Raw genomic sequence first — 143,819 nt, 5'->3', positions numbered from 1 at the left:
AATGTATCACAACTTGTAGCCTTCCTTGTAGACTAAGCAATAGATTACTATCCTTAATGAATTGATACACTATTCATTAAGTCACTAGTATTGATTTACTGTTTGTATCCATGTTAAACTAGGATTGATATTAAGCTAATCATCAATTACTTTATGATGATATGTGTTATGTCCATATTTGATCTTACAATCTCCCCCTTGGACTCACACATATCATGCTCGATGATTTGCACCAGAGAACATCAAAACCTACTTAACTTACTGAAGTGCGCGCCAGATAACAAACTTAAATCGAAAATCCATTCCAACATGGTCAGATCACAGTTACTTATGCAGAGCAAGAAACAGTATACATTTTAACAAAAATGCAGAGTTTCAAAACCACAAACACAAGCTCCTGCAATCCACATATGTCAAACCAGAAGTGATACAATATATGTTAATGTGTATCAACAAGTAAACATATATTAGGTCCTACTTTATGTTTCTAAAACCAAAAACTCAAGCAAATTTACTGAACACTGATGGCTTAAAGATATTGCTTGAACCTTAACATCATGCTTCACATGATTTAAGCCATCTGATAGCAAGTATAACTTTAAACACAAAATCGATAATTTTCAGAACATTCAACAAAAACTGCAGTAATAACCAAAATCTGAAAATACCTCAAAATTTATTAATAATAAAATCTGTCATTACAAACAAGTTGTGATAAACAAAATAAAAGATCACAACTAAAACACAAGAACTCAAAAAACCTTAGAATTTTAAATGCTCCAACTGGACTAACTCTCTACTGAACCTAAGCATCTAAATTAGCTAAAATTCCAATGCTTGCTGTATGTTTCTGGAATGCTGCTACTGACAATGCCTTAGTGAAAGGATCTGCTAGCTGTGAATTTGTGTCAATACTCAAAACAGCTATTTCACCATGCTTTACTCTTTCTCTAACACTGTAATACTTTAGATCAATATGCTTGGAATTATTTGACCTTTTACTGTTCTTGCTAAAGAAAACTGCAGCCTCATTGTCACAATAAATTACAAGTGTTCCAGCCACAATGTGACTCAATACTTTGGTCTGCATGAGAAAATTCCTAATCCAAAGTCCTTTACACACAGTTTCATATACTGCAATAAATTCAGCTTGCATAGTAGAAGTTGAAACAAGTGTTTGTTTCATGGTTTTCCAAGCAATAGCACCTCCTGCAAGCAAGAACACATATCCACAAGTGGACTTCTTGGAGTCTGGATAATTCCCTGCAAAATCCGAGTCTGAGAATCCAATGAGTTTCAGATCCTCCACTTGCCTATAAACTAGCATGTGACTTTTAGTTCTCTGCAGGTATCTCAACACTTTCTTCCCAGCTACCCAATGTTCATGGCCTGGATTAGATTGGAATCTTGACAAAATCCCTACTGCAAAAGACAAATCCGGCCTAGTGCAGACTTGTGCATACATGAGACTTCCTACAAGTCTGGCATAAGGCTTTGACTCCATATTTTCTTTCTCAACATCACTATTGGGACTTTGCTTCTTGGTTAACTTATCTCCTTTGGACATGGGAACTTCTCCAGCTGCACACTTCTCCATACCAAATCTCTTTAAAATTTTGGTAACATAATTCTGTTGAGACAAACCAAGTAGTCTCTGTGCCTATCTCTTTTAATCTCAATACCTAGTACATAGGATGCTTCTCCTAAGTCTTTCATGTCAAAATTCCTTGATAGAAAACTCTTGGTATCTTTAAGCAATTTAATGTTACTGCTAGCCAAAAGTATATCATCCACATAGAGTACCAGAAAAATAAAATTGTTCCCAACAGTCTTCAAATAAACACACTCATCAACAAGATTTTCTGTAAATCCAAAAGTAGAAATCACAGAATCAAATTTCTTGTACCACTGTCTAGAAGCTTGTTTTAGGCCATAAATTGATTTTCTTAACTTACACACTAAGTTTTCACTTCCAGCTCGCACAAACCCTTCTGGTTGCCTCATATAAATCACTTCATCTAGTTCACCATTCAAGAAAGCTGTTTTAACATCCATCTGGTGCAGCTCCATATCAAAATGAGCCACTAAAGCCATGATTATCCTAAACGAGTCTTTTGTAGAAACTGGAGAAAAAGTCTCAGTAAAATCAATGCCCTCCTTCTGTGTAAAACCCTTGGCAACTAATCTTGCTTTATGTCTCTCTACATTGCCATTTGCATCTCTTTTGGTTTTGAAAACCCATTTACAACCTATAGGCTTCTGGTTGGAGTCAGGTTCAACTAATTCCCAAACTGCATTTTGACTCATGGAATTAATTTCTGCTTCCATTGCTAGCTGCCATTGATGAGATTCACTACTTTCAATGGCCTGATTAAATGTAGTTGGATCATTGTCCTCTGCACAGTCCATTTCAATTTCTGCTTCTTGTAGATAAACAATGTAGTCACTCTCTTCCCCCCCATAAGTTGGTTTTCTTGCTCTCTGTGATCTTCTAGGTTGAGCTACTGGAGGATTTTGAGGTTCAGTTACTTGACCAGTTACGTGGTCAGTTACTTGGTCAGTGACATGGGCAGTGACTTGACCAGGTACAGTTACTTGGGTAGTTACATGGTCAGTGACATGGGCAGTGACATGGGCAGTGACTTGATCAGGTACAGTTACATGGTCAGTGACTTGGTCAGTTACTCGACCAGGGACAGTTACTTGGTCAGTGACATGGTCAGTCACTTGACCAGTTACTCGACCAGGGACAGTTACTTGGTCAGTGACATAGTCAGTTACGTGACCAGTGACATGATCAGTTACATCTTGTTCTAAAGGCAATGCTACACTTAAATTCTCATCTGACACAATTTCCTCAAAAGCTGAGGTTAAATCCTCAAGGTTTGTATTGTGAACTTTTTCACTTAGAAACTTTACTTGATGTGTTTCAAAAATTCTAGGTGAATGATGAGCAGAATATAACTTATAGCCTTTAGATTTATCTGGATAACCTACAAAATAGCAACTAACAGTTTTGGGGTCAAGTTTATTCAAGCTTGGATTATAAATCCTAGCTTCTGCATGACATCCCCAAACATGACAGTGATGAAGACTAGGTTTCCTGCCACACCAAAGCTCAAAAGCAGTATTTTCTATGGCTTTGCTAGGTGTTCTATTGCAAATATAATTTGCAGTTTTTAAAGCCTCACCCCACAGAAATTTAGGCAAACCAGTTGTACACATCATGCATCTAACCATGTTCAAAAGAGTCCTATTCTTTCTCTCTGCAACACCATTCTGTTGTGGATTATAGGGTGTTGTGTATTGAGCTTTAATTCCATTGTCTTGCAAAAACAAGGCAAATGGACCCTTTTGTTGGCCGGATTCAGTGTACTTTCCATAGAACTCTCCCCCTCTATCTGACCTTACTGTTTTGATTTTCTTTTCTAGTTGATTTTCTACCTCAGACTTAAAGATTTGAAAGGCTTTCAATGCTTGTGCCTTTTCTGAAAGTAGATAAATATAACTGTATCTAGAAAAGTCATCAATGAATGTGATAAAATACACATTCCCACAGATAGTTTGATGCCTAAATGGTCCACATATATCAGTGTGTATGAGTTCTAATAAATTTTGGCTTCTATATGCAGTCTTCTTTCTAGTATTAGTTATTTTTCCCTTAAAGCATTCAACACAGTCTGTTAGATCAGAAAAATCAAGTTCATTTAGGATGTTGTTTTTCACCAAAATTTTCAGTCTCTCTTTTGAAACATGGCCGAGTCTTCTATGCCATAAAAATGCAGACTTTTCATTTAGTTTGGTTCTTTTAACACCTATTAAAGTGTTAGTACTGTTTGTGTTATTTTCAACAAGTAAAATTTCTTGTTGAGCCATTGAACAATTTAACTGTAAATAATCATTCATAATAACACCAGAACCAATTTGAACAGAATTTTTAGAAATAAGAATTCCATTACTATCCATAACAAGTCTACAACCAGATTTTACTAAAAGAGAAACCGAAACCAAATTCCTTCTCATGGAAGGTACATAAAAAACATTGTCCAAAACTAACAATTTTCCTAATCCTAAATCGAGCTTTAAGGTTCCAATAGTCTTGACTGCCACTCTCATGCCATTGCCTACACACAGGTTCACTTCATCACTTTTTGGGATTCTCCTCCTTATGAATCCCTGCAAAGAATTAGTAATATGAATAGGTGAGCCTGAATCTATCCACCAAGACTGTGGTTCAACATTTATAAGATTTATTTCTAAAGAAAAAACTGTATTAGAAAAAATCTTACCCTTTTTGGCTAACCAATTTTTATAGCCAGTGCAGTCCTTTTTCATGTGTCCTACTCTTTTGCAAAAGTAGCACTTGAACCTAAATGACCTATTTTCCTTGGCCACTGCAGCTGTTGAACTCTTAGTTATGGCTTTGATAGGCTTGAGCTTATTTTGGGGCTTTTCCTTTTAGGCTTCTCAATGAGGTTAATGGTTGTAGCAGGTTCCTTTTCTTCCTTGATCCTAGATTCTTCATCCACACAGATGGATATAAGTTCATCTAGAGTCCAGTTTCCCTTTTGAGAGTTGTAACTGGTCCTAAGATGACTAAAACTGTTAGGCAAGGAATGTAGTGCATAATGCACTACCTGCTCATCCCTAACCCCCATCAAGAGCTCCCTGAGTCTGCCATTTATATTGATCATCTTCATAATATGCTCTCTAACTCCCCCTGAACCCATGTACTTCAAATCATGAAACTCCTTGGTTAGCCTAGCAGCTTCTGCCTTTTCACTTTCTTTAAACTTAGCACCTATGAGTTCCAAAAAATCTGATGCTAGCTCAGGTTCTTCTATACTTCCTCTGACAGTCTTGGACATAGAGGTACGAATGAGGTTCTTAGCCATTCTATTGGATCTATGCCACTTCTTGTAAAGATCAGTTTCCTTCTTAGTGCTCTTTTCAGTTAACTCTTCAGGTTTATCCTCAGTGAAGCAATAGTCTATGTTCTCATGCATTCCCATATAGTTCTCTACAGAATCTAGCCAAGCTCTATAGTTGGTTCCAGTTAGCATCAAGACACTGTTCAAGTTCATGTAAGAGTTACCTAAGGAGCAAAACAAAAATTCGTGTGAGTTCTCAATTTGTAAAGAAAATAACTTTAAGTTTTCTGTGTTTTATTTAGCTTTAAGCAACCAAAACAAGAACATACAGAAAACCTAAACAATCCATACTTGCATTCATATCAGTCCATAACCAAAAATAATGTTAAGCAACACTTTTGAGCAGAAGCATAACATCCTGGAGTTCTTTATCAATATACCATGTTCAATGAAAACAAGTTATCCAAAGAAATTTATCCACATCTTTAGACAGAAGAAAAATTTCTAAGTATCCGTATTTATTTTCATCAAGCACGCATATTGCTGTTTTGTATTCTAAAACCATACTTGACCACTTCTTTGGAAGATAAAACTGAAGCATAGTTTTAAAACACAAAACACAATTTCAGTTTTGTTATTCGATCAGTTACTTGATTAGTTACCTGACCAGTTACTTGGTCAGTGACCTGGCCAGTTACATGGTCAGTGACCTGGCCAGTTACATGGTCAGTGACCTGACCAGTTACATGGTCAGTGACCTGGCCAGTTACATGGTCAGTGACCTGACCAGTTACATGGTCAGTGACCTGACCAGTTACTTGGTCAGTGACCCGACCAGTTACTTGGTCAGTGACCTGACTAGTTGGTCAGTTACCTGATCATCGTTTTCTGCCAACATCAATGAAGAATGCTTTGTGCATCATAATCACTTATGCCAACAGAAAACCACAAAACCCATGAGCTTTTAACTTTATATTCTACCCAGATTCATCCTTGTAAGAAAATTAAGCTCTCGTATCTGTCAATTTTAATAATGTGTAAACAAAATCTGGGAGATTTTTGTTCTTCATGCAATTTTTACACAATCACAGATACAATACCATATCATCAATCAATTCATCATGCATATTCAAGCACAATCAAAATTGTTTCGATTCCAAGAACCACAGAACAATCAAGAAATTGTAAATTTCATCCGGTCACCATCTACTCTAACCTAACGCACGCCGGGAATGCAACTAGTGTTCTTGAGCACAATCAAAATTCAATTATCATGCTATGAATCGAAATCAATTTCACAGAAAAACCTGTTTTTGCTTTTTCCCCAATTTGCTGCTAAAAATCACAGCGGAAGCTTGAATTTGATAATTAACCAGATGCAGCAATCAACTTAAGTAACTTACTTTGATCAGTTACATGACCAGTTACATGGTCAGTTACCTGATCAGTGACTTGGTCCGTAAAGCAAAAACCCCTTTTTTTTTTTTTTTTTTTTTTTTTTTTTTTTGTGTTTGTTTTGCAAAACCCTAAAACGATTTTGATACTTGTGAGCCTATGCTCTGATACCAATTGTAAAATAACCATATACATGCTCACAACATATGCACACAACCATAAAGGGGATTAAGGCTTACCTTCAGCAATTACTGGCATGGATTCCATCTTATGCAACTGCAAACACGATCACTGAATATGGTCTTCTGTTACTTACCAACTTGCTTCTCAATGGACAGAACAATATGCAAAACGTCGGTAGTAATCAGGGACCAATTCATCTGTATATATAGGTGACTTAAACCTCAAGAAGCTTCCCATTAAAGCTATCCATATCGGTTTAGGTTTCCTAGTTAGATTCTTAATGTATCACAACTTGTAGCCTTCCTTGTAGACTAAGCAATAGATTACTATCCTTAATGAATTGATACACTATTCATTAAGTCACTAGTATTGATTTACTGTTTGTATCCATGTTAAACTAGGATTGATATTAAGCTAATCATCAATTACTTTATGATGATATGTGTTATGTCCATATTTGATCTTACACATGACACTATTGCTTCCGACTTATATTGCTTACTGCTGCAACTTCAAGGACTCTTTGTTGATTTGTGCAGGTACAAAGCAAGGACATCAGCTGCAGTCAAAGTTCCAGAGTTTCAAATTGAAGGTGAGCCTCTGTTTATTTAGACTCTGTTTATTTTTGTGTTAATTTGAGTCGGTGCTTTTTTGGGAAGAAAACATGGAATTTCGGACAGGCCATTTGGCCTTGGTGATTGACAAGGATGGGGGCTGGTTATGGCCTTGCAATATAATCGTTGTCATGCACAGTTTTAATCAATTGGAAAATTCTCCTTGTGAAGACTTGGAAAGGTGGCTTTTTCATATGCTTCTTTGTCCTCCTCCTTGATTAAACCTGATTGAACCTTCATAATTAATAGCACCGCCAAGCTGCTTTTTCTTTAGCTTTTCTATGGTGGCAAGTTCAAGCCTTTATCATCTTTGTCATGTGCATATATTAATATAATCTCCATGTGTGGTCTGCAATACCCTGACTGCAAAGTAAGCAAACAAAAGCTTAATCTTTCATCATATTATTTAGCAAGACAAAACCTTTTGTTTGTCGTCCATCAATTGTTCTCAGTTTCTTTACTCTCTGTTTCATCTTTGCAGCAACACTTCTTGTTGGTTCTTGACAACTTTTAATTTTTTTTAATTCATTTGTTGCACTTTGTTTGGGATCAGGCATATGAGGCTGGAGCAAATTTGGAGTCAAGCATCTTTGACACGTTGCTGGAAACTTGAGAGTAAGCATCATGCTATTGGAACTTGAGAGAGAGCAAGAACGCCGCTGGGATTTTAAGAGAACAAGGACTGCGTCGGTGGTATTTGGAGGGCCAACAAGAGAACAGGGATTTGAAAGAGCAAGGCCTGCATCACTGGGATTGATTTAAGAGAGCAAAGCCTTCTGCCCCGATTTGAGTTCATCAGGACGCTGCCCGGCATGGTTCATCGGGACGCTGCCCGGCATGAGTTCATCGGGACGCTGCCCGGCATGGTTTCATCGGGATGCTGCCCGGCATGGTTTCATCGGGACGCTGCCCGGCATGTTCATCGGGACGCTGCCCGGCATGGTATTTTTGTTCTTTTGTTTTTACTTTGGTATGGCATCGTTGAGAGGCCTGTGAACATCCGAAAAGGTGGTGGAGCCTGTGAACATTCAAAGAGAAGGTGGAGCATGGAAGGGAGGAGATCTCAACCTTTGTGGTGTCTTCAATATCTCCTCTGAACTTTGTCTTCTAAGTTGCTTTCTTGCCTTCGCTGCTTCCTCCCTCTGCAATTCCACGCTGCTGTGCTCCTGACGTTTTTGTCCTCCGTTCCCTCCTCACGTTGCGGCCCCCCTTTTCTTCTTTTCATGTAGTGCTTTTATATTGCACCGATCATGAGTTTGATTTGTATAAGACATGGAGTTTTAGAGTTCAACTCGGAGTGAACTAGCTGGACATTTTATCTCCTTTTTCTTTTGACGTGAAGACTGCAACTTCTTTTTCAATTACTTGTCTAGACTTTGAAACAAGCTAGAAGTCAGCAGCTTAATTGTTTCTTTTGTTTAAAGCTTCACTAGCTGTCAAACTCGTCCGCTATTTTTTCTTGAGATAAAAGGCTTTTAATATTACATAAATTAAAGCACTCTTATTTTCTTTCAGTGGACGAAACTTAATGTAATTGGGTATGTATTTTTTTCATTTCAACAATAGGTGTTGGGGGCGTTGGGGTCACGGGGAAGGAGAAGAGGGAGAGGCGTGAGAGCGCTGACAACAGGGTCGGTACTGACATTATAGAGGTCTGAGGCGAATGATTAAAATGTGGCCTCATGAATGGTATTCGACTGTTCAATCAATAACCAAATTTGTTTTATTTAATAATAAAATTTAATTTTCATATAGTATTTCTATATTGTTTTCTTAAATTATAAGGGAAAAAATAAGTTAAACTCATATATATTAGTAACAAAAAAAAAGGAACTAAAGGTGATTACACCAAAAGAAACCAGAAAAAAAAAAAAAAAAAGCAAAGTGAATTGAATGAGCTGAGAATCGAACCTGCATGGGGTGCCTCATAAAAACAAGCCACTAGATTCCCTACCAACTGAACTACAATGGTCAATTTAGTAACATGGCCGAAGAAAAAGTATAATCAATTATTGATGTCTGTATTTATATTTAAAAAAAAAAAAAACTGACTGAGGCCCGCTGGAGGCCGGTTGGCCTGAGGCGGCTGCCTCAGGTAGCAACCCTCAGGGCCGGCCTTGGCTGACAAGTTAGGGAGAGTGTCAGTGAGAGGGAGGAGTCACATACGTTACATACAAACATGGGATTGATTATGTGAGTGCATTATACTTATGACACGTTTACTTACTTGGAATGGAAAATAATCATGAATCGGAGATAAGTGTAATGGGAGAAGAAATGAATCGGTATTGATTCTAGATGATTAATTCCTAAACTCATCTCCCCCCCCCCTTCATAATCAAATTCCTGAGTATTCAGGAATCGATTCATGATAAAGTGGTGGGTCCTACATCCATTCTAATTCCTTTATATGTTAGTAAACACAGGAATTTGAGAAATCATTCCGATTCCTTTATGTGTTAGTAAACGCATGAATGTTTTTAATTACCTCGTAATAATTTCCTCTCATTCCAAGTAAGTAAACGTGCCCTTAAAACATATAATTTGATGCTATGGCTTTTCTTGTGTGGACAAAGCCTTGAATCAAAAGTTGAGGCTCTTGGGTTTCTTTTTTATTCTCAAAGCTTTGATATGCTAGAGAAAATAGGGAGACGTAGATTGAAAATTTTGGACAATGAAGAAAAATTTTTGACCGAAAGTTGATCGGACGATTGAAAATTTTAGACAGCGAAGAAAAATAAGGGAAGATTTTATTTTTATTTTTTAGAATTATTTGGTGTAGTGGCGTAATTTATCGTTTGTAACTTATAAGTTAGAGATTATGAGTTTTCACTCGAGTACGATTAGTTGCTTGTGTTATCCAATAATGAAATAATAAAAATTGAACAATCCATATGAGGAAGTTAAAAATATGGTGTTCTTATATAATCAATGTCACCTAGTACTCTTTTTTTTTTTTTTTATGTCACCTAGTACTCTTATCTAGTGGGTAAGGAATCTTTAATTCTTTAGGTGCAGTAACAAACAAAAATACTTTTTTTTTTTATAGATGTAATCACCGGAGCTGCTCTTTATCTCTACTGGTCATTCTGAATATTAAGCCTTGAATTAACAATCAGAGTTTGTTCACCTTTGCTAGCTTGGGTGATGAAAGCAAAGTTCTACTTGAGCAAGTCCACCGTTGAGGTTGGCTGGTCAATACTATTCATTGCTTTTTGCCTTCATTTCCACCATCTAGGTTGCAAACTTAACAAATGGAATATAGGGCAGCCACACATGAGCAGAGTCCTTCATCTTGCTTGCTTCGAAACAAACAAATAGGTACATCTGCTTTCTCCATTAATGATGTGAATATTGGCTGTGAAATAGCACTGATCAAGATTACCTACAGCAGTAGCTGAAGCATAGATGGCCAATCCTTTGTTGAAATTTAGAGGAATTTTAAAAGAAAATTCATATTCATCAAAAAGCTCCATTAAATACTTGCAATTCCTGAACCAACTGGAAGCTTCACTTGGTAGAAATACAATCTTGAATTTGTTAACTTAATGAGCAATCCAAGAACATTCACAAAGTATATAAACACAACCAAATGATCAAGACAACAAGAACTAGAACACAATAGGAGAAGAATGAATCACCTGCTTCATTGACAACAACCATTTCTCAAGAGCAACAGCAGCAACACAACTATTCAACACAAGGCTCCAAGCACCCAATCTTCAAGCAGCCACACGCGAAAAGCCTTCTACTCAACTGTGTGTTTAACTCCGATCTATGGGGCATGACTGAAATGTTTTGTCACACAGTGAATAGGGACTTCAAGCACCTATATATACAAGCTAGATAGGCCTTCCCATAACAAAGTCCTAAACAAGCCTATGACTTATCTGTAAAGATGCTATAGTTATCATATCATACAATTAGATATTTATTTTTATCAAAATGGATTCCTAACCCAAGGACATACCAAAACTCATTAGTTAACTAGGTAGATAATTCATATATTTCTTATTTATTGTAATAAGTTTAATCAATTTGTTATTCACTTAATGTAGATAATATTGGGAAAATAACGAGCTTTAAACAACCTTCCAACCAAAGAATTAGGATTACGCAAAATTCTCCAGCCCTGCTTGGCTAGTAGAGCCAAATTATGCGCATACAAGTCCCGAAACCCCATCCCTCCTACATCCTTGGGCCTACACAAGCGTTCCCAAGACATCCAGTGAATTTTTCGGTTATCTGGTTTACTCCCCCACCATAAACGTGCACACATCTGATGAAGAGAGTCACAAAAGTCCTTCGGTAACAAAAAAAAACTCATAGTATAAGAAGGAAGAGCCTAAGCCACAACCCTTATCAACAAATCCTTACCAGAACCGCTTAATAATTGGCCTTGCCAACCTGCCAACTTCTTGCTCAAACTTTCTTTGATATAAGAAAAAGGTTCAGTTCTGTTGTGCCCCAAATAGGTAGGGAGGCCCAAATATTTCTCATGTTTGGATTCAATAGGAACTCCCAGAAAACCAGCCATAGCCTGTTTGTCTGCCTCTGGAACTTTCTTGCTGAAAACAATACTACTTTTAGAAAAATTAATCTGTTGTCCGGATGCAGGGCCGGCCTTGCCCAAGGGCAGCCTTGGCGACAGCCCAGGGCCCAAGGGAAGGTAGGGCACAATTTTGAATTTAAGGTTATATATATATATATATATATATATTGATATAATTATATATAAACAGCAATATATGCTATGGAGCGTGTAAAAAAAAAAAAATTCTTATTTCAGAATTCTAGACGACACTAGTTGGATGTTTTATTCTTCTTATTTTTCGTTTTTTTGAGTAATCGAGAACTGTAAATATCATTTTTTCTCAAAAAAAAAAAAAACTGTAAATATCATTATAGTAGTCTTTCACTCTCTCTCTAAAACCTAGAAATCAAACAAATTTCTCTTTAAATTTGGGGTTTCAATTAATGATTATTAAATCCTTGAATTCTTCACTTGCACCGCCTGTGATTTCCAATATTTCTCCTATATGCTTTTCATCTCCCAATAATATTTCGCTTCTCTATTATTCTGTTCTTCTACGGTGAGCTGATCTATTTTTTGATATTTCATGATGCAGCTTGAGGTATAGATCAAAATAGATATTGAGTGTTTTTTAATTTTAAAGTTTTGGATATTAGAAGTTATGTTGCTTGTTTTTTGTGATTTTGTTGATTACTTTAAAAACTTGTTATTAATTCGTAATTTTTCGAAGTTGAATTAATCTCATAATCGTCAACAAAAAAATCTCAAGACTAACCTTGGGCACCAAAAAAAATTTCGCCCTGGGCATGAAGAAACTCAGGACCGGCCCTGTCCGGATGCCAACTCGTAATCCTCCAACACCTTCTTGATATGAAAACACTCAACTATACTAGCTCTACCAAACAACAAGCTGTCATCTGCAAATAATAGATGATGAATAATAGGTGCATCTTCGCAGACACTAATACCTTGCAACTCCCCGTTCAATACTTGACGCTCTAATAAAGCAGAAACTCCATCATCATTGTTGTCGTTGTGATAATGTGACTTCTCCTTATATGGTGGAGGCTTTGGCTAGTCGTTTGGCTTGCCAGATAGCTTTAGAGTTTCATTTGTCACCTGTTACTATTGAAATTGATTGCTTACAGTTGATCCAGGCTATTCAAGCAAAGGGTGAGGATACTTCTGTGATTGCGAGAGTTATTGATGATATCTCTCTGGCTTTAACCTCTTTGGTGGGTTCTTTCTTTTGTCATGTTTATAGGGAATCTAATAAGATTGCTCATAGGCTAGCTAGTAGTGCTCTTATTTCAGGGTTGCAAGTTTCTTGGAGTAGGGATGTCCCTCTAGCACTTGATGAAATCCTTTGTAACAATTAGTTTTTATTAATAAAGTTGTCGTCTTTCCCTTCAAAAAAAAAAGTGTAGATAATATTAGGTCTATTTAATGTTTTATAATCTCCCACTTGGACCAATATTGTCTACATAACAACTGAACCAAAACTCATTCCAAAAAATAGCCAAAGTGTACACTGAAATATATGGTTTCTCAAAGTCCATCCAGTTCTGTCAAGAATGCAACAGCTAAAATAGAACTTGGAAATAAACATGCTTGTATACACACACTTGTTCCAAATCACATATAGTAACCCCTGCACCTCACATGAACTACAATACTGATATGATGAAATCAAGTGACAATGTATGTCATTCTGTAGAAAACACTTGATCATGGTCCAACTAAAATTTTGAATATCAAAATCATAATGCAAACATTATTTACTCAAGCACCAATGGATAACAAGTTTGCTTCTTACTGAAGATATGCATATATCCATCCACCTGACAATCAACAAAACTAAAATAACAGCAATCAAATATTTTCAAAATGAGATCAAGCTGTTAAAACAATATATCTGAAAATACCTCAAGTATTATTCATTGATCAAAACATGAATACATATTGTTTCTAACATGAACTGCAAACTGAAATAAAATTGAAACTTTCAAACTAAGAAACTAGAAAAACATGTTCTTTATAACTTTGGTCCTACTAGACAAGGTTCTCATGTCTTCAACATGCTTCTTGAATGCTGAAACTGACAATGCCTTGGTAATAGGGTCTGCAAGCTGTGCATCTGTACTAATAGCAGCTATGTCAATTTCTCTGTCTTTTTTTATTCTTTCTCACACTATAGAACTTCAAGTCTATATGTTTTGAATTATTCGACCTCTTGTTGGTCTTGCTGAAGAACATAGCAGTTTCATTGTCATAATAAACTTTCAGATTCCATCAACAAGATTACTTAAAATCCTTGTTCCCAAAAGAAAGTTTAATTATGATCCATAGGCCCTTCATATATGGCTATTTTTTCTGCTTGTATGGTGGATGTGGCTATCAATGATTGTTTCACTGTTTTCCAAGCCACTGCACCACCTGCCAACATATATATATATATATATATATATATATAGCCACAACTAGATTTCATTGATGCAAGGTAATTGCCTCCAAAATCTGAATCTGTAAAGCCTACAAGTTCAAGTTTCTTTACACGCTTATACACAAGCATGTGACTCTTAGCTCTCTGCAGGTATCTCAATACCTTTTTACCAGCAATCCAATGTTTGTGTTCAGGATAAGATTGAAATCTAGATAACATGTCAACTGTAAAAGATAAATCTGGTCTAGTACACACTTGTGCATACATGAGACTGCTAACTAATCTAGCATATGACTAATCTAGCATATGGTACAGACTCTATTTCCCTTTTCCCAACACTTGTTTTGGGCCACTGATCCTTGTTCAATTTATCTCCCTTAGATATTAGAACTTCCCCATGAGCACAAGCAACCATTTCAAACCTCTAAAAGTATTTTTGAAATGTAGGCTTATTGAGATAATCCCAATAATCCTTGTGCTCTGTCTCTCTTGATCTCAATTCCTAATACATAAGAAGCCTCTCCTAGATCTTTCATATAAAAAAATTTCAACAGAAATATTTTAGTATCTTTCAACAACTTAATGTTACTCTCCTTGCTAAGAATGTCATCTACATATAGGATAAGAAATACAAACTTGTTCCAACAATTTTAAGATAAACACATTCATCAACTAGGTTTTCAGTAAAACCAAAAGATGCAACCACAGAATCAAATTTTCTATACCATTTCCTAGATGCTTGTTTAAGTCCATATATAGATTTCTTAAGTTTACAGGCTAAGTTTTCCTTTCCAGTTTCAATATAGCCTTCTGGTTGTGACATGTATATCACTTCTTCTAGTTCATCATTTAAGAAGGCTGTTTTTACATCCATTTGATGTAACTCCATATCATAGTGAGCTACAAGAGCCATTATGATTCTAAAAGTGTCAGCTCAGTGGTTAGAGCACCCACTACCTATAAGGGCAGGAGTGAAACCCTTTGATCCTCTTTACAAAAAAAAAAACAAAAAACAAAAAAACAAAAAGTGTTGAAAATGTTTCTGTGAAATCTATACCCTCCTTTTGTGTGAACCCTTTAGCTACAAGCCTTGCTTTATGTCTCTCAATATTTCCCTTGGCATCTCTCTTAGTTTTGAACACCCATTTGCTGCCTATAGGCTTGTGATTTGGATCTGGTTTCACAAGCTCCCACACTTCATTTTAAACATGGATTCAAGCTCTTCATCCATAGCTTCTTTCCATTGTTTTGACTCATTACTCTCTGCAGCCTACCTAAAAGGCTAAAACTTGTAGGATCACTATCATATGCTAATGTGCTTATTTCAACTTCTTGCAGATAAACCTTATATATGTCATTTTTCCCTCCAAAAGTTGGTTTTCTGGTTCTTTGTGATCTTTTAGGTTCAACAACATTTTTGATGTGGTTGAGGGATATTTTGATCTGGTATAGGTTCAGCCATTTCTACATCTTGGTTTTCAAGCTCTAAGTCACCATCTACTGCATTTTGAATTTCATTTTCAGTTTCTGTATTTGAGACCAACGAATTATTTTTAAAGTTTGGCATTTCTATTTCTGTATCCTCAATTTCTGCAATTTCCTCAAAATCATCAATTAAATTTTCAAATTTTGTATTGCAAACAGTCTCCCCCAGAAATTTAACTGATGAGTTTCAAAAATTCTAGGTGAGTCGTGAGATGCATAGAGTTTGTAACCCTTACATTTTTCACAATAGCCCATAAAATGACAAGTTATAGATTTAGAATTAAGCTTTCCTAAATTGAGATTGTAAATTCTTGTCTCAGCTTTACAACCCCATACATGGCAATGATGCAGACTAGGTTGCCTGCCACAATAAGACTAAAATGGTGTTCGATCCACAGACTTGCTTGGGGACCTATTGCAAAGATAATTTGCAGTTCTTAAAGCTTCTCCCCAAAGTATTTTAGGCAAACCAGAAGTACACATCATACTTCTCACCATATTCAACAGAGTTCTATTTTTCCTCTCTGCAGCACCGTTCTATTGGAGATTATATGGTGTTGTATATTAAGCCATTATACCTACATCCTGTAGATATAAAGCAAATGGACCTTTTTGTTGTCCTTGCTTAGTATACTTACCATAAAACTCACCCCCCCCACCCCCCCCCCCCCAATCAGACCTCACATTCTTAATTTTCATTTCTAGTTGATGCTTAACATCTGTTTTGAAAATTTTAAATGCCTCAATAGATTGTGATTTTTTGATAATATATAGATGTAACAGTACCTTGAATAGTCATCTATGAATATGATGAAATAAACATTGCCACATATTGTTCTATGCCTGAAAGGACCACATATATCTATATGAATCAATTCTAGCAGTTGTTTACTTCTGCTAGCATTCTTTTTCTCAAGTTTGTCATTTTACCTTTAAAACATTCAATGTAATCTTCTAGGTCTGAAAAATCTAGTTATGGAAGTGTTTTGTTCTTTATTAATATTTGCAATCTCTCTTTTGAGATGTGGTCAAGTCTCCTATGCCACAAGGAAGCTGATTTATCATTGAATAATGTTCTTTTAATACTTGTGATAGTGTTGTTACTTATTGTGTTATTTTTGTCTTCAACAAGTGAGATTATTTGTTGAGGTAATAATTATCCAAAATAACACCAGAACTATATAACAAGGAACCTTTAGAAATTTTTATTCCATCCAAATCAATGTAAAAACAACAAACAGTCTTAACCAAAAGAGACATAGAAAGCAAATTCCTCTTAATTGAAGGAATGTAATAAACATCATCCAAAACTAAAAAATTTCCAAAACTTAAAACTAGCCTCAAGGTTCCTATAGCCTTTACTACAACCCTCATGCTATTTCCCACATAGACATTGATTTCTTCACTTCTTGGTGCCCTCTTCTCTGTGAATCCCTGTAAAGAGTTCGTAATATGCAAGGGTGAGCCAAAATCTAACCAATAAGTGTGAGGTTCAATATTAACAAAATTATTTTCTAAAGAAAAGGTTTCTGTAGTACTTAAGAAATTCTTAAGCCTTAAAACCTTAGCAGCACTCCTTCATATATCCTACTTTCTTGCAAAAGTAGCACTTGAACTTAAAAGTTTTGGTGGTATTCGGTGCTGCAGTGTTTCCAGATGGCTTAGTGATGGTTTTTGGTGGCCTTAAGTTTGTTTTTCCCTTTTAGCTTTTCTACCAAGTTCACAGAGGTTGCAGGCTCTTTCTCTTTCTTAATTCTCTCTTCTTCTCCAGTGCAGATAGTGATAGGAGCACAATGTGCGACGATATTAATGAGTATGTGCTCCATTTTAGCCTTGTTTCTCCCTTAAGTTTCGTGTTTTGAGTCATCGAGTCATTTTAAGAGTCTTGTGGAGTGTTTGGCGTGAAATAGGCAGAAAACGCAAAATTCATGAAGAATCCTAGCGGGATCAGGATTCCTCACCGTCATGCTAATCTGTGGGCCTTAAGAGAGAATTTATGGGTGTATTTTTCTGAAATTAAATTGTTTTAGTTTCTTTTATTTTCTCTAAAAGAATTTAATTTTGTGCCCTTTATTAAATCAGGTTGACCAAGCAATGAAGAAGGGAAATAAAGGAGAAAGACGTTTTCAGTTGGGGAATAAAGGAGAAAGACGTTTTCAGTTGAGGAATAAAAGAAAATGATGTTTCAACTGAAAAATAAATAAAGGAGAAAAGACGTTTCAGCTGGAAGATAAATAAGAGAAAGACGTTTTCAGTTGAGGAATAAAAGAGAAAGATGTTTCAGCTAGAAAATAAAAGAGAAAGACGTTTCAGCTTGGAAATTAAAAGAATTGCCCCATTATGAGAGGAGTTAAGGCCATAAAGGAGACGTTTCAGTTGGGAAAGCCAACCAATGCTCCCCTATAAATAGACAACGTCCAGAACATAATTGGCATCACTTCCCAGCCAAGATCATTCCAAGACTACCCAATTCACTCCTCAAACCTCCATATCTTACAAGACCGTGACCACCATCCATCCATCAATCTACAAAGCTCTAAGGCGCTGAGTCAAGGACGCTCCACCACCATAGTAGAGACAAGTTCATCACCTTGTTGCTAAGCCGCTGAGGAAAGCTTCAAAGTGTAACTATGACTTTACTTATAATTTTTGTTTCGGTTTTGTGTGTTTCAATTTGCAAGTTGTGTAATTGGAGACATGGAATTTTCAGAATATTTTTATTAATATTTTTGAGATTTTCAGTTTATTATTGAGTTAATTTCGAGAATTCTTTTATGATGCATGTTACAATCTTGTGCCCTTTTACGTGTTTAGGTAATTTTCAGAGTTAGGTTAATAAGTTTGCATGCTAGAATAATGGTGAGAGTTTTTGTGTGTTTGCTTAATTTGCCAAGAGTAATTGTTATTTGTTAAGGCGCTGAGTTAAACAAGTAGCAATTAGTTCTAAAAAGTGGTAAAAACTATGTTCAATGGTTAAATGATTCTGGAAATTACGTGTTAAATGATTCGGCTGAAATAGCCTCACAATTTAACCCTGCAAAATGTAGTTGTCAGTATAGGATAAGCAGGGATCGTTCAGTCCGGGGATTGTAGGGTACACCTACACAAAAAGGTCAATTAACAAATAAAAGAATAAAATGGGGGGTTTTGAATTTGGTTTCTAATCTACTTAAAATAAAAACAAAACAAATAAAACTATATACAATGATCGACTTCCCTAACCTAGACCAATACCACTCGAAAATTACTAAGTGTAAAAACAGAAAATTCATTTCAACATGCTACAAAAATGTGCCCATCTTTAATGCCTAGATAAGAGCTCAAATGAAAAGCCTCAGCGGATCAATCCACTTATCTGATTCATTCTAATGTAGGCTTGAATCGGAAAAGTCCTTACCAAGCCTAATACTACTAATTTTCGAAAACACTCAGCGTAATTCTCTTAACTAGTAGTATTATCTAACCCTCGAATCAACTCACACGTGCAAATTAACCATTAGACATAGAATTTAACACGTAATTTCCATAATCGTTTAACCATTGAACATAGTTTTTACCACTTTTTAGAACTAATTGCTACTTGTTTAACTCAGCGCCTTAACCAATAACAATTACTCTTGGCAAATTAAGAAAACACACAAGAACTCTCACCATTATTCTAGCATGCAAACTTATTAACCTAACTCTGAAAATTACCTAAACACGTAAAAGGGCACAAGATTGTAACATGCATCATAAAAGAATTCTCGAAATTAACTCAATAATAAACTGAAAATCTCAAAAATATTAATAAAAATATTCTGAAAATTCCATGTCTCCAATTACACAACTCGCAAATTGAAACACACAAAACCGAAACAAAAATTATAAGTAGAGTCATAGTTACACTTTGAAGCTTTCCTCAGCGGCTTAGCAACAAGGTGATGAACTTGTCTCTACTATGGTGGTGGAGCGTCCTTGACTCAGCGCCTTAGAGCTTTGTAGATTGATGGATGGATGGTGGTCACGGTCTTGTAAGATATGGAGGTTTGAGGAGTGAATTGGGTAGTCTTGGAATGATCTTGGCTGGGAAGTGATGCCAATTATGTTCTGGACGTTGTCTATTTATAGGGGAGCATTGGTTGGCTTTCCCAACTGAAACGTCTCCTTTATGGCCTTAACTCCTCTCATAATGGGGCAATTCTTTTAATTTCCAAGCTGAAACGTCTTTCTCTTTTATTTTCTAGCTGAAACATCTTTCTCTTTTATTCCTCAACTGAAAACGTCTTTCTCTTATTTATCTTCCAGCTGAAACGTCTTTTCTCCTTTATTTATTTTTCAGTTGAAACATCATTTTCTTTTATTCCTCAACTGAAAACGTCTTTCTCCTTTATTCCCCAACTGAAAACGTCTTTCTCCTTTATTTCCCTTCTTCATTGCTTGGTCAACCTGATTTAATAAAGGGCACAAAATTAAATTCTTTTAGAGAAAATAAAAGAAACTAAAACAATTTAATTTCAGAAAAATACACCCATAAATTCTCTCTTAAGGCCCACAGATTAGCATGACGGTGAGGAATCCTGATCCCGCTAGGATTCTTCATGAATTTTGCGTTTTCTGCCTATTTCACCCCAAACACTCCACAAGACTCTTAAAATGACTCGATGACTCAAAACACGAAACTTAAGGGAGAAACAAGGCTAAAATGGAGCACATACTCATTAATATCGTCGCACATTGTGCTCCTATCAGATAGCTATGAGTTCATCTATGGTCCAAGTGCCGTTTAGAGCATTGTAGCTGGTTCTAAGTCCACTAAAGGTATTTGGCAGGGAATGTAGTGCAACATACACCACCTGACTATCATTACCCCTATCAACAACTTCCTGCATGAGCCTAGCATCGATGTTGATCAGTTTCATAATGTGCTCCCTAACTCCCCCAGACCCATCGTACTTCAGCTCATGGACTGACTTACACAGTCTTGTAGCCTTTGCCTTCTCACTCTCTCTAAATTTCCTCTCAATGGCCTCCATGTAGTCAGTAGCCAAATCAGATTCTTCTACACTACCTCTTACAATGTCAGACATAGTGTTCCTAATGGTGTTCTTAGCCATTCTATTTGACCTGTGCCAGGCCTTAAAAGCCTGTCAATGCCTTATGTTTATCCTCATAAAAGACTAGGCCTATGTTCTCATGCAACATCATGTAACGTTCTACTGAGTCTCTCCAAGCTCTAAAATTTTTTCCAATGAGCATCAAATTAAACATTATTGAGGTTCATGTAAAGGCTTCCTAATGAGGAAAGCAAAAAAGAAAAGTTCTATAAGTTTTCAGTTTCAAAACTCAAAAGCAGGAAGTTTCAATATAGTGATATTTCTGTAATATTACGTGTTAGTTCTAAAGCAGTTCAAAAACACACATAAACCAACAAAAACAAAATATCACACAAAATAGCAACAAGTATAGTAAGATACTGTGCCAATAAAATTACCCCAAAACTGAATTTTACATTAAGCAACACTTTTGTAGCAGTAGACATAATGTACTTGAGTTTCTAAATCTTCACCCCACAATTAAAGAATTTAAGTTATCAAGAAAGACAATCAACATCTTATGACAGTAGAAGAGTCTTCAAGTATCAAAATATGAATTCAAAAATATGTGTGAAGCTGTTTTTTACCAAACTAGGCAATTTTAATACTTCTTTGGAAGACACAAGTAAGCACAGTTTGAAGCAATTAACACAAGCATCTGGTCATTTTTATCTCAATGATCATATACAAGTAATAACAAAAATTTCTTTGTGCAATATGCCTATGCTTATTTGCAATAACCTGTGGCCCAAATAAAGTTTAATTAAATTCAATTCAAAACATCTCTAGGCATTCAAAAAGAAAATTTACTCTATCTATAATTTTCTCAATGAAAACATAATAACATGTACAAGGAGATAGAATGAATCCTTAACTGAAATATTCATCATATTATCATTGTTCAATCATAGATACATAACAGCAGTATGCAAAACATCAAGTATAACCATCCTTAAGCAATCTCAGAGAAAGCACAAAATTGTTTCAATTCAATCCAGAAGTACAAGTACACCAGAACTTAAATTTCATCTGGCCACCATCTACTCTAACCTAGGTGCACGTCCGGAATGCTTCTAGTGTTCTTGCTTTTTGAAAGAAAATGAATTTAAAGCTTTGAATTGAAATATGGTTCCCAGAAAGCCTAACCTTTGCGACTGCAATTTCTGCAACAATTTTAGTGGAAGCAATAATCCCCAAAACATGTATTCCCCAAGAATCATCTTTATCCGGATCGAATGATGGAGTTTCGAATCCACTTCGGCTTTGTGAAAAATCTCGGGCGCTACTTCAGAATCCATACCAAACCAGAAGAAAACTATCTGTTATGGAATCATGGTAAAAACTGTAGCCTTCATGAGAAGGGTTCTTCTGAATCAAGTATGGCCCATGGGCTGCACGTCATATTAAAATGGGCCTAGAGTTTGGTTTTAAAACTTATTTTCTTGGCCTGTTATGTAAACCCTAATTTTCCAAGTACGATTTGCAAATAATAGAACATGGAACCCTAGCTCAAATATAATGAATTGATCTACCAGAAATGATATATGATTTGTGAAAACATCCTCTGATACCAATTGTTAACTTATTGAGCAATCCAAGATTATCATTCACAAAGCACATAAACACAACCAAATGATCAAGACAACAAGAACTAGAACACAACAGGAGAAGAAAGAATCACCTACTTCATTGACAACAACCATTTCTCAAGAGCAGCAGCAACAACACAAAGCCACACACGAAAAGCCTTCTACACAACTGTGTGTTTAACTCCTTTCTATAGGGCAGGACTGGAATGTTTTGTCACACGGTGAAGAAGGACTTCAAGCACTTATATATACATGCTAGATAGGCCTTCCCATAATAGAGTTCTAAACAAGCCTATGACTTATCTGTAAAGATGCTATAGTTATCATATCATATAATTAGATATTTATCTTTAGGATTAATTTCAGTTTACCTTCCTGAGGTTTGGGGGTGTCATCATTTCACTCCCTCTACTTTCAATTTTAATTTTTTACCCCCCGAGCTTTTCAATTTTCCTCAGCCGTGCCCAATCTGTGATGTTTCGTCCAAATTGGATGTTAAATCCGACAATAGGGCCCATTTAGAGGCTAAAATGGTCATTTCGGGCAAAAAAAGCACCAAAAAAATAATAATAATAAATTAATTTCAGGAAAACCATCTCTCCCCTCTCTCCCTAAAACCATCTCTCCTCTATGCTCTCTCTCTCTCTCTCTCTCTCTCTCTCTCTCTCTCTCTCTCTCTCTCTCTCTCTCTCTCTCTCTCTCTCTCTCTCTCTCTCTCTCTCTCACACACACACACATTGCCACTACCATGGCCCCTAACCAAGACGATGCCAAAGGCAACCTGTCCTCCTCTCCCCAGCCCTTTCTACCCATCCACAAAGGGCATAACTTTATCCCTCTTGTCCTCACAAAGCAACCCCTTCCCATACCTGACGTCAGCATTCACATCCTTCACCATCCCCAATTTCCCAATCTCCACATCACCAATTCCCTGGCTCCATCGTCAATCTGACCCAGTCTCCTTGATGAAGAACACGACAATCTGAACATAATCTCCCTTTGCTCTCCTTTTCCACCACGTCACCAATTCTGAAATTTAAACACAACCAAACCTCAATTCTTACTTCTGCATATTTAAGTGAACTGAAAACGGCCTATGAAAGCTCAACACCACCACCACAGTTGGTGGTGCAGGCGGTGGTAGAAGTACCCAAAACACAAATCCGCTAAACTAAATTGAATCAAAGGGCTACTTACACAAGCGTGTAAAGCATGAGAAGTAGGGCAACTTTCAAATGCCAGGCAAGTTAGACCGCCACAGGAGTTGCCGAAAAATGTCTCAAAATGGCCGGAATAACCCAGAAACGATAATCAACAAAAATCAATCAATCCCAAAAACTAATTACACAGGAAAGTAGAGCACGACGAGAAGATCAATTTCAGTACCTCATGCAACCCCGACCATCGCCGGAAACAGTGGAAGCTTTGCCGGAAAACCTGAAGCTTTCGGGCTTTGATTCTTTTTCCATGATCAACAATCGGCCAAACCCATACCATAGGACGTCGGGGAGGACAGAATGAAACGTTTGGCACCGGTGCCCTGGTCGGAGGTGGCTGGAAGGTGGAGAACCACCGGGTCGCCGTCGCTGGTCGATGCTAGGGAGTAGGAGGGAGAGAGAGAGAGAGAGGAGAAATGGTTTTAGAGAGAGAGGGGAGAGAGGTCGAATCTCTTCTTTTTTTTCTTTTTTTATTTAGTCATAAAATGACCATTTTAGCCTTCAAAGTGGACCCTATTATCGGATTTAACGTCCAATTTCGATGGAACATCACAGATTGGGCACGGCAGAGGAAAATTGAAAAGCTTGGGGGGTAAAAATTCAAAATTTAAAGTAGAGGGGGTGTCATCATTTCACCCCCAAACCTCATGGGGGTAAACTCAAATTAATCCTTATCTTTATCAAAATGGATTCCAAACCCAAAAGTGACATACCAAAACTCATTAGGCAACTAGGTAGATAATTCATATACTTCCTATTTATTGCAACAAGTTTAATCAATTTATTATTCACTTAATGTAGATAATATTAGGTCCACTTAATGTTTTACAGAATTCAAACTGCTCAGACAAGTGAATGAGACTACCCTAACTACCTGCCACGCAATGACCTAAATTGTCGTCACACAATCTCTGACGATTACACAATGAAATTATCTCGATCATTTGCCAAGCTTTACGTTCCAAGATGTTTGAAAGATCTACAAATCATACCAATGGCCATCGGCTTCTCAAATTCCTTGAGCCCAATAGCAAGCCCCATCCTAAGCAGAGCATTTTAGGTTTTAAGATAAGAGGTTAGAATTTAAAAACAGATCAAATAGCAAAAAAAAAAAAAAAAATTCCCTTCAGAAAAGCAGGTATTGGAAACTATGTAGAGGGAATTGCTTTAATTCTATGTGTGGGTTACAATACAAGAAATGCATCTCTATTCACTTGTACTCTGTATACGGACATATCAAATATGCAGATGCTATTGGTCATAATAGGTCTTTATTGGATCTTTGTACTTTTATTGTAGTAATGTGTTACTAGTCCTGAACTATGATAAAATCTAAGACTACTTAATTTCAATCAAGATTCTCAAAGAGAGGAAATTGAGTGATGGTGGAGATTAGAGAGTTCTGAAGTATAATGAAACTTAGATCTCTAGCTACTTAACGAGTTAATGAATAATGATCTAAATTTATCAAGCATTGAAGGACGATATTTTCGTGTGATTGAGCTCTTATGTAAATTATGAAGAACATTGAGGTTCTTGTTGATATACATAAGGCAATAATTTTTCACTCCACCACCAACAATAGACATGAACTAATTTTCTGCCAAAATAGAGCACATTATGGGCTATCTATCCATTCCTTACAACGTGCTATTCCCTCATCCATTATTACCAAATGAGCATATGTTCTTTGAGGGTTGAAAACAGTTTATTACACCATGCTTTACCATCCATTTGTCAAATACTACAGCACAAAATCTGTATAAGTTACAGATGTGTAGAAGCCTAGAAGGATTATTACACAAACCTCACTCAAGTAGAAACGTCATCTAGAGGCATACTAATCAGTGTGCAAGCAAAATGGGATAGGAAAAATGAAACCCATACTCAATATCTGTGTGGTTTCAAAAAGATAGAAATGGAACCCATACTCAGTATCAATTTGTGGTTTCAAAAAGGAAAAATTTTAAGAACAGTACATGAAATAATGGTCATTCCGAAGTTCAGTACATCAGGTTTCAAAGAACTAATATCAGTACATAAAGTTGCAATCCCGATCTAAAATTGGTGTATGCCGTTACTCTCTCCGTTGCGATACATGCCATTCTCAAAAAATTGAAGGGTAATTTTGGTTCTTGCTCTCTCTCTCTCTCTCTCTCTCTCTCTCTCTCTCTCTCTCTCTCTCTCTCTCTCTCTCTTTCTCTCTCTGATACGGTTACACAAATCTGGGTACCCTTATCCTTCTTCTTCTCCTTCTTCTTCTTCCTTCTTCTCCTTCATATATCCTACTTTCTTGCAAAAGTAGCACTTGAACTTAAAAGCTTTGGTGGTATTTGGTGCTGCAGTGTTTCCAGATGGCTTAATGATGGTTTTTGTGGCCTTAAGCTTGTTTTTCTTCCTGTTTAGCTTTTCTACCAGGTTCACAGAGGTTGCAGGCTCTTTCTCTTTCTTAATTCTCTCTTCTTCTCCAGTGCAGATAGCTATGAGTTCATCTATGGTCCAAGTGCCCTTTAGAGCATTGTAGCTGGTTCTAAGTCCAGTAAAGGTATTTAGCAGGGAATGCAGTGCAACATGCACCACCTGACTATCATTACCCCTATCAACAACTCCTTGAGCCTAGCATTGATGTTGATCAGTTTCATAATGTGCTCCCTAACTCCCCCAGACCCATTGTACTTCAGCTCATGGACTGACTTACACAGTCTTGTAGCCTCTACCTTCTCACTCTCTTTAAATTTCCTCTCAATGGCCTTCATGTAGTCAGTAGCCAAATCAGATTCTTCTACACTACGTACCTCTTACAATGTCAGACATAGTGTTCCTAATGGTGTTCTTGGCCATTCTATTTGACCTGTGCCAGGCCTTAAAAGCCTGTCAATGCCTCATGTTCATCCTCATAAAAGACTAGGCCTATGTTCTCATGCAACATCATGTAACGTTCTACTGAGTTTCTCCAGGCTCTAAAATTTGTTCCAGTGAGCATCAAAACATTATTGAGGTTCATGTAAAGGCTTCCTAATGAGCAAAAGCAAAAAAGAAAAATTCTGTAAGTTTTCAGTCTCAAAACTCAAAAGCATGAAGTTTCAATGTAGTGATATTTCTATAAATTTACGTGTTAGTTCTAAAGCAGTTCAAAAACACACATAAACCACCAAAACAAAATATCACACAAAATAGCAACAAGTATAGTAAGATACTGTGCCAATAAAATTACCCCAAAACTGAATTTTACATTAAGCAACACTTTTGTAGCAGTAGATATAATGTACTTGAGTTTCTAAATCTTCACCCCATAATTAAAGAATTCAAGTTATCCAAAAAGACAGTCAACATCTTATGACAATAGAAGAGTCTTCAAGTATCAAAATATGAATTCAAAAATATGTGTGAAGCTGTTTTTTACCAAACTAGGCAATTTAATTTAATACTTCTTTGGAAGACACAAGTAAGCACAGTTTCAAGCAATTAACACAAGCATCTGGTCATTTTTATCTCAATGATCATATACAAGTAATAACAGAAATTGCTTTGTGCAATATGCCTATTGTTATCTGCAATAACCTGTGGCCTAAATAAAGTTTAACTAAATTCAATTCAAAACATCTCAAGGCATTCGAAAAGAAAATTTACTCTATATGTAATTTTCTCAATGAAAACATAATAACATGTTCAAGGAGATAGCATGAATCCTTAACTGAAACATTCATCATATTATCATGGGTTCGAGTCACCATGGGGGTAGGAGTGAAATCCTTTGATCATCTTTTTAAAAAAAAAAAAAATCATTGTTCAATCATAGATACATAACAGCAGTATGCAAAACATCAAGTAACCATCCATAAGCAATCTCAGAGAAAGCACAAAATTGTTTCAATTCAATCCAGAAGTACAAGCACACCAGAACTTAAATTTCATCTGGCCACCATCTACTCTAACCTAGGTGCACGTCAAGAATGCTTCTAGTGTTCTTGCATTTTGAAAGAAAATGAATTTAACGCTTTGAATTGAAACATGGTTCTCAGAAAGCCTAACCTTTGCGACTGCAAATTCTGCAACAATTTTAGTGGAAGCAATAATCCCCCAAACATGTATTCCCCAAGAATCATCTTTATCCGGATCGAATGATGGAGTTTCGAATCCACTTCGGCTTTGTGAAAAAACTCGGGTGCTGCTTTAGAATCCATACCAAACCCAGAAGAAAACTATCTGTTATGGAATAATGGTAAAAACTGTAGCCTTCATGAGAAGGGTTCTTCTGAATCAGGTATGGGCCATGGGCTGCACGTCATATTAAAACGGGCCTAGAGTTTGGTATTAAAACTTGTTTTCTTGGCCTGTTATGTAAACCCTAATTTTCCAAATACGATTTGCAAATAATAGAGCATGGAACCCTAGCTCAAATATAATGAATTGATCTACCAAAAATGATATATGATTTGTGAAAACATCCTCTGATACCAATTGTTAACGTAATGAGCAATCCAAGATTATCATTCACAAAGCACATAACCATAACCAAATGATCAAGACAACAAGAACTAGAACACAACACGAGAAGAATGAATCACCTGCTTCATTGACAACAACCATTTCTCAAGAGCAATAGCAGCAACACAAAGCCACACACGAAAAGCCTTCTACGCAACTGTGTATTTAACTCCTTTCTATGGGGTAGGACTGGAATGTTTTGTCACACAGTAAATAAGGACTTCAAGCACTTATATATACAAGCTAGATAGACCTTCCCATAACAGTGTGCTCTAAACAAGCGTATGACTTATCTGTAAAGATGCTACAGTTATCATATCATATAATTAGATATTTATCTTTATCAAAATGGATTACTAAACCAAGAGTGACATACCAAAACTCATTAGGTAACAAGTTTAATCAATTTATTATTCACTTAATGTAGATAATATTAGGTCCACTTAATGTTTTACAGAATTCAAACTGCTTAGACAAGTGAATGAGATTACCCTCACTACCTGCCACGCAATGACCTAAATTGTCATCACACAATCTCTGATGATTACACAATGAAATTAGCTCGATCATTTGCCAAGCTTTACGTTCCAAGATGTTTGAAAGATCTACAAATCGTACCAATGGCCATCGGCTTCTCAAATTCCTTGAGCCCAATAGCAAGGCCCATCCTAAGTAGAGCATTTTATGTTTTAAGATAAGCAGTTAGAATTTAAAAATAGATCAAAAAAAAAATCCCTTTAGAAAAGTAGGTATTGGAAACTATGTAGAGGGAATTGCTTTAATGCTATGTATGGGTTACAATACAAGAAATGCATCTATATTCACTTGTACTCTGTATACGGCCATATCAAATATGTAGATGCTATTGGTCATAATAGGTCTTTATTGGATCTTTGTACTTTTATTGTAGTAATGCGTTACTAGTGCTGAACTATGATAAAATCTAAGACTACTTAATTTCAATCAAGATTCTCAAAGAGAGGAAACTGAGTGATGGTGGAGATTAGAGAGTTTTAAAGTATAATGAAACTCAGATCTCTAGCTACTTAACGAGTTAATGAAATATGATCTAAATTTGTCGAGAATTGAAGGACAATATTTTTGTGTGATTGAGCTCTTATGTAAATTATGAAGAACATTGAGGTTCTTGTTGATTTACATAAGGCAATAATTTTTCACTCCACCACCAACAATAGACATGAACTAATTTTCTGCCAAAATAAAGCACATTATGGGCTATCTATCCGTTCTTTACATCGTGCTATGCCCTCATCCATTATTACCAAATGTGCATATGTTCTTTGAGGGTTGAAAACAGTTTATTACTCCATGCTTTGCACCATCCATTTGTCAAATACTACTGCACAAAATCTGTATAAGTTACAGATGTGTAGAAGCCTAGAAGGATTATTACACAAACCTCACTCAAGTAGAATCGTCATCTAGAGGCATACTAATCAGTGTGCAAGAAAAATGGGATAGGAAAAACGAAACCCATACTCAATATCTATGTGGTTTCAAAAAGATAGAAATTGAACCCATACTCAGTATCAATTTGTGGTTTCAAAAAGGAAAAATTTTAAGAACAATACATGAAATAATGGTCATTCCGAAGTTCAGTACATCAGGTTTCAAAGAACTAATATCAGTACATAAAGTTGCAATCCCGACCCAAAATTGGTGTATGTCGTTTCTCTCTCCGTTGCGATACGTGCCATTCTCAAAAAATTGAAGGGTAATTTTGGTTCTTGCTGTCTCTCTCTCTCTCTCTCTCTCTCTCTCTCTCTCTTCTCTCTGATACGGTTACAAAAATTTGGGTACCCTTATCCTTCTTCTTCCCCCTTCTTCTCCTTCTTCTTCTTCCTCCCTCCCTCCCCGTTTTGATTTGGACACCCAAATCAGGGTACCCAAAATCTGATTTTCTTCTCCTGCTCCTTATTCTTCTTCCTTCTTCTTCTCCTCCTCCTCCTTCTTCTTCCTCCCTCACTTCCTCCCTCCCTGATATCAAGTTTTGATTTGGACACCCAAATCTAATTTTCTCCTCCTCCTCCTCCTTCCTTCTTCTCCTTCTTCTTCTTCTTCCTCCCTGCCTAATATCAAGGTTGGATTTGGACATCCAAATCTGGTTTTCTTCTTCTCCTCCTTCTTCCTTCTTCTTCTTCTTCTTCTTCTTCTTCTTCCTTTTCCTTTTCCTTCTCCTTCTTCTTCCTTCTCCTTCTTCATTCTTCTTCTTCTGCAATTTTTTTTTGTCAATCCATGAAGAGACGGATTTTCCCTTATAAATTTGACCAAAATCACACTGACTAACGGGGACCGTAATGACATACACTGATTTTGGGTCAGGATTGTAATAGCATGTACTGAAGTTAATTCTTTGAAACTTGATATAGCGAACTTTGAAATGGCCAATATTTCATGCACTGTTATTAAAATTTTTCCTTTCAAAAAAATAGAAATGGAACCCATACTCGGTATCTCAATGATTTCAAAATGATTTTTATGTGTCCATATATATATATATATATAGAATCTTGCTCTACTAAGGAGGTCTTTAACTTAGCTTAAGGAACAGATTTCCATATTTTGACCGCTTTTCGATCGTATATTGACATCTTAACAGTTCACTTTTTAGGTATATATGAGTAGATCATCTCTGCAAATTTTCAGTCAAATTGATGATCACTAAGACATCCAAAACTGCAATTTACACAAACGAACATAATCTGTCCAACCTAAACTGTTAGTATAAATTGCAGTTTTAGATGCCTTAATGATCATCAATTTGACTGAAAATTTGCAGAAGTGATCTACTCATATATACCTAAAAACTAAACTGTTAAGATGTGAATATGCGATCAAAAAGTGGTTAAAATATGAAAACCTGTTCCTTAAGCTAAGTTAAAGACCTTCTTAGCATATAAGACCTGTACACACACACACACACACATGGGTCCTTGACTCAAAACACCAAAATTAGCTAAAATTGTCCCACTTACCCCTGCAACAAATTTTTATTTCTACTAACCCAATTTGAAGCAAAATGACAATTTTAGCCTTAACCTAATTAATAAATTACATTTTAATGCCACTCTCATCTCTCTCTCTCTCTATCTCCCCGATCTCTCTCTCTCTCTCTCTCTCTCTTTCTGCGATCTGCAATGTCCACCTCCGGTACGGCGTCGAACTCCGGCATCACGATCATCATCATTAGGTCGAGATGAATTTCCCAACTGCAGCCTCTCCGAATTGGTTGCACTTGCAGGTACCAGTAGTTCCGGTGGTAGTTGACACTGAATTGGTTAAGAAGCAACTTCCGGTTGTGCAATACCGGAACCTAAAGATAGAGAGAAGAGATCGATCGCGATTTAGAGAACTCCAGCATCATCCACTACTGAAGATGACGAAGAAGCTCCAGTCAGAGCTACCTCACCAGAGTTGATCACCAAGTTCTTCAACTGATCTACTCCGTCCATGGTGCCTTTGAGGTCGAGAGCGCTACAGAAGTAGGAGATTGGACGTCGAGAACACTGTAGAGGCCTGATATCGGACGAGGACGAGCCGATTGGAGTCCTGGATTGATCAGATGTCCAAGGTAGAGAGAGAATTTCGAATTGTTGAAGCGGGTGCCCATATAATTTTTTTTTTTGGGTAAAATTGGGGCAGAAGGCCCAGAAGGAAATGAAAATGAAAAAAAAAAAATTCTATTGGGGGCAATAAATGTTTTGAATTGATATAATCTCATTTTTTTCCTTAATCAAAGTTTTATTTGTCTAATTTTTGGGAGAAAAGTTCTCATTCTAGCAATCGAAAGGTCTATTGGGGGCAATATAGGTTTATTGGCGGGGGCAATAAACCTCTTCTGCCCCATATGAGGTCTCGGACAACCTCTTTGGGGACTTTTGGTGAGGTTTCATAAATCTCTATTGCCTCACAATAAATGTCTATTTGGGGGCAATAAACCTTTCCGGCGACCTATGAGATCTCCGACGACCTCTTTAGAAACCTTCGATGAGGTTCAAAGCACTACTACAAAAATTGCATCACACAACGGTGGAAATCTGTTGTGTGATGTGGACCATGTCTGTCGTCTATCTCGATGTTGTGTGATGAGCACACTCACACAACGGTGTTTCACCGTTGTGTGAATATCATAGACACAACGCAATGCTTAAAACCGTTGCACCAATTCTGCGCATGCCAATGCCAGAAATTGGATGCGGCGCATTCAATTGTTGTGTCGATGTGGTCAGACAACAGAAGTAAGTAGGGACCGTTGTTGGTTAACTTCTCACACAACAGAAAAATAACACTCAGACAACGAAAGTAATATCATACTGTTGTTGGTTAACTTATCATACAACAGAAAAATATGAACATGTTGTGTGAGTACTAATGAGACAACAAAATTTTATAGGGACCGTTGTGTGATTTAACATTGGACAACTGATATCTATTTGTTCTGTTGTGTGAGTATTAATGAGACGACAAAATTTTACCGGTACCGTTGTGTGATTAAAATTGATTTGTTGTGCGATACGATGTATACGTATTCATACTACGTAATATAATTGATTGTTATTTGATTATTTTTTGTTCTTTACCTGAAATATTTGCTCAAAAATAATGCACAATATAAGATTTAGGCATTGAAATACTCTAATTCAACCATCCAATGTACCAAAAGAGGTAGCATTCATGTATCCATCCATACCATAAAACCAAAAAGAAGACATTCTAGCTAGCTTGATGGCTGCTGCATCCTAGCTAATTACAATGAAAGATAGCAAAAGCTGATACAATATCATTATTCCAAAAAATACACATGCTGGCACTATTGCATTCAAGTGCCTTCTTCCCACTCGCTAGCACTAATGCAGCTGCACCATCACTGTCTCTCCCTGCAACCCATAGCTGCTACCGCTGTCTCTCCCTGCAACCTCCCTGCAGGCAACTAAAACATTTAGAAATCATAAACTTATATCAAACTAAATATCAGAATACTTATATCTAATACTCAAGGTAATTGTTAAGACTCTAAAAGTAATTAAAAATGAACAAAGATAATCTACAATCCCAGCCTGATGCTAAATTGATGCCAAATACCAGTAGCTTAAGCCAAATTCCCTTCCTTCCCTACCAGTAGCTTAAGCCAAATACCAACTAGGCAACTAGCATAGTAACATTTTATGACTCTAGTCAACCCACTATAACAACCGAACCTCAAAACTAATAACATGACTAATTACAGTGTTTTTAAATGTTAATCCCACAAGCTTTTAGTCAACCCAAACTAGTTTGAATGAAAAAGTAGAGCATCGGACCTGAAGAACAATAGGCAACTGCTCTGGTGGTTTCTTGTGTTCAGTTCAAGTTCAATTCAACACAAACAAAAAATACGAAAAATTAACGAAATAGAATCCAATTTCAACCCCAACTTTCAAATTCAGAGATAAAGGAAACTCTAACCTTAATAAGCATATTAAATCAGTAACAACGAAGATACTTTTTCTCTTTACCTTTTATTAGAGTTTGCATCGCACCACCAGTTTGGAGAAGTGAAGAGTAAGTTTGCCCAATTTGAACCCATCAATCAGTTTTTAGGTACTTCTTCTACTTTCTCTTCCTCCTACATAATGAAATGATTTATATTAGAGACTGCAAACTCATCTGTTCATAAATACTAATATTAAAGCAAAAACACAGGAAACTAAACCAATATATTCAATAAGATGAGGAATGTATGCTTCATCCCACTGAACCAAAAAGGATTAGTTACCAAATAAAATTATCCGGCCATGTATGAAAGTCATTCAAGGCCGACCATACTTGATCAAAATGCTACTCCATAAATACCCCAATAAACACATATGTATCGAAAAACTATAGACACACATATATAGAATCTAATCTAGAGGGGGAGAATGAGGCTAGCAAGGTTAACCTAATTAATAAACCTATATCCCTCAGTATATGCATAATGCTAGTTCTACATAAGTTTCATCTAAAAATATTTATATAAAAACTGAGTAAGCAAAAATATTTTAGAAAATTGTAATTAATTTGTTTGATGAAATGTGTCAATAAGCATAACCCAAACATATCCCAATTTTGTTCATAAATGACCCTGCAGCAAACAAAGAGAAGAAGCAACAGTTTAACTTAAAAGTCCAAAGATAACACAACCCATTCTTAGAAGAATCAGCTCTTGTCATTCCAAAACCATTCATGTATGAAAATATCTTCAAGACTGCTTTTCAGCTTTATTTCATTTAGTTCCACCATAGTTAGTACTGTATGCTCACTTCCGTGTCCTTATGCAAGCCAAAAACAAAAATTTTCAAGTTCAGAGACCCTCTCTCTCAAAGAGAGTAATTCAGCATCTCGAGACTTCTTCAGTTTTTCAGCCTGCAGAGTTTTAGATCATAAGGCAACGTAAACAAACTAGATTTGACTAATCAGTCGCTAAAATTAAAGTAAGGCAGCAGTACCTCAATCTTGAAGTTTTCATGTGCAAATTCCATATGTTTCAATGCATCCTCATTTACCTGAGCTATACTCTTATACTGCATATTAAAATGACATTAATATTAAGTTCAGTCAGTATTAAGATATTAAGCACGTCAAGGAGAAGTCAGAACCTGTAGCATGTGATCTTTAGTAGCCTGCATTTCATCTTTCAAATTCTTAATCTCATCCTTTGCAGCACGTAATGCCAACATAGCCTACCAAGTTCAACCAAGTCAATGTCAGACATCAATCACATAATAAATGTATCTGCAAATTAGATACAGTAGCTCCCAAAATAAATAAGCCAATCACTACATAAAATCAAAGAAAAAGAAAAAAGCAGTATCTTTTTATGTCTACAAAATAAAACATAGGACTAAAGATTGAAATTTGAAAGACAACCGTGGGAAATGCATTTTAAGGGCTTCACAATGATAATACAACCCTTCATAATCCATATTTTGATTCAGCGGAAAGTTAAATGAAAATATGATTGAAGTAATTGACACAAATGCGAAAAGTAGAGAAAGACACCTAAACCTACATACTTCAACCGTCCATCCTGATTAAAATTCTGTTTAAAAACAGATACTCCTTTGTTTCAGAACTGGACCGAACTTGATACATTTTAAAATTTAGCAACCACAATCATTCATCAGATCTTGAATCTGAAGAAGATAGTGACACCTTTTTGTCATATGGTTTTGAAAAATACCCATAGGTAGATGTGTGTGTGTTGTGTTTTTTTTTTTTTTTTTTTGTGGGGGGGGGGGGGGGGGGGGGGGGGGGAAGGGAGAGGGAGAGAGAGAGAGAGACCTGGAGCAGCCTCTATTAAATGGGGACCAGACGAACGAAGTTTATGCTCCTCTTCATACAACCTTTTGTACATTGCGACCTGAGAAGAAGTTAGGATTTAAAGATGAGGAGTCAGAGCAGAGCAATTATTTCATCCCCACCACACTGTAATCCACACAATATAAGGTAAAGAAGAAGAAAAACAGCAATGATAAAAACAAGATGACATGAGTGCTTGCTCTTCAGAGGGATTCACTAGGGCTTACAGAGGTGTGAAGGGATTCAATCATTTGCCCTTGCTCTTCAGCTCTTTGTAATACAGCCTCAACTCTAGAAGCAGCTTCCTCAGTATGCTTCTTGAGCTCCTTTTCAAAATTTTCCTGGAATTCCAAGATATACACACATGCATCATATAGTTTTCAAGTCAAAGATAGTACTAAAGAACAAGCTCCATAATGAATTAATTAGTCGTGGAAATGTTCAAACCAACCTTGGACTCCTTTTCCCTATTTTCAAGCTGGTTAGAAAGATTGCGAACAAGACTCCTGAGCTGGGCATTCTGCTGAACCAGACCATTTATGTCCTTGAAGGTCAACTGTTTCATTTTAAAATCCAAAATACCACTAATAAATAAACATCCAACAATACAAGAAAGAAGAAGAGAACTTAAAAGACCCATGCTGAAGAAAAATAAGAAGTCAGCTTACAAGATGTTCAGATATGACTTTTTCAGTATCAGATTCCGAGTGCACCACAACAGCATTGTCATAACTATCATGACCCGAAGATGCACCACGAAGCTGTATATCTCGACATTCTTTCAAAAGGACTGCCACCTACAAGTTATCACCCAGCAAGTTGAGATAGATTCATCAAAGCAATAAAAAGACAAGATGTTTTAACCTAACATTCATAATATACCCTTTAAAGCAAGATTTCACGGCCCAGGTGAAAATTACCCGACAATGACACAGTTAGCCTAACAAGTACTGGATGGTATCGTTGTTTCCATATTGCTAATGTTTCTTGCTAGTCTAAATGGTATCATTGTCCTTGCAGTAAAGCCTACGTATTACAGCAGCTAGTCTAAATGTTTCTCGCAGTAAAGCCTAAGCATTACAGTAGCAGAACAATGAGCATATAGAAGTACCCTGATATGCAGAAGTAGCATAACAATGAAAAAACAATTGGTTGTTACATACGTTGCATCGTAGAAACATCAAGTCAAGCTCCCGATACGCAAAAGAATAAATCAATTATGTGAAATTTCATGAACAAAATATTAAAAGCATACTTGGTCACAGGTCTTAAACAAATTAGAAATTATACAAGCAAAAGTACTGGTATGACAGATAATATCTCAAACAAATCTTACCTTGTAAAAGTTCACAAGAGTCTTTGCATCATTTTCACATTCTCTCCTTTCCAACTACTGCAAAAGGAAAAACAAAATGTATCAATATAATTCCTATACAATGGCAATATATGCACAAAAACAAGCAACACTCTTTTCATGAACAGATAGGAACAAAGTGAATAAGGCCTAATAGTTGTTAAATAGGTATACTGCACATTTTCATCTATCTGCAAAACCTAGAAAAATTCAAAGAGAAAAAAAAAAAGAATACCCAGAAAACCTAAGATGACAAAGATCGATGATAAAGAAGCTAGCATACCTTCGTTGAACAGGCACACCACTTTGTGAAGCAACAGATGCAACCTTGTAAACAGCAGTTGCCTGAAACATATTGCCAACATAAAAAAAAAAAACCTTCAGTACAAGAAGGCATAGCTATCACACGATCCACACTTCTTCATAAGTTAAGAATGGTATTATAGTGCTATATATTACACACCGCAGGGTTTCAAACCTTTGGTTAAGTTCTTTGCTGGCATTAATATCATAACAAGAGAGTAAAGCAAACACCAATGAGCGAAAATGCCATCAATTCGACAAGTCCTCAGTCCAATGTTCATCCACTAATAATCTGAACAGTCTAATCAAACTCTACACATCTCAAAACCAATACTTGAACAAAAAGAATGCATCTTTATACCTGTCCCCTGCCGCCGACGCAAACCTCTTGAGTAGTACAAATGGAGCCAGACCCCATCCCAACCCTCAACCCATCAACACCAGCCTGAATCAAATTCTGCGCCTGACTCACAGTCAACACATTCCCACAAACCACATCCAAATCTGAGTACATTTTCTTGAGTACACGGCCTTTCTCCGCCATGAACTCCTCAATCTTCCCCAAATCGGAGCTCCAAGGCAAAACCATGTCCTTACAGCTGATCATGTAATCGTAAATCTTGACCTCCTTGTCCGCCAGCTTCACCCAATCGCGGCTCGCCATGTAGCCCAAAAGCTTGGAGCTGGGGGCGCCGGACTAGGTGACGAGGACGTAGGGATTGACGCCGTAGTCGAAAACGTCGTCGTTGTGGATGCGGTCTCCGGGGGACATGAAGACGGGGGAGGAGAGGAGGGGGACGCTGCGGGCCTTGATGGATCTGACCTTGGCGGCATTGGAGTGGAGGATGCCGATGCCTCGACTGCGGTGGTGCTCACCCTCCGTGTACTGCATCGTGTTCATGGCTTCTCTCTCTTTTTCTCTTGTTGATGTCGTCCAACCAACGAGATCAATTTCAATCAAAGATGAAGAGCGAGACCTAATAAGTGAATTAGCTAGGGTTTCAAGGATAAGAGTAGATCGAAGGAGAGCTGCAGAGAATTGGGGGTGGAGCTGGTGAATATGAGAATTGGGGGTGGAGCTGGTGAATATGAGGAACAGTTACGAAGGTAATTTGGGTCGAGAGGCTATTCTGAGGGTTGACAGTGTGTATGTCGAGAGAAAGGGTCGAGAGGGTCGAGAGGGTTTGAGAGATTTTGTTTTGCTTCTTTCTTTTGGACACGATGTGGCATGACAATTAAACTTAAAAAAAATTCTCAAAGTCACTCCCACAACAGAAAGCTCACCATCCGTTGTATGAGTGCACTACATAAAATCAAAATTTGGAAATATGGAGGGAAACATGCCGCCTACAACATTTTGGCTCAAAATGTTACCGCTTATGTTCCTTCTTCACACAACAAAATAGCTTAAATCTGTTGTCTAATTTCTACAGATTGCGACAGATTGTGACATTCAAGTAAGCTTCCGCAAAATTTGGCGCCTAGTTTTCAATCACACAACGGAAATCTTAAGCACCGTTGTGTCTAGTAGCCCAAATTTCAGATTTCAAGAGGCAACCAAGACTCCATAGTGGAGAGAAAACTGCCGCTAAATTTTCTAAGACTCAGACAACGGAAAATACTTAATTCCGTTGTGCAATGTAGTTATGATAAAAAAGTTATCATTTTGTTGACATTCACACAACAGAACATCACAAATACCGTTGTACAATAGACTTTACTTAAACACACAACAGATGATTTCTGTTCCGTTGTGTGATTGGTGTTGTGTGATTAACTTTTTGTAGTAGTGAAGAAGTTCGATGGGAGGCGGCTGGTGACCAGAATTAGGCGATAGTTGGCAGGAATACGGTAGCCAGTGACTGGATTCCGGCAGCCGGTGACGGGACTCCAGCGAAGTCTCATATGACTTCTCTCTCTTCCATTCTATCTATCTATCTATCTATCTATCTATCTATCTCTCTCTCTCTCTCTCTCTCTCTCTCTCTCTCTCTCCATGTAACAAAAGGGTGAAGGTAACATAGTCTAAACAAAAAAACAAAAAAAACTTAATTGGTTATTAGGAAAGAGCTTATTAGAGTCTTTATGGGTAAAGAGGAATTAAAAAAACTTAATGGGGGTAAGTGGGATAAATGACCCTAGAATTAGGGTAAATGGACAAAAACTCTCTCTCTCTCTCTCTCTCTCTCTCTCTCTCTATATATATATATATATATATATATAAACACACACACGCACATGTTTAAACAAGAGACAAACGATTGGATTTTGATATGTTTTCACGTTTGCAGGGACACCAATATGGTATATATAAATCAAATTTCCACAAGTGGCTTATTGCAATGTAGGTAATATTGTATCTCTGAGTTTCAGATATATGTATATCATGCAAGACACTTGAATGAAGAGGCTCTATTGTTGAGTGTGAAAGTGGTTGGGAAGAAGGTACCACCATTTTCATTTGAGCAATAGTAGCAACCCATTGAAACCCAGAGCTCAATGACAGGCGGGTTCAGGAATCAGAAACTGCAGTCTCAATCTTGAAAGTCAAGTCCCCAATCAAATTGCCCCCAATGAAGGTAATAATAATACCATGCTTCTTTGTTTCATATTTGAGCATATTATGCAAGACACTCGAATGGAGAAGCAGTATCGTTGAGAACAGATTTTGCGACTAGTTGAAGTATTGAATAACTGAAACTGAATACATTGGGGCTAAATCTTACTAGAAAGAATGTGACTTTTTAGTCTTATGCTTAGTGTTTGATGTTTATAAGTCTATAACAGCCATGCCATTACACATATTCCCAGTTTATAACACCCTTGGTGTTGAGCAAAAATTGTAAATAAATATACCCAAAACAATTTCGCTCTATTTTATTGATGAAAATAGAGTTTTTATTATGTTAGGTTTGACCTATTCAAGATAAAGAAAATCTCTTAATTACAATTCCTTGCTTCAAGGGAAAACCCTTGATTCCAAAATAAAAAGCTAATAAATAGAGATGTGTATGTTTGTGAAAAAGTGTGGCTGCAGCTATGTTGTTTTACAAGTTGCCTACGTACCCCGAGAGGGATCAAGCCACTTGTAGTTCCAGAGTTTGTTTCTTTGGGGTTTCGATAGATGTATGATTGGTCGAAATATTTTGGTTAGGTATTTGGGTGAATTTGGTTTTGAAAGAACCAGTGATTCGGTTTAAGTTGTGGTTGCATCCAGATATAAATCCAGATTGTCTACATACCCTACGAAGGGATCAAACCATTGTAGTTTGAAGTTATTTTTAGGTATTTGAGATTTCTTGGTTTTGCACCAAAAGGATTTTCATTTTTTTTCAAACTATTGTAGTTTCGAAGTTTTTTTTTATTTTTTATTTTTTAACAAAACCGAAGTTCAGTTATTTTGATTGGACACCTGTAGCGTCATGCTTGGCTAAACTCTTCAAATGGACCCAAATTTTGAAATGGGCTTCTTTTCTGTTTCCTTGTGAGTCATGTTCCTCGACCCATAAAGTTTTCTCAGTCCCAAATTTGATATGGGAACCCTCAATGTGCCAAGTGAAACTCCAAGAACCCGGAGACATGCGTCAAATTTTGTTTGAGTGTTTCTATTGAGATCTCCAAATCTGCTCACTTGACCTTATTCATAATTGAATTATTAAATTACATATATAACCTACTATAAAATGACAATTAAGGACAATAATTATATCAACAAAATATTATTTTTATTTCTCTAGACTTTCCAATTCAATAATAATCAGATTGCATACTTTATTATTTTCCTTATCTATTTTCATTTTCCAATTTCACTACATACTCATTAAAGCATTCATATATATTTAATAAGAACTAAAACTATGATTAAGATCATGTGACATAAAAATATATGATATACATGTTGAACACATATTGTGAGGGAAAGCAAAATAAATCATATTATAACCTAAATCTGAGTCTATCTATTATATTTGTAAAAAAAAAAAAAAGAGAGCTAGCATTTATAGAAAAACTAAAAAATAAAAATTAAATAATTAATCATGAAGTGCAGAAAATAGAGAAAAAAAACATTAAGAAAAAAATTATTACTTTTTTTTTTTTGCACAACTAAAAGAAAAAAAAGTTTTTAAAAAATCACACAATAATTTATGTTATTTTCTTGTTGATTAGAAATTATTTTTGATTTTTTTTATTGGATAAGAGATTTATGTTGTCTTATTAAGGAATATACATGTAATTAAGATTATAGAGTAATTAATCATTGAAATGACTAAGTTTTTTTTATTTTATTTTAAAGATAATAATTTGTTTGCAAATTATATGAGTGAGGTTATTTAAGGAACTTTAGTGAGGTGTAATGAGTAAATTTAGTATTTGAAAATTTGACAAGAGGTGCAAAAAGCATAGAGATCAAGTGAGCAAATTTGGAGGTTCCAATAAAAAAACTCATTTTGTTTTCTTTTCGGGCACCAGATTTTAAAATGGACAGCCGCCTCAAAAGCCCAAATTTGGCAAGGACACCCGAGAAAAGTTTGTCGGAAACTGAATTAGAGATCTAAGGAGTATTTGCGGCTTAAGAGAGTCCTTGTTCACTCGAATTTGCTGCCGCATTTTATCGAACAAGTGGTGTGCGGCGTTATTGTTCTTCAATAGCAAAAAAAGGCGATCACACTCAAAGCAGCTTGGTTCTTGTTCTTTCTTTGCAGGTGCCATTGAAGGGAAAGCATTTCGCATTTCATCATGGTTTGGTAATCAAAGCAGTTCTTGTTTTTTTTATCTCTTCTTCTTTTAAATTCTTGCACTTGTTGGTTTGTTTGAATTGCCGCTCTGGAAAGGAAATTTGGAGGTTGGGACTGGATTTTTTTGGCTTTGGCGTTTTAAAGAACGCAGGGAGGATAAGGAATTGTGTATTGGTGCTTTGGTCCTTTTCTTTTTCAATAATTCTCAGTGTATCATGCATGTATTCCTTTCCAGTTACAGTTAGTGAACTTCAGTGATGCTGCTTCCTTCTTAGTAAATGAAGGCAATTCTAAATGGTCTTGACTTTTACCTTTCCAAAATATACCAATTCACACAATCTTTTGTAAATCGAACTCCGTGGCTGGCTACTCAATGCTTGGTAGTTGCCTACTCAATTCACACCATCTTAAGTTTGGAAACTACTGAACAGTAACATGTGTTTGAAAGGCAGCCACAACGAAGGTTCAGTAGGAGTTAACCTGTGGTGGGTCCAGGGAGAATATTGGACTCTGCATTTTCAGTTTCCCATGAAATTTATTTGACTGATTTTTCTTGCTTATGTTGCAGGTGCTAATGTAGTTGAGTTCATCATCAACCTCGCTGAAGTTTCAATAGCTTTTGTTCAAGAGAACAAAATCCCTGCTGTGAGTTATTTTCCAAACTATTATGTCATTATCATAACTAGTTACTTATTTGAAGCCACTGATGTCTTATATTTCGGTACTAGAACCTTCATAATCCAATTTTGTTGTAGTAAACATGATATAAGTACAAAGACCAACTTGCCTTGTATATTTTGACCCTTTGATTGTTATATTGGTTTCTTCCTATTATGGTACTCCGTTTATATAAAATTTATTCCCCTCTCCTTTTATGTTTTCTAAGATCCCTGGGTAGTAATTCTTTCTGCAGATTTGATCATGCTTTCCAAACTGTTCTGCGCATATAAAAGGTAGGTCATATGCTATTTCCTTAGATACTTGAAATTCGAGGTCCAAGTTGTTGGGATTGTATCTAAGGTATACATCTGTGTTGTTCAGCAATTGTCAGCTTCACAAATGTTTCTAGCACCCAAAGACAGAAGATCTGGGGGTATCTTGCTTTTCGTGGGAGGAGTTCTCTCAGTTGGTAATTTCTTAACACTGTTTATCTCAATCTCATATAAGATCTTGTTTTACCAAAGTAACTTGAGCAATATAAAAATGATATCATGAGTAAAGAAAAGCAATATAAAAATTATATCATCTTTCATCTTCAGAGAACATGTCAGAGGCAAATAAACTAGCAGAGAACATTTTGGCCAAGACAAAAATTTAAATCATGTGGATGCAACCCAATTTAGCTAGCAGTTATAGTCTATTGTTACATCTTCAAGATTTGTTGTTTTTGCCAAGACAACATGTGAGGACATCATTCTCCAAGACGGTTTTGTCTAGGGATAAAAAATTTCAGTTTGCAACAAGCTTGTTAAACCAATTGGTTGCTTTCTATTTGGTGATGTTAACTGTATCAGTATGATTCAAGTTGGGGGTTGTACCGTTCTTCAACTAGGGGAACTTTATACTTTCATTTTGGCAGAAGTTGGATCCCAAATTAGATCAAATTATGCTGAAATCTTTGTGGGGGCCATCAAATGACAGATTTTCTACCAACTAATTAAACTAAGGGTACTAATACAATTTTGGGTAAAGTCATCTTGTGAAAGCAGATTTATTTTTTAGATTATAATTTTTACAAAGTAACTTCATTGAAGTATTACCAATACTTGGTTATACAGCTGTGTTTGCCTCAATATGAATTTGTGTTTGTTGGTATCATTTCCTTCTGTAAAAATTTCCTCATTTTTGCTTCAGTAATTTCAGAGATAAGAACAGACATTTGTTGCAAAACAGAGATCTGAACAATTATGCTATTGCAAGACTACTGGAAAGTTATCATCCCAAACAGTGGAGCGACTGCAAAGTGATATATACTGATGCACAACTGGAGAATGAAAAGCTGTAATTAGTACAAATGCAGCAATGTTGGTAAAGGACCAATGTGACGAATACACAGGTTACATTTCAGATCCTCCTTTTTTCTTGATATCTTTGGAGTTTCAAAGTTAGTTTCTAATAAATAATATCAACTCTCTTTGGCATTCTCCATTTGTGTGGATATAGTAGTTGAACTAGTTTTCCAAGCCTGGTTCCATGTAACTAATACTTGAAAAATTGCATTATAGAAAGCGATATTAAATTTGTTTTCGAAGTTTGATCTAGTGCACTAGTCAACCAAAGAAGAGATGGGGGAGGATTTGGTCATATAAAAGTGTCAGTAAAACATAGATTTGTCAGGTGTTTGGAGCAATGTGATCCATAGCCATGAGGGCTTGCTCTCTACGGGCGTCCATCCTTCTCTGGTTGCGATTTGCTTCTCCCATCTTTGGTGGTTCTGCTTCCCTTTTTGAGTTTGAGGTAATGAATCATAATGTACTAATGTGACAATGTTCTATATGGTCATTCGAAGAAGTAGGGAGATAGTTTCTGGCTGTTTACACCTGTTTTTTCGTGTTTGCAGTTGTATTTTTGGCTTATGATTTTCGTGGGCTACATGGTAGTCAACACCCCGGAGATGATTGAGAGGGCACACCTTGGTGATCTGGGCTAGACTCTAGGGTAGAACATATACTTGAAATGTTAGATGTTGGCGGAAGTGATGTACGCATGGTAGGAATATGGGGAATTGGCGGAATAGGGAAGACAACAATTGCTAAAGCTGTTCACAATACAATTACCCATAAGTTTGATGGTAGCTACTTTTTGGCAAATGTTAGAGAAGGTTCAGAGCAACATGGTGGTTTAGTCAACCTACAAAATATTCTTTTGTCTAAGATTGTGGGGCAGAAAGAATTGAAAATATACAACATTCATGAAGGAATCACTTTGTTGCGTGAAAGGTTGAGAAATAAAAGGATTCTCTTAATTGTTGACGATGTGGATAATATGGACCAGTTAGAGAAATTAGCTGGGAGAACTGATTGGTTTGGTCACGGCAGCAGAGTTATCATAACAACAAGAGATAGGCATTTGTTGATTGCTCATCATGTGAAATCAATATACAAGGTTCATGAACTAGGTCATCATGAAGCTCTTGAGCTCTTCGGTTCAAATGCCTTCAACGATAATAAGAATTTGGATGATAATGAGAAACTGTTGGTCACTACTGTTGTTAAATATGCTCAAGGCATTCCGCTTGCACTGGAAGTTTTAGGTTCATATCTATGTGATACCTCTATACATAAATGGCAAGCTATGTTAGATGGTTTTAAAAAAAATCCTCCTAGGTGCATTCAAGATATTCTCATAATCAGTTATGATGGATTGCAAGATACAGTGCAAAAAGTTTTCCTTGACATTGCATGTTTTTTCAAAGGTTGGAAGAGAAATGAAATGATACAAATACTTGAAGGTTGTTACCGCATCAACCCCGAGCATAGTATTAAAGTTCTCGAAGAAAAGGCTCTCATATATGTTGATGTATATGGTCAAATTTGCATGCATGATTTGTTGGAAGAGATGGGGAAAGATAAAGTTTTGCAAGAGTCTACAGAGCCCAGTAAGCGAAGCAGACTGTGGCATCACAAGGATGTGCAAGACGTTCTAACAGAAAACATGGTAAGTAGTTCTCATATGCTCAGATTTATATATATAGACTCATGGAATCAGGTCAGAGTGATTCTCTGTGTGTTGTTTATTTTAATTTGACAACCAATATTTGGATAATATGTACTATGATTTTCTTTTCAATTGCTAAAGAAAGATTAAAAATCAAACAGTTGCAATTTATTGTTTGCGTACTTGTTTTGCTAATACAATTGCCTTTTCCATACTAGGGAACATGTAAAATTGAAGGCATGATGGTAAAGATGCCCAAAGAAGATGAGATACGCTTGAGTCCTAAATGCTTCAAGAAGATGAGAAATCTTAAAATTTTTATAAACGTCAATGGACGGTTTTGTGGAAAGGTTGATTATTATCCAAATCAGTTGCGGTTACTTGATTGGCCTAACTGTCCACTGAAATCTTTGCCCTCCAATTTTAATACGAAGAATCTAGTTCGACTTAGTATGCCTTGCAGCCGCATCTCACGTTTTGGAGAAGGATTCAAGGTATTTATGAATTTTCAGGAGTTCCCTTTATTAAAATCTTTACACCTTACCAATTTTCCATTTGATTTTTTTTTATGACAGAGTATGGAAAATCCGAAATCCTTAAAATTGAAGGGATGTGAATTCCTAGCACGAAGCCCAGACCTGTCTGGAAGCCCAAACTTAGAGTTTCTGGATCTAAGTTTCTGTACAAGTTTAAAGAAGATTCACCCTTCGGTTGGATCCCTCAAAAAGCTTGTTCATCTGGATCTAAGTGAGTGTAAAAGGTTAGAGGAGGTTCACCCTTCTGTTGGATCCCTCAAAAAGCTTGTTCACCTGGATCTTCAAGGATGCTCTAAACTTCGGATGCTACCTGGCGAAGTCAGCTGGAGATCCCTCCAAACCATTAATCTTGACTATTGCAGAATGCTGGAGAGTTTTCCTGAAATTGTGGGAGATATGAAATACATGACATCCTTGCGTCTATTCGGCACTGGCATCAAAGCATTGCCTTAAAATCTGGAGGATGTTCTTTTGGACGACTGCCCAAAACTCGTAAGATTCCCAAATAAGGGGGACTCTGAAGTGCTTCCAACTTACTCAAAGGTTGAATGACGAAGGATGCAGTTCAATGGAGCCGGACAATTTGGCAGTAGATCGATTCTACGCGAGAGGATGCGCCACTTTATCTAATACTGATTTCCTCGCGTCCCTTGATTGGGCACCTGAAATTGATTTATCAAGAAGCGCCATTGTTATTCTTTCCGAATGCATCAACAAAATTGTCGACTTGAGGGAACTCAATTTGAGAGGCTGCTGGAGGCTCGTAGAAATTCCAGAGCTTCCACCAAGTATTCGCCGCTTGGATGTGAGTAATTGCATATCATTGGAAAGAATTTCGAAGTTGTCGAACATTTTGGAGCGTAAAGAATCACAAATGATTGAGGAGATGAACTTGACTAATTGCTGGAGACTCTGTCAAAATTTGGTTCAGATGGCAAACAAGGATGATGATGATGAGGTGGACAGTGATCTCTTCTCTCGACTCCTATCTTCTCAGCAATCCGAATTCACAATTACATTTCCAGTTCCAAGAAGCGAGGTTCCAAAGTGGTTCCGCTGTCAAATGGATTTCATGGGGCATCAACGATTTGAATTTTGTATTGAAACACTTGCAAATTTCAAATGGGACAACACAGGATTGGCTCTCTGTGTTGCTGTTGATCAAAACCTGCAACTTACTAGTTTTGAGGTCCATATTCACATCAATGAAGTGAGTGTTTCAAATATCCCCAAGAGTTGGTTAATTCAGAAGAGTCGGATCATGTGTGGCTGTACTATGTTCCCTTCCTTGAAATGTGGCAATTTGGTTATATGCGTCCATTGCCCCCTTTTACGTGTCGAGTCATTATTTTTGAATCCTTTTACATGTCCCTTTCCCCCACAGCCTCCATAAAAAGCTTTGGGGTCCACCTTGTAATGCCACCCGATGAAGACGTTTGTATGAAGTTAATCCGTGCAGAGAACCTCACCAGTTGTAAACCTTCTCATGATGACCTTCATCAGGTATCTTTTCCTCTTGTGAAAATTTCCTCATTTCAGAGATGATAACTGACATTTGTAGCAAAATGAAGGACTGACATCTGAACAAAAATTGCTATTGCAGGACTTTTGGGACAATTATCGTCCCAAACAGAGGACTGACTGCAAAGAATTATATACTGATGCACAACTGGAAAACGAAAAGCTGTAATTATTAGTAATGCAGCTTATATAGCATTGTCTATGGACCAGTGTGACGAATACAGGTTTACATTTTCAAATTCTCCCTTTCTTTGATATCTTTGGTGTTTCAAAATTGCTTTGTAATATCAAATCTTTGTAGGCATTCTCCATATGTGTGGATAGAGTTGAACTAGTTTACCGTGCCCAATTCCATGTAACTAATAAATGCAAAATTGCATCAGTGAAAGGAATATTAAATTTGTAATTTAGAAGCTTGATCTAATGCAGTAAATCTACTTCACTAAACTCATCGATGAACTTGTAGACATTTTCTCGTCCGATAGCCACTTTCAAGGTCTTTCTATTTTCTGATTATATGGCATCGTTTTCTGAATTTATTTCCTCATCCAAAGGTATGCTGCTAATCTATTAATACGCAGCTGCTCTTTTGATTTCAGATTGAACTGCTAATATATACATTCGCTTATGGGCCTTAGAATTGTTGGCGAGAAAGAATAAAAGCCCTTACTTTGGCTTAATTAGTTTGGTTTCCTGGATTGCTAATCTTACTGTCAGATTATGCTGCTGTTGCAGTATGGCATTACTTCAGTTTACTAGATTCTCTAAATGTCTGCTTTCACATGGTTGATTAATTTTAGTATATGCCATGTAAATTTGTACTAGATGCAAAGACTCATTGGAGGAAGTTTGATTAGGTTCTGGTGTAGAGATATTCACGCCATGAATATTTGAAACTTTAGATGATTCTGTCATTACTACAGTTTTTCTGTTGACCTGACGGAATCATGTAATAATGTACATCAGATAGGTGGTTTGAGTTCCTGCTAAAGGAAATGAATTTTTTTTTTTTGAAACCTTTCTTTCATTAATGTGTTAATAGAAGGACAGGTTAATTCATTATAACGTTTACTTTGCTCCCTTACTGTCATTGCAGGGACTGCCCTGAGGAATATAAGGAAGCCGTTGCATCACTAATGGTTACTGCAGCTAGATTTTCTGATTTACCAGAGTTTCGTGACATTAGGCCACTATTTCAAGAGAGATAAGTGAACTCTGGATTATTATGTTGATCAAAAGGTAATTATTTATGCACTTGATGGAATTTTATGAATCCCTAACTGCTTTGAAACTGACTAACTGAATTCCTAAATGATAGTTTGTTGAGAACATAGCTTCAAAGCCTCCCACATTGGAGAAGAAGGTTCAGTTGACATAGCATTGGAGTTTTCAATAAAGTGGGACTCCAAGGCCTTTGAACAAAGGATGTCTAAACCTCCTGCATTTATACGGGTCTGGCCTACTGTGTTGCTGTAATAACACCTGTATCAGATATTTACATAAAATACAAAATCCTGGGATGTCAAAGTTTGGTGAATTTCTTATTTGGGAAAAAAAGTATTGCTCATTTGAATTCTAAGGCAGTTGCAATTTCGCAGTGCAAGCCATGAATACGAGCTTTCCTTCTACTGGGTTTTCCCCCTATTTTCATTTTACAATCTTCCATTTCAATCTTCCTACTATGCTATCTCAGCAGGAAAACCCACCTAGGGATTTGCAACCTCTGCCGCCGCAGCCACAATTAGCTTCAAATCATAGTCATGCTCAACCGGATAAGCATACATTCTCTATAAGGTGATTATTTGATTTCCAATTTTTGTTTTCCAATTCTATTTCATAATTTTTGTTATGTTTTGTTGTATGTTGTCATGTGTAATTGGATAATTGTAGAGTTAATGATCACAGCCCCATTTCATTCTGATATGGAAGAACTTCTAAATACGTTATTAAGCACATCCATATGATTTTGAGTGATTTACATGGAGATTATCTGAAATTTACAGTTAACTTTGAAATCTTCTGGTAGTTAGGCATAATTTCTTTTCTGTTGAGATGTTATATCAGAGGGTCTCATAAAATCAAAGTATGGCAGAAATTGGTCATACTGTAACTGCCTATATTATGAGGACATGAAATACAAGCCTTGTTCTGTAAAGTTTGCACCAAACAATAAGCAATGCACTTAGAATCATAACCATCATTCTCCCACTCATACCCCACTGACTTCATTCACATATCCTTCTATTTTTCCTGCCCTGCCAAGCAAAACTCCCTACCTCTCTATTCCTCTTACCTGCCAAGAAAGAGCTACACTATTCTGTTCTCGATGACATGGTCTTCCACCTTAAAATCACTTCCCTTCACCTAACTATGCACTAATATATACCCTCCCCCTTCTTCGCCTTATGCTCAACTTCTCCACCTTAGTACCTTACTCTCTCTTACTAAATCAATCCACAAACACATCAACAGTAAAACAGACACCCCAATACCTCTTCTCATTATTCTATTTCGTGATCTTCTTCCATTTGCACATAATTTCTTCTCAATCTCCAGCAGTTGCATATTTGCTTCAGAATGCCTATAGCTGCATATTTACTATTCCTTTTGGATTACTATTAATTTGAAATAGCAAGCAGCTGTAGTATAACCCTCTAAGCGTTCATTTAGTCATTTAGTATTAGTAGACGAGATGCTAAGCCTATAGCCCTAGCTGCCCTCTTTAGATCTTTAAAGCAGACTCCTTGTAATTCGCTTTTTGTTTATTCAATAAAAAGCTGTTTCTTTACCAAAAAAAAAAATACAAGAGGCAGAATAGCTCTTGTAACTTGGCATGAGTTGTTTTCGTGTTTTGCAAAGAAACGAAACTAGCTTTTGGTGTTTTGGCTTTGGTGTTTTGAAAGAACACAGGGAGGATAAGGAATTGTGTATTGGTGCTTTGGTCCTTTTCTTTTTCAATAATTCTCGGTGCATCATGCATGTATTCCTTTCCAGTCACAGTTAGTGAACTTCAGTGATGGTGCTTTCTTCTGAGTAAATGAAGGCAATTCTAAATGGTCTTGAATTTTACCTTTCCAAAATATACCAATTCACCATCTTTTGTAAATCGAACTCAGTGCTTGCTCTCTACAGGCGTCCATCCTTCTCTGGTTGCGATTTGCTTCTCCCATCTTTGGTGGTTCTGCTTCCCTTTTTGAGTTTGAGGTAATGAATCATAATGTACTAATGTGACAATGTTCTATATGGTCATTCAAAGAAGTACGGAGATAGTTTCTGGCTGTTTACCCCTGTTTGTTCGTGTTTGCAGTTGTATTTTTGGCTTATGATTTTTGTGGGCTACATGGTAGTCAACACCCAGGAGATGATTGAGAGGGCACACCTTGGTGATCTGGTCTACGTGAAGCATCCCCTAACCCTTTTCACTGATTTCATTGCTGTTTTGTTCGCGCACACATAATCAAAGTAATTTTGTCTCTAACCAGCTTAGAATACCAGCTTTCCTTTTAATGGGTTCTTCCCCCGTTTTCGTTTTACAATCTTCCATTACAATCTTCCTGCTATGCTATCTCAGCAGAAAAACCCATCTAGGGATTTGCAACCTCCGCCGCCACAGCCACAACTAGCTTCAAATTTATCAAGCCGATAAGCATCCATTCTCTATAAGGTTTTGATTTCCAATTTGTGTTTTCTGATTCTATTTCATAATTTTTTCTAGGTTTAGTTGTATGTTGTCATGTGTAATTGGATAATTGTAGAGATAATGATCACAGCCCCATTTCATTCTGATATGAAGGTACTTCTAATTACGATATTAAGCACATCCATCCATATGATTTTGATTGATTTACATGGAGATTATCTGAAATTTACAGTTAACATGGTAGCTAGGCATAATTTCTTCTGTTGAGATGTTATATCAGAGGGTCTCATAAAATCAAAGTATGGCAGAAATTGCTCGTACAGTAACTGCCTTTATTATGAGGACTTGAATTACAAGCCTTCTTCTGTAAAGTTTGCACCAAGTAAGAAGCAATACACTTCAATCATAACCATCATTCTCCCACTCATACCCCAGTGACTTCATTCACATATCCTTCTATTTTCCTGCCCTGCCAAGCAGAACTCCCTACCTCTCTATTCCTCTTACTTGCCAAGAAAGAGTTATACTATTGTGTTCTCAATGACATGGTCTTTCCACCTTAAATGACTCCCTTTCACCTAACTATGCACTAATATATATCCTCCCCCCTTCTTCACCTTATGCTCAACTTCTCCACCTTAGTACCTTACTCTCTCACTAAACCAATCCACAAACACATCATCAGTAAAACAATGACACCCCAATACCTCCTCTCTTTATTCTTTTTCATGATCTTCTTCTTCCATTTGCACATAATTTCGGCTCAATCTCCAGCAGTCGCATATTTGCTTCAGATTGCTTATAGCTGCATATTTGCTATTCCTTTTGGACATTTTTCTTTTAAGTTCACAATTAAGGTGCAGAAATAAGACAAATTGGCGTCATCACTGAAATAGAACATTTGAAAATATATTGAGAACTTACAGTGCATGTAAGAGGCAATATTTAGTCCCAAAAAGTTTATCACTTCCAACAACGACACATCAAAAATGAAATTGTATAGAAATAGAGTTGTGCATCTTTTGTTAATCGATCAGCATATTTCACTGGGGTATGTGAAGAAGATGGAGAGAGAGAGAGAGACATCATGGTTAGAAGAAGAGGAAGGGGAAGAGGAAGAAGTTTGTTTTCCATCATCCGTCATAGCTTCAATGTGGTTGAATAAATTATAAAATGCAATAAAATGCATGAGTTCCTCTGATTTTCCTGAGTCCTTGATGCTTTGTTTTTTTTCGAAACTTGGAAATTGAGTACCTTATTATGAGAGTTGCTAGGTCTGAAGACCACTAAATGCTGAAGAATGGAGTGCATTTATGTTATTTTGCATATATATGGTCAAATAATGTTCAAATGTAGTGTTATGAGCCTTGATTCCAGGTTGTTGTCAAATAGCACTGGTAGTAGTTTATATGTCAAGTTCACTGATTTAGTTTAATTTTGAGACATTGAACTGTAAGAGTCGGTATGACATATTAGAATCTGCTTCTTCGATCTTGGCCCCGTGGCTGGTATGCTTAAATAGATTCAGCCGTGTATGCTTGAGCTGTTAGTTAATTTTATGCATCTGATGATGTTTTTCTGTTTAAAAAGGCATATAAGTTAGATTTTGGTAAATGCAGAAGTGATAGGTGTATTGTTTTGTTGTGTTACTAAATTGTCCTTGCAATTCGATAGAAGTGGTCATTATATGTTTTATCTGTCGGAGGGTTTAAGGCTATTTGTATAAGACTGCTGCACATTAAAGTTTTGTTATGCCTGCAGATTTAAGTTTTTGTCTTTTTGCAGAAGAACATGTATAGCGTTTATGTAGAGCTGGATTAAATTAAAGCTGAGCTAGAAAAGCTCAGGACTGAATACAATAGCAAAGAAGAACCATTTGATAACTTGATGAAAGCAAACTGAGCAGCTCGGCAAGGTCCAGGAGGCAAGTTTGAACAACCTTGTCAGGGCTACTTGTTTATACATAAACAACCTTCTGTTTGTTTATCTATTATTCTTTTTTTACAATATTAGGAATAACCTAAACAACCTTCTTTCTTTATTCTATACCACTAAATCAAGAGCTGGTTGGTCGGTCTTTTTTTTATTTTTGTTAAAGGTTGGTCGGTCACTTATACCCATTCGTTGGTCAATGTGAAATGCTCCTTCGGTGGTCACATGACTCATCAGTCCACTTCGTCTAGAGAGGCAAAAGTTAAAAAAACAAAAAGAAGTTGAAAACTGTGATCAGTTGCGCACCTATTGAGAGCCCCTTCATTTCGCCAGCAATCAAACAACAACTCAGATCTAATGGCCATCCAATTGAGAGCTTCTTCCTCAGTCTCTTCTGTTCCTTTTTCCACCCGTTCATACACACACGATGTGTTTCTGAGTTTCAGGGGCGAGGACACTCGCTACGCTTTCACAGGTCATTTGCACAGGTATTTGGTTCAAAGGGGGGTCAACACCTTCATAGACGATGAGCTTACAAGAGGAGAGGAAATATCACAAGCACTTCTCCGAGCCATTGAAGGATCAAAGCTCTCCCTCATCGTCTTCTCCGAAAACTATGCATCCTCAAAGTGGTGTTTGGATGAACTAGTTCATATCCTTGGATGTAGAAGATCAAAGAACCAAATGGTTCGGCCGATCTTTTTCAAAGTGGATCCATCGGACGTAAGACACCAAAGAGGCAAATTTGGTGAGGCAGTTGCAGAGCATGAACTCAGATTCAAGGATGACATGGACAAGGTGTTAAGATGGAGAGCAGCTCTTTCAGAAGCAGCAAATTTATCTGGGTGGCATTTCTCGGGCGGGTATATTATGCATGCACTTAATCTAGTAAAAGTTCATGTTGTTCTATTGGTGTGTGATTATCATACAATACTGTTCTTTTCCGAAGTAGCAAGGTTTATTTTATTAAATGTTTCATTTGATTTTAACACGGCAGGTATGAATATGAATTTATTGATAAAATTGTTGAAGAGATTACCGCACAAGTAAAAGAACCTATCTATTTGGATATGTCAATGTGCCAAGTTGGGCTACACTCTCGGGTAAAACATATACTTGAAATGTTAGATGTTGGCGGAAGTGATGTACGCATGGTAGGAATATGGGGAATTGGCGGAATAGGGAAAACAACAATTGCTAAAGCTGTTCACAATACAATTGCCCGTAAGTTTGATGGTAGCTGCTTTTTGGCAAATGTTAGAGAAGGTTCAGAGCAACATGGAGGTTTAGTCAACCTACAAAATATTCTTCTCTCTAGCATTGTGGGGCAGAAAGAATCGAAAATAAACAACATTCATGAAGGAATCACTTTGTTGCGTGAGAAGTTGAGACATAAAATGATTCTCTTAATTGTTGACGATGTGGATAATTTGGACCAGTTAGAGAAATTAGCTGGGAGAACTGATTGGTTTGGTCACGGCAGCAGAGTTATCATAACAACAAGAGATAGGCATTTGTTGATTGCTCATCATGTGAAATCAATATACAAGGTTCATGAACTAGGTCATCATGAAGCTCTTGAGCTCTTCGGTTCAAATGCCTTCAACGATAATAAGAATTTGGATGATAATGAGAAACTGTTGGTCACTACTGTTGTTAAATATGCTCAAGGCATTCCGCTTGCACTGGAAGTTTTAGGTTCATATCTATGTGATACCTCTATACATAAATGGCAAGCTATGTTAGCTGGTTTTAAAAAGAATCCTCCTCGGCAAATTCAAGATATTTTCATAATCAGTTATGATAGACTGCAAGATACAGTGCAAAAAGTTTTCCTCGACATTGCTTGTTTCTTCAAAGGTTGGAATAAAAATGTTGTGATACAAATACTTGAAGGTTGTGACCGCATCAACCCCGAGCATAGTATTAAAGTTCTCGAAGAAAAGGCTCTCATATATGTTGGTGGAGATGGTCAGATTTGCATGCATGATTTGCTGGAAGGGATGGGAAAAGATAAAGTTTTGCAGGAGTCTACAGAGCCCGGTGAGCGAAGCAGATTGTGGCATCACAAGGATGTGCAAGAGGTTCTAACAGAAAACACGGTAAGTAGTTCTCATATGCTCAGATTTACACACACACACATATGGAATCAGGTCCGGGTGATTCTCTATGTGTGTTGTTTATTTTAATTTGACAACCAATATTTGGATAATATGTACTATGATTTTCTTTTCAATTGTTAAAGAGATTAAAAATCAAACAGTTGCAATTTATTATTTGAGTACTTGTTTTGTTAATACAATTGCCTTTTCCATACTAGGGAACAAGTAAAATTGAAGGCATGATGGTAAAGATGCCCAAAGAAGATGAGATATGCTTGAGTCCTGAATGCTTCAAAAAGATGAGAAATCTTAAAATTTTTATAAACTTCAATGGACGGTTTTGTGGAAAGGTTGATTATTATCCGAATCAGTTGGGGGTACTTAATTGGCCTGAGTGTCCACTGAAGTCTTTGCCCTCTAATTTTAATACAAATAATCTAGTTCGACTTAGTATGCCTTGCAGCCGCATCTCACGTTTTGGAGAAGGATTCAAGGTATTTATGAATTTTCAGAAGTTTACTTTATTAAAATCTTTACACCTTACAAATTTCTCATTTGATTTTTTCTATGACAGAGCATGGAAAATCTGAAATTCTTAAATTTGGAGGGATGTAAATTCCTAGCACGAAGCCCAGACCTGTCTGGAAGCCCAAACTTAGAGTTTCTGGATCTAAGTTTCTGTACAAGTTTAAAGAAGATTCACCCTTCTGTTGGATCCCTCAAAAAGCTTGTTCACCTGGATCTTGAAGGATGCTCTAAACTTCGGATGCTACCTGGCGAAGTCAACTGGAGATCCCTCCAAACCATTAATCTTAACTATTGCAGAATGCTGGAGAGTTTTCCTGAAATTGTGGGAGAGATGAAATACATGACATCCTTGCGTCTATTCAGCACTGGCATCAAAGCATTGCCTTCATCCATTGGATATCTAATTAACCTTGAAGAGTTGGAGTTACATGATTGTGGAAACCTCACAGATCTACCTTGCAGCATCTATGAATTGCAAAATTTGGAGGATGTTGTTTTGAACGACTGCCCAAAACTCGTAAGATTCCCAAATAAGGGGGACTCTGAAGTGCTTCCAACTTACGCAAAGATTGAAAATGACAGTTTTTACGGATCCAGTTATATGGAGCCGAACGGTCCATTCACCGGGAGACCTTTCCTTATATGGGGTTTTTCCTCCCATTTTCATTTTACAATCATCCATTACAATGCTCGTAGTATGCTATCTCACCGGGAGAGATAGTAGAGCTCTCCATCCCAAGGTATATTTCATATTTCATTTTTGGGTATCGAGTCATATTTCATTGCTGTTTTTGTTCGCATACTCATAATCAGTGTAATTTCGTCTCTAACCAGATTAGAATACGAGCTTTCCTTTTCTACTGGGCTTTTCCCCTCATTTTCATTTTACAATCTTCCATTACAATCTTCCTACTATGCTATCTCAGCAGGAAAACCCACCTAGGGATTTGCAACCTCTGCCGCCGCAGCCACAATTAGCTTCCAACCCATCTATTTCATAATTTTTGTTATGTTTTGTTGTATGTTGTCATGTGTAATTGGATAATTGTAGAGTTAATGATCACAGCCCCATTGCATTCTGATATGGAAGAACTTCTAAATACGTTATTAAGCACATCCATATGATTTTGATTGATTTACATGGAGATTATCTGAAATTTACAGTTAACTTTGAAATCTTATGGTAGTTAGGCATAATTTCTTTTCTGTTGAGATGTTATATCAGAGGGTCTCATAAAATCAAAGTATGGCAGAAATTGGTCGTACTGTATCTGCCTATATTATGAGGACATGAAATACAAGCCTTGTTCTGTAAAGTTTGCTCCAAACAATAAGCAATGCACTTAAAATCATAACCATCATTCTCCCACTCATACCCCACTGACTTCATTCACATATCCTTCTATTTTTCCTGCCCTGCCAAGCAAAACTCCCTACCTCACTATTCCTCTTACCTGCCAAGAAAGAGCTACACTATTCTGTTCTCGATGACATGGTCTTCCACCTTAATATGACTTCCTTTCACCTAACTATGCACTAATATATACCCTCCACCTTCTTCGCCTTATGCTCAACTTCTCCACCTTAGTACCTTACTGTCTCTTACTAAATCAATCCACAAACACATCAACAGTAAAACAATGACACCCCAATACCTCTTCTCATTATTCTTTTTCGTGATCTTCTTCCATTTGCACATTATTTCTGCTCAATCTCCAGCGGTTGCATATTTGCTTCAGAATGCCTATAGCTGCATATTTACTATTCCTTTTGGATTACTATTAATTTGAAATAGCAAGCAGCTGTAGTATAACCCCGTAAGCGTTCATTTAGTATTAATAGACGAGATGCTAAGCCTATAGCCCTAGCTGCCCTCTTTAGATCTTTAAAGCAGACTCCTTGTAATTCGCTTTTTGTTTATTCAATAAAAAGCTATTTCTTTTCCAAAAAAAAACAAGAGGCAGAACAGCTCCTGTAACTTGGCATGAGTTATTTGGGGTGCAATCTGGTGATGGATTTTCACCAGGTCTGTCCATATGTTTGGTCTATTGCACAGTTTTAAAGCATAAATGTACCTCATTTTTGTGTAAGAGGCAAATAAACTTGCAAGGAACATTTTTGGCCATGGAGACTTGGTAGTTTTGTTACTGAAAAGGCCAATACAAGACTATTTTCGTTTTGAATTTTGTAGCATTATCAATATGAAATAATTTTTTCATTCTCAAATGAAATTTGCCATCCTTAATCTGTTTCCATACCTATATTCTCTGCCTGTTTAAAATGCTAGGTTTTCCAAGAAAAAAAATTAAATCATGTGGATACAATCCAATTTAGCAAGCACTTTAGTTTATTCTTCAGGATTTGTTGATTTTGCCAAGAAAACATGTGAGGACGTCATTCTGCATGAAGCTGGTGAGACCAATTGGTTGCTTTCTATTTGGTGATGTTAGTGGTAACTGATGAGGGGTTCAAACTGCATCTTCCACATATCTTAATTTTATCAGATTGATTAAAGTTGGGGGTTGTACCGTAACCCTCCACTAGGGGAAATTTATATTTTCATATTGGCAGAAGTTGGATCCCATATTATATCAAATTATGCTGAAATCTTTGTGGTTGGCCATCAAATTACAGATTTTCTACCAACTAATTAAACTAAGGGTACTAATACAATTTTGAGTAAATTCATCCTGTGAAAGGTGCTTATTTGCAGATTTATCAAAGTAACTTTGTTGAAGTAAGATCAAGAAAATTGTACAAGGTTAAGTATTCATGGTATATGTGTTTGACCTATGAGATGTCAGTATGAATGCTTTTTTTTGTACTCATTCAAATGACCTCAAGTTTCTAAATCAGCTACCACAACACATCAGAACCAGTCAACCAGATATATATGAAACGGAGAGAACTACATTTCATCAGTTTGTTAAATCGTGTAGGCCTTACTGAAAGCTGTGGTGGGTGTTTTACGTCCCTTGGCAATGTTCATCCTATGATTGGAACTGTTGGTGCTCCCCTGACAACTATTGAAGCGCGGGTTGGGTCCGTCCCAGAACTGGGACATGATGCACTTTCTAGTGTGCCATGAAAATCCTACGAGGAAAAAATCTTGTTTTCTAGTTACCACAATTGAACGTGGAAATAAATAAACTTAAACTGAATGAAGAGAAAAGTGCACGGAAGTAGGAACAAAATCCATCACCACTCATTGATTTTGGTTTCATGGGTACTTTGCTAAATTTGATTTCCTTTGCTTGATTAAATTTGTCTCAATTCTGATATTTGGAGGTCTACAGCTTTTTCTAGATGAAAAAAATAAAGGCGGAAAGTATGTACCCATATATTGATATATGAATCAAGTAAGAAACCCAGCAATAGACGATCTCAGTAAAATCGTACATTAGTTCGAGGTAGAGACTAGTATGGAGTTCAGGGCGGAACCAGGGGACTAGGTATTGCTGCAGCCCCCCTCTTAGTATCAAATATATATGTATTATGATTGCAAACAAATCTTGTTAGGGTAAATTTAGCACCCCAAACTTAAATTCCTGGTTATGTGCCTGATAGAGCTGGTCTATTTTTATATCAAATTGATTTTATTGATACGTTAATGGGTCATAGACGAACCCTAAGTTGTCTCGAAAATTCAATAAAAGTAGGAGATGCTAGTTTTTAAGGTAGGTGCACTTGGTGAAACACGTGGAATTGTTAGAAAACTTTTGCAACAAGTATTAAGTACCGAATTATCAATCCCAAAGAACTACCTAATTCTCAACCCCCCACTTACCACTTTAAAGGGGGTATGAAGCACACGTATTAATCAATTAATAAAGTGAAAATCATACTTTATGTTGATTGATTGGTGTCGAGTTTTCTTGTCCTATGCTCCAAACTCTTCGAAAACTCTCTAAAAACATGACCAGTATATTGTTCACAAGACTCGTATATAGGAGCTTTCATGTGCAAGCTGAGTCGGACAATTAAGCACCTGATCGATCTGAACCAAGATAAAAATTTCATCATCTGAGCCAAGAGCATATAACTATGAAGATTCTTAATTCATGTGCATTTTTTTCTGGTCATCTTGTCGATCCAATTTTCAAATATTCCACATGTAGTTGCATGGGCGGAGCCACGTTAGGGCACGGTGGGTCCCGTGCCGCAGTGAGATTTTGATATATATACAAATTTGGTTTCATTGTAACGCTGAGTGTTGTCTTGCTGTAGTGGTAGAGGCTTATTCTTGTCTTGGGCTGGTCCTTGGTTCGATTGCTGGTAGTAGCAATCTGCTAATTTTTTTTTTCTTTCTTTTGTTTTTTTAACATTAATACTATTATTTATTCTCAGCAATGTGCTAATTGTTTTTTTATTTCTTTCTTTTTCTAACATTAATACCATTATTTCTTCTCAGAAAAAAAAATTAATAGTATTCTTTCATATAGTTTTAAAGTTCAAAGTTAAATTATAAGGGAAATGATGGAAAATGTCACTTTAGAGAGTGAAATGATAATAAGGTCACATAGTTTTCTACTTGATAAAAAGGTCCACTGTGAATTGTTATTAATATTAGTTTAGTCCTTATGAATAATGAGATCATGTTACAAAAGGTCAATTTTTAATTTTTATCATTCTGATTCTGCCCCTAAGGTAATAAACCTTTATAACCTTCCATTTCAAAATCTGCGAGCTCAAATTTTCTCTCTCCTTTGATAAGAAAGCTTCCGATTCGATTTGTTCGGAGATCTCTTTTCGAGATTCTTTCTTCTCGCCCTCTCCGTCGGAAGCTTCCGATTTAGTTTTGTGCCTCTGCAACAATTTGAAATCTCAATTTTGAGTGGTTTTGGAGCTTCCGCAGCTCTTCTCTTTTTCTGGATCTTTGGCTTCGTCGGTGTTCGTCTTGATCACGTTATTGTGTTCTTCTTCTTCTTCGTCGACTTAGTGCTTAGTTACAGTCTCTGTATTTCTTCCTCTCTCTGGTTTTCTCTGATTTGATCGGTAAGTCTTCTCTCTGTGAATTTGTTCGTTTTGGATTTTGCAGTGTATTTTTGTTGTTTGTGTTAAATTGTTCGTTTTGGATTACTTTGTTCTTCTCCTTCGTCGACTCAGTTCTATGTTGAATTGTTGATGATGTTTTGTGCTATTGCGGTACTATATTTGTTCTATACTGTGATTTTTTTATCAGTGACATGGCCAATTACATTTTTAATACTGCTGTTTTGTTCAGGCTTTAACAGTTACTTTGGCAGTGACTTGTTTGTGTTGATTCTGTTGATTTTCTTAGTAGTGACATGGATAGTGATTTTGTTTTATTCTTGTGCAGTTGTTATGGATACTAGCTATATTGTCAAGTTTATTTATTCTGGTGAAGCAGCGACAGTTCCATTGTTGCATAATTGGTCGTTTGTTGACCTATGCAATTCAATACGCTCTCGTTTTCCGGATTTGATTCAAGGAAATTTCATGTTGAGGTACATTATTCCTCCGGATTCTAGTTCATGTTTTCTAGAGAGTGAAGTTGATATGAGAATGATTTTTAGGAATTTGGTTCGTTACAATTCTGATTTCGTTGAAGTGTTTGTGACTGATTTGCCTTCTATTAGTGAAAGCGTGGTGAGTAATACAGTGTGTGAGGATTCTAGTACCATGCTTGAGGAGAATGATTATTTGGGGTGTTATAGGGCAGAGGCACCGAAGAGTTATATGACGAAAGGTTGGGAGAGTTATATTCATTCTGAAGGCCAAAAGTTTGAGGGTGGGGTTGTTGAGTTTAGAGATAAGCTGCGTAAGTATGCCATAGAAATTGGTTTTTCATATGAGTTTGTTAGAAATGACAAGGTTCGTGTTATTGCTCAGTGTTCTAAGAAACATTCTCAGGGTTGCAATTGGCTTGTGAAGGCTCATTTATGCAGGGATAATGGATTCTTTATGATTAAAAGGTTGGTTAATGTTCACACTTGTCATGGTGTGATTCGTTTGCAGAAGAGTAAGATGATGGGATCCAAGGTTGTCAAGTCTATTGTGCTTGATAAGATTCGTGCCAATCCAAACAAAAAGCCAATTGATATAGCTGATGAGATCAAGAGTGATTATGGTTTGGATGTTCCTTATCGTACAGTTTAGTATGGTACGGAGTTGGCAAAAACAGCCCTGCATGGTGATGAAGCTGAGTCTTATGCTCAGCTACTTTGGTTCAGTGAGTCTGTTATGAAGTCAAACCCCGACTCTAGGATAGTGGTTGAGTTTCATCGAGAAACACACAGGTTTTAGCGTATGTTTGTGACCTATGGTGCATGGATGAAGGGTTTTCAATTTTGTAGACCTATTCTTTTCATTGATGCTACATTCATTACCAACAAGTACAAGGGCAGATTATTGCTGCATCGGCAAAGGATGCCAATCAAGGTTGAATCTCCTTCATTATTTCTAGTTTTTTATTTTTCTTGCTACTGACATTGTCAGTTACATGTTCATTGACAGTTACATGTCCAATGACTTAAATGTTCTGTGATTTGAATGACATGTCTCTGGCCATGTCACTGTCAAGTAATACGCAGTTATGTCAGCGACATGGTCAGTGACATTAACAGTTACATGACAGTGACATCATTTTGTTTTTCTCTTCAGGCTTGTATCCAGTTGCTTATGCTATTGTGGATTCTGAAAATGAGAGTAATTGGAGATTTTTTCTTGAGGTTTTGGCTGAAGAGTTTACAAAACACCCTATGAGGAGGGTGACGTTCATTTCTGATCGTCATGTTGGGCTTGTTAGTGCTTTCCCTAGGGTGTTTCCCAATAATCCACATGGGTTTTGTTTTAGACATCTGATGGCTAACCTTTCTGACAAATTTCCAGCTGGTTCTTACCTTAAGGATCAGATTCCTTACTTGTTTATGTGTTGTGCTTATTCTCGCACACCGGAGATGTATGAGTTCAACATGGAAATCTTGAGGAGTGAAGGTGGCGACATAGTTGCTTAATTTCTGGAGGATCTTCCCAAGGAGAACTGGTTTATGGCTTACTTTAACGGCGAAAGATTTAGTGAAATGACAAATAACTTGGCTGAGTCTTTCAATAATTGGGTGTTGCCTTTGAAGAGTCTTCCTATTCTTGATATTAATGATGGGATTAGAGTGAAGTCCATGGCTTCAATTGCTGCTTGGAAGCAGGATGCTCAGGAATGGTTCTCTGAGTTGTGCCCGGTGATTGAAAAGAAGCTGAAGGAGAATTTGGAAGTCGGAAGGCATTGGAGAGTGAGCAGGTCTAATACCTATGTGTATGAAGTTCACTGCCAGAAGTACAATAGCATGGTAAATGTGGAAACTCGCTTTTGTTCGTGTGGAGAATGGCAGCTGTATGGCTTCCCATGTTCCCATGCCCTTGTAGTGATCCAACAACATGGTTCTTCCCCGTATTTATATGTTAATGAGCTGTACAAGGTGGAGAAATATCGAGAAACTTATTGTTTCCCAATTAATCCTCTTCCCTCTATTTCGAAGCAAGTGCATGATTTTGGTAGAGATGCGGTGATATTGCAGCCTTCTTTGACTAGAAGACCACCGGGAAGGCCTAGAAAGAAGAGGTTCAGAAAAAGGAGCGAGCAAACTAGGGTGATCAAGTGTGGTAGGTGCGGAAAATGTGATGGTCACAACAGAAAGAGTTGTACAGCTCCGATATAGGTTCTATTCTGCTTACATGCCTTTAACAGTGACATGGCAAGTGACATAGCAAGTGACTCCAATACAGTTTGAAATTTTGTTTTGATTTTTCATTTTTTTCAATAAATGATAAGAAGTGTGTGAGGGTGATTTTGTGACTTTGACTTTTGCAGCAAGACCCTCCTAGTTGTGCGAGACTAGGCCCAAAGTCATTCAATGGTTGTCCCAAGAACAACTTCGTTGTAACCTGTTAAACGTAACAGCAGCTATTTGGCTTGACGCTAACAGCAGCTACTTAGCTTGATGATAACAGCAGCTACTTGGCTTGATGATAACAGCAGCTACTTGGTAGCGATTTAAACTTGAATTTATAGGAACAGGACTCATAGGCAGGAAGGGTGTGGGAGCTGGATGCATGAGAGTTTAGCAGAGAGAGAGTTCCGGCCACAACATAATTCTGGGATTTTGGGTTAAAGCTATTTGAATGTTGGTGGCTAGATTATCAGAGATGAAGCTTGATCTCTTGCTTGTGTTTCTGGGCTGTTGTGGCTTGGTTTTCTACGGCAACGAACTCGCCCTTTATAGCGGCGATAGAGGGGAAGGGTTTGTACCAAGAACCAAAGGCTTTGAGAGAGTATTCTTAGTTTCGATGGAATCATTCTAAAACCTTCAGTTCTTGTTTTCCCTATGAAATGAAAAGAGTGAAAACCTGTTTTGGCCGTGTGGGTAAAGACTGGTGGTGCAGACATAGGGTGGCGACGGAAATCCCAGATTTCGTGCTGCCGTGATTTTTGAGAGATTATAATCCCTTGATTTGTGGTATTGTAAACTGTGATCGCAAATGCCTAAGTATTATCGGAAATTGGGGCAAGATTTTGGAAGATGAGAATTGGTGAGCTTTTGTATAGACTTGGAGTTCTTACCCGAAAAGGATGGAGTTGTAATCCCAGCAGCAATTTAAAGGAACCATATTCCTAATCTGGAGAAGACGACTCCAATGCCCTTTTGGGCCACGGGTCCTAATGTAGTGGATTTTAGGTAAGACTTCTAGTGGGCTCTAAGTCTTGTTGGGCTTGCTTTCATCTCTCTACTAGCCCACGTTAAGATATTGGGCCTCGAAGCGTGAATTTCGGTTCCCAAGTCCAAAATTACAGGTGGGCCTTATCGTAACGATGGGCCTCGCATGATCCGTTACCTTCCACACCATATCCCGCCGTATGAGCCCCAAACGTAGCTTGGGCCTACGTGTATCGCGTGATAAATAAGCATGTTGGTCGATTTAGAAATCCCTGTCGATCGTTTGAATGTTTTAGGCATCTCGTATCACTGGTTGAATAAAGAATTCTTTCACCGAAGAATGGGCTTGCTTGAAGATCCAATGAGGTTGATGACTCGTTCCTTTTGCCTGTCACTTAGTCAAATTCGAACTTGTGGAAATTTGGGTATCAACAAAGTGCTTACTCATTGGAATTTTTTTTGACTATGAGACAGTGTATCTGCTTTCTTGTTTTATAAATTCTTCAGTATTTTGTGTCCTACAGGTTTTTAATAGTTGCATGTACAGTGACATAACCATTTTCTTTAGATTTACATTGACTTGTCCATTGACATTAGTTTTTAGTTATCTTGGCAGTTTGTTGTTCAATGACTTGTAGTTGGATCACTGCATATAGATTTGGTTATTGGCAGCGGAACGTTGCCGTTGCGGTGCAGCGGCACACTGCAAATGTTAATGAAAAATAAAAAAATTAGCTGTAAAAAATTTGTTTGGTTGTTGCAGTACAGCGGCACGCTGCAAATATTAATGAAAATTAAAAAATGAAGTATCTACACCAACTTTGGTTTGTTAATTGGTAGCGGAAATATCATTTTGGTTGTGACTTCTCTAGTGACTTAGAACTTTAATGTTTTTTGTCCAGTTACATATTCAGCTACATGTTCAGTTACATGGTCAGTTACATACATTATCAGTTACATGGTCAGCTAAATTATCAGTGACTTGGTCATTTTGGCTGTGACTTCTCTAGTGACTTAGAGTTTTAATGTTTTTTGTCCAATTACATATTCAGTTACATGCTTAGTTACATACTTACATGGTCAGTTACATACATTGTCAGTTACATGGTCAACTACATTATCAATGACTTGGTCAGTTACTTGAGTTTTACAGTAACTTGCCTAGTGACTTGGCCAATGACATTCAGTTTTCTTTTTACTTGGCCAGTGACTTGAGCACTTACATAATGGGAAGTAGTGAATTTAACAATGACACTTTCAATTATATGCGGCCTTCATATTTACATAGTCAGTGACTTGTCCTATGAATTCAGAAGATGCATTAATCTTGAATAAAAAGATCCATACAAGTCATAGTCTGAACTAAACAACAAATTTCTGAATTTCTGAAGTAAACAAACAAATATCTAAAATTCTTAATTTGCTGAGTTCCAGCTCTGCTTATGTTCAGCAAATTTTTTGAATATTTGAGCTTTGAATTTTATCATCTGAGCTTTGGTGACTTTGCTTGGCATCTTCTCCTCTTTTGCCATTCTGTCCATGTAATACATTACAAAAGCTCCGCAATCTAATCTGTTGTCAATTAAAAATTTCATGTTAATGATTTTGACCAACTTAGTAACATTAAAGTTATCATTTTAAATTTTTGAATATAGACTTACGATCCTTCGTCTTGTTGGGGGCAGATTCTGGCATGGTTCAAAGGGATCCTTCCACTGTCATAATTTTCCTTTATCCACCTTATTGTTCTTATCTCATCATCGCTCAAAATACTTTCAACCATCTTTAATTTTGTGTGAGTGCTTTGACTCTTGTCAAATTTCATTTTGCAGCCTTTCTGCAGCATATCGTCTGCTTGATCTTTTACTGCTCTCATCCACAGCTCGACCATTTCAACCTGTATTTTTTAACAGATTAGTGAGTGACAGTTACATGGTCAGATACATGGTCAGTAAGAAGTTTCTTACCAATTTTTTTATGCTTTTAAAGCACTCCCCTGTTCCTGCTCTTCTTGGTTTCATTGAATCAAAATGCAGCCATTGCAGTATGTCCTTGTCAAAGACCAATAGCATGTGGTGAAATTCTTCATTATGGGTAATTGGGAAGAAAAGCATGCTGCATTTTCCCATGTTTTGGAACAGCGGCTCACACAAGTATTGATGGAGATTTCTCACAGTTAAATGTATTGTCGAATACTATTTAAAAAAAAAAAGAAAGAAAGAAATACATAGAACGAGTTATAAATAAACAAAGAATGAGAGATAAGGATTCAATTTTTATAGAAAGTGCTCGTCATACTTACCCAACACATGCTATGCATAAAAGCAGATCTTCCCAAACTTTGTGAACTTTCGTTTTGCATTTCATCCTTCAACATTTCCCCATAGCAATCAATCCAGTTGTTTGCTATTGATTGATCGCTTATGAACATTTTGACATCTGCCCTTGTGATTTCGCTTCCAACCTCTTTTCCCTCCCAGAATAATATGCTGCATAACATAGAACGGTGTTAGTCCAGTGACTTAGCCAGTTACTTTTCACTTGCCAATAATTTGTACAGTGACTTGGCCAGCTACATGGAAATTGAAAATGATCTGGACAGTGACTTGGCCAGCTACATGGAAATTGAAAATGATCTGGACAGTGACTTGACCAGTGACTAAGCCAACTACATGTCAATTGCCATGATCTGGACAGTGACTTGGCCAGTGACTAGGCCACCTACATGTCAATTGAAAGTGATCTGGACAGTTACTTGACCAATGACTTTGCCAGCTACATGTCAATTGAAAATGATCTGGATAGTTACTTGACCAGTGACTTGGCCAGTGACTAGGCCAGCTACATGTCAATTGAAAATGATTTGGACAGTGACTTGACCAGTTACTAGGCCAGCTACATGTCAATTGAAAATGATCTGGACAGTGACTTGACCAGTTACTAGGCCAGCTACATGGCAATTGAAAATGATCTGGACAGTGACTTGGCCAGTGACTAGGCCAGCTACATGGCAATTGAAGTCACTAGGTGGTGGGCTGTAACAAGAAATATTACCTTTGTTCTGCCTTGTTCCAGTACTTCTCTAATTTGCTTTTATTTGGGATGTCAAGTAGGTTGTACAGTTGTAGCTTTTGCCAATCTATGACTTCAATCTCGCTTTTTTCTGTTTGTTCGTCGTCATCCACATGAATCGTCAAATCATGTATCACTTCCTTCTCTGGCTGCTGTTCAGCTGTCTGTCCTTTTTTCTTTTTCAGTGCTTTGATTCTGGTCATTTTCGCCCTCTGCCTTTGCTCTTTCACTTCGTCCCACCAGAAAATATGATGTTTTTTTTTGTACTTTCTCATTTCTCTTCGTCCTAACCACATAACAATAGAGGCCAATAGATTCTGAGTCCTGCCCTGATATGTCATCTAAAATTGGCATGGTGAACTCAGCTCTTGTCATCTGTTCCATATGAGGAAAGCAATTGATTGGTTCAATGTCAAAAACAGGCTGAACTTCTGGTGATACAATGATCTGATACTTGTGTGGCTCTGCTTCCATATCTTCCAAATGGACTTTTCTTGGAGGTGGAGTTTGTAACGCGCCCGGAGGTGGAAACACAAACAATGCATTAACCCAAGCAGTATTCGGTGTGCAAGCATCTTCCGTCATTCTCAATTTAACATCAGGAGAGGTTGGTGAATGAACTTGTGCAGCTACTTGTGCAAGGCATTCAAGTGGTGACTGATGTCCTCGATCGGTAGAGTGAGGTTCCGCAGATGCACTTGCTGTGGAGTCGGCAGGTTGAGATTGAGTTCCCTGAATTCCACTTTGAGATTTTGTGTTTTTGGAGTGCTTGCTGTCAGTTGGCTTGTCCTGAGGGGCCTTTGATTTTGGTGGAGGGAAACTAGGTGGTGGGGGACGAGGAGTTGAGTCGTTGTCATCACCTGGACGTGCTATTGGCGACTTATACTGCTCAGTTAGTGCCATTACTATGCCCTCCAATTGCTTCACTCTTTTAATCAGTGAGGCTTTCTCAATTTGCAACACCTCATTTTCCAATAACATATCCTCCTTCTCTTCGTTTATTCTGCCAATTTCCTTTTCTTTCTCCTCAACTTATTTTTTCAAAGCACTTAGCTCTTCTTCCTTTCCCTCGAGCTTTCTCTGTAATTCATTCTTCTCTTCATTGGTCTTCCCTATCTCTGTCTCCATCTTCTCATTGTTAATGTTGTCAGCTTTCTTTTCTCTTGTTTCCAGTTCTTTTTCCAATTTCCTTATTTTTTCTTCCAAGCCCTTTTTCTCTATTTCCACCTCTCTTAGCTCTTCTTCCTTTTTCTGAAGATTTGTCTCTAATTCTTTCTTCTGTTTATCATTCCATGCAGTCTCCTTCACCATGTTTCCACTGGTTCTAGTTTCAACATTTTCTTCTTGCCCATCATTCTTTTTTTCTTTACTTTCTGTGTCTGTATTAGACTCAAAATCTTCTTCCTCTGCATCTTCTTTAACTTTATCAAAGATTTTCTGAAACAAAATTACAAAAGTTGTCAGTGACATAAGCAGTGACAGAAATAAAACAACAACACAATCATAGACATGGAAAGTTACATGCACTGTGACATGAAAATATAACAATAACATGAGCAGTGACATAGTCAATGACTTGCTCAGTGACCTGACTAGTTGGAACCCAACAACATTAACAAGACCAGTGACCTAGTTTATCTACATCAAATTAACATACCTTCAACTTCCCCATGGTGTTGAAATCCCTTTTTTTTTTCTTTTTTTTTTCTATCAGGGTCTTTAATTGCCACTTTCTTATTCCGTGTTTTTTGGTTTCTCTTCCAGAGATTGGCGGCACTACTCCCGTCTTGTGGCAAAACTAGTACTGTTTGGAAAATAAAAAATAAAAATAGAAAACTAGTTAGTTATTTTTCAAACAGCTGCTTAGCAATATGAATATCACAAACATAAGCAATGACATATGCAAATACATAAACAGTGACATTGTCAGTGACATAAACTTGACAGTAACATTAACAGTGACCTGGCAAGTTACCTGTCCAGTGACCTGACCAATGACATGACACTGATCTAGTTTTTGTACTTACAACAGCATACGTAGTTAATTATGGGACAACAAAATGATGCATAAACAAATTTTTAAGCACTGGAATTTACCATCACCAATATCACGCAACCTGCCATGTTTTGGGATTCTTTTCCCTTTCGTTTAATTGATTTTTTAAGGAACTCGCCAACTTCCTTTGCCCAGCTATATTTTCCCAGACTTTCCACCTCTTCACAGACTCTTATATAGTCCCAAGATATTGTTCCTCCAGAGTTTGGGAACAGGAGTTTGATGAAAAGGTTCAAGAGTATTAATACGACAACATTTCTGTCCCGTTTCGTTTTTTCTTCCCCTGTTTCTGGAGTTTCTGCCAATGCCTTCTTCAAAGCTTCCTCTGCAGCCGCCTTGTTGATCCTCTGCTTTTTGTCAAAGTATTTAGTCACGAACTTAGATCTGTATGCCCCTTCTTTGGTCTTTGGTACTGATAACCCGGATCCCGGCACTCCTAAAATCATAGATATATCACTTGTTGACATTCTGAATTTCCTGTTTCCAAACACAAAAAGGTCTGTGTCACTGTCGTATGCTTGTAGCAGAAGTGTGATTAAATCATCTGATTTCTTTGCATCATTTTCTTTAATTGAACCTCCATGGAATGCATCTATCAGCGTTGCAAAGGGAGTTTTCTGCAGCAGCTCTAAAGTCCTTTCAGTCAGGTTATTTTTGTTTTTTGCAATTGTTTTCAGAAAAGCAAGCATTGTGCAGCGATACTGTACATAACCCTCTTTTACATATCTTTTCCTTTTCCCTGGGACTTTTTCCTCTACATCATCCTTTGTATCTTCTTCCTCGTCAGTTTCTTCCTTCTTCTTTGTACTCTCTTTTTTTGTCTTCCTTTTATCCATTTTCTTCTTCTTCTTGGCACGAACTTCTTCTCCATCAGATTCTTCTTCTTCATCTTCAGTTTCTTTCCTGTTTCTTCTTTTCTCCTTTTTATGATTATTCTTCTTCTTACTGCGGACTTGTTCTTCATTAGATTCTTCTTCACCTTCAGTTCCTTCCAGTTTTTTTCTTTTCTGGTTTCCACTTTTCTTATTTTTATCCTTCTTCGTCTTCTTACCCTGGACTTGTTCTTCATTAGATTCTTCTTCAACCTCAGTTGTTTCTTCCTCATCTTCACTTGATTCTTCTTCATCTTCAGTTTTCTGCTTTCGCTTTTTTCTCTCATTTACTTTCTTCCATTTTATCAGTTTTAACTTTTCCGCAATTGTTTCTTCTGAACTTTGTTCTTCAGATTGTTCTTCTCCGGATTCCTCACTTTGTTTTCTTTTTAGTTGGCCCATTCCTCGAACTTTTTTTAAAAATCCTGTAAACAGTTAAGAAAATTAGAATTCAATAGTTATTTTGATAGTTACATAACCAGTGACATATTTATGCACATGTTTATGATAGTGACATAAACAGTGACATGAACAGTTACATGACCAGTTACATGATCATAGCCAGTGACCAGTGCAGCGACATGGGCAGTGACAAAGACATTGAACAATGACAAAATGCTGAAATTTTCTGGCATCATCCCACATGTAATTCAAACAAAACTAACATGGAAATTCATTTTCTCATCAAATCCCACATGTAATTGAAAAAGAAATCATCATTTTCTCATCAGATTCCACATGTAAGTCAAACAAATCTCTCATTCAAATTCATTTTCTGATGAGACTCCACATGTAATTGAAATATCTTTTCTAATTCAAACAAAACGCAAGCTATTCAAATCGAAATTATATGAAAGAAGTAGGAGGAAGTTACCGGCGGCTGTCTGACGAGCACAGATTTTCAAATATTTTTCGATAAATTTGTATAACCGTAGAATTTGGGGCTTAGTCGGTGAATCACTCTTGCTTACCCACGGTTGACGGTGGAGGAAATCAGTCGTTGTCCGCTGTTTTAGCCGGAGAGAAAATCTTTGAGCAGTTTCTCTGAATTTTGAAATTGTGAAAAGATATTGTAAAATGAACCAAGAGATATAGTCGCCCTCGGGTTAGATAACTGCCAGTGGCAGTTTTCTTGTAGTTGAAGGGTTGGATAGGTAATTTCAAACATAGACAGTGACATAAGCAGTGACTTCAATTTTTACAGTTACTTGTTCTATTTATTGGCTCATGACATTATTTTTTTAAGTTACTTGGCCAGTGACTTGGGCAGTTACTTTATAATGCATGTAAGGATATGAATTGTTTTACAGTTTGTTGTTGTGCAGCGGAACGCTGCAGTCGCGGTGCAGCGGCACGCTGCAATTAAAAATAAAAAGATCAGTTTGGTAATGTCTTGTCTTTTCCTAGTGAGTGACTTTGTCAGTTACAGTGACTTGGCCAGTTACTTTATAGGGTACATAAGGACATGAATTTTTTTACAGTTACTTGCTTTATGTATTGGCTCATGACATTACCTTTTACAATTATTTTGCCAAATCATGGCTGGTGACTTGTTCAGTGTCTTGGTATAAGATCTGTAGACTTATTGATTGACTAGTTTACTGTCTTGGCTAGTCACTTGGGCAGTTACGTTGTCAGTGACTTTGCCAGTTACTTGAGACGGACAGTGACTTGGCCAGTGACATTCAGGTCGTCATTTCCAGTGACATTCAGTTTCTCTGTAACTTAGCCATTTACTTACTTTAAAAGGTACCTAAGTACATGAATTCGTTTCAGAAGATCATATCAAACAAAATTTTATATACTGAAGCAATATCTGCAATAAAATATTAAAAAATGGAAATTCCGATTGAACAAATGAATGGATATATATGATGAATCAATTCGAAAAAACTATATAACCTATCCTATTCCCTAAACAAATTTCTACACTTCATTATGTTGTGAGTTCCAGCTGTGCCTACTTTATTATAAAATGACTTTACCACATGAGCTCTAAATTTCAAAATATCATCCTTTGTGAGCTTCTTTGGAACTGTTCCTTTTTTCGAAATTTTCTCCATTGTGTACATTACAAAAAGTCCGCAATCCAATCTGTTCATCATATAAAAATTGAAGTAAATGATTTTGAACTTTATAATGATTATATTGACATTTTTAAAGAGCTGTGTACTTACGAATCTTCTCCTTGCTGAGGGTTGTCTTTGAGTTCTGTCACTGCCATTTTTCGTTTGTAGTTATCCTTGATCCACTTTATGCTTTCCCTCTCTGTTTCAGTCAATGGAACTTCCATCATTTTCAGTACGTTGTTCTTCTGAACTGTTCTTTTCATCAAATTTCATCCTGCAACCTTGTTCTACCATGTCATCTGCTTGTTCTTTTACTGCAGTCATCCAAAGCTCTACCATTTCATCCTGCATTTCCAACATCGCAACATAATCAATAATATGCTTTCTGCTTAAATTAAATATATGAAATTAGTATGACGAAAGTGTTTCATACCATTTTTTGGACATTTTGAAAGCATTTTCCAGTTGATGATTTTTTTGGTCTTTTTGAATCAGAGTGGAACCATTTCTTTAATTGCTTGTCAAAAATGAGCAGTGTATGATGAAATCCTGATTCATGTGAGATTGGGAAGAATATATAGTTGGATCTTGCCAGATTTTCGAACAGTGGTTCGCAGAGGTACAGATGTACATAATACATCGTCAAATTTTCTGCAGAATGCTGTTTGTAAGAAAAAAAGAAGACAAGTTATTATCAATTAAAAAATATTTGCTTTGATTTTAGATTGATAATCGTTCCACTACTTACCCAGCATAAGGGATTCATAAAAGTTGGGACATCCAAGCCTTGTGATTCTTTCTCCAACAACTGATCAGTCAAGAGAATTCCATAACATTCGATGCAATTGCTTGCTATCGGTTCATCCATGATTATGTCTTTTAAATCCTGTCTTGAAACCTGTGCTCCATACCGTCTTCCATCCCAGAAGTATACTCTGCAAAGAATGAAGTGTATGTAACATAGTTTGTGATGTTGGTTATTTAAAAATCACATGGCCAGTGACTTCACTTGCCCAACTCATTGGCCAGTGACTTCTGCATTTACATGGACAGTGACTTGGCCAGCGACTTTACTTGGCCAGTTACTTTGTCAGTTACATGGACAGTGACTTGGCCAGTGACTTCACATGGCCAGTGACTTCCGCATTTACATGGACAGTGACTTGGCCAGTTACTTTGTCAGTTACATGGACAGAGACTTGGCCAGTGACTTCACATGGCCAGTGACTTCCGCATTTACATGAACGATGGCCTGGCCAGTTACTTTGATAGTTACATAAACAGTTACTTGGCCAGTGACAATAAGTTTAAAATAGAATTTTAACTTAATTAAAGTATTACCCTGATGGTTCATTTTGCCAATATTTCTGAACTCTCCTCTTAGTGTCCTGGTCCATAAAATTGTATACTTTTCTCTCCTCCCAGTGTACGACCTCAGCAGGTAGCTGTTTCTCTTCTGGCTCTTTATTGATTTGTGCATTTTCTGCAGCGTCCATCTTTCTTATTGCTTCCAGAACATCCTCTAGTAAATCGTCCAACTTCTGTTTTGCTACCATCTGTTCTAGCTTTTTACGTTCAACATCTGGCAGTGAGGCCTTCATCTCCTTTTCTTTTTCTTTCTTTTCAGCATCTTTTAATCTCTCTTCAATCTCCTTTGCTTTCTTCTGTCGTTTTGCTTTCACATGTCCCCACCAGTAAATGTTGTCCTTTTTCTGTGTTCTTCTCCTATTCTTTAATCTCACAACGTAAGAGTAGAGACCCATTAATGATACCATTTCACCGGAATGTTGCTCTGTGAGGTGCATTGTTAACTCTCCCTTTTTGTTCTGCTCTGGTGTCTTCTTCTCTTTCTCTATGCTCAACGTACGAAGTTGAAATGCTTCTTCAACTATAGGACTTTTCACTATCTGACACTTGTCAGCTTGTTGTTCCATTTCCGCCACTATGAGCATGTGGACTGTGGGGCTCTGGAACTGTGACTCCTTGTGTGATGGAGGTGTCAATTTAGTTTCTTCTGCCACTGTGCAGTGAGGTGAAGATTGAGATGCTGCTTCTGCAGATTCTTGGACTGTGCAGATCCCATGGGACTGACCTTCCTCAACAGGCGATTGATCTTTCTCTTTTGTGTTTTCAGCTGCCTTAGATGCAGCTCCATTTGATTCATTTTTTCCTTCTGTTGAGTTAGGAGGTGGGGAGCTGTGCTGCTGAGCTGCTGTTGAGGTGCGAGTCTTTGGGCTCAACATTTGCTCTAATTCCTTCAATTTTATCTCTAACTCCTTCACCGATGATGCAAGGCAGAAATTCTCGGTCACAAGTGTAGCATTTCGTTCCTCCAGATTCACCATGTCCTCCGTGATTTTCCTTAGTTCCTGTTCCTTTTCGTTCAGTTTTTTCTTCAAATTATCTTTCTCCGCAGTCATATATCTTATCTCTTCCTCCTTTTTCTGAAGCTCTTTCTCCCACTTGTTTTTTTCTGAAGCTGTTTCCTGTTCAGCCACCTCAACTTCTAGGTTATCTTCTTCGTTTTCACAATTCTGATCATCCTTTTTCCTCTCCTTTCGGAACTGTCTTTACTTCATCTAATCTATTCTCCTTTTCCTCGGATTCTGATTCCTCTCTATCCTCCTTCAGGTTTTCAAAGATTTTCTGAAAGAAACATATTCAATATGTCAGTGACATGCTATGTGACATGAGCAATGACATGTTTACAACAGTTATGAAGGCCAGTGACATGAAGTGTGACTTGGCCATTGACATGCAGTGTGACAGTGACTTAATCAGTGACTTTTAACCAAGATAGTTACTTGGCCAGTCACTTGTCCAGTGACAACTACTTTGACAAAGAAGAAAATACCTCTATTTTTTTCAAGCTGTTAAAACTTGTCCAATTCTTTATCAGTTTTTGGATGTCCCATTTTCTCATCCCATGATCTTCGTTCTCCCTTCCAGATATTGGCTTGATTTTTCCAGTCTTTTGACAGAACCAATACTGCTTGCACACACAAAAAAAAAAAAAATAGTCATAGTGACTTGATGAATGACATGCAGTTTGACTTGATCAGTGACTTGACCAGTTACATTTCAGTCTGACAGTAACTTACCAGTATTATCAGAACACAGCCCCCTGTATTACTGTATGGGCTGCTTGACTCCTTTTTCTTTTTCAAAGTCTTTATAGACTTTTTTAAGAATCTTCCAACTTCCCTTGCCCAGTCATAAGATCCGATCTTATCCAAATTTTCGCAGGCTTTTACGTAGTCCCAAGAAATTGTTCCTCCTGCATTTGGGAACAGAAACTTGATGAACAAGTCCAGCAAGATTAATCTTGCCACATTTTTGTCCTTCTTCTCGATCCCTTCCTCTGTTGTTGGATTCTCTTTGAGCGCATCTTGCAGAGCTTTCTCCACGGCTTTCTTGTTAATTCTCGCTGTGTTTGAAAAAAACTGCTAGACAAAGTTGGACTGATATGCACCCTCAGAAGTCTTTGGGACCAACTCACCTTTTTCTGGCATTCCTAGGATCTTTGAAATATCTCTTGTCGAGATCCTGAATTTCTTCTTTCCAAAGAAGAAGAGGTCATTTTCATGGTCGTAGGCCTGCAGGAGGAGTGTAATGAAATCATCAGATTTCTTGGCTGACTTCTCCTCTATGTAGCCACCATGGAATGCATCGACAATTTTTCCAAATGGTGACTGCCTGAGCAAATCTAATGTTCTTGCACTGAGATTCTTCTTGTTATCTTTAATTGTGTTCAAGAAACTTATTAAAGTGCACCTGTACTGCACATGTCCTGGTTTCACATTTTTTTTCCTCTTTGGTGTTGCTTCAGGTTTTTCTTCTACTTCTGCTTGCTCTTCAGAATCTTTTACCTTCATTACTTTCTGTTTTTTGCTAATAACTTTTGAAGAACCCTTCTTTGGTGATTGTTCTACTTCTTCTTCCTCTGTTTCTTCCTGTCTTCTTTTTTTTTATTTCAATCTCTTCGGTGATGGTTCTTCTTTTTCTTCTTCTTCTTCTTCTTCATCTTCTGTTTCTTCCTCTCTCCTTTTTTTTTTATTTCTTCAAGCTCTTCTTCGAATTCTTCTTTCTGTGTATCGTTTGATCGTCTTCTTCATCTTCTAATTCCACCTCTTGGTAGTCTTCGTTATCATCACTTGGTTCCCTTTCTTTTCTTTTTGTTCTTGTCATTTCTGATGTTTAAATTCTGTTGAAAAAATAAGAAGGTTACCATTGAGTTTGCAGTTACATAATCAGTTACTTGGCCAGATACATATATTGTAAGTTACATGATCAGTTACATGGTTAGTTACATGGTCAGTTACAGCTGATGTCAATTTCAACGTCAGTTACATAATCAGTTACTTGGCCAGTTACATGTAAGTTACATGGCCAGTTACATGATCAGTTACATACATGTAAGTTACATGGCCAGTTACATGATCAGTTACATGCATGTAAGTTACATGGCCAGTTACATGATCAGTTACATACATGTAAGTTACATGGCCAGTTACTTGATCAGTTACATGGCCAGTTACATGATCACTGACCAGTTTCATTATCTGAGCCTATATAATATGTATTTGCAGTAGCAGAATTTCCATTCAAGTAAAGCCTAAAGCCTAAACAGCATCACACACAGTCATTATCTCCACATAAATGGTTATGTTACTGTTCATTTCTCTGTATCAAATCACACCAAAATGGAAACAAAGCCACACCAAAATGAAATGATACCCACTCAGTAGCCTATGTCACTAGCTATGTTACAGCATCAAACTAAAATTTAAAGACAGTCATTGATCATCTCCACTTAAAAAAGCTTTAAATCTTCACTCAAACCAAACTAAAACTTGGAATCAAATTGTTTTGTTTCAGAATCAAATGCAGAAATAATTATAAATCATATTCGACTTATAATTCCAAAACTAAACTCTATCTCAATGACTCGAAATTAAGTAAGAGAAGTTTCTGAGAATCGAGGCTGAAAGATTACCCGGTTGAGGTAGACGATTCGAGTTCTGCAATTCTTCAAATCCCTAAAATTTGGGGCTTTTTCTGTGAAGTACTTTTGCACAGTTGGCGCTGTTTCACCGTTGAGCAAAACAGTCGTCGGAGAATGTATGTGTCTCAGAATGTGGCAGCCGGAGATGAAGAGGATTAATAATTCTCTATTTCGGAGTAGGTTTGAGTGATTTTTTGACGTTTGAAATCCCGAAATAATATGGAGAAGATGAACAATAGTGTCGTTTTACTTTACCGGCCATAAACTACCAAAGAAAACTGACGGTGGCAGTTTTGTAATTAATTTGAAATGCAGTGGTAGATCGTGAACAGGTGACCTAAATTATCATCTGAACATTTGTGGTGTTTAAATTATAATAAGACACTTCAAAATGACCTTTTTTTATCATTATCCCTAAATTATATTTCCATTATGAAAAATTGTCTAAAATCTAAAAACTATAAGTTTGATTAATAAAATATGTAATCTAAAAAAATATTGATCTTTTTAGTACAAAAATAAATATTGATATTTCCCTAACCTTATTCTAATTATTATTTTTATTACAATTTTGATATATTTTAAGTTTAAGTTTCAATTTTTTTAAAAATTTTTTTTTAAACTTTTGAGTGCCCCAGTTGAGATCATTTTCTGGCTCCGCCACTGTGTAGCTGTACTGTGCTTGTCTAGGGAGCTATATGTAATTGAATTGTCTTAATTTGGAACACTGAATGATGAAAATATATAAAATATACACATGAACAGGCAATTTAGGAAAGTTTGTAACATTCCTCGATCAAGAATCAAACATTTCCCGCGTTAATTAATAGTTTAGTAAAGAACACTAATCAGCCATATGCATGATATATGTTAAACTTCAAATCGTTCATCTTATTGTCTCAAAATTAGAACAAGAATATAAAGGAACTCTTTTTTATTATCTGTAAAAAGTCACAAAGAAATTACTTCTGTGACCTCAAAAACCTTTAACATATGAGTATGGAACTCTCAATAACACGCCTCTTCACTCTTGGCTCTCAAGATGAGAGACATTCATTTTCTTTCCCTATGTTTCAAATCATGATCATGTGGTTTATTTACAAAATTGATCTGTGTTTGACCAGTATCAATTTCTGCTAGTTTGGACTGGGATTAGCCACAAAGTATGCCAAAACACCAACAAATGGTGCATTAATGTATGTGGTCGGTTCAGACTTCCTAAAATCAGCGCGATCATCCTCATAGACATCATCTTCTCCAGGTCCTCCTACTAGGGCCCCCACAAGGGAATTAGGGTTAGGGTTTGACGAATTGAAGTACACTGAGCCTTCCTTGCAAGCAATGGGTTGGGGATGATCCTTGATAGATGGTAAAGAAGATCCACGGTGGTGAATTCACTGTGGATAATGGTCGCTGTATCCGACCATGTATGACAAACCCATTGGATTATCACCCAAAATGTAATCAACCTGCTTTTTGGCGATTTGGCGAAGGGTTGTTGGACTGACATCTATGTTTCCACAGTTGAGGGATCGCGAGGTTCGTGCAAGGTAATTGGCGTAAACTAGTATAGTAGGAATGAAATCGAAGTTACATGTTGCAGATTGCTGCCTCCTGGCTTGTAGATGAGACCGGCTGGAGTGTACTCGATGTGGGAGGATGATGATTCCGGTATTAATGTGCACATGAAGCTATCAGCCGATGATTTGTACGATTCAAGGTTGAACATGTTGCCTTCCAGGACTTCCTGGAAAATAAAGGGAAAAGGTTCATCATGAAATCACATCATTTATATCGTAGCGATTCCTATATATAATAATCTGGGAAGCTTGACCTAACCTTGGAGATTAGAACATAGAGGCCAGCATGCTTGTTGTCCCAACCAAATTCGTTTATATTGTCCTCTGCACCAAGAGTTTTGCCATTGTTTTGTATGTAGTCAAGGTAACCACCATCCTGAGTGACTCTCCTCGATCAGCCAGGCTGCAGTCTCCATAGCAATTCGTCCTGTCAAATGTTACACAAATTTTTTTGTCAAGCAATAGTTGAAGACTAGGGGGTTCAAACTGGACGTTTTCTTGTGTAGGAATGATGTCTTAATCACTACACATACAAGCTGTCACAAATTTTTTTCCTAACAAAACCCAGTGACAGATTATAAAGACCGTGATATGGATGCGTTGCATGTAATTTAAGATGTATGGAAGAGAAACTGAGATTGGGGGAATAAAAAAAGGGTGATTGGAAATATGTAGTTATCTCATTATATTATGCTTAGTCATCATTAAACAAAGGTTATGATTGACAAAGTGATTTGTTAACAAGAATATTAAGTATAGAGTAATTAATTAATATCCTATTTGGAGCTAAGTATTGAGATTTAGTACTTACTTGGTAACCATCGAAATCACAGTAAAATGGGCAGACACCATCTCTAACATTGGCATTATCATTGTAAGCTCCTCTGTAAGTATCCACAAACTCGAAGGCCTTCATGGCATTTCGCAACAATGTGTCTGCATAACCAGGGTCAGAGGATCGGAATGCCATTGAGGAAGCTGACAGCGCCGCAGCTTTCTCACCAGCAACATCAGAAGCTGGATTCGGCGAGTCCACGGCATATACAGTCCTAGCTGTGTCCATGTCTTATGGTCTTTCCCAGCAATTGTGGGCTATAATTGGATCCCCAACCTATTATTCATAGAAACATGGTTAAGACCCTAAAAAAAAAATATATATATCAATGTCATTACTTAGTACAAATTACCTAACATTGTTTGCATTGGTTCAATAGTGGGGCAATTTTTGTACTATTGAGACACATTTTGGACGTAGCATAAAGCTTGATGAAGACGATTCATTGTATCATGCAAGTCACGGACTAGGAGGTGAAAAAGTGTATATAGCCCACCATCCACTCATATAAAGATTCAGATAATTGGTTCACCTTCGGTGGCAAACTGAACTCAAAAGGACGTCTATAAACAATTAATTAGAATCACAGTTTGATATGGCATGGATTAAACCTATTATCACTGTGAGACTTCTACGTAATTGTTTTCAGGTGATCATTTTTTTATACTGTCAAATTTTGGGTAAAAACGGATCATCTTCCGATAATTTACTAAATATTTAACATTTGTTATTACTTAAAAGGTTTTTCATTCTTTTTTCGAGAATGGAGAAAAACTTTCATAGAATTAATGTAAAGGGACATTTCCTTTTTTTTTAAAACCCCACCCCCCACCATTTCTTTTTCTTTCTTTTTGTAAAAACAATGTATTATTTGATTAATTTTCTAATGTTTAGTTACTTGTATTATTGCTGCAGGAAAATTATTATATGGTCTTAGACAGGCCCGGTCCTGGGAAATTCAAGGCTCGGGGCGAAGAATAAAATTGGGCCCTTTATATAAAAAAAAAATTCATATTGATGAAAAAAATATGATACAACGGGGGGGGACATAAAACCAATACCCCGAAAAATAAAGATTACATCGCTTTATATCAATCAAATCTCATCTAAAATGACTTCTTTTTGCATTTTTTTAGATGCAAAGTCATCAATTATGTGCTCAACCTCAACATTTTTCAACATATTCTTTTCAATAAGATTGCTAAACCATTCAACCTATCTTTGGGAGCTTATCAAATCTTCTTGCTGTTGTAGTAAAAAGGAATTGCAGGGAGAATTGTGTTGTATTATTGATAATAGGAGCCCTCTATATAGGGAGTTACAGAGAGTACATGAAAGGTAATAGAATCTGAACATAACTAGGTAATATAGAACCTTCTCATATTACAACTCTACGACTGAAACCCTAGTTTGAAGAGGCACACACGATGTCGACTTCCTTCAACACTCCCCCATATGCCGCTCAAACTTGGTGATGACGCTTTGATCGTTGCCTCACTAAAAACCTTGTCAGGTAACAAAAACCCTGTGGGACAAAAATAACCCTGGTCAAAGGACAAAAAGAGTACAACACGTCATTCACTCTTCGAGATCGAACATGTAGACATCATACCTCCCCCTGATGTCAATATCTCCCCCTGATTGCTATAATCATGGGAGTTCGGATAACTTTCTCAATCCAATGCTCTTCACATGTTTCTCGAAGGTGGATTTAGGTAACGACTTAGTAAATAAGTCCGCTACATTATCCTCAGATCGGATTTGATTCACTTCAATATTTAGAAGTGCTTGTTGTTGCTGATTGTAAAATAACTTGGGCGATATATGCTTGGTGTTGTCGCCCTTGATGAAACCTAATTTCATTTGCTCAAGTAGGTTCATCTATGGTAGACTTCAAACCACAAGTTCCTCGAATGTGTCTAACTACAGACCTTAGCCATATGCATTCTCGCACGGCTTCATGTAGAGCGATAATCTCTGCATGATTTGAGGAAGTAGCAACAAGGGTCTGCTTTGTAGACCTCCAAGATATCGCAGTGCTTCCCATGGTAAAGACATAACCCGTTTGGGAGCAATCTTTGTGAGGGTTTGAGAGATACCCTACATAAGCAAAATCCATCAAAACATCATCATCGTTTTGATGTAAGGGAGGAGGATGGGTGGCCGGCGGCTTTGCCAATCACAGCATCTTGGACGGTGCCACTTGGGCTAATGAGATCCGTTCTCATTCTTCTGTCATTCTTTTCTCTCTGCAGGGATAGAACAAGCCCATATCAATCGTACCTCTCAAGTATCGAAAGATTGTCTTTATACCAATCCAATGGCGTTGTGTTGGCTCAGGGCTACACCTAGCCAGCAAGTTCATAACAAATGAGATGTTCGGTCTTGTATTGTGTTAAGTACAATAATGCGCCTATTGCACTTAGGTAAGACACTTCTGCCAATTAACACGTCTTCGTCATCATCCCTGGGACAAAATGTATCCCTCTTAGGGTCAAGACTACGGGCTACCATGGGAGTGCATCTTTGACTTTATCAAAATGCAAAGCATTTATTGACACGGTATACAAGTTCTAAATGTAGACAAAACCGTGTTCTCCCAATGTCCTTCATCTCAAACTCAGATTTCAAGTGTTCAGCGGTTTCCCTTAACTCTCAACGGTTCCAATTATGTTTATCAACATAAACTGTGACAATTGCAAATCCAGAACTTGTCATGAAAACGCAGGGGCATAGTTCATCATATCCCTTCCCAATCAAGTAGTCGCTTTAGTGAGCGTTTCACCCTTATTGCAAACGTGCTCCATGGTCAAGAGCCACTTGATTTGGGTAAATGAAGTCCACAAGAAACTTCATTATATTCCGTATCTAGATTCCCATAGAGCTACATAGTGACCACATTCGTAAACTGCATGTTCAGTTATTTGGAAACTACCAAATTGACAAAATAGTGGAGTGCAATGACATCCATTACGAGAGAATATGTCTTCTCGTAGTCGATTCCAAGGAGTTTAGTGAGAAGCCTTGCGCCATAAGGCGAGATTATCATCTCTTTTTCTCATCACGCTATCTAACGAAGACCTATTAATGTCAACCGGTTTTATGTTAGGAGGTGTTGGTATCTCAGGGCCGAAATCCTTTCTCTTCGTTAGTGAATCTAATTCAACCTGGATCACATCTTTCCATTTATGCCAATTTTCTCTACGTTGGCATTCTTCAACGGAGTAAGGTTCGATGTCATTGGTCTCAATAATTTCACGTCCTCATAAACACTAGTGTAGTTCGTAGAGATCTCTATATTCTCAAGAATTGGTTCTAACATTGAGGAGTCCTCCAACGATGTCTCTTGGACATAACCACAATCCAGAATATTCTCATGAGACTGATTTTGCGTATCAATGATCAATGGATCAAGTTGTGCCAAACTCACTCTCTTCCTAGGGCGAGAATCCATCGAACATGTGGGTCTCCTACGCTCTCTAGCGGAACCCATGGCCTATGACGCCATTATGCCACCTTGTGGCATCACCATACCACCATCCGTGGTAGTGGTGCCGTACCCATCTCCTCTGGGTGGCACCATGTCCTCCTGTGGGGACATCAATCCTTGTAGACATGTTTGCAGCAGGTATATGTGATCTCGTCACTTTTAGGGGATCAAGATGAGACATAGTGTGGACAGACCACGACAATTCCTGTTGTTCCTGTTGAACGTTGACGTTCTAATCTCCCCCTAACGACGGGAAAACTGTCTCATCAAAGTGACAATCCGCAAATCCAGTGAAAAAAAGAGATCACCTGTCAAGGTGTTGAGACAAAAAAATTCACAAACCCAAAATGAGAAAATTGGTTCGACGCAAAAGTGAGAGAGTCCAGTAACTTTCAAATTGGTTTAGCTTAATTATCTCCGAAGCATGATCACGTGGATTGATACTCAAAGCTTTCAAAATTCAAATTCCATACTGGAAGTTGTGGATAGTTCCCACAGTTACAAGTTTGAATATGGGAATGGTTATCGTCATCTGAAGATCATTTCAAATTCAAAAAAAAGAGTTATGGTTAACCCGCATGATCTTTATTCTTCTACGTTGCCTATATAAAGGCTCTTTACAACAAGTGAAGAGGGGCAGCAGAGAGGCAACGAAGGGAGGAGCAGAAAAGGCTGGAGAGAAGCAACAACGGAGAAAACACATCAAGAGGAAGGTGAAGCCCTGCTGCAAAGGAGAGAAGAAGAATCCAGCAACTTTGTTCAAGGGAGGAGCCGGGAAGCAGACGCTAAAAGGTTGATGCCTCTCTGACCTACCAGTGCTACTTCTTGTTTTTCTTTTGCAGTGTCTCTTTACTGGTGTCACCGCCATGGAGCTATGGAGATCCCCGAACGGTCGCAATCTCGTATATGATACATGTGTATCCACGAGTGTATGACCAATCGGTGGAATGTCATGTCATCTGCTCTGGAAGTCAACAACAGTCACCACCGAAAGCCTCCTACCTCCTACCTTCTTTTCCAATATAACAAATCAGATGGCCTTGCAAACAAGCCACACAAAGAAATGATCAAGCAAGACAACCACACAAATCATCAAAGGTGGTGTCTGGAGAGGAAAGCTCACCCTTGATGTTCTCTTGGAAGTACTCCTAGTAACCTGCAAGCAAGGAGGAAATAAATCAGAAACCTGAGACCAAGCTGTGAAGCAGAAGCTTTCCCACTTCTCTATGAGAATTTTGGACTCACCTTGTCCACCAAATCCCAGCAATGAAATGGCCTCTGCTATCAAAGTTCCTGCCTGCACTTGCTGTCAAACTCCCTGCCTGCACTTTTACCTACAGTGTTCACAAAAGGCTCTATCAGACAGTGGATTCTAAAGCATGGCAAAAAGAACCTAGTCTGGAAGAAAAGGAAGGAGAAGATGACAATCTGAAGCCATGATTCTCAGAGGGTGCTATGCTGCAACTTTGTTCTATTTAAAGCTATAAAAAAAAAGAGGAACAAGGTACTCTCCAGATTCATGTGGCGTGCAAGTCAAAAGATTCAAAGGTTTACTACGTGGCCTCTTCTCAATCAAAAGAGAACAAAATCAATATTCAAAGCATTTTGCAAGGTTACTGTTCTGCTTTAATAATTAATGTGTGGCCTGGTTTATCACCTGCACATTAGTACTCATGGTGGTATAAAGTAAACAAGACCAAGTGGTGGCGTTCTAGACTTGCAAAGTCATTTCTTCATAGTCATCCATTTGCAATTAATTAAGCATGATTGTTAGACCATGATGTTGATGTAGCTTTGGACTAAAGACAAAAGCTTTCAAAAAATCCAATTAAACAAATGTGCAAAGGGTCAGAGACTAAGAAGCAAGGTCTAGCTACGTGTTTCTTTATCAATCAAAAGAAGAAAAGAAAACAATATTCAAAGTCTACAAGTTTCCTCTGGTGCTCATTGTGTGGCTTGAAATGAATTCTGCATTCTGTAGCACCTAATAATCAAATTTTGGCAGAACGTAAGGGAAGACAAGCGGTGGTGTTGCAGACAAACATAAATCAACCTTCATAATTGAATATCATGGGGGCAGGTCGGATTTTCAGCTGCAAGACGAGAAATTGCAGTACCCATTCTAATGCTCACCAGGTGTTCGGGAGAGAAGCACAAATTGCAATCCCAGCTCACCAAGTGCTCAGGAGAAAAGCAGGAAAGACACAGACCACGGAAATGCTCATAAATTTCGATGAAGAGTGCTGGCAAATGAAACAATTCAAGTTCGGTTGTCAGAAAATTTCTTCTTTGAATCAAAGAATGAGTTGTTAGCTATTACCCAACACGCACCTCCAGGGCCATCTCTGAGTCAAGCTGACTAAAGTAATCTCCATCTCCAACTCCTCCTCTGAGAGTTCAAGCTTATCGAATCATCCAAATCAAAGAAGACGTATACCAGGTGGCTTTTTGGGAGTTCATTTTGTCGAACAATTAAGCTGGGTGCAGAGATGAAATCAAGTCATGGGTGTCCAAGTCTGCATCCATGGGTTGGGCTCAAACCAGGCTCCCATCAACAAATTTTGGGAAAAGCACAAAGCCTACTCTCAAAAGCCCGTTGTGCAACTTGGCAGAAGTTCAGGCCGGATCAAATTCTTCGGAAGGCGACGCAAAGTCCTTTTCAAGTTCCAGGACCTACTGCGAAGCTCGGCGCATTTGAGTGCCCAAATCAAATCAGTGGACGCTCCATCTAAATCGAGTGTCCACAACAAAAATGTGTTATCTCGATGGATTCAAAAAAATAAATATCCGTTGAATAAAAAATTGTTACAAAACCAAAAAGTCTCAGAGCGATGAACTACAGTGGTTTGATCCCTTCACAAGGTATGTAGGCAGTCTAGCGACCCACTAGATGCAACCGCAACTCCAAACAGAATCCCTGACTCCACCAGTCAAATTCAGCCAGTCCCAAATGAATCACTGACTCCAGTCAAATTCTCCCAACACCAGAAAAATCAAATTCATTCCCAAATCACACAAATAAAGTCCAAACCAAATTCAAGGACTTTAAACACTTTCCCAAACACAAATTCAAAATAAATGGGTCATCTACCCATTTAAATCTCAAATGCCGGAACTACATGTAGTTTGATCCCGCAAAGGGTATGTAGGCAATCTAGAAACAAACTAAACTAGATACAACCGCGTCCTAAACACAAAATCGAATCCCTGGTTCACTTCAACCAAATTCACCTAAACACTACTCTAATCCCAAAAATCAAAGCCCTCCAATGAGTCATCCACTCATTGGAACTCTTGAACTACGAGTGGCTTGATCCTTCTCCAATGGTACGTAGGCAACCCATTCAAATATCCGGGTGCAGCCGCAAAAACAAACAAACACACACATCCCATCAATTGGTTTCTTCATAAATGGAATCAAAGGGTGTTTCCTTGTAACAAGGGATTGTAATTAAGAGACACATTCTGTCTTGAATGGGTCGAACCCGAAATAATAAAAACTCTGTTCTTTTAATGAATACGAGTGAAATTATGTTGGGTGACATTTACGCTTACTGTGTGCAGATTTTCTCTCAACATAATTTTTGGCACGCCCGGTGGGATCCATTCTCCTTTTCATCTCCATTTATGATATAACTAATCATATTTGTTACTTGTTTGCCATAGGATACAACATGGCACCACAAGTGACAATGAACTTCCAAGAGCTTAAAGCTACTGAGTCAAAGGCTAGAGATGCAAGACGAGTTGATCATCGTGTTTCATGCATCATCGATGCGGCTCCAATCAGAAGCGATGTCCCAAAGCTCAACCATAATACACATGCCCATGTCACTACTCAGATAATGATCGGTTCTATTCCAATCAGTTTGGTCGTTACACCGCATGAGGTTCCAACAAGGCCCAAAGCCCGGTCCCTCAAGTCCCCACAGCAAGTACACCTGCAATCAGCGATAGCTAATATAGCTTCTGAACCTCAGATAGTCAAGTTCACCTCAACCTCTGACAACTCGTCTAGCCGGAAGGTCAAAGTTGTTAAGATACACCACCAACAGAGTCTATCAGTGGTCAACAAAAGAGCTTCTACAAAGACCAAGAAAACACGTATACCAGTGGGGGCATTCCAATCTCATAAAACACAAGGAGCATTGCCGGACTCTTCAGCAGAATCAAGATCATATATGGTCCCTGTTGTTAGTCAAAATACTCAATCATTGTTTGAGATACATAACAACACAACGCCTGAGACCATGTCAGTGATGGTCACAAACGCATCAACAATAGAAGAGCAGCTAGAAGAAATGAAGACGATGCTAGCTGAAAAAGATGTTCAAATAGCAGCACTGACTTCTCAATTAGCCGCTATGGCTAACATTGGCAATCACAAAAATGATGAAAAATGTGATCGTGAAAAGAAAATAGGAGGACATGGTTCCACAATTGCAAGTCTTGAAGACATAAAGACACTAATTGCAGAAGGAATCCGTGAAGTATACACCTCCTCAAATCCACAGTTCTCTGGGTACTTGAAACCCTACCCTGCTCATTACGATGCACTACCATTCCCTAAGGGCTATCAGAAGCCAACTTTTGACAAGTTCGATGGAGCAGATGGCTCTCCGCATGAACATTTGGCTCATTTCTTCTTAGCCTGCGGGGAAACATCACAATCAGATGCATTGCTAGTAAGGCAGTTTGTTCAGTCCCTCAGAGGAGCAGCTTTTACTTGGTACAGTCAACTACAACCAGGTTCTATCCTCACATGGGACGATATGCAAAGAGCATTTCTAGCACAATTTGTCAGCTCCAAAAAGAAAGTCTCAATTATCGACTTGGCTGACACTAAACAGGAGTCTGATGAAAGCACCAATGAATTCATTTCCAGATGGAGGAGCTTAAACCTCCAATGCTCGGAAAAATTAACAGAGCTATCAGCAGTACAAATGTGCTCAAACAATCTCTTACCACAGATAGCAACTTTTGTCAGCACCGCAGAACCTCAAACATTCGAAGCGCTAGTCTCAAAAGCTAGCAATGTCGAAAGACAAGTCGCCCGTAAGAAGATTATGACACAGAGGACGTCCTTTAAAGACCATAGAGTCGACAATATAGATGAGTCACTGGCAACCTTTGTCGAAACTGACACCAAGTCGAACAAATGCAAAGGAAAGGAAGGGTCTAGAAAGCTCACTCTCAAAGAAAGAAAAGAAGTCAAATACTCTTTCGATGATGATGATGTCGAACAAATTTTCAGTGAGCTCAACAAAGCACGAGCTATCGAGCTTCCTGAACCAAAACTACAGAGTGAAGTCAACAAGATCAACGACCCTAGATATTGCCAGTACCATCGAATTGTTAGTCATCCAACAAAGGACTGTTTTGTTCTGAAGAACATAATCCAAGAAATGGTCAACAACAAGGAAATTGAGGTGGAGACATCGTCAGCAGAGTAAAATTGAAGTTTGTCTGCAATCTTATTTGTCTCTCAAAAGGTGCTACCAAAAAAAAAAAAAAAAAAAAAAAAAAAAAAGCTCGCTAGACTGAAAACCCGAGAGGGAGGTCCAGGCAAAAAAATGGAGCGAAAAAAAAAAAAAAAAAAAAAAAATTTTATAAAGGCCTGTTGAACAAAAACCCCCCACAAAGGGTAGTTCAAGCAAAAGTTAAGGCTAAAAAAAAGCTCGCTGGATTGAAAACCCGAAAGGGCGGTCCAGGCAAAAGTTAGAGCACAAAGCCCCAGAACTACGACGGCTTGATCCCTCAAAAGGGGTACGTAGGCAGTCTAGCCTCAAAAACTAGATGCAGCCACCCAATCAAAAATATATCTCCATTCCTCAATCAATCAGGAAGAAAGAGAAAATCAGATAAAGGAAGCAGTGGGTGTTGCTGGCCAAGCATGAAAGCCTAATTAACATGTGCATAGGACGAAAGGATGTAGAAACTCTTTGAGGAGAAATCTTCTCGAGGGAAATCCGAGTGAGGAGAAATCTCCTCGAAACAAATCCGAGTGAGGGGAAATCTTCTCGAAGTCGATTTAAGTGAAAAGGAATCTCCTCGATAAAGATCCGAGTAAGTAGAAATCTCCTCGAGCTTGATATAAGTATGGAGAAAGCTAGAAGTTCCCTCAAGCTTGATGTAAGTAAGGAGAAAGCTCTTTAAGAAAGATTCGAGTGAGAGGAAACCTCTTCGAGAAAAATCCTGGTGAGGTGCAATCCCTTCTAGGCTGATCCAGGTAGAAGGGAAAAATCTCTTCAAGAGCACATAGTTCAATACCTGCAAATAGCATGAAAGCAACGAAGGTACAACAGATGCTTCATTTACCAATAAAAAAAAATCCTTCGTGGGAACTACGTAAGGCTTGATCCCTTAAAAGGGTACGTAGGCAGTCTAATTCTAGATCCAGCCACAAAATCATCAAAATCACGTTCTCTTCGCCAACAGGTTGCGATCAAATGGCACAAAGCCTTGCACCTCAGAGACTCCTCGTACAAGTATAAACTACAACTAGTGAAGAAAAGAAACCAAGCATGGGAAAGATGACTTGCAACCTGGTCAAAGCATCAACTCACCTTCACTGAAATAGGAAAAGTTGTCAAGCCTCGCACGCGCAAAGATATTCCACGCACGACGCTTAAGGGGGCAACTGTTGAGACAAAAAAATTCACAAACCCAAAATGAGAAAATTGGTTCGACGCAAAAGTGAGAGAGTCCAGTAACTTTCAAATTGGTTTAGCTTAATTATCTCCGAAGCATGATCACGTGGATTGATACTCAAAGCTTTCAAAATTCAAATTCCATACTGGAAGTTGTGGATAGTTCCCACAGTTACAAGTTTGAATATGGGAATGGTTATCGTCATCTGAAGATCATTTCAAATTCAAAAAAAAGAGTTATGGTTAACCCGCATGATCTTTATTCTTCTACGTTGCCTATATAAAGGCTCTTTACAACAAGTGAAGAGGGGCAGCAGAGAGGCAACGAAGGGAGGAGCAGAAAAGGCTGGAGAGAAGCAACAACGGAGAAAACACATCAAGAGGAAGGTGAAGCCCTGCTGCAAAGGAGAGAAGAAGAATCCAGCAACTTTGTTCAAGGGAGGAGCCGGGAAGCAGACGCTAAAAGGTTGATGCCTCTCTGACCTACCAGTGCTACTTCTTGTTTTTCTTTTGCAGTGTCTCTTTACTGGTGTCACCGCCATGGAGCTATGGAGATCCCCGAACGGTCGCAATCTCGTATATGATACATGTGTATCCACGAGTGTATGACCAATCGGTGGAATGTCATGTCATCTGCTCTGGAAGTCAACAACAGTCACCACCGAAAGCCTCCTACCTCCTACCTTCTTTTCCAATATAACAAATCAGATGGCCTTGCAAACAAGCCACACAAAGAAATGATCAAGCAAGACAACCACACAAATCATCAAAGGTGGTGTCTGGAGAGGAAAGCTCACCCTTGATGTTCTCTTGGAAGTACTCCTAGTAACCTGCAAGCAAGGAGGAAATAAATCAGAAACCTGAGACCAAGCTGTGAAGCAGAAGCTTTCCCACTTCTCTATGAGAATTTTGGACTCACCTTGTCCACCAAATCCCAGCAATGAAATGGCCTCTGCTATCAAAGTTCCTGCCTGCACTTGCTGTCAAACTCCCTGCCTGCACTTTTACCTACAGTGTTCACAAAAGGCTCTATCAGACAGTGGATTCTAAAGCATGGCAAAAAGAACCTAGTCTGGAAGAAAAGGAAGGAGAAGATGACAATCTGAAGCCATGATTCTCAGAGGGTGCTATGCTGCAACTTTGTTCTATTTAAAGCTATAAAAAAAAAAGAGGAACAAGGTACTCTCCAGATTCATGTGGCGTGCAAGTCAAAAGATTCAAAGGTTTACTACGTGGCCTCTTCTCAATCAAAAGAGAACAAAATCAATATTCAAAGCATTTTGCAAGGTTACTGTTCTGCTTTAATAATTAATGTGTGGCCTGGTTTATCACCTGCACATTAGTACTCATGGTGGTATAAAGTAAACAAGACCAAGTGGTGGCGTTCTAGACTTGCAAAGTCATTTCTTCATAGTCATCCATTTGCAATTAATTAAGCATGATTGTTAGACCATGATGTTGATGTAGCTTTGGACTAAAGACAAAAGCTTTCAAAAATCCAATTAAACAAATGTGCAAAGGGTCAGAGACTAAGAAGCAAGGTCTAGCTACGTGTTTCTTTATCAATCAAAAGAAGAAAAGAAAACAATATTCAAAGTCTACAAGTTTCCTCTGGTGCTCATTGTGTGGCTTGAAATGAATTCTGCATTCTGTAGCACCTAATAATCAAATTTTGGCAGAACGTAAGGGAAGACAAGCGGTGGTGTTGCAGACAAACATAAATCAACCTTCATAATTGAATATCATGGGGGCAGGTCGGATTTTCAGCTGCAAGACGAGAAATTGCAGTACCCATTCTAATGCTCACCAGGTGTTCGGGAGAGAAGCACAAATTGCAATCCCAGCTCACCAAGTGCTCAGGAGAAAAGCAGGAAAGACACAGACCACGGAAATGCTCATAAATTTCGATGAAGAGTGCTGGCAAATGAAACAATTCAAGTTCGGTTGTCAGAAAATTTCTTCTTTGAATCAAAGAATGAGTTGTTAGCTATTACCCAACACGCACCTCCAGGGCCATCTCTGAGTCAAGCTGACTAAAGTAATCTCCATCTCCAACTCCTCCTCTGAGAGTTCAAGCTTATCGAATCATCCAAATCAAAGAAGACGTATACCAGGTGGCTTTTTGGGAGTTCATTTTGTCGAACAATTAAGCTGGGTGCAGAGATGAAATCAAGTCATGGGTGTCCAAGTCTGCATCCATGGGTTGGGCTCAAACCAGGCTCCCATCAACAAATTTTGGGAAAAGCACAAAGCCTACTCTCAAAAGCCCGTTGTGCAACTTGGCAGAAGTTCAGGCCGGATCAAATTCTTCGGAAGGCGACGCAAAGTCCTTTTCAAGTTCCAGGACCTACTGCGAAGCTCGGCGCATTTGAGTGCCCAAATCAAATCAGTGGACGCTCCATCTAAATCGAGTGTCCACAACAAAAATGTGTTATCTCGATGGATTCAAAAAAATAAATATCCGTTGAATAAAAAATTGTTACAAAACCAAAAAGTCTCAGAGCGATGAACTACAGTGGTTTGATCCCTTCACAAGGTATGTAGGCAGTCTAGCGACCCACTAGATGCAACCGCAACTCCAAACAGAATCCCTGACTCCACCAGTCAAATTCAGCCAGTCCCAAATGAATCACTGACTCCAGTCAAATTCTCCCAACACCAGAAAAATCAAATTCATTCCCAAATCACACAAATAAAGTCCAAACCAAATTCAAGGACTTTAAACACTTTCCCAAACACAAATTCAAAATAAATGGGTCATCTACCCATTTAAATCTCAAATGCCGGAACTACATGTGGTTTGATCCCGCAAAGGGAATGTAGGCAATCTAGAAACAAACTAAACTAGATACAACCGCGTCCTAAACACAAAATCGAATCCCTGGTTCACTTCAACCAAATTCACCTAAACACTACTCTAATCCCAAAAATCAAAGCCCTCCAATGAGTCATCCACTCATTGGAACTCTTGAACTACGAGTGGCTTGATCCTTCTCCAAGGGTACGTAGGCAACCCATTCAAATATCCGGGTGCAGCCGCAAAAACAAACAAACACACACATCCCATCAATTGGTTTCTTCATAAATGGAATCAAAGGGTGTTTCCTTGTAACAAGGGATTGTAATTAAGAGACACATTCTGTCTTGAATGGGTCGAACCCGAAATAATAAAAACTCTGTTCTTTTAATGAATACGAGTGAAATTATGTTGGGTGACATTTACGCTCACTGTGTGCAGATTTTCTCTCAACACAAGGGTTCTACATAGTGGACTTATAGTTGGAGACCCATGTCCAACACAAATATATATATATATATATATATATATATATATATGCATTCGTTATAATGACTTGTGTTGATGCGCTGTGGCGGCGCAATTGGCACATGAACCGCACACTCAAATATGCATAAGTACCAGATTTAGACTCGAACCCAGTCACTAGCTGTAACGCAAATAAAAGTTGAGTGACTGCTATGAGTCGTAGACAAATTAGCATAGCTGCATGAGATATTGCATAACCCAAGCGGAAATATTGGTGCGCATTACCAATGTCTGGGCTACCATCGTAGTCGTTTAATGGTGGCTTTTCCGCAAGACCAATTGGGTGTATACATGAGAATATGATACTTGATATCAATACCCAATGATATGCAATAGTCATCGAAAGTTTTCAATGTAAACTCTCTAACATTTTCAAGTCGAATTGACTGAACTGGATGATCCGAGTAGTGAGCCCGTAGCCATATGATTTCGGCTTTACGAGTGGACGATAGTGTGACACGTGACCAGCGTGTCCCCATATCAACCAACAACATAAAATATCTAAGCAGTCCGTAAGTTGGTTGAGTCTATCCACATAATCCCCTTGGATTCTATGTAAGAATGGAATTATTTCTTTAGTGTCCTTTGCATAGGATGGTCTTGATCCTAAAAAAAACAGGCTTTACATAATGAAAGATTAGCCTTATAATCAACCAATGAAGGTTTTGGTTGAGCCAGAATGTCACAATTTACTTTGAGAAGTAGAGAGAGGAGCCAAGTCTCCATACATGGCGTCAATGCCATGTATTGGCCGCAGGGGGTAGGCGGTGCTGACCATGTGTGGCCAGTCTTGCACAATCATGGTGCCATGAGGCGCTTGTGCAGCTCCTCGAACCAATTCTTGGTTCTTACTTCTTTTCGTTTTGAAAAATGGATGTCCGTGTGAAGTCTTTAATACACGGATCACCATGTCACGACCTGGGTGTCCCAAACGGTCATGCCAAAGCCTATATGTGTCAGAATCCCATAAGTCATCTCTCATGACATGGTTGGATTCAATGACTCGAATAGTGGTTGCATACAACCCACTAGAGCGACACATAAGTTTCTCTAATACTTGTTTATGTCCGTAGTCATTAGAGGTGATGCAAATGAACTCTTGTCCATTCTCACAATGTGTTTCCACATGAAAACTATTGGCTCTTATATCTTTCAAATAAAGTTCGAATTAAGGTATGTCCAAGACATTAAGTAAAAGAATCGACACTTTATTAATAGCCAATGATTACATCAAAATTTCTTAACCAAAGTCTAATCCAAAAATAAAAATTAAACTTAGACAGATTGTAGTCACTCAATCCATTCGGTGACTTCAATCAAATATGACCAGGAAAGTAGGAAGAGATGTCGGTGGAGCGAGGCTCTTTTAAGTACCACTAATCTCAATTACTTTCCTAGACATCATACTTAATTAGGTGAGCCAAGTGAGAAAGAGTTAAAACAAAATGTCATTTATTGATTTAAGGCTTAACTGCCATTACATAATTCTTCGAAATAAAAGACTATTCTAAATAAAAATCTGCGGCATTTTGTCTTCATCGCCAAATTTAAAATCTTCTTGAACTCGATGTCTTGATCACTGTGAGGCAACTACCTTCTTAGGTACATTGCAAGCTCAGGCCCATTGATCAGACGTTCCATATCAGAAATAGATACCATGAAGAGGATTCTCCCTTGATTGAGGCGCATTGGCGCAATGTGCATGGTCCCTAGGACCTGAGGCGTTGGAAGATTATGACCATGGCCAACGTTGGCTCTATGGTTTCCAACCCTTAGTCCCTCAAAGTCACAGCTCCTATGGTGGTGTGATTGTAGCCTTTGGCGACTACCTTCATGAGCATTTCGATCATATGGATCATGACGTCTATGGTGACTTTCTCTAGCCATGGGACGATGCTCTGGATAGCTATCTCGAAGCCTATCAATTTCTCTTCTCACAAGCTCGTTGTCTTGCCTTTCAGCAATTTCCATAGCTTCAATAAGCTTTTGAAAGCTTGTGATCCGTCTTGCATTTATATGAGTCCAAAATAAATCACAGGACCTCATAGCATAGACAGGGAAGGTATTGAGGGTTTTCTCAATCAATTGTTCTTCTGTGATCGTCTTGCCACAGAAGTGCATCATTCCTGTGATGCGGAAAGCTTCCGAATAAAATTGTATGACTGTATCAAAGTTAGAGAAGCGAAGATCATTCCATTCTGCTTCTAAATTCGAAAGGATGGAGTCACAAACATTGCCATAACGTTCACGAAGCGCTTGCCAAAGCTTTATGGCGCTATCCTCATTCATGAACTCAAACTGGAGGTCTCAATCCATATGACGCATCATTAGGGCAAGTGCCCTGGAATTGTCAATCTCAGTTTGAGGGTCTAGAGCAGTTCCTTCAGAACAAAGCTCTTGGATTGTGTGCAATAGATCACGGGAAATAAGATGGAGCTCAATGTCCTGAGCCCACAATAGGTATCTTTTGCCTGCATAATCCAATGGAATAAAATCGAGTTTGTTCGTGTTTGACATCCTAAAAAAGGGTGAAACAAGAACGAATTAGTTTCAGAGTCAATGCTTCCACGAAAACTAATATTAATAAGATTTCCGAGCTATGCTACCAAGAAATCAATTTCCAAGAATATTTGGATTAAACCGAAACATTGATGTTTAATATAGTCACAATTTGATGCTTGCGGACGCTCTTAGTCCGAATATTATGAACACTCTTAGTTCATTGATTACGAACGCTCTTAGTTCGTTTATTACGAACACTTTTAGTTCCTTTATTACGAACGCTCTTAGTTCGTTAAGCGTGAATCCCCACAATTCTGCTTATTAAATACTCGAAACCATGTTCATATATTTCAAAATTCTGCAGCAAATAAAGGAATTTCAAATACAAGAAAACAGCAACTTTAATTACAAAAACTTACGTGATGGTTTGGGGCTTGAGAACACGCGCGTGTTTGGGGCAGTAGCAACAATTGGCAGCAGCATCGATAGTAGCGAGCAGCAGCAACAACGGTAGTGTACGTCAGCAACAGGTTCGGCAGCAGTTTCGGTAGCAGCCGGCAGCAGCAGTTTCGGCAGCAGGCGCGCGGGGCAGGACTGCAAGGCGAGGGACGCTGGCGGGCTGCACGGGCAGCAGAGACTTGCGGCAAGAGGCTGCAGGGGAGGCCTGTAGCGCGGGGAGCAGCAGGCAAGCTTGCGGCTAGGGCTTGAAGGCTGTGGCAGTTTTAGGTTTTAGGGTTTTGTTTCTTTTTTTTCTTAGGCTAGGGTTAGAGCTCGTGCTGATAACGTGTTGTAGTAAAAAGGAATTGCAGGGAGAATTGTGTTGTATTATTGATAATAAGAGCCTTTTATATAGGGAGTTACAAAGTACATGAAAGGTAATAGAATCCGAACATAACTAGGTAATCTAGAACCTTCTCCTATTACAACTCTATGACTAAAACCCTAGTTTGAAGAGGCACACATGATGTCGACTTCCTTCAACACTTGCTGTTTTTTTTCTTTTTCTTTTTTCACTACCAGAAGCATAATTTCCTAGAAAACATTACTCTAATAAAAAAAAGGGACAAATATCAATTGAACAATAGAACCTGAATATGAGAAATCTAATACACTGTCTACGCAAACCTCCCTCCTTGAGTCCTTGAGTCTTTGTTCACAGTTTCATACCAATGACACCATAATGCTGTGATTGTTGTCCTTAACATAACATGAATAAGATAAAATCAATAAAATATTACCAAGGAAACATGTCGAATGATTTGCAATTTCGCATAAAGCACAACAATTAACAATGGCAAGACTAAGTAAAGTGTGAAACTATCTGACTTTGCTCAAATTGAAAATGGACAGCCGCCGCAAAAGCCCAAATTTGGCAAAGACACCCGAGAAAAGTTTGTCGGAGGCCCGAAACTGAAAAGATCCTCTCAGGAGTATTTGCCGCTTATTAGGAGTGTCCTTGTTCACTCGATTTTGCTCTAACATTGGCATTTTATCGAACAAGTGGTGTGCGGCGTTATTGTTCTTCAATAGCCAAAAAAGGCGATCACACTAAAAGCAGCTTGGTTCTTGTTTTTTCTTTGCACGTGCCATTAAAGGGAAAGCACTTCGCATTTCATCGCGGTCTGGTAATCAAAGCACTTCTTCACACTTGTTTTTTTTTTTATCTCTTCTTCTTTTAAATTCTTGCACTTGTTGGTTTGTTTGAATTGTCGCTCTGGAAAGGAAATTTGGAGGTTGGGACTGGATTTTTTTGGCTTTTGGCATTTTGAAAGAACGCAGGGAGGATAAGGAATTGTGTATTGGTGCTTTGGTCCTTTTCTTTTTCAATAATTCTCAGTGTATCATGCATGTATTCCTTTCCAGTTACAGTTAGTGAACTTCAGTGATGCTGCTTTCTTCAGTTAGGATTGTACCCAAAGACAGAAGATCTGGGGGTATCTTGCTTTTCGTGGGAGGAATTCTCTCAGTTGATAATTTCTTAACACTGTTTATCTCATTTAAGATCTTGTTTGACCAAAGTAACTTGAGCAATATAAAAATTATATCATGAGTAATGAAAAGCAGTATAAAAATTATATCATCTTTCATCTTCAGAGAACATGTCATAGGCAAAAAATGCGGATGCAACCCAAGACAAAAATTTAAATCATGTGGATGCAACCCAATTTAGCTAGCAGTTATAGTCTATTGTTACATGTTCAAGATATGTTGTTTTTGCCAAGACAACATGTGAGGACGTCATTCTCCAAGACGGTTTTGTCTAGGGATAAAAAATTTCAGTTTGCAACAAGCTTGTTAAACCAATTGGTTGCTTTCTATTTGGTGATGTTAACTGTGTCAGTATGATTCAAGTTGGGGGGTTGTACCGTCCTTCAACTAGGGGAACTTTATACTTTCATTTTGGCAGAAGTTGGATCCCAAATTAGATCAAATTATGCTGAAATCTTTGTGGGGGCCATCAAATGACAGATTTTCTACCAACTAATTAAACTAAGGGTACTAATACAATTTTGGGTAAAGTCATCCTGTGAAAGCAGATTTATTTTTCAGATTATATTTTTTGCAAAGTAACTTCATTGAAGTATTACCAATACTTAGTTATACAGCTGTGTTTGCCTCAATATGAATCTGTGTTTGTTGGTATCATTTCCTTCTGTAAAAATTTCCTCATTTTTGCTTCAGTGATTTCAGAGATAAGAACAGACATTTGTAGCAAAACAGACATCTGAACAATTATGCTATTGTAAGACTACTGGAAAGTTATCATCCCAAACAGTGCACCGACTGCAAAGAGATATATACTGATGCACAACTGGAGAATGAAAAGCTGTAATTAGTACAAATGCAGCAATGTTGGTAAAGGATCAATGTGAAGAATACACGGGGTACATTTCAGATCCTCCTTTTTTCTTGATATCTTTGGAGTTTCAAAGTTAGTTTCTAATAAATAATATCAACTCTCTCTGGCATTCTCCATTTGTGTGGATATATAGTTGAACTAGTTTTCCAAGCCTGGTTCCATGTAACTAATACTTGAAAAATTGCATTATAGAAAGTGACATTAAATTTGTTTTCGAAGTTTGATCTGGTGCACTAGTCAACCAAAGAAGAGATGGGGTAGGATTTGGTCATGTAAAAGTGTCAGTAAAACATAGATTTGTCAGGTGTTTGGAGCAATGTGATCCATAGCCATGAGGGCTTGCTCTCTACGGGTGTCCATCCTTCTCTGGTTGCGATTTGCTTCTCCCTTCTTTGGTGGTTCTGCTTCCCTTTTTGAGTTTGAGGTAATGAATCATAATGTACTAATGTGACAATGTTCTATATGGTCATTCGAAGAAGTACGGAGATAGTTTCTGGCTGGTTACACCTGTTTGTTCGTGTTTGCAGTTGGATTTTTGGCTTATGGTTTTCGTGGGCTACATGGTAGTCAACACCCAGGAGATGATTGAGAGGGCACACCTTGGTGATCTGGACTACGTGAAGCATCCCCCAACCCCTTTCACTGATTTCATTGCCGTTTTGTTCGCGCACACATAATCAGAGTAATTTTGTCTCTAACCAGCTTAGAATACCAGCTTTCCTTTTAATGGGTTCTTCCCCCGTTTTCGTTTTACAATGTTCCATCACATTCTTCCTGCTGTGCTATCTCAGCAGAAAAACCCTTCTAGGGAATTGCAACCTCCGCCGCCACAGCCACAACTAGCTTCAAATTTATCAAGCTGATAAGCATCCATTGTCTATAAGGTGATTATTTGATTTCCAATTTGTGTTTTCCGATTCTATTTGATAATTTTCTCTAGGTTTAGTTGTATGTTGTCATGTGTAATTGGATAATTGTAGAGATAATGATCACAGCCCCATTTCATTCTGATATGGAGGTACTTCTAATTACAATATTAAGCACATCCATCCATATGATTTTGATTGATTTACATGGAGATTATCTGAAATTTACAGTTAACTTTGAAATCTTATGGTAGCCAGGCATAATTTCTTCTGTTGAGATGTTATATCAGAGGGTCTCATAAAATCAAAGTATGGCAGAAATTGCTCGTACAGTAACTGCCTATATTATGAGGACTTGAATTACAATTTACAAGCCTTCCTCTGTAAATTTTGCACCAAGCAATAAGCAATACACTTCAATCATAACCATCATTCTCCCACTCATACCCCACTGACTTCATTCACATATCCTTCTATTTTCCTGCCCTGCCAAGCAGAACTCCCTACCTCTCTTTTCCTCTTACTTGCCAAGAAAGAGTTATACTGTTGTGTTCTCAATGACATGATCTTTCCACCTTAAATGACTCCCTTTCACCTAACTATGCACTAATATATATCATCCTCCCCCCTTCTTCACCTTATGCTCAACTTCTCCACCTTAGTACCTTACCCTCTCTTACTAAACCAATCCACAAACACATCAACAGTACAACAATGACACCCCAATATCTCCTCTCATTATTCTTTTTCATGATCTTCGTCTTCCATTTGCACATAATTTCTGCTCAATCTCCAGCAGTCGCATATTTGCTTCAGATTGCTTTTAGCTGCATATTTGCTATTCCTTTTGGACATTTTTCTTTTAAGTTCACAATTAAGGTGCAGAAATAAGACAAATTGGCGTCATCACTGAACATAGAACATTTGAGAATATATGGAGAACTTACAGTGCATGTAAGAGGCAATATTTAGTCCCAAAAAGTTTATCACTTCCAACAACAACACATCAAAAATGATATTGTTTAGAAATAGAGTTGTGCATCTTTTGTTAATCGATCAGTATATTTCACTGTATCATTTGAGGCTTTGAGCAGAATAATGATTAATCTGCAAGAGTTTTATGTGTTCTGCAGCTTTGCATTAGAATTATGCATGCAATAGATAAAGTAAACCAATTCTTTTCTCTAATTTAAGCTCTGATGTGCCCTTTGACTTCGTAGTATCTCCTCTCTTCTAACAATATTGAGTCCAACGCTGTGTCTTTTAGCTCATGGCTGTCATCTTTTTCCTACCAAATCCCAGGCCTGTAATCATTTAAAGTTTTGATGCAAAGCTGTGAGTCTCTCTGTTCTAATTGAAATTGAATCCCGATCTGATATACCTTTCATAACTTACGTGCTAAATAAGGCTGAGAGATGTAGATGAAGCAAAGACACTGTTCTTTTTGCTACTCACAATCTCCAGCAGTAAAACTATGTAAACATGTGGTTCCTATGCTTAACATTATGTATTTTCATGTTAGAGGGCAATTGATTGCTTGTGGTTTCCAAATAATTATGAATCAATAGGTTTTTGGCTCTACATGACACCATGATATTATCATCTATGGAAAGAATATTTAATTTCTTGCTAAATTATCAAGAGGGAAAGAAACAGAATGATAATGTACCAATGTGACAATGTTCTATATGTGTTATTTGATGAAGTAGGGAGATAGTTTCTGGCTGTTTACACCTGTTTATTCGTGTTTGCAGTTGTATTAGACATTTCAAGATTAGGTGTATCACCAGGAAGTGTCTCTTTTTACAGAAGTGTAGAACAAGAAAAAGGCTGGGAAAGTGTTCTTTTACTGCATCAGGCCACAGTTTGTGACGGCTACCTTGGCTTAAGGGCGGTTGAATCCTCTTTCTGCCACAACAGCTCTCTTATCTCCTGTCTGCGTGATTGGCTAAGACCTTCAGAAGCTGTGTTCTTTCAGAGTTGGGAGCTTGTCATGTTTCGAAAGAAGATGGAGAGAGAGAGAGAGACATCATGGTTAGAAGAAGAGGAAGAGGAAGAAGTTTGTTAATGATATTAACATGTGAATGAAAATAATTTGGCTTTTAAGTTTCAATTTGAATGGAGATCAAACTAATGAGGTCTCCTGTTACTAAGTCTTTAATTCATTGATAACACCAAATCCCGCGGCAAAGCGTGAGTAAAATTTCTAGTGCATGGACTAAATTGCCTGTGCTTCCACCGGTCGATATACAAATGTGTCGTCTCTCATTTTACCAAACTCTCAAAAACCAATGTCCCTTGGTTGTCATGTTCTTTCTTCATTCTTTTACTGTTTTATCTCTAAATGAAGAGCTAGTCGGTGACAACTGGCAACTGCATATACCTATCAAACCAAACCAATAATTCCATTGGCAAAATATCTCCCACTCTTTCGGTGGTGACTGGACTGATCGGTCCTCTACCCTTACCTTTTCTTCTTTCCTCGGTAGTTTCGCTTCATCTTACAGGAAAAACTGTGATAAGTGCAGTGTGCACCTACTGAGAGCCTCGTCCTCTTCTGCCCCTTAATCATTTCACCTGCTTTTTCCACCCGTTCATACACGTACAATGTGTTCCTGATTTTGCCACTTTACCTTATCTTCTTCTCCATTTCTTGTTAGTTTCGTTTCATCTTACACGCCCTTGACTTCGTATTGACGTTGATCGAAGCTAGCAGGAAACAGTGATCAGTACGTGTACCTATTTTTGAGAGCCTCTTCCTCTTCCTCTTCTGCTCCTAGCCTTCTTCATTCCATCAGCGAGCTGTGCCTGAAATCAAACAAAAAGCCAGATTCGATATATGGCCATCCAATTGAGAGCTTCTTCTTCTCTCTCCTCTGCTTCTTCCACCGGTTCGTGGAGACATGATGTGTTTCTGAGTTTCAGAGGCGAGGATACTCGCTACGGTTTCACAGGTCATTTGCACAGGTATTTGGTTCAAAGGGGGATCAACACCTTCATAGATGATGATGATCTTCCAAGGGGAGAGGAAATATCAGAAGCACTTCTCCGAGCCATTGAAGGATCAAAGCTCTCCCTCATCGTCTTCTCCGAAAACTATGCATTCTCAAAGTGGTGTTTGGATGAACTAGTTCATATCCTTGGATGTAGAAGATCAAAGAACCAAATGGTTCGGCCAATCTTTTACAAAGTGGATCCAACGGACGTAAGACACCAAAGAGACACATTTGGTGAGGCACTTGCAGAGCATGAACGCATATTCAAGGATGACATGGACAAGGTGTTAAGATGGAGAGCAGCTCTTTTAGAAGCTGCTAATTTGTCTGGGTGGCATTTCTCGAGCGGGTACATCATGCACTTAATCTTACTTCTAGCAACTTTGTCTGTTCCTTTGTTTGTGTGTGATTATTATACAATACTATGCTCTTTTCAGAAGTAGCAATGTTTTATTTTATTAAATGTTTCATTTGATTCTAACGTGACAGGCATGAATCTAAATTTATTGATATAATTGTTGAAGAGGTCTCTACAAAACTAAAAGAACGTACCAATTTGGATGTGGCGAAGTGTCCGGTTGGGATAGACTCTCGCCTACAAGACATGCTTGAAATTTTAGATGTTGGGGGAGGTGATCGTATACGCATGGTAGGGATATGGGGGAGTGGTGGAATAGGTAAGACAACAATTGCTAAAGCTGCTTACAATACAATTGCCCATAAGTTTGATGGTAGCTGCTTTTTGGCAAATGTTAGAGAAGGTTCAGAGCAACATGGAGGTTTAGTCAACCTACAAAACATCATTCTTTCAAAGATTCTAGGGGGCAAAGAACTCAAAGTAATCAATGTTGATGAAGGAATTACTTTGTTGCGGGAGAGGTTGAGATATAAGAGGGTTCTTTTAGTTCTTGATGATGTGGATCGATTGGACCAGTTAGAGAAATTAGCTGGTAGACCAGATTGGTTTCACAGCGGCAGTAGAGTTATCATAACAACAAGAGATAAGCATTTGCTGATTGCTTATCCAGTGAATCAAATATACAAGGCACGGAAACTAGATCATCATGAAGCTTGTGAGCTATTCCTTGAAAATGCCTTGATGACTAATAGAAATATGGATAATGATGAAAAACTCGCAGTTAACACTATTGTTGAATATGCTCAAGGCCTTCCATTAGCGCTGAAAGTTTTAGGTTCACATCTGTGCAGTAAACCTATATGTCAGTGGCGAGCTTTATTAGATGGTCATAGAAGAAGTCCTCTTCAAGACATTCAAAAGATTCTCAAAATCAGTTACGATGCACTGGAAGAACCAGAGAAAGAAATCTTCCTTCACATTGCATGCTTCTTCAAACATAAAAATAAGAACGATGTGATAGCAATATTAGAAGGTTGTGGTTACAGCAACCCTATGTCTAGTATTGAAGTTCTCGAAGAAAAGGCCCTCCTAAATGTTGAACATGCTGATATTTTCATGCATGATTTGCTAGAAGAAATGGGAAAAAAAATAGTTCATGAAGAGTCGCCTAAAGAGCCTGGTGGTCGCACCAGATTGTGGTATCACAAAGATGTTCTCCAAGTTCTAACAGAGAACACAGTAAGTGTGCAGTTCTCTCTCTCTTTTGGGAAATAATTAGTGTGTATTTCTACACTTCTATCCATTTTGGCAACTAATTTATGAATAATATGTATAATATAATTTTATTTTTGGATTTTTGAATAGAAAAATGAAATTTCAAAACACCTTATTATATTTTATTATATAGGGTAATTGTTTTGCTAATACTATTGCCTTTTTCATTAGGGAACAAGTAACATTGAAGGCATAATGGTAAAGATGCCAACAGCAGATGAGATACGTTTGAGTCCTAAATGCTTCAAAAAGATGATAAATCTTAAACTTTTTATAAACGTCAATGGACGGTTTTGTGGAAATGTTGATTATTTTCCAAATCAATTGCGGGTACTTGATTGGCGTTACTGCCCGCTACAATCTTTGCCCTCCAATTTTAATATGAAGAATATGGTTCAACTTAGCATGCCTTGCAGCCGCATCTCATGTTTTGGAGAAGGATTCAAGGTAATTATAAATTTTTAGGAGTTTACTTTATTAAAATTTTTTACACCTAACCAATTTTCCATTTGATTTTTTCTTCTTTGGTATGACAGAGTATGGAAAATCTGAAATCCTTAAAATTGAGGGGATGTAAATTCCTAGCACCAAGCCCAGACCTGTCTGGAAGCCCAAACTTAGAGTTTCTGGATCTAAGTTTCTGTACAAGTTTAAAGAAGATTCACCCTTCGGTTGGATCTCTCAAAAAGCTTGTTATACTGGATCTAAGTGGGTGTAAAAGGTTAGAGGAGGTTTACCCTTCAGTTGGATCCCTCAAAAAGCTTGTTAGACTGGATCTAAGTGGGTGTAAAAGGTTAGCACCATGCCCAGACCTGTCTGAAAGTCCAAACTTGAACTTTCTGGATCTAAGTTTCTGTACAAGTTTAAAGAAGATTCACCCTTCGGTTGGATCCCTCAAAAAGCTTGTTCACTTGAATCTATGTGGATGTAAAAGGTTAGAGGAGGTTCACCCTTCGGTTGGATCCCTTAAAAAGCTTATTCACCTGGATCTTGAAGAATGCTCTAAACTTCGGATGCTACCTGGCGAAGTCGACTGGAGATCCCTCCAAACCATTAAACTTGACGGTTGCAGAATGCTGGAGAGTTTTCCTGAAATTGTGGGAGAGATGAAATACATGAGATCCTTGAGTCTGTACGACACTGGCATCAAAGCATTGCCTTCATCCATTGGATATCTAATTAACCTTGAATGGTTGGAGTTACAAGATTGTGGAAACCTCACAGATCTACCTTACAGCATCTATGAATTGCAAAATCTGGAGGCTGTTTATTTGTACGACTGCCCAAAACTCGTAAGATTCCCAAATAAGGGGGACTCTGAAGTGCTTCCAACTTACTCAAAGGTTTCACATGACGAAGGATGCAGTTCAATGGAGCCGCACAATTTGGCACTACGTCACTTCACCGCGAGAGGATGCGACGCCGCTGTATCTAATACTGATTTCCTCGCATCCCTTGATTGGGCACGTGAAATTGATATATCAGGAAGCGCCATTGTTATTCTTTCCGAATGCATCAACGAATTTCTCTACCTGAGGGAACTCAATTTGAGCGGCTGCACGAGGCTCGTAGAAATTCCAGAGCTTCCACCAAGTATTCGCCGGTTGTATGTGAGTGATTGCGTATCATTGGAAAGAATTTCGAAGTTGTCAAACATTTTGGAGCGTAAAGAATCACAAATGATTGAGGAGATGGACTTGACTAATTGCTGGAGACTCTGTCAAAATTTGGTTCAGATGGCAAACAAGGATGATGATGATAAAGTGCACGCTGAGCTCTTCTCTCGACTCCTATCTTCTCAGCTATCCAAATTCACAATTACATTTCCAGTTCCAAGAAGCGAGGTTCCAAAGTGGTTCAGCTGTCAAATGGATTTCAAGGGGCATCACCGGTTTGAATTTTGTATTGAAACACTTGCAAATTTCAAATGGGACTACACAGGATTGGCTCTCTGTGTTGCTGTTGGTCAAAACCTGAAACCTACTGCTATTGTGGTCAATATTCACATCAAAACCTGCAACCTACTGTTTTTTGATCATCTCAGTGTTTCATGTCTCCCCAGACAGTGGGTTTATTCAGCAGAGTCGGATCATGTGTGGCTGCACTATGTTCCCTTCCTTGAAATGTGGCCATTTGATTATATGCGTCCATTGCCCCCTTTTACGTGTCGAGTCATTATTCAACTTGAGAGCTATGAGTCCTCCGTTAGAAGCTGTGGGGTCCACCTTGTAATGCCACCCAATGAAGACGTTTGTATGAAGCTAATCCGGAACCACACCAGGGAACTTCCTACGTTATAAGGTATCGTTTCCTTTTGTGAAAATTTCCTCATTTCAGAGATGATAACTGACATTTGTAGCAAAATGAAGGACTGACATCTGAACAAAAATTGCTATTGCAGGACTTCTGGGACAATTATTGTCCCAAACAGAGGACTGACTGCAAAGAATTATATACTGATGCACAACTGGAAAACGAAAAGCTGTAATTATTAGTAATGCAGCATAGCATTGTCTATGGACCAGTGTGACGAATACAGGTTTACATTTTCAAATTCTCCCTTTCTTTGATATCTTTGGTGTTTCAAAATTGCTTTGTAATATCAAATCTTTGTAGGCATTCTCCTTATGTGTGGATAGAGTTGAACTAGTTTACCATGCCCAATTCCATGTAACTAATAAATGCAAAATTGCATCAGTGAAAGGAATATTTAGAAGCTTGATCTAATGCACTAAATCTACTTCACTAAACTTATCGATGAACTTGTAGACGCACTTTCAGGGTCTTTCTATTTTCTGATTATATGGCATCGTTTTCTGAATTTATTTCCTCATCCAAAGGTATGCTGCTACTCTATTAATACGCAGCTGCTCTTTTGATTTCAGATTGAACTGCTAATATATACATTCACTTACGGGCCATAGAATTGTTAGCGAGAAAGAATAAATGCCCTTACTTTGGCTTAATTAGTTTGGTTTCCTGGATTGCTAATCTTAGTGTCAGATTATGCTGCTGTTGCAGTATGGCATTACTTCAGTTTACTAGATTCTCTAAATGTCAGGTTTCACATGGTTGATTGATTTTTAGTATATGCCATGTAAATTTGTACTAGATGCAAAGACTCATTGGAGGAAGTTTGATTAGGTTCTGGTGTAGAGATATTCACGCCGTGAATATTTGAAACTTTAGATGATTCTGTTATTACTACAGTTTTTCTATTGACCTGACGGAATCATGTAATAATGTACATCAGATAGGTGGTTTGAGTTCCTGCTAAAGGAAATGAACTTTTTTTTTTTGAAACCTTTCTTTCATTAATGCGTTAAAAGGACAGGTTAATTTATTATAATGTTTACTTTGCTCCCTTACTGTCATTGCAGGGACTGCCCTGAGGAATCTAAGGAAGCCATTGCATCACTAATGGATACTGCAGCTAGATTTTCTGATTTACCAGAGTTTTGTGACATTAGGCCACTATTTCAAGAGAGATAAGTGAACTCTGGATTATTATGACGATCAGAAGGTAATTATTTATTGACCTGCACTTGGTGGAATTTTATGAATCCCTAACTGCTTTGAAACTGACTAACTAAATTCCTAAATGATAGTTTGTTGAGAACATAGCTTCAAAGCCTCCCACATTGGAGAAGAAGGTTCAGTTGACATAGCATTGGAGTTTTCAATAAAGTGGGACTCCATGGCCTTTGAACAAAGGATGTCTAAACCTCCTGCATTTATACAGGTCTGGCCTACCGTGTTGCTGTAATAACACCTGTATCAGATATTTACATAAAATACAAAATCCTGGGATGTCAAAGTTTGGTGAATTTCTTATTTGGGAAAAAAAGTATTGCTCTTTTGAATTCTAAGGCAGTTGCAATTTCGCAGTGCAAGCCATGAAATCTTGGATATGTATAGGGTTTCAAGCACAAGCATCAATCTATGTAAGCAAAGCTATGAAATGGTGGGAGAAAACCCTAAAACTGAACATGGTGGAAATCCATTCTGCTAAGAACTTATTGATTCTTTGCATAATGCTGGTGATAGATTGGTCATAGTGGATTTTTACTCACCTGGTTGTGGAGATAGTAGAGCTCTCCATCCCAAGGTATATTTCAGATTTCATTTTTGGGTATCAAGTCATATTTCATTGCTGTTTTGTTCGCATACTCATAATCAGAGTAATTTTGTCTCTAACCAGATTAGAATACGAGCTTTCCTTCTACTGGGTTTTTCCCCCCATTTTCATTTTACAATCTTCCATTACAATCTTCCTACTATGCTATCTCAGCAGAAAAACGTACCTAGGGATTTGCAACCTCTGCTGCCGTAGCCACATTCTCAACCGGATAAGCATACATTCTCTATAAGGTGATTATTTGATTTCCAATTTTTGTTTTCCAATTCTATTTCATAATTTTTGTTATGTTTTATTGTATGTTGTCATGTGTAATTGGATAATTGTAGAGTTAATGATCACAGCCCCATTTCATTCTGATATGGAAGAACTTCTAAATACGTTATTAAGCACATCCATATGATTTTGATTAATTTACATGGAGATTATCTGAAATTTACAGTTAACTTTGAAATCTTATGGTAGTTAGGCATAATTTCTTTTCTGTTGAGATGTCATATCAGAGGGTCTCATTAAATCAAAGTATGGCAGAAATTGGTCGTACTGTAACTGCCTATATTATGAGGACAAGAAATACAAGCCTTGTTCTGTAAAGTTTGCACCAAACAATAAGCAATGCACTTTGAATCATAACCATCATTCTCCCACTCATACCCCACTGACTTCATTCACTTATCCTTCTATTTTTCCTGCCCTGCCAAGCAAAACTCCCTACCTCTCTATTCCCCTTACCTGCCAAGAAAGAGCTACACTATTCTGTTCTCGATGACATGGTCTTCCACCTTAAAATGACTTCCTTTCACCTAACTATGCACTAATATATACCCTCCCCCTTCTTCGCCTTATGCTCAACTTCTCCACCTTAGTACCTTACTCTCTCTTACTAAATCAATCCACAACACATCAACAGTAAAACAGGCACCCCTATTCCTCTTCTCATTATTCTTTTTCGTGATCTTCTTCTTCCATTTGCACATAATTTCTGCTCAATCTCCAGCAGTTGCATATTTGCTCCAGAATGCCTATAGCTGCATATTTAGTAATCCTTTTGGATCACTATTAATTTGAAATAGCAAGCAGCTGTAGTATAACCCCCTAAGCATTCATTTAGTATTAATAGACGAGATGCTAAGCCTATAGCCCTAGCTGCCCTCTTTAGATCTTTAAAGCGGACTCCTTGTAATTCGCTTTTTGTTTATTCAATAAAAAGCTGTTTCTTTTCAAAAAAAAAAATAAACAAGACGCAGAGTTGCTTCTGTAACTTGGCATGAGTTGTTTGGGTGTGCAATCTGGTGATGGATTTTCACCAGGTCTGTACATGTGTTTGGTCTATTGCACAGTTTCAAAGCATAAATGTACCTCATTTTTGTGTAAGAGGCAAATAAACTTGCAAGGAACATTTTTGGTCATGGAGACTTAGTAGTTTTGTTACTGAAAAGGCCAATACAAGACTATTTTCGTTTTGAATTTTGTAGCATTATCAATAAGAAATAATTTTTTCATTCTCAGATGAAATTTGCCATCCTTAATCTGTTTCCATACATATATTCTCTGCCTGTTTAAAATGCTAGGTTTTCCAAGAAAAAAATTTAAATCATGTGGATACAATCCAATTTAGCAAGCACTTTAGTTTATTCTTCAGGATTTGTTGATTTTGCCAAGAAAACATGTGAGGACGTCATTCTGCATGAAGCTGGTTAGACCAATTGGGTGCTTTCTATTTGGTGATGTTAGTGGTAACTGATAAGGGGTTCAAACTGCATCTTCCACATATCTTAATTTTATCAGATTGATTAAAGTTCGGGGTACTAATACAATTTTGAGTAAATTCATCCTGTGAAAGGTGTTTATTTGCAGATTTATTTTATAGTTTATATTTTTATCAAAGTAACTTTGTTGAAGTATTACCAATACATGGCTAACGTTTATATGGCAGCAAGTTGGCAAATCTGCAGAAGGGCCTAACAAAAGCAAAAGCGGCACCTCTCTTGGACAAGCTTGTTTTTGACAAGGTCAATTATTATTCCTTCACATTTCTATTCTTGAAATATCTGGTTTTACATTTGAACGCATTACTTCTATCTTATGCGAATATGCGTTACATTCTAACAAACTCTGTTATTTGCGGTAGATAAAACAAGAGCTAGGAGGACCAGTTCGTATAATGTTTGTCTGGTGCTGCACCTTTGCCCAGGCATGTGGAGGAATTTATCATAAGGATATGGTATGGTTGACTGCATAACCTAATGAATAGATACATATTATACTTGAATCAGTTAAATCATAGTGAAGATCAAGAAAATTGTACAAGGTTAAGTATTCATGGTATATGTGTTTGACCTATGAGATGTCAGTATGAATGCTTTTCTGGTACTCATTCAAATGACCTCAAGTTTCTAAATCAACTACCACAACACATCAGAACCAGATATATATGAAATGGAGAGAACTACATTTCATCAGTTTGTTAAATCGTGTAGGTCTTACTGAAAGCTGTGGTGGGTGTTTTACATCCCTTGGCAATGTTCATCCTATGATTAGAACTGTTGGTGCTCCCCTGACAACTATTGAAGCACGGCTTGGGTCGGTCCCAGAACTGGGATATGATGCACTTTCTAGTGTGCCATGCAGAGAGATTTTCCTAAGGAAAAAACCTTGTTTTCATTGAACGTGGAAATAAATAAACTTGAACTGAATGAAGAGAAAAGTGCACGGAAGTAGCAACAAAATCCATCACCACTCATTGATTTTGGTTTCATGGTACTTTGCTTAATTTGATTTACCTTTGCTTGATTAAACTTGTCTCAATTCTGATATTTGGAGGTCTACAGGCTAAGCTTTTTCTAGATGAAAATATAAAGGCGGAAAGTATGTACCTATATATTGATATATGAATCAAGTAACAAACCCAGCAATAGACGATCTCAGTAAAATCGTACATTAGTTCGAGCTAGTCTACTAGAGTATGGAGTTCAGGGCGGAACCAGGGGACTAGGTATTGCTGCAGCCGCCCCCCCCCCCCTTCCTTTTAGTATCAAATATATATGTATTATGATTGCAAACAAATCTTGTTAGGGTAAATTTAGCACCCCAAACTTAAATTCCTGGTTATGTGCCTGATAGAGGTGGTCTATTTTTTTTATCAAATTGATTTTATTGATACGTTAATGGTTCATAGACGAACCCTAAGTTGGCTCGAAAATTCAATAAAAGTAAGAGATGCTAGTTTTTAAGGTGCACTTGGTGAAACATGTGGAATTGTTAGAAAACTTGTGCAACAAGTAATAAGTACCGAATTATCAATCCCAAACAACTACCTAATTCTCAACCCCCCACTTACCACTTTAAAGGGGGTATGAAGCTCATGTATAATTTAAGAAAACCAATCAGTTAATAAAGTGAACAAGATTGATTGGTGTCGAGTTTTCTTGTCCTTAATTGGTATGCTCCAAACTCTTCGAAAACTCTCTAAAAACATGACCAGTATATTGTTCACAAGACTCATATATAGGAGCTTTCATGTGCATGCTGAGTCGGACAATTAAGCACCTGATCGATCTGAGCCAAGATAAAAATTTCATGATCTGAGCCAACAGCATATAAATATGAAGATTCTTAATTCATGTGCATTTTTTCAAATATTCCACATGTAGCTGTACTGTGCTTGTCTAGGGAACTATATGTAATTGGATTGTCTTAATTTGGAACATGGAATGATGAAAAGATATAAAATATACACATGAACAGGCAATTTAGGAAAGTTTGTAACATTCCTCGATCAAGAGTCAAGCATTTCCCGCGTTAATTGTTTAGTAAAGAACACTAATCAGCGATGCATGATATATGTTAAACTTCAAATCCTTCATTTTATTGTCTCAAAACTAGAACAAGAATATAAAGGAACTCTTTTTTATTATCTGTAAAAAGTCACAAAGAAATTACTTCTGTGACCTCAAAAACCTATAACATATGAGTATGGAACTCTCAATAACACGCCTCTTCACTCTTGGCTCTCAAGATGAGAGACATTCATTTTCTTTCCCTATGTTTCAAATCATGATGTGGTTTATGTACAAAATTGACCTGTGTTTGACCAGTATCAATTTCTACTAGTTTGGACTGGGATTAGCCACAAAGTATGCCAAAACACCAACAAATGGTGCATTAATGTATGTGGTCGGTTCGGACTTCCTAAAATCAGCGCGATCATCCTCATAGACATCATCTTCTCCAGGTCCTCCTACTAGGGCTCCCACAAGGGGATTAGGGTTGGGGTTTGACGAATTGAAGTACACTGAGCCTTCCTTGCAAGCAATGGGTTGGGGATGATCCTTGATAGATGGTAAAGAAGATCCACGATGGTGAATTCGCTGCGGATAATGGTCGCTGTATCCGACCATGTATGACAAACCCATTGGATTATCACCCAAAATGTAATCAACCTGCTTTTTGGCGATTTGGCGAAGCGTTGTTGGACTGACATCTATGTTTCCACAGTTGAGGGATCGCGAGGTTCGTGCAAGGTAATTGGCGTAAACTAGTAGTAGGAATGAAATGGAAGTTACATGTTGCAGATTGCTGCCTCCTGGCTTGTAGATGAGACCGGCTGGAGTGTACTCGATGTGGGAGGATGACGACTCCGGTATTAATGTGCACATGAAGCTATCAGCCGATGATTTGTACGATTCAAGGTTGTACATGTTGCCTTCCAGGACTTCCTGGAAAATAAAGGGAAAAGGTTCATCATGAAATCACATCATTTATATCGTACAGATTCGTATATATAATAATCTGGGAAGCTTGACCTAACCTTCGAGATTAGAACATTGAGGCCAGCATGCTTGTTGTCCCAGCCAAATTCGTTTATATTGTCCTCTGCACCAAGAGTTTTGCCATTGTTTTGTATGTAGTCAAGGTAACCACCATCCTGAGTGACTCTCCTCAGCCAGGCTGCACTCCATAGCAATTCGTCCTGTCAAACGTTACGCAAATTTTTTTGTCAAGCGATAGTTGAAGACTAGGGGGTTCAAACTGGACGTTTTCTTGTGTAGGAATGAAGTCTTAATCACCACACATACAAGCTGTCACAATTTTTTTTTGCTAACACAACCCAGTGAAAGATTATAAAGACTGATATTTGGATGCGTTGCATGTAATTTAAGATGTATGAAAGAGAAACTGAGATTGGGGGAATGGAAAAAGGGTGATTGGAAACATGTAGTTATCTCATTAATTATATTATGCTTAGTCATCATTAAACAAAGGTTGTGATTGACAAAGTGATTTGTTAACAATATTATTAAGTATAGAGTAATTAATTAATATCCTATTTGGAGTTAAGTATTGAGATTTAGTACTTACTTGGTAACCATCGAAATCACAGTAAAATGGGCAGACACCATCTCTAACATTGGCATTATCACTGTAAGCTCCTCTGTAAGTATCAGCAAACTCGAAGGCCTTCATGGCATTTCGCAACAATGTGTCTGCGTAACTAGGGTCAGAGGATCGGAATGCCATTGAGGAAGCTGACAGCGCCGCAGCTGTCTCACCGGCAACATCAGAAGCTGGATTCGGCGAGTCCACGGCATATACAGTCCTGGCTGTGTCCATGTCTTCTGGTCTTTCCCAGCAATTGTGGTCTATAATTGGATCCCCGACCTATTATTCCATGGATAACAAGGTTAAGACCCTCAAAACGAGGAAAGATCAAGCAAAATATCAATGTCATTACTTAGTACATATTACCTAACATTGTTTGCATTGGTTCAATAGTGGGGCAATTTTTGTACTATTGAGACACATTTTGGACGTAGCAATTTGTGGACAAATTTATGGTGTATCTATATGGACTATGGAGCATAAAGCTTGACGAAGACGATTCATTGTCACATGCAAGTCACGGACTTGCAGGTGAAAAAGTGTATATGGATATATAGCCCACCATCCACTCATATAAAGATTCAGATAATTGGTTCACCTTCGGTGGCAAACTGAACTCAAAAGGACGTCTATGATTGTAAACAATTAATTAGAATCACAGTTTGATATGGCATGGATTAAACCTACTATCCCTATGAGACTTCTACGACATACAAATTGTTTTCAGGTGATAATTTTTTTTTATACTGTCAAATTTTGAGTAAAAACGGATCATCTTCCGATAATTTACTAAAAATTTAACATTTGTTATTACTAAAAAGATGACCGTATTCACTAAAAAATTGACCTTGATTACTAAAAAGATGATCACCTAAAGTATTCCATTACAACTTGCATCAAAGGACTTGGGTTGAAAAGCCACACAACAGTGACAGCACTAGAAAAGAAAATTACACCTACCTCCCTGCTTTTCATCTACCCTGTGTTATGTTAATTTGATCACTGTAGGTTTCAAATGAAAACACAATAATGGGTGATTAAAACTGTTTACCATTCACACCTAATGACTCTAAATACTTTAAAAAAAAAAATTGAGTGTTTCACCTACTCCTAACCAGACTCGCTATATGTTTACATCCAAAATAAGAAAATCCTTTACTTCACTCACTTCTGGAAACAGTACGTATAAACTAACAAGAAATAGTAGAGATGCAGAGTTCATCAACTTCAAAAAACTCAAGCAGTGGAACGCAATGCACACAGTTCAAAGGGTATCACAGCATATAAAAACAATGTTTCCCAAGAACGCTTTAGATTTTTCCAGACCAAAAAAACGGGGCCACAGGATCAAAACCCTGACAAACCAGAAATGAGTGACACACACAACCCACATTCCTCCACCCATTGCTAGATTTCATTACCAGTTCAATTCAACCAAGCCATTAACTATGCCACCCACAAAAACGGAAAAACCAACCACACCCAACAACCCAATAAATAAACAAACTTACTTGTACGAAAATCCGATTGGGCTGCGACACCGTTTTGAGGAGGTAATCCGTCCCCCAACGCAGGGCAACCAGCGCATTCCTGTGCTCATTGGGAGGCATGGAGTCCCCAAACTCGATGACACTCCAGGCCAGCATTGTGGTCGTGAAGGCCATCGGGAACCCGAACTTGACGTTGTCTCCGGCGTCGTAGTAGCCGCCGGTGAGGTCAGTGTTGTAAGTCCAGCCATCACTCAACCCGGAATTAGCCCGCCACGACTGGCGTTGGTCCTGAGGCAGAACCCCCGACCTCTGGCCCTCAAAAAAGAGTATGCATTTCGACAATGCGTCCTGGTAGTCGTGCCCTCCGCCGTGCACGGTGGCGAGGAGGCAGATTAGGAGAAGAAGGAGGGAGAGGAAATGAGTCATGGGTTTCATGGCTGGGTTGGTTTGGAATAATGGGTTTTGGTTTGGAAGGGTTTATATAGGTGTTGGGGGCGTTGGGGTCACGGGGAAGGAGGAGAGGGAGAGGCTTGACAGCGCCGACAAGTTAGGGAGAGTGTCAGTGAGAGGGAGGAGTCACATGCGTTACATACAAATATGGGATTGATTATGTGAGTGCATTATACTTAAAACATATAATTTGATGCTATGGCTTTTCTTGTGGGGGCAAGGCCTTGAATCAAAAGTTGAGGCTCTTGGGTTTCTCTTTTATTCTCAAAGCTTTGATATGCTGAGAAAATAAAGAGACGTAGATTGAAAATTTTAGACCACGAGGAAAAATTTTGACCGGAAGTTGATCGGAAGAGATCAAAGTTGAAAATCGAGGACTTAAGGAAGTGGAAGCAAGTAAGACCGTAAGAGAAGATTTCTTTAGAATTATTTGGTGTAGTGACATAAGTTATCATTTGTAAGTTAGAGATTATGAGTTTTCACTCGAGTACGATTAATTGTTTGTGTTATCTAAAAATAAATGATAAAAATTGAACGATCTATATGAGGAAGCTAAAGATATAGTGTTCTTATATAATTGATGTCACCTAGTACCCTTTTTTTTTTATGTCACCTAGTACTCTTATCCAGTGGGTAAGGAATCTCTTTAATTCTTTAGGTGCAGTAACAAACAGAAATACTTTATATATATATATATATATATATATATATATATATATATATATACATATCCTATCCAAAGCGGAGCTCCGCTTTGAAATTAACGTGTGAAGTTCAAGTTTTGGGTCACTTTTCGGTCGCATATCCACATCTCGACCGTTCAGTTTTTAGGTACTAGTGTATAGATCATCTCTGCAAATTTTCAGCCAAAATGATGACCGTTAAGGCATTGATAACTTGCTTAAAGCTAGTACGGTTCAGGTTGACAGATTCAATCTGTCCATTGGTTTAAGCTAGTTAGATACCTTAACGATCATCAATTTGGCTGAAAATTTGCAGAGATGATCTATACACTAGTACCTAAAAACTGAACGGTCGAGATGTGGATATGTGACCGAAAAGTAACCAAAAACTCGAACTTCACACGTTGATTTTCAAAGCGGAGCTCCGCTCTGGATATGATCTGTGTGTGTGTGTATATATATATATATAGATGTAATCACCGGAGTTGCTCTTTATCTCTACTGGTCATTCTGAATATTAAGCCTTGAAATGACGATCAGAGTTTGTTCACCTTTGCTAGCTTGGGTGATGAAAGCAAAGTTCTGCTTTAGGGTGCTTGATATTTCGACAAGGTCCTTTCGATTACTGGACTGTCAAAATGACTATTTCCTTGCAAATCCAACAACTCAAGTGTAGATATCAAATGTTCTAACTTACAGCTCCAAGCAACTGATAAAAAAGGCTTGGCTAATGTATCTAGAGAGGAAGTAACTGACTGGTAGTGGAACCAACTGTTTATAAAGAGCAAAGTGACAGGACATTATTTAAAGCACCAATACTTCCAATTCCCAAAAAAAAAATTCTATCTTTCTAGTGTAGATAAAGCTGAGTACCAAGTAGCAACAGGTACTGATTGATTCTTTTCTCCTTATCCAAGGAAGCCAGTAGGGGCGGTGCTTACTCTCAATTTTATGCCATTTTAGTGTAACTACTACTTTTGTTTGTGGAATATAATTTGCTTCATATATTGGGACTCTTGGGTACATAAGAATTGTTGTAGCAGTTGAAAAAAGAGGTTCTTAGAGAAAGAATTATTCTGGGTGTCTTATTGGTACATCCTCAAATTGTTAGCGACAAGCCAATGCCATAAAACCTTGTTATGTACAAGCAAGATTTTGCTTTGATTTTGATTTTGATTCTGATTTTCGTGGTAAAGAAAGAGGAACGTATAATTAAATATGTGGTTGCCTATGAGGTCTCATTGATAGTTTATACAACTAAAAATTAATTTGAAAAACTTACGGGCGAATAAAAAAGAGTATTGCACACTCTCTAACTTATTCTGAGTGAAACATACTTTTCAACCGTAGAAGAGGCAACTCAATTGGGCAATTGGCCATTGATGGAAGTTTCTTGCTGACTGTTGTGGAGGTGGATTCGATGGAGGTGGTACTATAGGTTTAGTACTTGGTATCCAAGGGTTGTCCGCTCATCATACTATATTTCACATGAATGTAACAATGTAATGCATTTACTTTTGATGTAAGACTGCATGAAAATCTTCGTACAAATGGTTAGAAATATGGCCTCATTGAGTTGTATGGAGTGTAACATAATCTGTAATTTACTTTTTTCCAACCTATTTATCTTTAGACACCAAACAAGTATACAAAAAATTTCAATCGACCACTTCTGATTAATTTAGAAAAATAAAGATTCTAATGTACATTGAGATGTATCTAACTGGGATTTAAGGTGGGTTTTTGTCTTTTCCCAAAATTTCATTAGTCATTCGTCTCTTTTGATTTGTCCAAGGTTTATAAATTTTCTGCTTTTTAAACTTATTTCCTTTATTCATGTACAAGTGCTTGAGTTTGGTTACACCAACTTCAGGTATGTCATCCAAGATCAATTGTTGGTTGGAGGCTTGGAGAAGCCTTGCCACCATTCGATCACAGATGTCAGAGCTCAGAAGGACCAAACTTTAAAGCATATATGGTAAGAACCAACATTGAACAAAACAAAAGCTTCAGTTCTTCTGATTGTAGCCTGATCTTCTAAAGTGGTCTGCGCAGATTTCATATTATTCACTTTATAATAGATCACAGAATTCTTTATGATCCACTTTGCATCTCTTGCTACAACTGAGTCTGTTGCCAACATTGGTAGGCTTATTTCTAGCTATACGCGTGCTGCAACTGGTTTGGCCTTGGGCAGCATGCGTAACCCCATTCAAGATCATCGCATTATGAAATGTTCCAATGCGGCTCTAAAAATTATGGAAATTAAAAAAGTTAAATTTTAAGTATTTTAATCTCAGTCCTTGAAATTAAATAAAAAAATGGGTGATCACAAAATTCTTGACCACCTGGTGGCCATGTGATTATTACTGATTACTGCATAACATGAGTAATGTTTACACAGTTACCAGGTGACCAAAAATTTTATGCTACTGTCCCTTTTGTTTTGAAGAACGTTAAAATTGCTAAATCTCTAATTTTAACTTGTTGGATGGTTCTGTACTACTATCTTTTTGTTTTGCAAATAATCAATCTGACCAATCGAGTGCCTTGAAACTCTTAACGCACTTTTACTATTATCTATAGTATTATTAAGAGAAGAGTTTTTGTTTGCCAAAATTAAAATTTTTGACAAAAATGACCCTAAAAAATTAAAAAACTTTGAGAATTAATTAAAGGGTTTTTGTCCATTTACCCCATTTCTAGGGATTTTTTTTTTCACTTACCCTATTAAGTTTTTTTAATTCCTCCTTACACAAAACACTCTAAGGAAGGACAGAAGCTATAGTAAAAAACCTCGAAGGTTTCTCTCTCCCCTCCAGAAACCCTAAGGCCTACGCCGTTCAAATTCACGATCTCGTCCGGTGGCGCCCGGATGTTGGGATAGCCTCTGGCCTCTCGCCATCATGGAGTTGCTGCCGGACAGGAGAACTACTGCCCATGGTGACTTTGTCGAAGGAATGCGCTCTGGCTTTTTAGTTGGTTCGGCTGGGATGGTTTAGATGGTGGTGGTCAGACTGTACGGGCCGGTATTACGATCTCTACTGATGGGTTTCCTGGATCGCAGACGTCAGGGATCTCGATCGATGGCGGTGGGGTTTTGGGCAGCCTGGATCGGGGATGGTTTTGGTCCGTCGTGATGCAGGTCGTGGCGGCAGAGCTTGGGCGACGTGGTGCTACAGGTCGTTGGGATTTGGAACGCCAAGAGGGTGGCGTGGGAGTGCAAAGCGTGGCGACGTGGATCGAATGGATCTTGCCGGACGGTGCATTGCGGCGGGGGGATGGCCCGAACCGGTTGATGGGCCTGGGGCGAATTTCCTTGAAGACTACCATGTTGGGCTGCAAATTGTTGGGCTGGGTTTCTGCCCTAGTCCACTGTTATTTGGGCTAGGGTTTAGGGCCTAGGCCCAACCCTATGTTTTTTAGTTTTATCTAAATTACAATAATTCCTTATATTAGGAAACTAAGCACCGATGTGCACTCTATGTCTCTTTAGCATCTCAGGAGTAGTACCGAAGGAGGATATTTGCTATCTCTACGATCTGAAATTTATAATGAGTGGGTCTATTTCTATGTACCATTGTGGGTACTACCACTACCTTCGTGTCTGTCTATGTCCTTAAATGACAGCGGAATGGTATGTAATGGCCTGTTCTAACTTGTGATGAATATACTATTTCGCCCCGTAGGGCTTGATTCCAAAAAAAAAAAAAAAAACACTCTAAGGAAGTATTCCCTAATACCTCATTAGTTTTTGTTTTTGTTTTTAAAACTATTTTACCCTCATTCCTTTGTTATTTAGCGAGAGAGAGAGAAAATGGAAGAGACAGAAACCAATTGAGACTTCGCCGGATTCCTGTCACCGGCCGCCACCCACTAGACTTTTCTGAAAACCTCGTTGGAGATCCCTAAAGAGGTCGTCGGAGATTTCATAGGTCGCTGGAAAGGTTTATTGCCCCCCAAGACGTCTATTGCCCCCAATAGAACTTTCGGTAATTGGAATGGGAACTAATATTCCTAAAATTAATCAAATAAAACTTTGATTAAAGAAAAAAAATGAAGAGATTATATCAATTTAAAAACGTCTTTTACCTTCCAATAGACGTCTATTGCCCCCCAATAGACATTCAAAATTTTTTCTTTCTTTCCTTCTGTCCCACCCAGAAAATGATCTGGGCACCCATGTCCTCTTCTCCTTTCCGTCGAACTCAGACTAGCAAGGCGTAGAAGACCGGGATTTCTTTGAGGCCATGGAGCATGGATCAGTGGTGATTGGGATCGGACGACAGAGAGTAGGGCCCATGACTTCAGGCAATGCATCGAGATCTGAGTTCTCCACCGGCTAGGTAGCTCCGACCGGAGCTTCTTCATCGTCTTCAGGCAAGCCGGCAGAGAGAGGGAGGAGAGAGAGAGAGAAAAAAGAAGAAGAAGAAGTCGGCGTCGGCGCCGGCAGAGAGAGAGAAGAAGAAGTCGCCGGCAGAGAGAGGGAAGAGAGAGAGAGAGAGCGGTGCCGGAGTGAAGAGAGAGAGAGAGAGAGAGAGAGAGAGAGAGAGAGAGAGAGAGAGAGAGAGAGAGAGAGAGAATGCATTGTGCAGCTGGAGAGAGGAGTTGAGTGGAACTTGTGTAATTATTTAATTAGGCTGAGGATAAATTTGTCATTTCTATCTAAGTTTGGTTAGTGGGAATAAAAATCTGTTGCTGGGGTAAGTGGGATAGTTTTGGCCAATTTTGGTGCTTTGGATCAAGGGCCCTTAATTAAATCATAAGAGTAATTATGACAATTATAGAATAATAAATTTAAGAAAAAAAAAAAATCCCACAACTTACTTTTGTCTCTCACTTTCTTCTCTCTACAATAACCGTTTCTTCCATTACCTTTTCTTTTTTATTTTAGTTTTTTTAAATAATTGTACATGCAGGCTGATCGAGGTCTGCGTAGTCATCGGCGTCGAGCATCTGTCGGAGTGGAGCAGAAACAGGTTTTCCGGCGGTCTGGGTTGTAGTCCGGTGATTTGGCGACGTCTAGTTCTGGTCTGGAGTCGGATTTCCGGCCTAAGTCTAGCGATGGTGGGGGGAGAGAGAGAGAGAGAGAGAGTCTGAGAGGAGTGTAGTTTATTAATTAAAATGAGGGCAAAACTGTCAATAAATGTTAAAATGGGTAAATGGGAGAAAACAACTCTTAGTGGAGCAAGTGGGCAATTTTTAAGCTCAAATTGTGTAAATAATCAATATTCCTATTTATATTTAGACTTCCTACCATATTTTTGTCATTAAACTTCCAATTTTACCCCTTAATTATTTCTCTTTGTACCTCTTCTTCTGCATACTGCCACAACAATGAATACAAAGCAAATATCCATCGTCATTCACCATTGGAATTACATTCGAGCACAATAAACACATATTTGAGAACCGGAATAGTAAAAAGGGAAGAAAAAAACAGAAATGGATGTTTTTCAAATGAAAAGGCAAAGAACAAAGTTTACACTTTGATCAAGCTTAGTCTCCAAATCCATGGTCGGTTGTCTCAGCAATCGATCAAATTGAAAAAGTATTTGATCATTGCCCAAAAAAACACCTTCCGCAATATATATTATGAGAAATTAAAAGGCACTCTTGAATTGAGAAGAAAGATGAATTAAATTGTTATTTGTAGTGACTTTTTTGAATTTTTTATGAGATTTTCTTTTTTCTAACAGCAAACCAAGTACTTGCGCCGTTTATACTTGGGAAAGAAAATTACCACCCCAGTCAAGACTCCTCTTAACTAGGGACTTGGGGGACTGGAGATAGTCACCGTAGGGAAGTCACGTGCTGAGAATGCTCGCCTTGCACTTTCGATATTTATACCATGACAAACTCCTTACCCAAGAGAACTCTTGACCAGGGATTTGTTGGTGTGTGTGTGTGTGTGTGTGTGTATCCTCCAGGCATAAATATCAGAAGAGCAAGGCTCACTAGCCATTCAGAACAAGACCAATAATGCCCAGACATGATGCTGATACCATACACTGCGGTTTCGAGTAGGCCACACCTGGGCCCACATTGGAAACAAAAGGGTGACAAGCCCAAACCTACACTGTATATACATGCATCTCCTCTCATTCAAGGTGAGCTACCATTCTCCACTTACTCCTACCTTATCTACATTCTTACTAGACCTGTAAATGGACCAGATTTGGAGCGGATCAACCTAAATCCAAATCTGTTTGCTAATAAAAAAATTCAACCTGAACCCGCTCCGTTAACCCTGCGGATTGTTGATAGTTCGATCCAAATCGTATCCACCAGATTAACGGATACTCGATCCGCTAATCCGATCCGTTTATAATTTAAAAAAAAAAAAAATTAAATTAAATAGTAATATTAGATTTATATCATGATACCTCATAAAATATTAAAACATCATGAAGAGTATCATCGAAAGTATAATTACACTATCAAAATGTTCCCTACACCTGATAAATTAAGAGAGAGACGTCAGGAGATATGTGTGAGATTAATTATGCTTCTACAACCTTCTTAACTTTTTGGTAAACTAAACAAAGCCTTTAGCAATAATGCTTCTTGGGTGATAAACAGATGGATTCTGTTTACGAAGACCGTCCCTTAGGTTTTTGCAAAAGAATTGTATTAGAAATTCTTAATATTTTATATTTTTCAAAAATTAATAATGTATTAATAAAAAAAATATTTTATTATTATGAAAACGGACTGGATCATTAACGGATCGGATCGACCTAAATCCGTATTTGATCCGTTAAATAAACGGGTTAAAGGATTCGGATCACTAACGGATCAATAGATCAAAATTTTCAATCCAAACCCGTCTAATAACCACGGATCCGGATCAAAATCCGGTCCATTTACAGGTCTAATTCTTATATGTATCTGACTTAGGCATTGGAAAGTTGAAGGCTGGCTAGCCTAGCTTTCCCTCTGACCTCTGTTCGTGGTTGACAAGTAAGAAACTCGGAGATGGTTGATTTCACGGTCATCCCATTTCTTCCACAGAAACATCTATCACTCAACAAAACCCAGTTGCAAGTCTACCCCTTTTGAGAATACGAGTTCAAGAACGTTGTGCATGCACATAATATTTCCTTAATTAAAGTCAGGAAAGATAAAGATGGGTTCTCAATTTAATCATAAATAATATAAAATCTAGGTTAGACAGCAATTAGGCAGTCAAAGATGGTGAACATAAGAAATGTCAAAGATGTTGATGGAAATATGGTTCTCAGAGAGAGATAGAAGCAAGAGATGATTAGATTATTAACTTTTCTTTTTCATTTTTTTTTTTGTTCACCTGAAGAATATGGGTAAATTAAGATTTCAAAATGTTCAAAAATGTGAGGAGGTCTAGATGTCAATATTAGAGGTCTGAATAGAAGCCCTCCCATAATATCCAAGTATATTGCTTTATAACCTTCGACAACATCCATCACGTTGTTCTACAATTAATTAGCCTAAAACCATTTATCATGTAACAAGAGTTAATTTCTTTTATTCATATTTTGCACATACCTAACCTATAATCTAAATTCCCTCCTCAAATCAACAAGATTCGATGCAACTCTTATGCGGTTGCCCTGCCCTGTTCCCCAACGGCGAGAAAAGTTAGGGTGCAATTTATTCTGGAACCAACTAACCAGAAATGATTTGTTCCAAACAATGTTGCTTGGAATTTAACCTGCAATTGTTGTGTTCCCTCCCAGAGAACAGGCAGTTACAACTCGGAAGAACTTGAATCAGATTATCAAAGTCAAGAAGCTGAAAAGAGACGGGCACAAAAGAGGGTCCACGTTTACAAATCACTTCTTATATCAATCAGTTGGGAACACCAAGTGACAAGCACACAAACAGGAACCAAGAAGTAAACAGAAAACTTGACAACTCATCATCAGGCAACTCCAATAATTGGCATACAGTAATTATTTGTAGTAATAGCCGAAGAATGCAAAAATTATAATCATATATGGTCAATTACGTTCTAATGCAAAATTAATACTCCACATAAACAAACATATTCTACTAAAACGTATCAATTCAACTCCTCACGGTCTAGTTCCAACCTTCAACTTAAAACCTAAAACCTGAAACTCTTCCTCAAGATAAAAAGGAAACTGCAATCAGAAGACGATCTACCACTTGTCAGTACTCAGTACCTCCTGGGGTAGCGATCCATGAACCTACCAGAAGGGCACTCATATGCCAGGTGTCCTCGCCCCCCACAGTTATGACAGATCATCAAGGGGCCCATGCAATCCCTGCTCATATGCCCAAGTTGCTGGCAGTTCCTACATACAATGTCACGATGGTAGCCACCGCCGCTACTGCCGCGAACTCCACCACCACCACCACCACCTCCTCCCCTCTCTGCCAAAACATTGGCTCTGGGGCACTGCCTGGCCACATGCCCAGATACATTGCACATGTTACAGATGGGTTCATTTGGGCAATCACGCGCCAGGTGACCTGTCTTCCTACAGTTGTTGCATGCCTTCTCATTTGTGCAGTCGACTGCAATATGACCCTGCTTGTAGCAGTTGTTGCACAACCTTAAGTCCCCAGGTGGCATTGGGGCAGCAGTGCAGTCTCTAGCACGGTGTCCTGCCTTGCCACAGGTGTGGCAGATGCCTTCATTCGGGCAGTTACTGGCCATGTGACCAGGTTCACGGCAATTCCAACATAGTGACTTTGTGGTACACTCCGAAGCAATGTGCCTACAAATATTTGATGGCAAAGTTACAACAATGTTAATAGAAATTAAAGGCTCCTGAAAACATGCAAGCATCTTAATATTATAGAAAAGAAAATGAAAGATAGAACAAAACACCTGGGTCGTCATTCTAACAGGATAAGAAACAAAACAATTTTATTGAAAAATGGCACAAAAAATTAACCCACCACCCTCACAGAGATTATGCTTAAATGTTAAAGCAGTCTCGAGTGTTTGGAAGATGAGTAACCTCCAGAAAATACCAGAAGCAAAAAAATTGCCCCACAGTAAAGCCGGATAATATTATTTAATTAACCACACATAATTAACACCCCATTCCCTTTCTCATTGAGAAAATATTTAAATGTTAAAGCAGTCCCAAGTGTTTGGAAAATACCAGAAATTAACGCATTGCCCAGCATTAGGAACCGTACATAGATACCTTAAACCTATGGTTTTCCCTTAAATCTTGTTTGCTTATAATAAGAGCGAGAAATACGAAAATTGTAGCACTGGCTGCTGCCTTTTTTCAAAGTGGTAGTGGTAGAGACACTAACTACGGTGGTGGTAAGACATATAAATAGTAGCTGCGGTAATTTCTGGGTTATAAGCATTAATTAACTATCTAATAATGATGGTATTAAAATCTGTAGCGAGGCTGGAACCCCAGGGTCTGGAAGGAAAAAAAAAACAAAAAAAAAGGTTTAATGAAACAAAATGAGATCATACCACATGATGTAAAACCACAATTAAGGATAGTGATGTCCCAAATAAAACCAAAAGTACAAGGTAGAATGAGTTTCCATACCCGGGAAGACCACAATTGTGACAAATTGCAACATTAGGGCATTCTCTAGCAAAATGGCCAGGTCTTTTGCAGTTCTTGCAGAGATTGTCTCGGCTGGCAAGAAAATAACAACACATTATGTGCACTGAACAGAAAATAATGGCTAAATTGCACAAGTTGTAAACTTCCTGAGGTCAGTTACTTATTAACAATGCAGATTAAGAAGAAAAATTCCATAAAATATAATATAAAGGTAGCATTGAATCCAGCACTCAGAGTGAACTACCAGCAAGCCTGTTGGAGCTCAGAGAAAGAGAGAGCAAAACAAGGTCCCAATATCACACCCATAGGAGAACTGGATATGCTATTGAATGGTTTATGGGTGGGGTAAGGCACTTTTATATGCTAAACCAAAATAAAACAAAACACCAGTCATTCAATTGTGAAGAACAGAAATGGCCAAATGTCATATGTTTTCCTCATCAAGAACAAAGCTGTAATCACATAAAGGACTGCAAAACTGAAAATTCACAAATATGAAACTAAACATACCATGCACTCAGAAAGTATTTAAAAAAAGCACATCATATCTATACAAATTGTAGGTTCCACCGACAGAGACAAAGTTGCCTCTAGAACCAAGATGAATTTGTAGATAAAACAAGATATTTGTATCTGAAAACTTACTAAGCTCTAAATGTAGAAAAAAACGAAGCCGTTATTCTGCAGAGGCAAATTTATGATTTATAAACTTTAAAAGGTCTTCAAAGGCAGTATTGAAGCAGAGATCTAACACAACACATACAGTTGATAGCAAGACTACAGACCATCTCCGATCAAGACATATTGAGAGATAATCTTCTCCTTACCAACCCACATATATAAAGACAATAGAAGAAATCAAATAATGGTCAAAAGCTAGTAAACCTGAAACCACCACCCCGACGACCATCTCTCCTGTAAGGTGCATCACGATAGGAAAAGCGATCAGAACGGATCTTACGATCCTTAGGGCTCCTGCTCCTGCTCCTGCTTAGGCTCCTGCTGTCTGAACTCATGTTAAATTTCTTATTATGACCTAGCTCCACTGATTTGAGGAAAAAAAACACCACCACAACCACCACTGCCTCCTCCCTGTCCACATCACAACCACACCCACATTACAACCACACCCAATATCCATGACGTAAAACCAAACCAACGACATTCCTTCATAACAGAAATCACCAAATCCCAGAAAAGCACAGAAAATTTCAATATGCGACCCATCTCATAAGAATTAAATACAACCGCACTTGAACCCATATGCTAAATGCTCAGACCCTCAACCACCCACATCCTTCAAAAATAAATGTCTAAGCATCCGGTGCAAACAACCAGGCATTCCAATTATTGCTCAAGCCTACAAACATACTCTACGTGAACTCCAAGTTCTCAAACCACCTCAACAGATTGAGGTCATTTAATAATAACCTGAACCGGTGGGGAAAAAAACATAACGAAAAGGAGCAATTGGTTCCTCATTGGAAAAATAGGTGTGTTTATAGTTACAGGTTGGAATAAAGAAAACATGCTCTAGCAACTATAGGAGTTATCCATCTGATAATGAATGGAAACTTAGAAAGGCCTGTTTTAGAGAGACAAAGACAACAAGTGAACTGGAAACATCTCCCCAATTTCAGAAACTGCAGCCATCACAAACATCCACCCTGCTCCAATAAGTTTATGACATCAAGACTTTATCGAAAAGGAACATCGAGAGTAAACACGGAGACTTCAGAGAGTTTATCATGAATATAAACACAGCCACTATTAGGATTGCAGCTTCAGATCGTAACCCTTTTTTAGGAAAGAATAGAATAAATGTCTGGATAACAAACAATCAATCTTTGCTATTGCATGATAAATCCTTTTTGCTATCCATACAAGAAACAGAAAACCCCTTTTATAACCTCTCCTATCCACTACTCATAGGGAACACCGCCTTTTTGAGAATTTACTTCTGCATTGGCCCCACAATAAGATCATAGTCATGCAAAGATTTAGAAGTGGCTGATGAAACTATCAACAGGAAAAAAAAATGATGGATAGAGGCACTACTTTAAGAAAATAATAAAAAAGATATTAGTCAAAAGAAAATACTAAAGAGAAAAGGAGAAAGGAGGAGATGATCTTAAAACAGTTCCAAATTATAGTAAATATGTTCTGTCTTAACATTATATTCAACAATGGTGAATGCGCGGGTTTTCAAACCAAAATACTCATATGAATATCTGGGGAAATATTGTTCCCGAATGTTTTGATAACATCGAACATCTACTGGTGGTTAATAATTGTGAGATTTCCCTTACAATCATCAATGAGTCAATAACCACTCAACCATACTTAAAACTGAAAACAACCAAACCAACGCTAGAAGAAACAACATAGAGAACACTAAAAAGTATTGAGTAATGCAGATGTTTTTAGGTCAGCAACAGTAAGAAGCGGAACCTATAAAAGAAACAGACACTCATGCACTTACATATATGACCTAAAACAGGGTTCAATACTTCGAACTCTGAAGGAAACATCCAGCTTTGGACAGCCTTGAACATCACATAAGTGGAAGCCAAGGCTTCAACATTTGTAACTTACCATATCAAAGCACTGTATACGAACCGCAACTAATGAACTATATAGTCAAAATTTTCCAGTGGCACATTGCTAGTCCAAAGCTGAATAAATCCCACGGCGCAAATACTTCCTCAAAAGATAAATTTATAGTCATTCTTCATAAATAATTTGCATGATTCTTGGCCAAAAAAAAACAAATACTGTTTGGTCCATTAATGACCAATTTGTACAAGTAATGCATATTCAATCGTCACCTCATAAATGCTCATGTACATGGATAATTCTAGAAATAATCACGGATACAGATTAAAACACAGAGATGCTAAAAAGCTTAAATACGCTCTCAATTAAATTAGAGTGAAGAGAGAGAGAGAGAGGAGTGAGAACCTACCTGGAAAAGAGAGCGAAGAAGGCGCCTGGCGTCGAAGGTGACGGCGTTGCGGAGAAGCGGGCGAGGACTGTCGCGGCGGAGAGAAGCTTCGGGTAGTCGCGAAAATCAGAAAGAACCCTAGGTCCCTCTTTCTCTATTGTTCGCGAACTGAGAGAGAGAGCGAGAGATTAAAAGAATGTGGCCGGTTTGGCTATGCACCTTTTGCAAATTACGAACTTGACCCTTGATGTTTCCGAAATTTCAATTGAACCCCGACTTTTGAAAAAGTACACGGACACGTGAATAATTGACAATATTACCCTCCTCGCGTCTCTCACCTCTGAAATAGAACAAGATGCTTCTTCTTTTTTCAGAGCAGTCTGCAGAGGCTTCACGGCGAGCTTTGGAACCACGTAAGGGCAAGCGGCGGCGGAGCAGAAACACAAATGCAAGTGCTCCCTGAGGAAATCGGCGAGGTCGGTCCATCGCAAAGCCTTCGCAAATCCGATGAACGCTTTCTGAGTGGAGGTGGTGATCGTGATCGTGATCGTGATTAGTATTTGAAGCAACGCGCGCTGCTGTTATCTATATAGACATGGCGACAGATTTGCATACTGTCAATGGCGGTGGTTGAGTAGATGAGCGTGGTGATTGGGGATTGTGATTCAAATTGGATAGTTTCGGGTTTCCATTTTTGGCTGAATTTACAGGTTCGAAGATCGGAGAGGGAGTTGGAGATTTTGAAAGCGGGAAGCATTGTGAGAGCAACTGAAAGAGAGACTTTCAGTTCTGGCCTTCTTGGGGTTAATTAATTTGGGCCCCGGTTGGGAGTGGCGACATGTCGCGCACACTATGAGCTCATTTTGGAAGCAACAAACACGGGCCGTTGATTCGTCGTTTGAGGGAGGGAAAGGACAACTCTACCCTTTAAAAACTTCATGTAGGGTGGGGTTAATGCTGTCGGTGATTCTGTGTGTGTATATATATGTTGGGTTGAGATAAAAACTTCATATATTAATTTGATATTTTTGAAATTTGAGATACGTTGGCGACGAAAAATTTCAAAGGGGAATTTAGCTTGCCAATGAATTTTGACTGGAGCAGGAGCTGATTGGGAATGATCGAGAAGCTTCCTTAGAGCGTTGACTCGAAGTTTGACCATCGGCCCAAAGAGGAGGGGGGTACCTACAGAAAACCCTCTGATGCCTAAGTCAATACGTTTCTTAGTCGATTCTAGTAAGAGGAATCAGAATGGGTGGTTCACCTTGACGTCGGGCCGTCTTTATATAGGCGATGACTTACTTGGAGGACAAGCCTCCATTACTCCCGCTTTTACGGTCGCATTTACTTTCACACTTATGATGATAATCATTGCTGCATTGACGACGGTTAATCATAACCCATTTATGAAGGTCATTCATCGTGCATTCATAACCGTAATCATTGCGTATAGTTATTATAGTAATAATCGCCGCATTCATGACTGAAATTTAACGCCACACTAATTACGGAGTTAATCGCCTTAATTGCAGGCCCAGAAAAAGTTGACCACTCCCACAAGAGATGATCGAATATTATTATTGAGCTAAAGTTCGGACACGGTTTGTGATTTTCACCCTAATAATAATATGACCTCAAGAGCGGTACCATTGATTCACAAAATGGTGGAGACAGGGTTTCTCTGCCCATCCATTAACTATGGAATTGGTTGTTGATTTTCTGTCTAAGGATAAAGTATTTTGTTGGCATTCATCAACAAGTCCATTATGAGGTTAGTTTTCATTTTTGAACAGTTAACTTTGAAACTTCTGGTTTTCTGAAAGCGTGGATATATGATACATTTATATTTGCAAGGTCAATTTGTGGTTTAGGCCCTAGTTTATGTATTTTAGTCTTATCAAAGCTTGTGCCTTTTATCCCCGCAGTACCCATCTTGCTGCTAATTTTCTACCATACTTTACCTCCTCTCCTTGCAATTCTAGTGCTGGTAATGTTGCTATCTGAGTATTACAATTTTCTTTTCTTTGTTTCTAGTTCTCATACAGTGTTGTAATCATGATGGTTTTTTTGCCAAATAAATTGCTTGTTCATTAGTAGGAAACTTGTGAGTTTGGCTGTTTGTTAGGATTAGAAGCATCACTGCCATTGAATGCTTGTTTTTTTTTTCCCTCTCTTTTGCCCTCTGTATCATTCTTTTTCATTTTGAAAGTTATGCAAGGAGTTTAAATCACAATGTGTCACATTCTATTGATAGGAAACACCACTGCCATTTTGTGCTTTTTTTTTTTCCTTCTTCCTTTGTCTTAATCTTTATATTGTGAGTAATGTGGATCAGTTCAAATCAGATTCTGTAATGTAAAATCAATAGAAAAAAAATTCTATAAACTGTGATAGAGTAGACTTGCTAGTTATCCCAATTGAAGGATCAAGCATTTCCTTGCCAAAGCTAGCCCCTTCTCATTGCTTTGTGAATGTAATGAGTATATGTTGGCTCATATTTGTAGCTTTTTGGAGGGCAATATTATTCAGAAATAACTAAGTTGGTGAATTGAGCGGAACATTCCGAGTTAAACTATAATGTTGCTAGCTGTGAATTAACTTTCAGAGTTGGGGCGTTTTATATGCAGAATGCATAGTTGTCATGTCTAAATTTCAATTTTCTTGTCAATGGAAACTTAACCTAAGTGATAGTTGCTAACTTGCATCTGCAAAGAACTAGGTGAACCTGGCTTCATTGTTTTTATTATTCAATGAGGTCAATGTGGACTTGCAAAAAGCAGAAGAAAAAAAAATTCAGTTTTAATGAGAAGTTATCTTGTTAATACTTGTTGCTCCCTATTGATGCTCTTTATTGGATCAATTTTTGTTTCAACAGTAAGAAAGCTGGTGAAGATGTGCAGTTGTTCAAAGAAAATTGAAAAATGTTCCAGTCTTGGCTTCAACTAGTAATTTACTGATACTCATTACTAATCAAATAAAATGTCAAGAGAAAAAGTAATTCTCCTATTGCTGCTTGCTTTAATAAGTACATGGATTCAGATTATGCAGGGAGCTCCAGAGGAGAAATACTTTGAATAGATTAAATTAGTGTCCAAGTGCTTGCCATAGTCCCATTTCTGGAGCTTCTCGAATTAAGATTATAATAGTCAGCTCTGCTATTGCATATTGAGCCTCCCAGAGCTATAAGATCAAGAGCTGAGCTGCTTTCACTCCTGATCGTAAAGAATGATCAAACAATAAGGATCTACAGGAACCTTCTGCACTTGAAAAGGGGACCTACAAGCTGAGATGATCTAAACTATACCATACCCTCAATGAGCTAGATGATTTTGAGAAGTTGAAAGCCGTTGGATCAACTTTAACGCTTTTTCTCAAGTTTCAAGATACCATCACAAAGATGCATTAGAGAGCACTTTGTTTCAGTGGCGCTGTCCTGTGAGTAATTGCAGGCTCTGCAAGCAAAGTTGAACACAAATTTACATATGGTACAAGGTCGTGCATCTGGGAGGGCCAAGGAAAGCCTTAAGCGGTTTAATGTGGCATCGTTTTCAGTGTTCGCTTATTGTTGTCACTGTTTCCTAGACTGGCTTGGCTTATGTCTGCACTAAAGATTACACTAAGAAGGGGAGTGTATATGCTCCTGATTTTGAAGGGATAGAGGAAGACAGAAAAGATGAATTTGATCTAATCCTGAAACTGAAAAGGCAAGGCGAGCTTGTATCGAGGAAGACTTTCTTTTCATCTTTAGTTATCTAATATATTTGTGAATTCAAGTGAAAAATTTAATGTTAATGAAAATGATGTAATTGATGTTGTGACAGTGGAACCTGTTCAGCTTTCAGTGTATCAGATGTGTCACTGGCAGGGCCGGCCCTGAGGGTTGCAGCCTGAGGCTGCCGTCTCAGGCCACCGGTTTCGGGGGGCCTCGAAGGATTCAGTTCAGTATATATGTCATGTATAGGATATATATTTAATTTTGCTTTGAGAACCACGTTGTGTAAAGTTGCTCCAGCGGAAACTCTGCCTGTCAGTATCTTTGTCAACCAAGGTTCGACTCCCTCTCACCCCTTTTGCTTCTTTTTCTCTTTTTAATCAGTTAAACCAATTTTCCTTGGGCCCAACGAACCTTTTCCCAACTGATCCCCTTCCTTCCCCATATGAAAAATGACCCAAATTAAACCCTATATAAAAAAATATATATATCTTTAAGTATGAATAAAAATTCATATAAACTTGTTTTATTTTTCATTATATATTTATTTTTAATTAAAACACATTATTTTGTACTGTTATTTGGCACAAATATATATATATATATATATATATATGGAGATCGAGGGCCACATTTTAATTATTCGCCTCGAGCTGTTAAAATCTCAGGATCGGCCCTGGTCACTGGGTGAGCTGTGCTTTTCAGCGATTCAGATGTTCTTGAGCAACAAGGTAATAAGTGCTTAGAAAGCACATGGCAGCTACTGGATAGTAATATTTGTCTCCTCACTTTCAGAAGAGGGCAAACCAAATGGATGTTCAATGAGCATGCATCAAGTCCAAATGTAAGTTTGTAGGTGCTTCATATTTTTGATTCTCTCTCTCTCTCTCTCTCTCTCTCTCTCTCTCTATATATATATATATATGAAAAACTGAGAAAGATTTAAATAAAAATGTGAAACAGTACGTACAATAAGTAAACTTGCATTCCATTTATCAAGTAACATAGAATTCGATCAACTGATCTAATGGTAAAGTTGACATTCGGCTTGGCCTTTGCATAAAAGGTCTTCCAACCAACATGCAGCTCAATTATGAGGTTTGGTTGGATACTTTATCTTATTTTAATACCAAAAATTTGAGTTGAAAACTCTATGTTTGAGCTTGAAACCCTTGATTACTAATCTTTTCCTGGCACTCAGCATATAAAGCTCTAGTGATAACTTCATAAACCTTGAGCTTGTAATTAGATTTTAAATAACTTTTTTCTTTGCATATTTTAATGAGATACATCATCTTATTGTCCAGCATTTGATATATATGTTGCAGATGATCCCTAAGTAAACATTTGAAAAAACAAAAAATTAAAAAAACAACGGAATTAGCCTTCCGGAAATGGGTTGGAGTTGTAGCTTAAGAAAGGTTAGGGAAGCCTTGAAATCTTGTGGTAGATCATCATAACTCAAAATAACATGCAGTCAATCAGAATAGTACGTAGTAACGATATTCATGGGATGATGTTACTAATAGATTATGCAATCTGCATGTCTATTGTATCTGTGGCTTTATATATTTGCAGACAGATTATGAGAATATGATTTTGCAAATTAAATTTCAAACATCTGCTGAGGTTATGAGAAAATGATTTTAAATTTTGCATTTTTATCTTTTGCATATCTGGCAATAGGGAGTTGATGAATTTTAGACATTTTGTCTTGTATTTGCAGCCTCGCCTTTTATCCTTCTTATCCTGAAGTGGGAGTTTGGGTTGTCCAGGGTTCTGGATTTATTCTTAAAAGTCCTTTTTCAGTTTCTTGTTGGATACCCACTTAAACCATCCTATCTTTGGTCCCCGGAAGTTCATTTGAAGTTGAGGGTGCAAATATGAGACAAAATGTCTGAAAATTCTATTGCTAATATGCTGGTTGGACAAAATCAAGGCTGTGAATCTGTGACATGCGTCAAAAGTAAGGCTGTAATTAATCTCTTAGTTATATTCACATTAGTTAATTTTTAGATTACGTTATATGTGAACAGTTAAAGTTCTAAAGATTCTAAGAACTATTATGTCTTATAGAATTTTGACAAGAGCCTTGCCTCAGCGACTTGATCAATTAGTTCTCTTAATTGATAATGACTTACTAATGAAAGAAACCAGAGTTACACAATGTCAATACCTTGGTAGGAATATCCCCAAAGAAAACACATAAAATTTCTGAGCATAGTTGCTTCTAAGAAATTAGGAATTTCCGAGCGTAGCCGCTTCAAAGAAATTTAATTCCAAGAGGTATTGGATTAGATCGAAACAATGACATAAGTGGTCGATCATAAATTCTCTACAAACTCTAAGTTTGGAGATCTCAACAAGCTCCAAGCTTGGAGTGAGCACGAACCCCCACAGTTCGGCTTAATTAGGTCTCCCCTATGATGAAGAAAGCGGGGTAGAAAAAGAGAGGTTGCAAGTCCCTGAGAAAAGAAGAGAAAAAGAATAAAAACTTCAAAAACGGGAACTTTTAGAAAAACATATATACCTCTTAGGATTGCAGAACGTATTTGGTCCTTGTTGTAGGATTGGAGACGAGCTTCAGTCCTAGTGCAAGCAAGCAGACTTGTAGGATTGCAGCGTGGTCGCGAAGTCGCGGGGGTCGAGGAATCACAGCAGAGTCGCTGGGTCGCAGGGTCTTGGATCTGCGAGCCGCTGGGTCGCGTTCGAGCGAGCGTGAGAGCAGGCTAGCGCACACGGGTGCAGCGAGGCTAACCTGGTAGGGTTAGCATTGAGTTGCAAAGTAGGGGCTACTGCAGGGGCTGTTGCAGGGCCGCTGTGGGGATGCTGCGGGGATACTGCAGGTGCTACAGAGCTACGGGTGACACCGATCGCACAGGCGCGTAGCTTTGGGGGGGGGGGGCGCTGGGCTGGTTGGCGCAGGGCCGTGCAGGCGTGCTCTGGGGCAGGCTGCAAGGCTGAGGATTGCTGGGAGCAGACGCTAGAGTGGGCTAGTTGTGTGCGGTGGTTGTGGGGGCAGCAGGCTAGTGTAGGGCTGTGTGGGCAGCGAACAAGCGTAGGGTTGCGGGGGCAGCAGATGCAGGGCTCGCTAGCGAGGAGCAGCGAGCGCAGGGGCGCGTAGGAGCTGCAGGGGATTTGGTGAGAAGAGTTTTAGGGTTTTGGTTTTTAGGGCTAGGGTTAGGGCTCGTGCTGATAACGTGTTTTAGAAAAACAGGAATTGAGAGAAAATTGATGTGTCTTCTCATTGATAATAGGGGCCTCTTTATATAGAAGACTACAATGCATAGAATCTGAATCATACAAGGAACGGTAATCATACATTGAATAGGAATATCTAGATTCTTATAATTAAACCCTATTACCACTAGGTCAAGTAACCTAGGGTTTGGGTCAGACACACAAATAGAGATTTACTTGAACAAAACTATCTTTCTTGATTGTGTTATACCTCTAAAAAATATTTAACTTTTCACTTTAAAGATAAAAATAGTTTTAAAAAAAAAAAAATCACGAAATGCTACAAGTTTCTTACACTAATACCTAAAGTATTGTTGTATGCATAAGAAAAATGATCAATACATTAGTTTTTTTACCTTAGACTTCAACGCTCATGATCTCCTTAGACTTCTATCCAATGGCTCTGATGCTATCTTACCAATCTCGTGCAAGGCACGTGATGAACAGTAGCAGCACTGCACTCCACTCTTTTTTTCTTTTCTTTTTTTAGGGGAAAGGAAAATATATTCCTGTGATCGAAAAGATCATACGACCGTATAAGGTCATTCGAGGAAATCCGAAGATCAGCCATTACATTCACTGCTCCAGTGACCGTAGTCAAGCACACTTCCCAAAGGAAGATGAAAAAACTAAAATCCTAAAAAAGGAAAGGGAAAAAAATATAAACAGTACCCGACCTTTGGCCCATTAGTAACTTTAGTACCTGACAAAAAAAAAATATCACTTTGGTGCCTGAAGTTCGGACCCCGACCCAATATTAGTACCTAAAACACTGTTGGCCGTTAAGGCGTTAGCCATGTGGCAAACTTTGAGGGGTATTCTCGTCCCTTCACTCAATCTCTTCTTCTTCCTCTCACTTTCTTCGTCTTCTGCTTCCTCCCAACTGTTGAATATCAAAACGCAGAATACAAGGGCACCCACTCATGTTTTTCCTTCATTATCCTTTTCTAATTCATGACCAAACTCAACTAATATCACATTTCTAGTAACGCACTTAATCCAAGATTATAACAACAACCCAATTTCCATATTTTTCGGTTCTCAGTATAGTAGCTAATCAACATGCCAATCTCATTTTCCTGCATAATCAATCAAAATACAATAGAGCCAACAATAATCATATATCCACAAACCCATTCCACTTCTGCACCGAGAAGAACAGTCGCAATACACATGGAGTGTGAGAATTGAAATTTACCTTCACTGTATTAATTATGGGTATTGCTACTGTGTCTTGTTTCGAACACGATCACTGAACAAGAAGCTTTCTAACTTTGAAGCCAACACCTTGCTACCTTCCAATCATGCTCGGATTTGCACTCCACTACACAGATTCTTAAAATAAACATCACCAAGCAGTTCTTCCTCCAGAATGCCAATCAACATCAGAAACAAACCAGAAACTCAGCCGATAATACCCCAAACAACAACTTTATCAAAACTCGATGACAAATCGAAACCAAGGACACCAACACATAGAGTATCAAAAGAAGATCGAGTTTTATACCTGACACACCGTCAACGGTGAAGCAACGAAGCCAGAAAAGCTACCGGTGATGGTATTTGTGTCATACCCCAAAACCAACCAAAACCCAGTTAATCAAAACTTGGATCGAATTCAAAAACCAGTGATACCCATCATGTAGAGCGTGAAGAGGGAAGAGGAGAGTGATTTCTATACCTCATGCATCCCAATCAGTCACCGGAATTCGTCAAAGAACAACCGGAATTCGTCGAAAACACAAAGCTTTCCGACTTCAATTCCTTTTCTTAAGTTGCCGGCTGGACGATCTGACCCCAGAAAGATGTCGGCCATGAGGAGAGGAAGCTATTTGTTCAAAATAGCAAGAAAAGTCTTCTTCTTCCTTCTCTTCCACCACAAATTCGTCATATGTTTCTGGCAAAGGACTGCGAATTGCAATGGGAGATTGAGCCTTAAGAGTTGAAAAGAGGGATGATGAAATTGGGGAATGAAGGTGAAGCAATGGGTAGTACCTGGCTCTACCACAGATCCAAACTCGTCCGATTTCAGACCCGAACTCCTTCTATGGCTGCCAAGTACAAACCTCTTTCTTTCTCTCTTAGCCTCGTTTCGGGTGAGGTTTGAGTGAGGGTTATGGCGACGGCGACGGAGAATGGTGGATTGTGCGGCGAGATTTGATTGGCATGGTGTGGGTGGCTGGATTGGAAATCTGATCTTGAGGAAGAAGAAGAGATTGAGAGAAACAAGGAGAGTTGGGAGGAAGCAGAAGACGAAGAAAGTGAGAGGAAGAAGAAGAGATTGGGTGAAGGGACGAGAATACCCCTCAAAGTTTGTCACATGGCTAACGCCGTAACAGCCAACAGTGTTTTAGGTACTAATATTGGGTCGGGGTTCGAACTTCAGGCACCAAAATGATATTTTTTTTTTGTCAGGTACTAAAGTTACTAATGGGCCAAAGGTCGGATACTATTTGTATTTTTTTCCCAAAAGGAAAATGCAAAACACTAAAATCCAAAAGGAAAATGCAAAAAACAACTAATAACTAAATTTATTCCTACACAACCCTAATTCTCCGCATCTGCCATGACTATCTTGGGGCCTAAGACCTCTTGGTGTACCCTTCCACCAGACCCTGCAGTGAATAGGTTCAAAATAGGATTATGTTGAATTCAGCCCCAAACGGGCTCGCCAAGGCCCAACAACGAAACCAGCCCAAGTCAGAGAGAGGAGGGAAAGTGGGCTTGACCCAACAGGCCCAACCCACTCCCACTGCCCTCATCCCTACACGCAAACCAGTTCGCGCTAGAACCCTAGCAAGACCGCCAGAGCTGTTGCAACCCCTGGTTCAGTTTGGTGGCCTCCCCAAATACGGAACCACGGCAGCCATCCCGTCCGCCCAAAGCTTGCCTCTGTCGACGCTACAACCGCCTGATTCACACACGATCCAATAGTCTCCTTTGGTTACCCAATCAGCCGACATCGAGCCTCAACGCTCAATCAGCAAAGAATTGGAGACCTCCGCCTCCCTGCAACTCGAAGCCCAAATCCACAACCAGCGCCGTAAATCCAGACCCGACTCGCCTTGCCTTCAAACCCGACACCAGAAGAACCCCTACCGCTGCACACGCCCGATGCACACCAGACAAGATCGACGCCGAAAGACGTCCTCTAGCAGGCAGTGAACAAAACCGACATCGCGGCACTGCTGCACGAAACCCTAGGTTTCGGTATGCAAAGCTCCGAGTTTTCGGGAGCTCAGAAGTTTTTTGTAGTTTTCTTGCTAATAATGCTAATATATTTGGTCTAGTCAATCACGTTTCTTGTAGACTTGTACAGAGAATCCAGATTGACAATGGAAGGAAAGGAAGTAGTTTTCTTGAAGAAACTATATATTACAAATATTTCATTTTCATTCTCAATTTAGAACCAACTGATCTCATCTCTCCTCTTTCTTTAGGACATTTTAAAATCTATCCAACATGATTAAATTAAAGTGATGCTATTCGCACACCCATTTTCTCTATTCACACACTCCCTCTATTTATCTATTACTTTACTTTTTTTATATATATAAATTAGCTTAACTACCCTCCTTTGCAATTGTGTTTCTTTTATTTTTATTTTTTTTCTTTTTTTTTTTCTATTTGGCAAGTTAATCATCTCTAAATCCTAAACCCTTATTTTCCTGCAAACACAGAGAATTTCAAAACTCTTTACGATTTTCTCTTTTCTTTTCCATCAAAAACTTCTCTAGCATAGTTATTATATCTCTCTAACGTGATGCTTTGAAGTTTAAATATGGCAGAACAAACAACTTTAGACCCAACTTTGGAAAAAAATTTACATCTAATTTGCAATTGAGACATGGAAGAAAAATATGAATTTAGTGATCATTTGAGCCCCTTTGAATCTATCATTCCTGGTAAAATTCTAACTAAAATTATTTGGTGTATTTCAATCTATCGCTCTCCTCTAAAAAGATCAATTTCTCAGCGATTTGGTGGGCTATGAGCTTTAAATTTGTGCGTTATGTTCATCTTAGTTTGATTTTGGTATGGCTTACTTGCTAATCATGGTTTGACTTGAGTTGATTGATAATTTTGAGATTATTGATGCTTTGATTTCATTTTGACTTTAGTCATATCATCACTCGACAAAATGTTTTATGTCACTGGGAATGGTATCTTGAATCAACGTTGCTTAATTAAATGTGAGAGGTTTTGGATCTCCTTTAGTTTAGGTGATCTCCTTTAGTTTAGGTTTTGGATCTCTTTCTTCAATTTTGTATAGCAGTCTTGATGACATACCTAAATCCCCAAACTCAGTTACATTGTGATTTTTCATCTGAGCCCTAAACTTTACCACGCTAATTGCAGAACTGTTGACATATTGCACTTCGTCTTGCTCATAAGTTTTTTTTCCCCCTAATCAGCAATGACATTCACGAGAAAAATTGGTTTATTGTATAATGATGTTTAATTCATGATTGACTTGCCAAATAGAAAGGAAAAAAAACATAATTACAAGAGAGGGTAGTTAGGGTAATTTGTAAAAAAAATTATATTAAAGTAATGGAAAAATAGAGGAGTGTGTGAATAGAGAAAAATAGGTGTGCGAATAGCATCACCCTTAAATTTTAAAAGCAATTAAGAGCAATGTACTAAGTTCTAATATTTGCTATCTTTTTTCTTTGGGTTGTGCTATTCACACACTGTTAAATATGATTTTCATTGATTTGTATGTTTACAATTGTACCATTATATAGCTAAGATCTGCTCTACTGGTACCAACATTATTCAATGCCATAAATACAAATATTCAAAACTAATCTACAGTTACACAATCAGTTTTGATTGTGGAAAGGTTACACAATTAGTTTTGAGTGTGGAGAGGTTACACAATCAGTTTTGATTGTGGAGGTTACACAAGTAGATTTGATTGTGGAGAGGAAATCAATGTAGGAGAGTGATTTTCTCTAACACCCCCCTTCAAACTGGGCGGCTCAAGACGCACAAGGTTGGTACACAGGAGATTATGGCGCTGCTTGTGAAGTGGTTTAGTAAGAAGATCAGCTGGTTGATCGATGGAAGGGACAAAATGAACCTGATGACTCCCAAGAGCTACCTTTTCACGAATGAAGTGATAATCTAACTCAATGTGCTTGGTGCAAGCGTGGAAGACCGGATTAGAAGCCATGTATGTGGCACTTAGGTTATCACAGTAAAGCAGAATGGGGTACTGAATATGGACACCAAGTTCATATAGTAAGAAGCCTAACCAAGTTGTCTCGGCACTGGAATGAGCAAGGGATCGATATTCAGATTCTGCACTGAAGCGAGCAATGGTAGGTTGCTTTTTGGAACACCAAGAGACAAGGGTGTTGCCAAGGTAAATGAGATAGCCAGAAGTGGAACGGCGAGATTCAGGGCAACCGACCCAATCGGCATCAGAGTAAGCAGAAAGGTGGGCTGGTTGGCGTTGAGGACCAAAATGGAGACCATGGCCTAGTGTGCCTTTGACATGGCGGAGAATACGTTTGGCTGCAATGAGATGCGGAGCACGAGGTTGACACATGAATTGTGACACAGAATTGACCGCAAAGGCGATGTCAGGGCGTGTAATGGTTAGGTACTGCAAGCAGCCAACCATCTCACGAAAGGCAGTTGGATTTTCAAGAAGATCACCATCATGTGTGGTGAGAATAGCCTTTGCCGACATTGGGGTGCTCACTGGTTGACTGAGTAATAGATCATGTTTCTCTAAAATATCATGAGCATACTTGAGTTGATTGATGTGAAGGCCATTGAAATGAGGCCTGAGCTGTAAACCAAGGAAATAGTGAAGGGGACCAAGATCTTTAATGTCAAATCCACGGCCCAAGGCATCAATAAAACTTTGAAGAAGTTGATCGCTGCTGCCCATAATGACAATGTCATCAACATAGAGTAAAAAGAAAATTGTATGTTGTCCATGTTGATAGATGAATAAAGATGAGTCAGCTTTACTATGCCGAAAACCAACAGAAAGCAGAAAAGAGCTCATGTGTTGAAATCAAGCACGGGGTGCTTGATTGAGGCCATAAAGTGCCTTTTGAAGCTTACAGTAGGAGGGCCGAGAGGAATCGACGAAGCCAGGAGGCTGAGTCATGTAAACGTCTTCCTAAAGACAGCCATGGAGGAATGCATTTTTTGACATCCAGCTGACGGAGAGGCCAACCCCTAGACACAGCAACACAGAGAACGGTTCGAATGGTAGCAAGCTTGATAACAGGACTATAGGTTTCACCATAGTCGATCCCGTGCTGTTGATGGAATCCTTTGGCAACAAGGCGGGCCTTGTAATGCTCGACCGAGCCATTCGGGTTTCGCTTAATGTGGAACACCCATTTGCAGCCCACAATATGCTGACATGGAGAGGGAGGAACAAGGGACCATGTATGGTTTTTCAACAAAGCATTAATCTCCTCGGTCATGGCAACTCTCCAATTCACATCTTTGGAAGCCTGAGTATAACAAGTTGGTTCCATGGAATGAATAACAGATAAAAGAGCTTTTGGAATGGGATACTTTACAATGCCATCCCTGCGAATTCTGGGCTGGATGATTCCATCTCGGAGTCGAGTCCTCATGGGGTATGTTTGGGGCGGCAGAGGAGGCGCTGGGACTGGTGGAGGAGCTAGTGCAGGAATTGGTGGAGGAGGAGGGGGAGGTACAACGACCGGTGATGGAGGGTTAGTGGCGACTGGACGTTCGATGATGACCAGAGGAGCGTCATCGTTAGATTGCTGAGCGATAGTGGACTGAGCAGGCGGCTCGGGTGCATCCACCGATCGGTGACGGCGGCGATAAGTCAAGATCGGAGGAGCGACCGGAGGAGCACGACCAGGGGGTGGCGATGAGGGAAGCAGAAGCACGAGATTAATGGAGTGCCTGTTTGATTCGAGAGACGCCAAGGGTGGATTTTGACTAGAGTATGAACTTGGGGCATCGGGCTGTGAAATTGGACTTGGGTCATTGGGCTGCTCTGTGCGAGAAGGAAGGGCAGATTGCTCAATGTGGTGATTAGTTGGGCATGAGCCAGATGACATGGAGCTCGGCAGGATGGCCTGCGGAGGTGCAATGTTAACTCAATTGGAGAAAAGAGTGAACTCGAAGGTAGCTGAAGATGAAGTAGCGTGTACCTGCAAGTTTTTGTAGGGAAAATTGGTTTCGTGAAATAAAACACGACGAGAGACATAGACACGACCGGTGTTTGGATTGAGACAACGATAACCTTTGTGTTGGGGACTATAACCAAGGAAGACACACTCGACACTACGACTAGACAATTTGTTGGGAACATTTGTACCTAGGTAAGGAAAACATGAGCAACCAAAAACACGAAGGGATGAATAAGAAGGAGGATGACCATAGAGACGTGTGTGAGGAGTATCCCAACTTAGAGTCGGAGTGGGAAGAAGGTTAATGAGATATACAGATGTGAGAACAGCCTCAACCCAAAGATTGTGAGGAGCACCTGAGGTGAGAAGTAGAGTGCGAGCCATAGTGGCAATATGTCGATGTTTTCTTTCAGCAAGCCCATTTTGTTGTGGAGTGTATGGACAAGAAAATCGTTGTTGGATACCCGAAGAGTCACAAAACTGGGAGAAGGCATGGTTGACATATTTTGTACCATTGTCACTTTGAAGGTATTGTACAGAACTGTGGAAAATATTGCGAATCATGGCAACCAATTTTTGAAAGTGAGTAAGGACCTCATTTTTATGGCGCATAGGATAAAGCCATGTATAACAAGAGTATTCATCTGTAAAAAGAACATAATATTTGAAGCCAGTGACAGATAAGATAGGAGACATTCATACATCACTATGAATAATAGAAAATAGAGAAGAGACAAAAATATGTTTGGAAGGAAAAGGTAATTGATGGGACTTGCTAAGTGCACAAGTATTACAAAAAGAATTAAAAGAAAGAGTGGAACCAAGAATAGATCCTAAACGAGCTAAAATGGAAGAGGAGGGATGACCTAAGCGATTGTGTCAAAGAGACGAGGCAACAGAAGAAAGTGCATGGGGGACTGTGGACTCGGAAGACAAGCTAAGAGGATAAAGACCATCTTTGCATGGGCCCTGAAATAACAAATGACCAGTTCGTAAACAACAGATTTGATAGAAATCTGGAGCAAATAGGAAGAAAACAAGACTATCTTTGGTGAAACGA

General features: G+C 38.2%; 9 protein-coding genes, 3 long non-coding RNA genes and 1 pseudogene across 18 annotated transcripts in view; 5 read left to right on the top strand and 8 right to left on the bottom strand.

The window, feature by feature from the left end:
• The window catches only part of LOC121050154, a 9,691-nt gene extending 1,287 nt beyond the window's left edge, over positions 1 to 8,404 (top strand). The window contains exons 3-4 of the long non-coding RNA XR_005802143.1: positions 6,989 to 7,041; positions 7,617 to 8,404. This is a non-coding gene — a long non-coding RNA (uncharacterized LOC121050154). The remainder of the gene's footprint in view (positions 1 to 6,988; positions 7,042 to 7,616) is intronic.
• Positions 8,405 to 36,776: 28,372 nt separating this feature from the next.
• Positions 36,777 to 37,556, bottom strand: LOC112169662 (inosine-5'-monophosphate dehydrogenase 2). The gene is made up of 3 exons (XM_040508495.1): positions 37,254 to 37,556; positions 36,873 to 36,934; positions 36,777 to 36,789 (listed from the first exon to the last, which is right to left on the bottom strand). The coding sequence occupies exons 1-3, from the start codon at positions 37,554 to 37,556 to the stop codon at positions 36,777 to 36,779; spliced, it is 378 nt and encodes a 125-aa protein (XP_040364429.1).
• Positions 37,557 to 41,410: 3,854 nt separating this feature from the next.
• On the top strand, positions 41,411 to 110,177 carry LOC112171102 (TMV resistance protein N). Its single transcript, XM_040509350.1, has 13 exons — positions 41,411 to 41,637; positions 42,197 to 42,273; positions 42,527 to 42,581; positions 42,670 to 42,757; positions 43,483 to 43,684; positions 43,881 to 44,085; positions 44,189 to 45,285; positions 45,504 to 45,779; positions 45,861 to 46,016; positions 54,775 to 54,780; positions 55,753 to 56,284; positions 57,903 to 58,243; positions 110,009 to 110,177. The coding sequence occupies exons 7-11, from the start codon at positions 44,305 to 44,307 to the stop codon at positions 56,263 to 56,265; spliced, it is 1,932 nt and encodes a 643-aa protein (XP_040365284.1). The 5' UTR covers positions 41,411 to 41,637; positions 42,197 to 42,273; positions 42,527 to 42,581; positions 42,670 to 42,757; positions 43,483 to 43,684; positions 43,881 to 44,085; positions 44,189 to 44,304; the 3' UTR covers positions 56,266 to 56,284; positions 57,903 to 58,243; positions 110,009 to 110,177.
• On the top strand, positions 60,870 to 62,521 carry LOC121049985. The gene is made up of 3 exons (XM_040508494.1): positions 60,870 to 61,012; positions 61,145 to 61,653; positions 62,169 to 62,521. The coding sequence occupies exons 1-3, from the start codon at positions 60,870 to 60,872 to the stop codon at positions 62,519 to 62,521; spliced, it is 1,005 nt and encodes a 334-aa protein (XP_040364428.1).
• Positions 62,588 to 63,220, top strand: LOC112171101. Its single transcript, XM_024308334.1, has one exon. The coding sequence runs from the start codon at positions 62,588 to 62,590 to the stop codon at positions 63,218 to 63,220; it is 633 nt and encodes a 210-aa protein (XP_024164102.1).
• On the bottom strand, positions 68,321 to 72,440 carry LOC112171100 (centrosomal protein of 120 kDa-like). The gene is made up of 3 exons (XM_024308333.1): positions 72,394 to 72,440; positions 72,202 to 72,310; positions 68,321 to 68,725 (listed from the first exon to the last, which is right to left on the bottom strand). Exons 1-3 carry the CDS (start codon positions 72,438 to 72,440, stop codon positions 68,321 to 68,323), a joined length of 561 nt encoding a protein of 186 aa, XP_024164101.1.
• On the bottom strand, positions 72,490 to 74,705 carry LOC112171098 (Golgi integral membrane protein 4-like). The gene is made up of 4 exons (XM_024308332.1): positions 74,058 to 74,705; positions 73,627 to 73,850; positions 73,034 to 73,220; positions 72,490 to 72,630 (listed from the first exon to the last, which is right to left on the bottom strand). Exons 1-4 carry the CDS (start codon positions 74,703 to 74,705, stop codon positions 72,490 to 72,492), a joined length of 1,200 nt encoding a protein of 399 aa, XP_024164100.1.
• Positions 78,235 to 81,216, bottom strand: LOC112169107 (annotated as a pseudogene).
• On the bottom strand, positions 83,597 to 84,881 carry LOC112169108. The gene is made up of 3 exons (XR_005802141.1): positions 84,441 to 84,881; positions 84,319 to 84,351; positions 83,597 to 84,204 (listed from the first exon to the last, which is right to left on the bottom strand). It is a non-coding gene; the product is annotated as an uncharacterized LOC112169108 (long non-coding RNA).
• LOC112169109 lies at positions 89,921 to 91,206 on the bottom strand. The gene is made up of 3 exons (XR_005802142.1): positions 90,765 to 91,206; positions 90,643 to 90,675; positions 89,921 to 90,528 (listed from the first exon to the last, which is right to left on the bottom strand). It is a non-coding gene; the product is annotated as an uncharacterized LOC112169109 (long non-coding RNA).
• LOC112169103 (disease resistance protein RPV1) lies at positions 97,078 to 108,135 on the top strand. 7 transcript variants are annotated; one of them, XM_040509344.1, is made up of 12 exons: positions 97,078 to 97,297; positions 98,355 to 98,557; positions 98,837 to 98,956; positions 99,060 to 99,416; positions 101,153 to 102,743; positions 102,884 to 103,991; positions 104,199 to 104,474; positions 104,564 to 106,328; positions 106,429 to 106,566; positions 107,408 to 107,550; positions 107,636 to 107,769; positions 107,916 to 108,135. In XM_040509344.1, exons 5-8 carry the CDS (start codon positions 102,238 to 102,240, stop codon positions 106,325 to 106,327), a joined length of 3,654 nt encoding a protein of 1,217 aa, XP_040365278.1. In that variant the 5' UTR covers positions 97,078 to 97,297; positions 98,355 to 98,557; positions 98,837 to 98,956; positions 99,060 to 99,416; positions 101,153 to 102,237; the 3' UTR covers position 106,328; positions 106,429 to 106,566; positions 107,408 to 107,550; positions 107,636 to 107,769; positions 107,916 to 108,135. The 7 variants fall into 7 exon arrangements, with proteins under 7 accessions (XP_040365278.1, XP_040365283.1, XP_040365280.1 ...); XM_040509349.1 differs by having other exon boundaries at positions 98,355 to 98,956; positions 99,060 to 99,214; positions 99,327 to 99,416; positions 101,208 to 102,743; XM_040509346.1 differs by having other exon boundaries at positions 98,355 to 98,956; positions 99,060 to 99,214; positions 99,327 to 99,416.
• A 1,877-nt stretch (positions 110,178 to 112,054) lies between the features above and the next one.
• On the bottom strand, positions 112,055 to 115,599 carry LOC112172790 (endoglucanase 24). Its single transcript, XM_024310273.2, has 4 exons — positions 115,059 to 115,599; positions 113,527 to 113,826; positions 112,976 to 113,137; positions 112,055 to 112,883 (listed from the first exon to the last, which is right to left on the bottom strand). The coding sequence occupies exons 1-4, from the start codon at positions 115,470 to 115,472 to the stop codon at positions 112,275 to 112,277; spliced, it is 1,485 nt and encodes a 494-aa protein (XP_024166041.1). The 5' UTR covers positions 115,473 to 115,599; the 3' UTR covers positions 112,055 to 112,274.
• An 8,448-nt stretch (positions 115,600 to 124,047) lies between these two features.
• Positions 124,048 to 129,239, bottom strand: LOC112172161 (zinc finger protein GIS2). The gene is made up of 4 exons (XM_024309385.2): positions 128,687 to 129,239; positions 126,607 to 126,813; positions 125,701 to 125,793; positions 124,048 to 124,896 (listed from the first exon to the last, which is right to left on the bottom strand). The coding sequence occupies exons 2-4, from the start codon at positions 126,735 to 126,737 to the stop codon at positions 124,332 to 124,334; spliced, it is 789 nt and encodes a 262-aa protein (XP_024165153.1). The 5' UTR covers positions 126,738 to 126,813; positions 128,687 to 129,239; the 3' UTR covers positions 124,048 to 124,331.
• Between the last annotated feature and the right edge of the window lie 14,580 nt (positions 129,240 to 143,819).

This window comes from Rosa chinensis, chromosome 6 (assembly GCF_002994745.2).
Source record: "Rosa chinensis cultivar Old Blush chromosome 6, RchiOBHm-V2, whole genome shotgun sequence".
Classification (NCBI taxonomy): domain Eukaryota; kingdom Viridiplantae; phylum Streptophyta; class Magnoliopsida; order Rosales; family Rosaceae; genus Rosa; species Rosa chinensis.
The sequence above is the reverse complement of the archived record's forward strand: the minus strand, read 5'-3'. Positions and strand labels throughout refer to the sequence as shown.

Coding starts and splice junctions, on each gene's coding strand:
- LOC112169662 (XM_040508495.1), bottom strand. CDS start 37,556: ATGGCGAGCCGCGATTGGGTGAAGCTGGCGGACAAGGAGGTCAAGATT. Junction 36,935..37,253: donor GCGTCGGCGGCAGGGGACAG/GTATAAAGATGC, acceptor AATATGTTTCAG/GCAACTGCTGTTTACAAGGT.
- LOC112171102 (XM_040509350.1), top strand. CDS start 44,305: ATGTTAGATGTTGGCGGAAGTGATGTACGCATGGTAGGAATATGGGGA. Junction 45,286..45,503: donor ACGTTCTAACAGAAAACATG/GTAAGTAGTTCT, acceptor TTTCCATACTAG/GGAACATGTAAAATTGAAGG. Junction 45,780..45,860: donor GTTTTGGAGAAGGATTCAAG/GTATTTATGAAT, acceptor TTTTTATGACAG/AGTATGGAAAATCCGAAATC.
- LOC121049985 (XM_040508494.1), top strand. CDS start 60,870: ATGGATACTAGCTATATTGTCAAGTTTATTTATTCTGGTGAAGCAGCG. Junction 61,013..61,144: donor CAAGGAAATTTCATGTTGAG/GTACATTATTCC, acceptor GCCTTCTATTAG/TGAAAGCGTGGTGAGTAATA. Junction 61,654..62,168: donor TGGTTTGGATGTTCCTTATC/GTACAGTTTAGT, acceptor TTTTCTCTTCAG/GCTTGTATCCAGTTGCTTAT.
- LOC112171101 (XM_024308334.1), top strand. CDS start 62,588: ATGACAAATAACTTGGCTGAGTCTTTCAATAATTGGGTGTTGCCTTTG.
- LOC112171100 (XM_024308333.1), bottom strand. CDS start 72,440: ATGGCAGTGACAGAACTCAAAGACAACCCTCAGCAAGGAGAAGATTC. Junction 72,311..72,393: donor CCTCAGCAAGGAGAAGATTC/GTAAGTACACAG, acceptor TATGATGAACAG/ATTGGATTGCGGACTTTTTG. Junction 68,726..72,201: donor TGAAATTTAGAGCTCATGTG/GTAAAGTCATTT, acceptor ATTTTGTTTCAG/AAAATCTTTGATAAAGTTAA.
- LOC112171098 (XM_024308332.1), bottom strand. CDS start 74,705: ATGACTGCGGAGAAAGATAATTTGAAGAAAAAACTGAACGAAAAGGAA. Junction 73,851..74,057: donor AGCAACATTCCGGTGAAATG/GTATCATTAATG, acceptor GAACGTAAAAAG/CTAGAACAGATGGTAGCAAA. Junction 73,221..73,626: donor TGGCAAAATGAACCATCAGG/GTAATACTTTAA, acceptor CATTCTTTGCAG/AGTATACTTCTGGGATGGAA.
- LOC112169103 (XM_040509347.1), top strand. CDS start 102,238: ATGGCCATCCAATTGAGAGCTTCTTCTTCTCTCTCCTCTGCTTCTTCC. Junction 103,992..104,198: donor AAGTTCTAACAGAGAACACA/GTAAGTGTGCAG, acceptor CTTTTTCATTAG/GGAACAAGTAACATTGAAGG. Junction 104,475..104,563: donor GTTTTGGAGAAGGATTCAAG/GTAATTATAAAT, acceptor TTGGTATGACAG/AGTATGGAAAATCTGAAATC.
- LOC112172790 (XM_024310273.2), bottom strand. CDS start 115,472: ATGAAACCCATGACTCATTTCCTCTCCCTCCTTCTTCTCCTAATCTGC. Junction 113,138..113,526: donor GTGATTTCGATGGTTACCAA/GTAAGTACTAAA, acceptor AACGTTTGACAG/GACGAATTGCTATGGAGTGC. Junction 112,884..112,975: donor TCAATGTTCTAATCTCGAAG/GTTAGGTCAAGC, acceptor TTTATTTTCCAG/GAAGTCCTGGAAGGCAACAT.
- LOC112172161 (XM_024309385.2), bottom strand. CDS start 126,737: ATGAGTTCAGACAGCAGGAGCCTAAGCAGGAGCAGGAGCAGGAGCCCT. Junction 125,794..126,606: donor CGTCGGGGTGGTGGTTTCAG/GTTTACTAGCTT, acceptor TTTTCTTGCCAG/CCGAGACAATCTCTGCAAGA. Junction 124,897..125,700: donor CACAATTGTGGTCTTCCCGG/GTATGGAAACTC, acceptor AAATATTTGTAG/GCACATTGCTTCGGAGTGTA.